The sequence below is a fragment of the Pseudochaenichthys georgianus genome, chromosome 24 (assembly GCF_902827115.2).
Source record: "Pseudochaenichthys georgianus chromosome 24, fPseGeo1.2, whole genome shotgun sequence".
Lineage (NCBI taxonomy): Eukaryota > Metazoa > Chordata > Actinopteri > Perciformes > Channichthyidae > Pseudochaenichthys > Pseudochaenichthys georgianus.
The window spans coordinates 2,587,790-2,706,685 of record NC_047526.1 but is presented as its reverse complement, the minus strand read 5'-3'; the positions used below and the strand labels follow the sequence as shown (position 1 = coordinate 2,706,685).

The 118,896-nt window shown below is 43.9% G+C and overlaps 2 protein-coding genes across 3 annotated transcripts; one reads left to right on the top strand and one right to left on the bottom strand.

Annotated features, from left to right (window-relative positions):
• Positions 1-6,216: 6,216 nt before the first annotated feature.
• nt5dc1 (5'-nucleotidase domain containing 1) lies at positions 6,217-111,123 on the bottom strand. Of its 2 annotated transcripts, none has more exons than XM_034076320.2 (12): positions 110,555-111,123; positions 108,715-108,806; positions 103,739-103,810; positions 103,546-103,655; positions 102,948-103,027; positions 102,775-102,856; positions 53,440-53,614; positions 39,146-39,243; positions 28,545-28,666; positions 14,063-14,236; positions 10,266-10,434; positions 6,217-8,560 (listed from the first exon to the last, which is right to left on the bottom strand). In XM_034076320.2, the coding sequence occupies exons 1-12, from the start codon at positions 110,645-110,647 to the stop codon at positions 8,448-8,450; spliced, it is 1,380 nt and encodes a 459-aa protein (XP_033932211.1). In that variant the 5' UTR covers positions 110,648-111,123; the 3' UTR covers positions 6,217-8,447. The 2 variants fall into 2 exon arrangements, with proteins under 2 accessions (XP_033932211.1, XP_033932212.1); XM_034076321.2 differs by having other exon boundaries at positions 10,266-10,428.
• Positions 96,286-102,083, top strand: col10a1b (collagen, type X, alpha 1b). The gene is made up of 2 exons (XM_034076319.1): positions 96,286-96,421; positions 100,228-102,083. Exons 1-2 carry the CDS (start codon positions 96,286-96,288, stop codon positions 102,081-102,083), a joined length of 1,992 nt encoding a protein of 663 aa, XP_033932210.1.
• Positions 111,124-118,896: the final 7,773 nt, after the last annotated feature.

Genomic DNA, 118,896 nt, shown 5'->3' with positions numbered 1-118,896 from the left:
AGAAAATGTATCCAACTTTAATTGAAGTGGTCTTAACACATGAATACTACTGTGTAATATTTGTTTACATTTATATTTGAGAAGTACAATATAAGACAAGCACAAGATTCATTTGTGGGCCATATTCCATTATACTCTTTGAATTTGCTGAGGGCCGATTCAAAATGGTCCGCGAGCCACGATTGGCCCCCGGGCCGTATGGCACCCCTGGTGTAAAGTAACTAAGTACATTTACTCAAGTACTTGACTACTACTACTAGTTACTACTTAAGTTTTTAAGTTTTTCCTTGTACGATGTGAGGGTCTAAGGATAGAGGGTGTCGTTTTTCTCATACTGATATTCTGAACAATCTGTGCTGTTGTATTTGCTGTAAAGTGTCTCTACTGTAGGCTAATTTTATTATATGTACAGCACTTTGGCTCGACCAAAAATCGTTTATAAATGTGCTATATAAATAAAACTTGATTTGATTTAAGTGCAATATTGAGGTACTTGAGTATTTACATTTTACTTTGTACTTCTACCCCACTACAATTTAGAGGTACATGGTGTACTTTCACTCCACTACATGTATTTAATACCTTTAGTTACTTCATAGATCTGGATGAATTATGTGAAATCTAATCAAGTGTTAAATCAGACTTTAGTTCCACCTGGAGTAAATCCACCAGCTACCCTGCAGAATACATTACATTACATTACATTGCATTTAGCTGACGCTTTTATCCAAAGCGACTTACAATAAGTACATTCGACCAGGAAGACACAACCTTGAAGAAAACAGAATCATAAAGTCCATCAGGTTTCATAGAGCCAAGCATTTCAAGTGCTACTCAACTGGCTATAGATAAGCCAGTCCTTTATTAGTATATATGTGCTCTGTTAGCAGTTCTTTGTTAGTAATTCTATCGCTCGAAGTGGAGACGAAAGAGATGAGTTTTCAGTCTGCGCCGGAAGGTGTGTAAGCTTACTGCTGTCCTGATGTCAATGGGGAGCTCATTCCACCATCTTGGAGCCAGGATAGCAAACCCACGTGTTTTTGCTGATGGGAACTTGGGTCCCCCTCGCAGCGAGGGTGCAGCGAGTCGTTTGGCTGATGCAGAGCGGAGTGCACGCGCTGGGGTGTACAGTTTACCCATGTCCTGGATGTAGGAAGGGCCAGATCCATTCGCAGCATGGTACGCAAGTACCAGTGTCTTGAAGTGAATTCTAGCAGTTACCGGAAGCCAGTGAAGGGAGCGGAGGAGCGGCGTGGTGTGGGAGAATGTAGGAAGGTTGAAGACCAGACGAGCAGCTGCATTCTGGATGAGCTGCAGAGGTCGGATGGCACATGCAGGTAGACCAGCCAGGAGGGAGTTGCAGTAGTCTAGGCGTGAGGTGACGAGAGCCTGGACCAGAACCTGCGTGGCTTTCTGGGTCAGCTGGGGACGTATCCTCCTGATGTTGTAAAGCGTGTATCTGCAGCAGCGGGTTGTAGCAGCGATGTTTGCAGTGAAGGACAGGTTGTTATCTAAGATCACACCCAGATTCCTTGCAGTCTGAGTCGGGGAAACAACAGAGGTGCGATGGAGGATCAAAGGTCAAGAGTGGGACAATCTGTTCCCGGAAGGAAAAGCAGTTCAGTCTTGTCAAGGTTGAGCTTGAGGTGATGAGCAGACATCCACTGAGAGATGTCAGCTAGACAAGCAGAGATGCGTGCGACGACCTGGGTCTCTGAGCGGGGAAAGGACAGGATTAATTGGGTGTCGTCAGCGTAGCAGTGGTATGAAAAACCATGCGGGCTAATGACAGATCCGAGCGAGTTTGTGTACAAGGAGAAGAGGAGGGGACCAAGAACAGAGCCCTGAGGGACCCCTGTAGTTAATTGACAAGGGTCGGACTCGGACCCTCTCCAAGTCACCCTGTAGGTGCGGTCTTTGAGGTATGAGGTGAGGAGGGAAAGTGCAGAGCCTGAAACTCCAAGTTCTTGGAGAGTGCGAAGGAGGATCTGATGGTTCACCGTGTCGAATGCAGCAAACGGGTCCAACAGGATGATGACAGAGGAGAGGGAGGCTGCTTTAGCCGTGTGCAGTTCCTCAGTGACAGCAAGGAGAGCAGTTTCTGTGGAGTGACCTGCCTTGAAACCAGACTGGTGCGGGTCCAGAAGGTTGTTCTGATGGAGATAACAGGAGAGTTGTTTAAAGACAGCGTGTTTTAGACAGGAACGGGAGTAGAGAGACAGGCCTGTAGTTTATAACATCAGACGGGTTGAGAGTGCATTTCTTTAGGAGAGGGTTTACTCTTGCCTCCTTGAGACTGTTTGGAAAGTGACCAGAAGTTAGAGAAGTGTTGATGAAATGGGTGAGAAACGGTAGAATATCAGGAGCGATAGTCTGAAGGAGGTTTGAGGGGATAGGGTCCAGAGGACAGGTGGTAGGGCGGGCAGAGGTAATGAGGGTAAGAACCTCACTTGGCGAGAGAGGGGAAAAGGAGGTTAGTGTGTGGGTGGAAGGAGGGTCTGGTGACCCAGCGGTGAGTAAAGGTGAGTTTTCAAAGTGGTTAACAAAGTCGCTTGACAGAAGGGAGGAGGGGGAAGGGGCTTTGGGGGGGTCCAGGAGGGAGGAGAAGATGGAAAATAGTTTTTTAGGATTGGAATAGGAAGATTGGATCTTATCTTGAAAGAAAGTGCTTTTTTTGAGAGATTGAAGCAGAGAAAGAGGAGAGGAGAGCCTGATAGGTTAGGAGGTCGTCGCGGTGTTTGGATTTCCACCGTTTCCGCTCTGCTGCCCGAAGGACGGTTCTATTAGCACGCAGTGCGTCATTTAGCCAGGGAGCAGGAGAGGACTGACGAGCCTGCCGAGATGTGAGAGGACAGAGAGAGTCCAGAGAGGATGAGAGAGTAGAGAGGAGAGTTTCCGCAGCAGAGTTTGGAGGCAGGAGTTGGAACGAGTCAGAGGAAGGGAGGGCTGAGAGCACCGATGAGGCAAAGGTAGAGGGGGAGAGGGAACGAAGGTTACGGCGGACAGGTGCAGGATGGGAAGAGATTAGTTTGTTATGTTTGGAAAGGGGTAGAGAGAAAGAAATGAAGAAGTGATCGGATGTGTGGAGCGGGTTTACAGAGAGGTTAGAAGTAGTGCAGTTCCTTGAGAATATGAGATCAAGGACATTGCCAGCTTTATGAGTTGGTGGGGACGGAGACAGTGAGAAAGCAAAGGCGGATAACAGAGATGTTAGTTCGTCTATCTTCCCCGTCTGGAGGTTGAAGTCTCCGAGAAGTACAGCGGGAGGGCCAGTTTCAGGGATGTGTGTGAGGAGATGATCTAATTCCCCCAAGAAGTCCCCCAAGGCGCCTGGTGGACGGTAGAGAACAACAATGGTTAATTGTATAGGATGGGTTACTGTGACGGCATGGAATTCAAAGGTGGAAGGAGTGAAGTTAGGTAGCTCGAAGAGGGAAAAGCTCAATTTGGGAGAGAGCAGGAGACCAGTGCCACCTCCTCTGCCAGTGGGTCTGGGTGTATGGGAGAAGGAATATGCTGTGGAGAGAGCTGCTGGGGTGGATGTGTTGGATGGAGTAATCCACGTCTCAGTGAGAGCAAGGAAATCCAGAGACTGCAGGGAGGCGTAGCCAGAGATGAAGTCAGCCTTAGGAACAGCTGACTGGCAGTTCCACAGGCCGCCTGAAACTAGATGTTGGATGTCAGTGGAGCACGTGGGATAGACGAGAGCAGGCCAGTTATTGCGATTAGGAGATACACGGGGCCAGTGATAATTGCGAGAAGACACATGAACAGGAATGGAGAAAATACACATGATTATAGCATGAGGGGCTAGAAAGCTAAAGAAAAGAAAATAAGACACCAGCGATACTTAGCTCAATCAGAGTAGGATTTGCCTCCTCTTTGCCACCCTCGTGACTCCCACAGGACTCCAATGTCTTTGTCAGTCTTACTCCCGCAGGACTCCAATGTCTGACGCTGAAGCTGACGCTCAAGGAAAGAGCTACCTAAAATGGACGCCTGATTGCTGAGTTCTCACAGCTGTGGGGCCACGCCCCTCTAATTAGTTAACTCTCTACAGCTGATGGGCGACAGCTGAGAGGCCCTGCCTATTGTAATGCAGGCTTGAGTGCCCACTGAGACCTGTGTAACGGGTTCACGTGAGCAGATCTGAGATTTAAAATCTCTCAAAAGCGCCGTTTTAGCTACAATAACAGAGTAGAATAAATGAAATAGAGAAGTCTAATTAAACAAGAATATAACTTACAGTGGTTGCTGCGTCAATAGGTATTGTCGTCATCCGGTCTAGATGCACACTGAGTTCTTCAGTTTTTGAATGCGGTATTTGAATGCTTTTTTAGCTGGAAGATGACTTCGTCACTCACGCTGTTGTATACATTACACAATCAGCTGAGAGGCCCTGCCTATTGTAATGCAGGCTTGAATGCAGGGGCGGCGGGTGCTGTAGGCTAGGGAAGGCTAAGCCTTCCCAAATATTTGTGTCACTGCATCCTGGTAAAATACAAATATTCTTTCACACACACATACGGGTATTGGGCCGAGGGCGACACCGTACTTCCGGTATCCGCCGTTTTACGCGAGGTGCAAGCAGGCCAAGGGTTTAGCCGTACACCGTCTAGGTGTTGCTAAGCTTGCTGTACTGAATATCATAGTCTATTGCCTTAATCAATATCTAGTCAACTCTAAAATACCACATATATGCAATGGCATGATAATATTATTGTGACAAGTGGGGTATTCACCTGGTGTTTCCAGAAATTAGACGTAGATGCAGCCAAAATCGACTCAGTCTGTAAAGGCAATCCGACAACCCACACAGCTCTAGTTTACGCTGGTAACGACCTCGAGCACACCCCTCAAGTCCAGAGATGTAATCCGAAGACATGCAGCGATTTCTTCGGTCGTTAATTCAGAAAACAAACCTAGTGCGCTCTGCCTGGCTACGTTAGCTAGCTGTTTATATTTGCACCTCCAGGATATTTGCACCTCCAGGAAAATGGCCGTATTTATATATATATGGCGCGTGTTGCATTGTGGGTAGCTTGTGACGTCACTGTGTGTGAAAGAATAATGTCTGTGTCTTTGACATTAGCGCTGCTAGCCACCCGTGCCCTGTACTACGAAGCCAGTTCAACAGACCCTGGATATGTTTGAGTAACAAACAAACCAACAACAACAAACTAACAAACGAGATCTCGCTAAGCGGTGCTACGACGCTGGTTATCAACTCGGTAAATCAAGCCAGGGTTTCTCTCTCCAGCTGAGAGCGCGTTCACGTGAAAGGGGCGGGGTTAGCTACATTTGACCAATCACAAACAGGGACAAGTGTACTGACAGCGCAGCGTCATACTTCATTAATGAAAAGTAAACTAATATTAGACAAATATGAGCTTTAAACATCCATGACTTAAACATATAATCCAGGATACAAGCCACTAGCTGCACCTGCAAGGTGAATACAGAACAACTGGTTAAAAAATAACTAGGCCTACCGAGTGTTTGAAAGCGTATAGTTTTATGATATCACTGCCCCGTCTAAGACACGAGTGGATCTGACTTTAGATAGATGCACAAAGTCATTCAACTATAGCTGCACCTTTACCAGCTTGGAGAACACTTTCATGATCAATCTTTATAAAACATATCGTATATATATTATTCTGAAATGGACCAATCTGCACAATGACTACTTTTACTGTCGCTACTTTCACTATATTTTGATGAGAATACTTTTCTACTTTTACTTGAGGAACATTTTGAATGCAGGACTTTTAATTGTAACAGTATTCCTACATTCTCGTACTACTTTTACTTAAGTACAAGATCTGAATACTTCTCCCACCTCTGTCTACAGTAAGTGTGTGAAGTATTCACATTCTTTACTTGAGTCAAAGTACCAATACATTAATGATAAAATACTTAATTACAAGTAAATGTCCAGCATTCAACAAGAAATAAAAGCACCCATTTCTCAATCCAATACACTGAGGGGATTAGCCTGTGACTATAGGGAACATGGTGCAAGAAAAGTCCTTCTTGCTTCTTCCCATTTACAGAAATGAATCACCATCATAAGTAAACTGGCTCATGTCTCGTACTTGGCTGCATGTGTTCCTCTTTAAACCTGTGTTACCCAGATGTATAATAATGAATGTGTACTGTGTGTGAATACAGAACACTGTCTTTGTTTGCAAAGAAAACTCAAAGAGAACTATGTAAGAAAATTGTTGAACATTTTATTTCATTGACAGTACTTTAACACTTGAACACAGAATGTAACTTTCCCTGTGTTTTCCAAGAACTTTAGACCACAAATGACTCCAACATAAGGCAAATGTGCATGTCAAATGTTCCTGTGCAGGTGAGGAAAGAAAGGTACAATCACCACAGCTGTATGCACAAAACATTTGCACACTCAGCAAAGTAATACTCACTCTGGACGACCGGCCTCACACACACTGAAGCTGTGTGCTGCTTCTTTCTAGTTTGTGAGAGAATGGCCATGTAAAAAGGACATCTGGGAAACTCTCTTGTTTGGTGACCTCCTCAGAGCCCGATAAGGAACTGAATGCAGCATCACCTCTGTGTGCTCATCATAGGGTTGGGATGTTTAGCCGAGCTTAGCACAAAGGCTAAAAGAACATGTATAGCAAACAAGCTAGCAGCTAGCCAAGAAGCCAGTCAGGCTCCATCGAAACCTCTAAGATCTAAACTGGTTTTATTTACATGTTGTATTGTTAATGAAATACATTTAAAAAAGGTTGACCAAGAGACACATTGAGATTACGTCCAGCATTAGATTGACAGTCGCTCAGAAAGTCCAAAAGAGAACTATCACCATCAGCTGAGTCAGAGGTCAATCAAGCAACAACATATGTATTTACCAATGAGTGAAGCTGTGAGGGCGATTCCCAGTAAGCTGGAGGGGTTTTCCAGCCGTGCAAGGAGGTGAAAACGATTTTAACTAAATGCGAAACTCACAATACCAGAAAAACCAAACGATGATTACCAAACAGAGAAGGTAACAGCAGCGGGAATACATCATACATTTACTTGCATATTTTGTTCAAACAAATCAACCTATAGTAAAGCTGTGTAATTAATATTACAATATAATATTAAAAGTTTCAATAGAAATGTTAATGTTTAAGGGTTAGATGGACATTATATTCAAATCTATACTAGCGATTAGCACCGCAGTAACGTCTGCCTCATTGTCCAGCAGCACACACACACACACACACTCGTTGTCCCACGTGTGACCTGCCGGCACCGGGCCGCTAGTTGTGATCCCTCTGAAACTAACAAGAGGACATAGGTCACTGGCCGGCCCCTTTGCAAACCAGCCTGCTGCTGAACACCTGAGTTCTGTGAACCCAGCGATACCCTGCATCTGCCCACACCCCTGACTCAGTCAATAAACCCCACCGACTCTTGGAGTTCTCGCATGTTTGTTTTTTGACAAGCTAACATTTCATTGTATTTGTTGCAAGTTGTATTTTCCTGACTGAGGCTAACAGTGGTCCAGCGCTAAGCTAGGCTAAACATTCCCCAGAGCACAGAGGCAAATGTGAAACCAATTGTCAGTGATCTAAAGAAACCTCCACATTCGTCTGTTCAATATTATGGCGCAACTTATCTATGCACACCGACCAACAACCATCCAGACGTCGGTAAGCATATCTCCATGTAGTACTGCATACAGTATGAATGAAGCACACGTAGTCAACATCTTACACAATCACTTACATAGCACATGTCACTGTTGCACCAGAAAGAATACAGAGAACATCTAGCATAGTCTTTATCATCCATTATTATGATTATTATTTTGAAAAGTTTCACAAAGTTGTGTTTTAGAAACAGCCAACACACAGAGCAGCATTGTGCCAGTGGGTCAGCAACAATGACCTGAATATTAACACCTTCCACCACGAGACTCACACAGGGACACAGCAGACCATACACCTAAGGGTGGTACCAACATTCATACAGTGAAACTATTTGTACAAAGTACTTCACATCAACAGAGATACCGACGAACACAGTGACAGTCTGGGTAACGCTTTGAGGTAATCACTTCACTGATAAAGAGACGGTCACATTTTCACTTTATTATGGAACAGTTTATAGAATTCAGATTTTAAAACAATCTACCGTTGGAAATAATAATGCCCTCACACATAAAACATAAACATTACACTTCCTATTACTACTGAATGCAGACACACTTTAATTGTCGTATTTCCACAAACACTAGACCACAAAACCACGTTGAAATGTCGGCGTTATTACAGAGATACTGTGGCTTACATTCACATGGTTTCTCTGAATGGGGGGGGTGCTTCCTGTGCTGCACAGATGGCGGGGGTCAGGTGGGGAACTGACATTCCTCTCCTGAGGCGAGGGGCAAGGGAGGACTTTTACTTTCTCCCTCTTTTCTTCTTTTATGACAGACTCTCGCACCTCTTCAGCAAAGAATCCGGGGGCCGGGGGTAGTAGCCCGTGGTGCAGGGCTTGTCCGGAGAAAACCTGGGGAACTTGTAATCCAGAGGGAGATCTGGAAGAGGGAAGTCATACAGGGAAGTCAACAGCGGGTTATCCACGCAGACCACCTGCATCTGAATGCACCACTGCTGATATGTTACCTATATATATATACTTCCACCTTTAATACTATCACCTGGTCGCTACCTCACAACTGTTATGGTGCTGGATGTGTATTTTGTCAATTGTGTAATTCTACTTTTATCTTTAATATGTGTATGCATGCTTCTTAAATATGAAGCTATCTTTGGCTCTGAACCTGCTGTAACACTGCACATGTCCTCGCTGCGGGACTCAAAGCCATTCTGGTTCTGAAAACAGCTAATGACAAAGAGTCCGCTCCAGAGGACGTTTGACCTCTTGCCTCCAAAAAGACATGGCACTAAACATCACAAATAACGATAAATAACCTCTGCAGATATTTCACATTCATGTAAGGCAGGGGTGTCAAACTCAAGGCCCGGGGGCCACATTCGGCCCGCGACTTCATTTTATGTGGCCCCACAAGAGCTTGCAAAGAATATAATATGATTATTATACGGTTACATGCTACAGAAGCACGTTGCGCATAAACTACATGTCCCACAATGCATCTCAAATATGACTTTTTTCTCAGAATATGCATTTTTTCATAGAATTCCTTTTTCTCAGAATTAGATTTTTATTTCAAAATGTCACTTCTATTTCTTTTTTCTCCAGAATTTGGCTTTTCTTTTAAAATCATTTTGGGACATACGCACTGAAGAGACTTGCCCTAGACTTCTGCTTTCAGACGAAGTTAATTATGAAGTTATTACCCTATCCGATGATAATCCAATGCAGAGGCAATGATGTAATATAATACATTATTTTATATATATGATATATTTATATATGTATTTTTATATAGTCTTAAAGTTACAACCGGCCTTTTGAGTGCAACCATAATGCTGATGTGGCCCGCGATGAAATTGAGTTCGACACCCCTGATGTAAGGGAAGAATTCTCCACCCTAAAATAGAAAAGGAATGTATCTTATGATATGATATTTGTTTTATAATTCTATCTCAACCCTATCCTTTAAGAGCACCACCACGTTGTCCTTGACCCAGTGCAGTGCTGGCCTTCAGGACACATGTGTTGTTCAGCTTCTCATCTGCTTCTATAAACCCGTCTGCCGTGGGTACCACCAACACGTGCACACACGAGCAGACGCAGTAATTGATTTATTTAATCCTGAGTAGTGATGAGTCATTCCAGCCACGCTGCCTCTGTCGCTCTACAGAACGGCCCGCAGAAGGAATTGCATCTGACATTTTTGCAACCGTATTGATTGCTCGGTTGAAGAACATAATACAAGAGTTTGTGTTTGTCACACTACTTGTAAGCTGAGGGACATCAGTGTCGTGAGAGGATCCTTTATTTAATGACATCCGTTTGAAAGTACAGGAAGAGCCACAAGTTGATATGATATGCTTCACCAAGTCCATGTTCACTTGTATTATATAATATATATTTAAGTTGATTCCACTGTCTCCTACTAAGTGTCCTTTTGTAGTTGTTAACATGTAACTGGATTCAAATGGCAGTGTTTTAATTCTGGGCACATGTTCTGTCGTCACTTTTGAACTTGTATTGGACGTTGCAGCACTTTGTTGAAGTTCATCATAATGATTACAGGTATTATGATCGGCTCTCTCTCCGTCCACCATGTCTGCCATGTGTCTGCAGCCCCGTACCTGCTATGTGCTCCACACTGGGGATGGCCATGGTGCTGTATTTGTGGATGCAGTGGCAGCACCAGGTCAGTTTCTGGCTCTCCTCGCCCCCCCCTCCGCTGCCTTGCGAGTCCACGAAGTAGGAGCCCCACTGCTGGGACACGTCAGACGGAGCCTTCATGCCCTGCTCCTGCAGAGACAGAGACAGAGACACACACACACACACACACACACACACACACACACACACACACACACACACACACACACACACACACACACACACACACACACACACACACACACACACACACACACACACACACACACACACACACACACACACACACACACACACACACACACACACACACACACACACACACACACACACACACACACACACACACACACACACACACACACACACACACACACACACACACACACACACACACACACACACACACACACACACACACACACCTGACTGAGACTGTGCTCACATTCATCTGGGACATGTGCAGACCTGGTAGAAGGAGGAAGGAATTCCACCCTCAGCTACATAAACTTCAAGCTGGGGCTTTTCTGACGGCTGCATGAATCATTAGGTCTGAGCAGAGAGGGCAGGGGTACACACATCCTTCAGTCAAGGAGAAGTAAAGACTCCGTGTTTAAAGATACTCTGGTGAAATACTGACTACACTTGTTGACTGAAGTAGTATGGGCTTTGAAATGTACTTAAGTAAAAAGTAGCTGAACGACCAGCTGTTTTATAGAACACCTCCCTCATACATGGCCGTGGGTCATTAGGATGTCTCTGTTCTCAGTGGAGTCCATGTGGCTAACTTCGCCTGTCTCTCTCTGAAGCTAGTTGAAAGCAATAGTATTACGTTTCTACTAACCTAATACAGTTATGTCTAATTTGTTGACATAATACATTTAATTCAAGTCAACGTCTCAGTCCTGCATCTTCCTCTTCCCCAACATTAGCCCTTCTTCTTGCTGCTTCTGCCTAGCCTCGTTGAAATAGCTTCGTAGGCTAATGGCCCCGTTTGAAATAGCTTCGTAGGCTACTGGCCCCGTTTGAAATAGCTTCGTAGGCTACTGGCCCCGTTTGAAATAGCTTCGTAGGCTACTGGCCCCGTTTGAAATAGCTTCGTAGGCTACTGGCACCGTTTGAAATAGCTTCGTAGGCTACTGGCACCGTTTGAAATAGCTTCGTAGGCTACTGGCCTCGTTGAAATAGCTTCGTAGGCTACTGGTCCCGTTTGAAATAGCTTCGTGGGCTACTGGCCCCGTTTGAAATAGCTTCGTAGGCTACTGGCCTCGTTGAAATAGCTTCGTAGGCTACTGGCCCCGTTTGAAATAGCTTCGTAGGCTACTGGCACCGTTTGAAATAGCTTCGTAGGCTACTGGCCCCGTTTGAAATAGCTTCGTGGGCTACTGGCCCCGTTTGAAATAGCTTCGTAGGCTACTGGCCTCGTTGAAATAGCTTCGTAGGCTACTGGCCCCGTTTGAAATAGGTGCGCAATGACTAAACAATAATGATCATGCTACCAAATGCAGATTAAAACTAAAGTAACAAGCCTGTTTTGAAAATGTAAGAGGTACAAAGTACAGTAGTATTTTGTTAAACAGTAATAAGGAGTACAAGTAATAAGTTGTCAGAAAAATAAATGGTGGAGAAAAATCGGTTGAAGTATTAACAAAGTATTTGTACTTCATTCCCACCTCTGGCTCTGAGACTCTACGTTGTTAGCTATGATCACATGAGTTCTACACACAGGGCGAGGATGAGCGAGGGTTCGCCCACAGGAAGTGAAACCTCACGGTGAGAAATGTGTGCCTTGCACAAAATCAGCTGATGCCATCAGGAACTGCTCTATGGTATTCAGAGAGGAGGAAAACACATCTGAAAGGTTTAGATCATGCTGTCATGGAGATTGTACCAAATATATATAAATATAATATTTGAGAAGGGAGAACAAAAAAGAAGAAGGAGGAATTTGTTTCAGCAGGAAAAGCAGAACTAATCCAACCCAGATGAGAGGGATCAGAGACATCACGAACAGACTCTGCACTGCCACTGTATGCGTATGCTTATTTGAATCTGTGTGAAGGTTCTCCAACACATGACTCAAATAAGACTTCTCATCGTACAAGATACCAATTTAAAAAGATGTTTTCAGAACAAAGGAAATGTCGCAGCTCATTTACATTGGAGAAATAATTAAAGAGCATATCGTAATGCATTGAACATATTAAACGTTGACTTTAATCAAATGTACTATATCAACATAGTTCACATAAGTGTATTAGATTGGAACAGGGCCGTCCCTCCCTTCAGGAAGATCACGCAGACTGCGTGGGGCCTCACCTCGCGGAGGGGGCCTCACCTTGCGGAGGGGGCCTCACCTCGCGGAGGGGGCCTCACCTCGCGGAGGGGGCCTCACCTCGCGGAGGGAGCCTCACCTTGCGGAGGGGGCCTCATCTTGCGGAGGGGGCCTCACCTAGCGGAGGGGGCCTCACCTCGCGGAGGGGGCCTCACCTCGCGGAGGGGGCCTCACCTCGCGGAGGGGGCCTCACCTAGCGGAGGGGGCCTCACCTAGCGGAGGGGGCCTCACCTTGCGGAGGGGGCCTCACCTTGCGGAGGGGGCCTCACCTCGCGGAGGGGGCCTCACCTAGCGGAGGGGGCCTCACCTAGCGGAGGGGGCCTCACCTCGCGGAGGGGGCCTCACCTAGCGGAGGGGGCCTCACCTCACGGAGGGGGCCTCACCTCGCGGAGGGGGCCTCACCTGAGCTTATGCGGCGCGATTAGTGTGGCGCGGCATGGTTTCGCTGCTGCGAGGCTCCGCCAGCAGGAGGTGGTATTATGTCAAATTTTTGGGCATCATCATATTATATACCTCAGGAGCAGAGGTGAGAAGTACTCAGATCTTGTACTTAGTTAAAGTAGAAGTACTCAGATCTTGTAATTGAGTAAAAGTAGAAGTACTCAGATCTTGTACTTGAGTAAAAGTAGAAGTACCAGAGTGTAGGAATACTCTGTTACAGTAAAAGTCCTGCATTCAAAATGTTCCTCAAGTAAAAGTAGAAAAGTATTCTCATCAAATATAGTGAAAGACAGTAAAAGTAGTCGTTGTGCAGATTGGGCCATGTCAGAATAATATCTATGATATGTTTTATAATGATTGATCATGAAAGTGTTCTCAAAGCTGGTGAAGGTGCAGCTAGTCTGAAGTACTTTGTAGACTGCAGGGTAGCTGGTGAAGGGGCAGCTAGTCTGAAGTACTTTGTAGACTGCAGGGTAGCTGGTGGATTTACTCCAGGTGGAACTAAAGTCTGATTCAACACTTGATTAGATTTCACACCATTCATCCAGATCTGTGAAGTAACTAGAGGGATTAAATACATGTAGTGGAGGAAAAGTACACGTTACCTCTGAACTGTAGTGGAGTAGAAAGTAGCATAAAATGGAAATACTACTCAAGTAAAGTAAAAGTATCTCAAACTTGTACTTAGGTTCAGTGCTTGAGTAAATGTACTTAGTTACTTCCCACCTCTTCCCAGGAGGGCTGCTCCCTTTGAGCTCTCTCACTGTTACTTAAAAAAAGGCTAAAATCGAAGCAGCAGAACCAAAGATATCACCTTTTTCATTTTACACATTTTTCTTCCTTGTCAAAAGCTGGCGTCTGCACTACCCACAATGCAACACGACCACAGACAGTTGGGAACGAGTGTTAGCGGCCGGTGAGGCTTCCAGCAGAGGAGCAGCAGTCACCGCTAAAGGGAAACAGCTGCTCCTCTGAACTCACCTCAAACTTTCCCCTTTTCTCCAGCGGCTCCACTTGGGCCTCATTACACTTCGCTGCGTCACTCTTCGGGACGCCCTCCCCCTCCATTTCCTCCACGATCATCACTGTCTCCCACTTCCCAAAGCTGCTGGCAGGGAACATATCCGACCTCATGCTATCTCCAAAATACACGACCTGCAGAGGGAGAAGGGGACAGAGGACAGACTGTTTGCAGCTGCACAATAGTTTAAGTGCAGTGGTAAAGATGGATTCTCTTAGCAGTAGTCAGCTGGCATATGTCTTACGACCCCCCAGTGTAAACAAGACCAGACATGATGAGTCTGCAAAAGTCATCATGATTTCTTTGACCATCTCCTCTCCTTTGTCCTCCTCTCATGGAAAAGAAGAGAAAGCTGAGACGCATTCCAGAGCGGAGTGCAGGCGCACGCTGCTCAAAGCTTAAAATCCCATTTCAACGAGCGTTTCACTTTATTCCAAAAGGAGAGCCATGGAGTGAGGAGAGTGACACTGGAGATTAAAAGGACAAGACACAGAAGGATGCTGATGTTTTAGTAGAATGAGGCTACACAGTAAAAGGCCAGTTCATTATACGTTATTTAGTGATCAATGAATGAGCATGCTGGCATTATTACTACACTGAAAAAACTGGAACCTAGGCTTTAAATAAAAAATAATAGGTTTAACTTAATATTGTTGCTTTCAACTAACCTAATAGAGTTAGCAAATCTGTTGACATATTACATTTCATCAAAGTCAACGTTGAGTTTCTTCAGTGGGAACAAGCAGTAGCACACACAGTGCTATTAAAGGTCATTCTGTTAGTCAGCAGATGGTTGATGAGCGTAATGGTAATGGTTTTAAAAAAAAATTAAAAAAAAAAATTGGTAAAGAAAATGGTTATGGCGTCGGCATGACCGGCAGAAGTTACGCTTAGAAACCTATGAGGGTGCTGTAGGACACAGGTGTGTAATGTACATGTTGAGGATGGAAGGCTCTGCTCTGTGTGTGTGTGTGGAACGAGCCATTTTGTGTGCGTGCGCGAGCGCGCACCGGTACCGGAGATTCTTGTTGTTAGCATCTGGTGCTAGCTAGCTACGCTAACGGATATAAGGAGCTTTTTCAACAACAAGGTGGAGGAAGAACTCTCGCCCGTCAGACTGAGAGGCTCAGATAACCTCAGCTCAGTGAGGTAAAGGACTCTCAGTTTAGATTACCCACTGAGATTAGTTATCTCAGTGGGTCTCAAACAGTTTGGTCACGATTAATGTAAACAATTATTTCCAAGGCACACCTTTATAGGTATAAAAAAATAAGAGAATAAATGAAAAACAGGTATGAAATACTATATGGCAGTAAAACAAGAATACAGTTTGAAAGGGGAGTGATTTGTAAAATATCCATAAAGAAAAAGTCAATCTGATTACAGTTGTGTTTCATCTGGGTGTTGAGGGATGTATCCATAGATCTCTTCATGTTGCTCTCAAAGTGCACCAGATTGATGCTTTTAACTTCAATATTTAAAAAACATCTTCCCGGGGGAGCATCCCCCCGGACCCCCCTAGAGGAGGTTAGGTTCACCCCCCACTTAAAAAAAATAGCACCCCTGCTTACACCTATATGCCGTGAGCTGATTATCGAGCCTTGATTGTAACAGCCGCGGGTACACTGTGTATTTGCATGGTGAGTGTTGCAGTAGAACATTCCACTGTAGTGTTTTATTATCACTGTTCTGTGAAGTGATTTATATATTTTTTTGAAAGGAATGCTCACGTTCATATTGATGTATTTTAATAAATGTTAACTTGGCTCATTACGTGACTATTTGTGTTGGGGGGGCCCGACGGAAAAAGTTTGAGAACCACTGGCATAGAGGCATGGTAAAAGGCACACTGAGGGAAACACTAGATGTTACGTATTGCGCCGAGGCTTCGGAGCGTGTCGAGTAATCCCTGAAGCTTTTTGTGAAGCATGTATCAAGGCTTGTGTCATTTTGGGCCAGTGACGTCACCGATGACAAACGATACCTGTCGATACCACGTGACTGCTTCAGGAAGCCATTCAGATCGGTTGAACACAACGCTCATATTACCCATGGATGTATAATAAGAACCATATTACCCCTCCTGTACCCGGGGCCAGGCCCGGTGACACGATGGAATTAAGAGAGCTCAGACCCTCACTCATATAGAGGTCGGAACGTGTCATAAGTATAAATAGATACAAGCATAAATAAAAGTAGGAATAAACACATGAATAAATAGAGTGCAGTGTGGTCAGGTAGATTCAGTGTGTGTGCTGTGGCTCAGATGGAAAGCACTTGACTCATGACCGCAGGGTCCCTGGTTCGACGTCTTTTTTGTTGTTTATAAAAGCTACAGCTAAATGAGATAATGTAGTTAATAAATGTATTCTTTGATATGGTTTAGCCTTTCTCAGGCTACAACATGGTTAAGTTTATGAATATTATTAAGGAATACAAATCCCTCTTTGCAATGTTTACCAGCCTCCTTAGGATTTTCAATCACAATCATTAAACTGGAATAAATACATTATTGTTGACATGAAAATATGATTGAATGTTTGTTGTTTAGAGTTATTCTAAGGCTTTACTCAATGGGAACTCTGTATGAGATAGAGCACACTGTTGAGATGTCCAATCTGCCTGTTTTACACACTGTGACCAACAGGGTCGTACATAACAATGCTGTGCCAAAGTAACCTGCTTACCCTCTCGTTCAAGGTTGTGAAGTCCAAACAGAGCAACAGAAAACTGCAGCCTTAAAGTGGACCTATGATGCTATATTTGAAACATATATTGTAGGGCCATACCTATATAAAACGTCTGTGAAGTTTATTTTTCAAAATACCAAACAGATCATGCATTTTAGCCATGCCTCATTTCACTCTATTTGCTCTATTCCAGCCCTGTCTTTGCATGCGCTGCAGCTGACCACGCCCCCCTGCAAAGGAGGGGGGTGAGGCACGAGCGTCATGTTACCATGCTGTTACCATGCCACAACGCCACATTCCCCTGATTGGTGGAGAGTTGGCCATATAGGCGGAGCTCCTCGTTCCTGACGTCAGAGATATTTCAGCGTTTTGGCTGTTAATAAAAGCACTTAAGGATGCATTTTTTGTGACTCTGGCCATCTTATTTAATTCCTAGTTATTTCATCGACCCTTTTTGTAACAATCTGTAAGGCTGAAGGGAACGGAGTGACTCACATTACATGTCCCCATTTAGGCTTGTTACGTAAATAACACGTAAATACGTAATGATAATTTATGTTACATACTGTATTTGAACATTGCATGTTTTAAGGCACACGTCATTTTAAACCTGGCATGGCTAACGTGTGGAGAACCACAATGCATGCTCTTTATCATAACCCAGAATCTAGAAGGCAAATGTCCTCTATGTGGGACAAATAAAAGATTCCTGGTTGAGAGAAAGTGAAACTCTGCATCAAATAAACCCTTTCCTGTGATCAGACTGAATCTAACCTCTCTCCAGGAGTCAGAAGGCCATAAAGAGGATGTAAGGCATTCCAGGAGCTGCGTCTCCCCTCCCCCTCACAGATCTGTGTCCCAGGCCCCCCCTCATGTAAACACACCTACTAATCGCTGCGGGCCGGGCCTTCTGAGAGCTTCCCAGAAGTCGCTCAGCTGCTTGTACCCCAGAAAGCTGCAGGGATAAATATTTACAGAGGCTGAGGATTCCAGCACAGAGGCAACACATTATATAATAGGATCATTGTGTATGGACACACTCACATCAGCAGACTGGACTGTGAGTGATCTGACGCTCCTTCTCCAAACACGAACACACAATATGACACTGTTCATTGGCTGTAAATGCAGCCACAGCTTTCCTCCTGACCCAGGACCAGTGCCTCCAAAGAGCCACTCATTCTGCCCTGTGCAGCGTCTGCAGGTCAAACCCCCCCCCCCCCCCCCAATGCCAACATTGAAACTGAGAAATATAAATGTTTCCGTGGCTCAGGGTCTGATGGACGTAGCGGTGGGGACAAAGTTCACGGAGGCTTTTTGTCCAGAGTGTGTCTTACAGTCATTTCCTCCTGCTATCAGAAACAGCTCACTGTGCTGCAGCTCACTGCTGCTTTAGGGTGAGCGTCTCTTATCAGCTCATCACTCATGCGGCTTTCACACCAGCGCTTTTCAGTTTCTAGCTCCGAGCGGGAGCTTTTCTGATTCAGCTCCGGTTTCCCTTTTCAGCTCCCGCTCTGTGCACACCGCCCACTGGCGCCCCAGAGCTGCCCTTGCTGCGTCATGACGTCACCGTTTACATCGCTGATTTGCTCCCCAACGGAAGCTCACAACAACAACAACAGCGTCGGGTCGATGATCGTGTTGCTTTTAATCACACGAAGCCAGAATAAATTGAATAACGACTTCTCCAACCTTATACTTTGCTCCAGAGTGCCGTGGTTCATTGTTTATTAATGTGTTTCTGCAGCATTTACCGACCGCTGCAGTGCTGGCTGCTCTTCCACGGAGTTTATTCTCCCGTTAGCTCCCGGTTAGCTCGCACTGCAGCGGCCGCTCTAAAGTATTCACTGTCCGACTCACACAAGCAGCTGATGCATATCCCCAGCTCCCCTTAGCCTAAGTGAATGTGTGTCAGTCTGAATTGACGCTGTTTGGTATCACAACGCTGTTATGAAAGTTTCTCTGGTATCAAACGGGTGATGTTACCATAGCAACCGAAGCTAAACTGACTACTCTAATCCGATAGCTGCAATAATACAAAACAACACGTCTGCCTCTCTCCACAATGATCGATAACAGTGAACGGATGGTCAAAGTAAGGCACAAATAAACAGAATCACACGAAGCCTGGTTAGTGCTGCCTGACTTTATAAAGTGTGTTTATAAGCACTACTGCTTGTAGGCAGGCATAACAGTCGACCCATGTTCAGGGGAGGTGGGTTTAGTTTCCTGCACGCCTCGACGTAAGAGAGACGTAAGCGACGTCACCTCTTAGCTCCAAAGCTCTTGCCTCTGGACCGACAATTTTTTGGAGCTGGAAATGAAGCGGATTCCGGAGCTAAGAGCCGGCGCAGCTCCGGTGTGAACTGGAAAACCCGGCGCTTTTCAGGCTCTAGCTCCGAGCCGGAGTTGAAAAGGCGCTGGTGTGAAAGGGGCATCAGAGAGCAGTTCAGGCTGAAGCAGGTGAACAGAGCAGAGGGCTGCAGAGCCTTAATGAGCCCTCTGTGCTGCACACTGTGTGGGCCTGGAGCACAGGCGCACACAGCAGCTGTGCCCTGACCCTCTGTCCGTAGTACGGAGCTCCTAAAGGCACATTTAAAAAAGTTGTTGAGAAAAGTTGTTGAGAAAGTTAGCTGTGCGCCAAGGCGGAAGGAGCACACAGGAGGAGACAACCATTTCATTGCAGACTGTTATGTTTACGTGGGGAAATGACAGTGCATACATTATTTGAGATATATTTCGAACTCAGACTTAATTTTATGGACATTTCGGCCAGGGGTGTAGAGCTATTTGTTTAAACCAGTTTAGCCCTGAGCCTGTTTTTCAGGTCTCAGGCTCGAAAATGACATTCCCAGAACAAATGACCATATCTTCCCTTCTAAAAGGGTTAAATGAATAATCTTTGTTCTCAAAGTAATGATAAACCTGTGAGTTGGATGTAGAAAAGTCAGAATCAATATACATGTTTTTTATTTAAAAAAATAATTTTTTACTTGTCGTGAAAACTACCCTTGGATGATGGTAAGGTAGACTAAAAGCTTAAGGAATCCAAAGTACAACATATATGAAGTACCCTGTATCAAGATTGATGCAAAACAAGTGACATGTGACCTTTTTAGAGAGGTTTAGCAAAAAAAACTCCACCTCTGAGGTGATTTGGGTGGGAATGGGGGTTTTACCGTTTCTCTGGAACCCATTGGTCGATTTTGGTGATTGACATCTCTTTCTGGCCGTTAGAGCCAATAGAATAGGAGGGGAATCTCCCCACTCACACACATGGTAAAACAAAAAGGTGGGGGCTTCGCGGACACAGTTTTGCACCAGAGTGAAGCTGTCTCTAGGTCTGACTTCTAGAAACGGAAAAGCAGGTTTATTGTTTATGGATTATCAGAAATAATTTCAAAGTGACACATTGGATTAACCTATGGATTAACTTCAGCATCGTTTTTATCGTTTTAAAGCCATCGAAGACCACTTTTGACCAGACTATGACACAGGTGAGCCATGTTAGCATTTTTAGCTACCTAGCGCCACATGTTTTGATGTCTGTTCTTGTTATTATCTCAGCGAGTTTGTATAATTGAGTGATAATGAAGGGTACCCTTCGATTTTGTGTCACCTCACGATGTGAAACGATGTGTTTGATGTGCAGCAAAGATAAATAATAAGGTTTTGTGAGTGAATTTCGGTGCAGTCATCTGTTAGCATTTTTCGCTCGTTGCTAATTCAGAGGCTCAGCGTTAGCATTGTGTTTTTTTTTTGGAGAAAACAAATTAAAATGATCAGTTAGATGAGTTTCTTAGGGTGACCAGACGTCCCCATTTTACGGGGACAGTCCCCGGTTGTATTGACCTGTCCCCGGTTGAAACTGTCCCCGGAAATGTCCCCGTTTTTTAATATACGTTAAAAACACATAGGTGAAACAAAACGTTTCATGTCAGGAAACACTGGGTAAACAGACTGTGGTCAACCAGCCCCCACTTCGGAAAACACAGTCAAGCCAGCTCGCACGTTGTACTGCGGTGCGCAAATATCCTATGCATTACAGTAGAGGCCTGTAAAAACTGCCTTCAAAATAAAAGCGTTTACTCGGTCAATAACAAATATACCTAAAAAACACACCAAACATATTCATATATACTGGAGCTTAAATTAAGAAATATGTAATATATAATGTGATCAATAATAATTTAAAACAAACTACGTATAACTACTACATTATAACTGAGTGAATGTAAAATGTAAGTATGCAGTTATGAAGACATATCTGACATTTCCACTGGGTGACTAATTTCAATTGATGTTGACACCATCTCACAACACTCCTAAAATAATATTACTTTCTGAAGCACAATTTAAAATGTATGCTGTTTAAAATCTCAAATTAGATCTATTGTCCATCTATATTTTGATTATTATTTCATGGAAACCGTCCATAATCAAAGAGTCATTCGAAGTCAATCAAAGACTTATTTCTCTTCAGGGTGATAGCAGGAGACCCCATCTAGTCAATCAGAGAGAATCTGGACAATCTGATGTAGAGTTTCAAAATAAAAGACCTTTGAAGTCTCATATATGAGCTATCGTCCTTCTGTTTGTATCCAACAGTTAAAATGTTCGAATTACATTGAACCAGAATTGTCCCCCTTTTTTCTTTAACAGTGAAGAAAATTGGATATGTTGATGATATATTGACAGCAAAACTCAAAATGTCCCCGGTTTTAATTTTGAACATCTGGTCACCTTACGTTACATGGATATAAAACATTCATAGTTTATTAAATGAACATGCCCTCAGACACTGTTTCCTGCAAGATGTTGCAGGAGGGCCCCGGTACCGGGGTCTCTCGGACTTAACAGGTTGCACCGGATTGGCAAAACAGGAGAGTCTGTAAACCAGTCTGCTTTGATCTATGAATTAATGTCCGTGACTCTCAGAGTACCTGCTGCCCGCAGCTGTTTTAAAGGGCAACAAACACTCAGAACACACACACACACACACACACACACACACACACACACACACACACACACACACACACACACACACACACACACACACACACACACACACACACACACACACACACACACACACACACACACACACACACACACACACACACACACACACACACACACACACACACACACACACACACACACACACACACACACACACACACACACACACACAGAGTCAAAGTCAGGCTGATTGTTATCATGTGCTACTCTGATATTGGAAGAGTACATTCAGTATTTTCCCAACACTGATCCTCCCTGCCGTGTTCAGGCCTGACTCTCTGTGATGGCCCCCCATCAGCCCCCCCATCAGTGTCAGTGCTGTGCTGAGGGACTGTAATCTCCCTGAAGTCTCCTCTCACCTGCAGTCAGCAGTCAGGTGAAAGTGGAGGCAGCTCACCAGAGGCCTCGGGTCACCCCACTGTTAGAGCAGCTTTAAGTGCAGGTTGACACTGAATTCCTCAAGAGCTTTCTCCACGTGGCCGGGGAACAGAGGGGGCATTGAGCCGAGGGGGGGTGTGTGTGGGGGGGGTGCTGACGAGTGCTGCTGAAGGTGAACTTAGGTTCCCCTCTGCATGATCTGTACCATCCTTCCTTCTTATGTGAATAATACATTGAATTAAAGTCAACCTTTCAGTTTATTCAGTGTACGTTTCATTCCTCTGAAATCAGTCCCTGCCACTGGAACAGACATGGCACTGAATGTGTATTTTTCAGATAAAGCGTCGTTGTTAATGAATGAAGGTATGAAAGTACCTCTTCTACTTACGGAGTGAACATGGAACGTTCAGATGCATTGTTTCAACATTTCAGGAAATTACAAATTCATCAGAGTAACCATATCCTTTGCTCCTGCTCAGACTTGAACAAAATAAATTGCTTTTGGGAAGTTGGGAAATAATCTTTTCTATCATCTTCCTCTGACTACAAACAATCTTTTTTCCAGAGGGTTCTATGGGTGTGATGGTGACAGCTTCCTGCGTGTGAGTCTCTCTACGGCTCAGTACCCTCGATATTGAACAACATGGAGTCTTTTTAACAGCGCACATTGTGTGTGGATTCATCTTGCAGCCTCATTTCCCGTCATCTCTTTAACACTGCCATCTACAACAAGCATAATATGCCCCCGAAAAATAATCATCATAATCATTAATCATCATAAAGAAAGTGCTGCAATAAACGCTGGTTGCCTTGCCGTGACTCAGTTTTGTGTTTTTGAATATAGAATGAGCATTGTGCCTCTGACAGGAACTAGAACTACCTCATGTGTATCGCTCACTGAGGGCTGACCTTAGCTTAAAGTCAGACACGATGTCATTGCTGGGACCAGACGGTAGCTTAATGAAACATATTACACATCTGAACTCACATGAGATGGAACAGACACAATTTGGTATTTTTATATGTAATTATTCATGAGTGCTGTCAATTGATGAACAAATGTAATTGCTGTAATTGCAATAATTATCTGTAATTAATCATGATAAAGTTGAAAGACTATTTATTTGTATTTTGGGGGATATAAAACATGAATGTGTGGTGTTGTTTTAAAGAAAAGCATGACAAACTGTTAAGAGAAATCGGAGGGTTTTTTACTTTATTATAACCTGATCTCTGAAGTCCAACAACTTTCCGAACGTATCCACTGTCCCAGAGCAACACACTCTCACTCCCTAAGCGTCCAATAGCGACGTTTGGTCAGTGTCCGTGGCGTCCAATTGTGACGCTCCTAGGCTCCTTCAGCGTCATAAAGGGACGCAAATAGCTTTCAACTGATTGCAATGTATTCCCATCTGCGTCGGGATTTGACGCTCATGGAAGCATGGCATTCGTTTATGTCGGCTGCCCTTAAAGGCAATGAGAGCATCCATTCCCAGGAGTAAAGGATGGCAGAAGACACTACACTACCCAGAATCCCCAGCTATTGTTTGGACTACACCATGTGCTCTTGACAAACCCGTGATAGTCCTCAAGCTCTATGATTGGAGAGTGTGCTCCGAGGGTTAATCCGATTCTCGAACAGCACTTGAAATGGGATGGAACCACGGCAGACTGTCCAAAACTGGATTTGAACGGGTCCACCGCGTCCCCCCTCCCCCACCCCGTCCCCAGAACTACACATGCTGGCTATTCTGTTTCGCAACATGTTCTCTATGGCACGTCTCTACTGGGAGTTGTAGTTTTAAAAGACGTTTTCGTATTTCCCATAATAAGAAGTTGCCAGTATTAAACTGTGTACATCCCTGGAGGTTTAGGGGACAGGAAACACTCACATTTAAAACATATAATTAATAAATGGGTGAAAATTGCTTGTGCCCATTATGGGCAGCATTAATATATATACCCACACGCCAGCTAAGGTCAGAAGAGCTTTATTTAACAGCTGGTCTTATGTGTGTGACCCCTGTGATAACATTACATTACATTAATTGATAAGCCTGAAACATGCACTTGTCAAGGTTCAGAGGCACATTTTGCAAATATGGCAGTATAGCCATCGATCAGCTTAAGATAAGATATACTTTATTGATCCCAAGTTGGAACATTTGCGTTACATCAGCATGTGTAACAGTTAAATATGCAGTTGTGTTTATTTGAAAATCATTTAGTATAATCACATAAATTCTGTGTTTTATATTCAACAATTCTGTGTTCTTTATTTATTGATTGTTCAATACCTGACAAGGCCGGAGATGAAATATCTACATACATCTTATAAGAGTATAATACATTATGTATAATATCAGTTAAAATAAGTGCTTCAACATAGTTAACATTGCTGGAGGTATGCACACATATTGATAGATGTCTTGTAATGCACTATTGAGGAACCTGCAACCCAAGTTTTTCATTCAGTGCAGAACTACACCACAGTTGTGTAGGCCTATATGATATGTCAATCAACCTTAGAAAATCTTGAAATCTTGAAAGGGATGTGCAAAATAGTCATTACATACAGTCTTTAATTAACTATTAGTAGAGAATAACGAGTAATGAATATACTTTATAGGGATCGTATTAATATCTAATAATAAAAATATTGAAATTCAATAACATGCTTTAACCACCAGGTGTCCCTTTATATCAGCTGTGCACCTTTATGGTGTAAATACAGCCTATCTACCAATTGGATCAAATATAAAAGTGAGCCGAATTAGTGTTGATACTGCAAGGAGACGTATTGTGTGAAAAGAAATGTAAGATGTTGTTTAATGGCTGATATATTTATGATCCATGTCACGTTTTCAGTTCCTCATGTTTGTCTTCTCATCAGGGCTCTATAAATACAGAACTACGGCAGATATGTAATATGTAATGCAGCCGAACCGTGTATTACAATGCCGTTATGTGATGACTTTCAAAGAGAAAAGCAAGCACACTCGGAATAAGGTATTATTATTATTTTTTTTAAATGTTTTCGGTCTGTGTTAATGACGATGTGCTCAGAGATGTGAGACTGGAATTGCACAGGGGGGAAATAACGTAGGCTATCTTTAGATGCGGATTTTGTTAAACTAATATGTTTAGGCTGTGGACCAACACTATACATTGACGGGGAAGGGGGTAGCAATAAAGATAACACCATTAAACAGTTACACAACATAACAGAAATAATATCGATAGCAGCGTCCCTAGCAACCACCTTGGTAACAATGAAAACGTCGCAATTTCCTGAAGTAATCTTCGTAATAACTAGCAAACTAAAGATCATGTACATCCACTGCACACATAATCAGAAATAACAACTCATATTTCTCGCATCAAATGACATCAAAACGCATTTTAATGGCCAAACTAACTTTAAAATAGGCATTTTCTACCGAGAATAAAACGAAGTTCGGCCATGTTTTCTTTTTCTGCAGGGAGAAATTTGAAGATCACGTGACATAGACGCCAGCCATCGGAATGAATGGTGAAAAAAACCGGGTTTGTCAAACAGAGCACATGGTGTAGTCCTAAACGATAGCTGGGGATTCTGGGTAGTGTAGTGTCTTCTGCCATCCTTTACTCAGAAAACATATTTGTTTCTCCGAATCGAAGGGGAAAAATACAAAAGCATTGCACACAATTTAAACCAATCAATGCTGTGTAATTAACAAGGATAATCTGGTGTTTTTTAGTCGATGAGTAGTGCAGATATCACTGTAAAATCAATCGACAGTAAGAGGAGTACTTACTTCCGGGTGTACAATTCTCCATTATCCAATGGGAATGGATGCTCACATTGCCTTTAAGGGCAGCCGGCATAAACGAATGCCGTGCTTCCATGAGCGTCAAATCCTGACGCAGATGGGAATACATTGCAATCAGTTGAAAGCTATTTGCGTCCCTTTATGAAGCTGAAGGAGCCTAGGAGCATCACAACTGCACGCCACGGACACTGACCAAACGTCGCTATTGGACGCTTAGGGAGTGAGAGTGTGTTGCCCAGAGAGCCGCTGTGACTCCCCTCTGTATAGTGTGTGCTGCACAGAGCAGTCTCTCATCCTATCATACTGCAGCTCTGTCTGACCAGTGGAGACCCTGCTGTCTCTTGTAGGGATGGTTCTGTCTGATGTCCAGTGGTCTAAAGTTAGTTTCCCTGCTTCTTTGTCTTTTCCTTGCCATGCAATCTATGTATACATCCATGCTGGAACTACGGGAGGAAGGTGGGGTAACATTTTTTAATGTGATTCATGTGCGTATATTTTTTTTTGACGCTGTAAGGTTTCCAGATGAATCGCAAGTGTTAACATGTTGACAGCCCTACTTTTTTTAAAAATGCAATGTAAAAGTGGTCAGTGGTCACACACACACACACACACACACACACACACACACACACACACACACACACACACACACACACACACACACACACACACACACACACACACACACACACACACACACACACACACACACACACACACACACACACACACACACACACACACACACACACACACACACACACACACACACACACACACACACACACACACACACACACACACACACACACACACACACACACACACACACACACACACACACACACACACACACACACACACACACACACCATCAGACTGCTGCGGGTTCAGATGATGCAGGTGTGTTGTGTGTCATCTGTCCTCTGTAGCTACATATTTGCCTGAAATATCAGAGAGGCCAACTCAGTGGACATTTTTCAATGACAGCTAAAGACACATTAGCGACACCCACCTTTCAAGTGGTCTTTTAATCTTTATTATTCATATTATTTATTTCTATATTGTTTAACTGATTTATTTATTCTATAGGTTTTATAGGTTGTTATTTATTTATTTTGTTGTATTAGCGATATCCATTTTTAAACCTTTTTATTATTATTCTTATTATTTATTTCTTAAAGGGGACCTATCGTGCTAAATGCACTTTGTGATGTCTTTTATACATAAACATGTGTCCCCGGTGCGTCGGGGAACTCACGCAGCGTCAGAAAATAAAACCCTCTCTCTTTTCCTCCGTACCCACATCTTTTAAAAAACGGGGTACAACGAGCGGATACAGATTATATCCGATCTGACGTCAAATCGGCGGCGGACCCGCAGAAAGTTGCTATCAGAAACAATGCCTGACGTGTTTTGGATGTAATCTCGTCTTTGTTTACATTAGCAAGCCTCGCTAACACTCAGAGCTACTCTGAACTGGAGAGCACATGTTTAAAAAGCAGGAAATAAAAAAAAGAACTCACCTCGTGATAAACCTGCAAGAGAAAAAGCATTTGAGCTCCATACTGTTTCAGAAATAATCCTTGATGTGGTTTAGAACAGGATTTTTTTTTTCAAGCTAAGGACCCAAAATCTGCGTTTCTCTAACAGGGCTTCAAAAGAGGGGTTTGAGCAGTGGCTACAATGGGTGATCTGTTTGTATTTTGAAAAAAAAACTTCACAGACATGTTTTGTATAGGTATGGCCCTACAATATATGTTTGAAATATAGCATGATAGGTCCACTTTAAATTATAATTGTGATATTTATTATTGTTGTTTTATTTATATTTAGGTTTTAATATTTTGTTGTATTATGTTATATTATTATTATGTATTGTGTCTACCTTTATTTTACAGAGAGGGATCAATATGTATTATATTGTATCTTCTTTACATGATCATACCTTGACTGACTGTGTCCCTTATAGTGTATTATTATGTTGTTCTGCTGCATGTGTGAAGAAAGGTTTTAACGTTGGACCTGAAGTGAATTTCTTATTTTTTGTTTTCATTTGTGTGCCTTATTGTTAACGCACTTGAGCTGCACCTGGTGTAAGAATAGCGCTATACAAATAAAGCTTTATTACAATTATTGTTATTATTATTTGTCTGGAAGTAGGAATAACATGGTATATAATGTAAATGTAGCAAAGCTTTTAGAAATCTAAGTTATATATACCTGGTAAGAAAGAAATCTTTTTGTCCCTAAGAATGGGCTGCTTTGTAAGAAGTATGGGGGGAGTGGTTCCATCAGTGCACTCCCAGCATGCTGCCAGGCAGCGGGCCTGCCAGCAGTCCTGCCAAGGGCCACGTTCCCCCCCTCCATCACCCCTGTGTGAATCCTCCTCAACTGATATATCGTGAAGCCCTCATCTCTTTCAGCCTCTGCCAAAAACCAGAGTTGGAGTCAACCTCAAAGCGAGCCTGGGATGTTGTTCAGTCCGAGATCTGGCTGCTCTCCTGCTACAGACAGGAGGGGGGGGTCCAGCCTACCTTGGGCTCAGGTTTGCCCGTCATGGTCTTCAGCAGCTCGTGGAGGTGCGGCCAGTTTCCCTGGGAGTACCAGCCGGGTTTATCCAGCGACGGCAGCCCCTCGCTCTCCTCCACATCGTTCACTGGGAGAGAGAACCAGACACCACAGTTAGAGCCACAGCCAGCTGCTACACGACCACACAGCCTGGACTCCGCCTGCACCCCATCCCACCCCGCCACAGCACCCAGCCCCACCCCACCACAGCACCCAGCACCACAGCACCCAGCACCACAGCACCCAGCTTCCAGCAGAACAGCAGTGTGCATTTGAAGACTGTAAGCCAGGGAAGCAGTGGTTCTCCACCTGGGGTCACTCGGCACCTCTCTAGTGTTACATCTCTGGGATTGTGACGGTTAGCACACTAGAAAAGGTGTGTAAACATAGTGTCTTTGTTTCCTCACATCATTGCTTTACCATGTGAAGCCGTGTAGGGCCTGTCAGAAGGTGCCGGGTCAGTTCTTTCAGTGTGGTGTTACTGTTTGGGCATTTCCATAGCTGCTTTTATGTACAGTGGGACAACAGTGGCAACAAATAAATGGGCTTTGTTAATATAGCGTTTAATCCAGTCAGCATTCACACACATTCATACGGAGGCAGAGCTGCACCTTCCCAAGGCCACTTAGAATACAACTCATGTCTCAAATTACAAAGTGAAAAGACATTCAAACTAGACCAGAGTCTCCAGAGGTGTGGGCAGAAACACTGCAGACCACTGATCATCACCAGAGCTCCATGTGACATCCTGCACGAGCCCTGCGCATTGAAACAAATTGACCCAAGCAAAGCTATGATGTCATATCGGCCAAGAATTGAGGAATCGCAGATGCAGTATCTGGATGTACAGTAGGAGTCTTTTCCCAGGATGCATTGAGCCAGTGTATTACAGGAATAACACACCTATTCACCTGACCTAATGTGTTTGCACTGTGGGAGGAAACCCGCTCTAATCATGTATCAGCTGATTAACAAAATGATTGGAACATGTTTAATCATCTGTCCTCAAGTCACACACTTGATGTGTCATACACTGGTCACACAAAATAAACTTGATTAGCTAATCAATAAAAAAACTGTTAAGAGTGCAGAATAATAAGAGATGTTCAAACTGAAAAGGAGTAGCCAGTTTGAGAGGAGGCCAGAGGACGAACAATGCAGGTTTTCTTTCCAACGTGGCAGAACTCAGGAGAGAAAGGGAGAGGGAGAGGGAGAGGGAGAACATATTTCCCTGAGTGGGTCATTCTGTCTTCACACATAATGCATCCCCACTGTTATTGCTGGCAGGAAGACAGGCTGCCACTGCACTGCTTCTACCTGAGCGTCAGATCACAGGCAGGGAGGAGGGATGTGGACTCCTGAGGAATTGTGGGTAAATGATATGAATCTGACTAACACAATGAGCAGCTCTTTCTCAGAGATGACGGCTGGACTGATCCCCTGTACTTAGGAAGATATGAGATCTGATCTGTGTTTGGCGTGTGTGCATTGAGCAAATCAAAACACTGGATGTGTCAGAACTTTCTTCAATTAAACAAAGATAAAACTGAGCTAATGGTTCTTTGGCAGAGGTGGGGACTCCAGTCACATGACTTGACTCGAGTCACATGACTTGACTCCAGTCACATGACTTGACTCCAGTCACATGACTTGACTCGAGTCGCATATTTTTTGACTTGAGACTTGCTTGACTAACATTGATAAAAGACTTGACTTGACTTTGACTTGGTATTTATGACTTGAGACTTGACTTAAGCTTGAGACAGATGACTTGAAAGGAATTGACTGTTTAAAATTAAATATTGGCGTTTGTTTTTGTAGTGAGATATTACGTTTAGTTTTTTTGAAAAACCGTGATTATAGCGCCGTGCGCGCAAACCTGGCAACCCACTAGACGGCAGGAGTCTCAGTTAACATGGCAGCGGCAGCTTTACTCCACAAATAGTGAAGTTTGGATTCAAGGATTATTTTGTCGATGACGGTAATAAGAAGAGAACAGCGATATGTAGGGTCTGCAGCATGAAGATCAGTGACACGACCACCACAACATCCAACTTCATTCGTCACTACAACAAACCCCACAGAGAAAGGTAGGCTACGTGCATGGGTTGTGTTAGCTAGAAAGCTAACGCTAAGTTTAAGTTACGTTAGACTTAGTTTCAAATCGATTAAGCAAAGAGAAGACAAAACGGTAAATGAACACTCGAACCGCCAAGGGATTCATTTTGACTAACCCTGATACTGACGGGCTGTCGAGAGAGAGAGAGAGAGAGAGAGAGAGAGAGAGAGAGAGAGGAGAGAGACAGAGGAAGAAGAGAAGAGAGAGAAAGAGAAGAGCAGATAGAAAAGGAAGAGAGAGAGAGAAGAAAGAAAGAGAGAGAGAGAGAGAGAGAGAGAAAGAAAGAGAGAGAGAGAGAGAGAGAAGAAAGAGAGAGAGAGAGAGAGAAAGAGAGAGAGAGAGAGAGATTTGATTTTTGATTTTCAAATCAAATGACCAAACAGACACATTGACACACATTGTCAGTTCAGACAACTACTGAAAAAAAGATCGTCATTCTCCACAGAACACAAAGCATTTTTAAAGCACCACATGGCCTCAAATTCTCCCACATTTTTGGTTAAGCAAAAATAACCATAGTCCGCTTTCAGTCTTGCTTTAACCATCCGCTTGAAAATCACAACTGCATCGGTATCCAATGATTCCGCAACCTTATTCCTCCTGCTGAGGTAGATGGCCATTTCAGCCTGCCCCAACAAAACATTCAAAAGCTGACTTTTGCACTTTTGCTTCTGGCTGTACCGACAACCCAAAATGAACATTGTCTTAGAAAAAACCACATTAAACAAAAACAACATCTGAGTGAGTAACTGAAAAAGACAAAGGAGTCGACCACATTCCGTAAAGCAATGAAAAATGGTTTCCCTCTGTTCACAGAAAGGACAGGCGTCAGACACTGTAGGGTTGATGACTGAAACAAAAGCATTAACAGCTACCGCAGCGTGGAGGATCCTCCACTGGAGGTCCCCGCCCCTCTTAGTCAGCGGAGGCTTGTAGAGCGCTCTCCACTCAGGCCTCTGAGCCTCCGTCAGGCCCAGGTGGGCTCTCCACCGCGTGTCCACTCGCTCTTGGAGTCTGCTCTGATGTTTTGTTGGACATGGTGCTAAACTTAAAATCAGTAACATTGTCCAACTTTAACAAAAAACCCTCACAACTGAGATCAGGAAAACATCGCATCTCTGGAAAAAAGTCATTGTCATTTGGAGACTTCAGTCCGTTACAGTGAGCAGCGATCAGCGCCAGCTCTGATTGGCTGAGCTGCTGCTTCCAGCTCTGCAGCAGGAGGCTGACCACCCGGACTGACCTGAGGCTCAGACGTGAGGCCAGGCCTGCAGCGTTGTCCAGACGGGGCCCACACACCTCCACCACCTGGCCCAGCGTGAGGATCCTCTCCTCACAGAGTCTCTGTTGTAGAGACGGCCCTACTCCACACACAAACCGAGATCCACGGACCACCGGCTCTCTGAGGAGCCAGAACAGTGAGCCACAGCACTCTGGTCTTTCTCTTCTGAGTAGTCCCCACACCTTGAAGAGACCTCCATAGAACCCCGAGAGATTGTTCAGGCGTAATCCTTTCAGATCCATTAGGAACAGCGACTCAGCCAGACCCAGCCCACCACAGCGCTCCAATAAGGCCTGAGCTACGGGTCTCCAGACCAGGTCAGCAGGTCCAGTCAGGAACCTCTGGACGAACCGGAGCCTGAAGGCCGCCCCTCTGCTTGCCAGGTGAACCAGGCCATGTCCCCCCTCCTCCTTTGGCAGGAACAGGACGCTCTGAGGGACCCAGTGCATGCGGTCCCAGAAGAAGTCCACCATGAGAGCCTGCACCCTGGACAGCAGGTTTACGGGTGGGTCGGTGCACGCCAGCCGGTGAGCCAGCATGGAGGAAACAAGGTTATTTAAAATAAGGATACGCCCTTTAAAAGAAAGTTTGGGAAGGATCCACTTCCACTTCTTTAACCGGCCTTCCACTTTCTCTATAATCCCGTCCCAGTTTTTTAAACAAAACGAGGACGGGAATGAGAGGAGGAACACAGCAACTCCTTCTTTGACACCTTCCCTTTTTGAGTCACACTTCCTTTGCTCACTTGTTCATTTTTTCTTTTAACAGGTAACCTTAATAAATCCTCATCCATTACCACATCCTCCAGAACAGACTCAGCCACTCTGACCTGAGTGTCCTTATGTGTGATACTGTGTGTACCGGCTGCCTGTGTGCTTTCCACGTGTGAAACCGTTGGCTCTGCCCCTGACCGACTGACCTGCGGCTCCACCACCGGCGGCTCCACCACCGGCGTTTCCGCCGCGGGCGAATCAACCGACAGCGGCTCTGCCGCTGGCGCGGACCCCAGCACCGGCGGCCCGGCCGCGGACAAAAAAACCGGCAGCGGCTCTGCCGCGGGCGCGGACCCAGGGACCTGCAGTGGCTCTGCCGCGGGCGCGAACCCCATCACCGGCGGCCCGGCAGCGGGCAAAGGGACCTGCAGCGGCGGCCCGGCAATCTGTAGCGGCTCTGCCGCAGGCACCGTCGGGCCGGCTGCGAGCGCTGACACCCCGGGCGCGTCACCCGCCCTCTCCGGGCACACGCGGATCTGGTGTCCTGCCGCTCCACAACCATAGCATCTCAAACTGTCAGACGTAACATGGACAGTATTTTATACTTAAGAGTCAGATTTAATTCCCCTTCATCCTTTTTCAGGACCATAAGCACCTGTCTCCTAAAAGACACAACGTGCTTGAGGTGCGGGGATTTGCAGCCCAGGGGGATCAACTTAATGGGAGACACAAGCTGCCCGTGTCGAGCCAGCTCTCTCTCCAACAAATCGTTTCTCAGAAACGGGGGTACATTTGAGATGATTACCTTTTTAGCTGGAGTGACAAGGGGTAGCACGGGTAACAGCGTCCCTTTAATCGCTCCACCAGCTGGTTAGCTTTCTCCGTGCAGTCTAAAAAAATAACCACTGCACTGTTCATGCGGGAGGCAGATTTAACTCTGCCATATCCCACCACAGCCCCCACAGCCAGACCACACTCCTCCACCGACACACCGACAGGTGGAGAGAGCTTGATGGCGTGTTGGCGAGTCAGCTTCTCTAGCACAGCGCAGCTGCCACGGAACACCATACCTGGCGGCGTGACTGCAGCTGCAGCCGCTCGACAAACAATTAGACAAACAATTCACCAGTGCAACCAAACAACACCACCAAAAAACACCAAAGTCGGCGAAGTGATGCACAAAGACATAAACTATCACCCAGAGAAAAATGAATTGTAAACAATGGTTTGAAAAGTTGTAAAACTTTAAACGATCGCTCTCCGCTATACTCACCGGTCCACTCACAATCAGAGAGAGAGAGAGAGAGAGAGAGAGAGCTTACACCTTTTCCAAAGTCAAATTCAAGCACTTTTCAAGCATCTTACAGCTGTTGTAAATATATTGTAAACCTCACATTAAATCAGATGTTCTTTATGCTATAAACAACCAAATGTGTGTTTCGTGATAGCATTCTACACGAGGATGAACAATTAAAGAAAAGTAAGTTTAATATTTCAAAATGAGTGACCTGTATGCAGACTGGGCCTCCCATATAACCTGGCTGAGCCGATATAAAACAATCAGCCAAATAACTTTTCAATACATTATTGATTACTATTTTTGAGGTACTTTTAGGTTGGCAGTGAACATAAGTCAGAGGTACATGGTGTACTTTTCCTCCACTACATGTATTAATACCTTTAGTTACTTCACAGATGTGGATGAATGATGTGAAATATAACCAAGTGTTAAATCAGACTGTAGTTCCACCTGGAGTAAATCCACCAGCTACCCTGCAGTCTACAAAGTACTTCAGACTAGCTGCACCTTCCCCAGCTCTGAGAACACTTTCATGATCAATCATTATAAAACATATCATATATATTATTCTGAAATGGACCAATCTGCACAACGACTACTTTTACTGTCGCTACTTTCACTATATTTTGATGAGAATACTTTTCTACTTTCACTTGAGGAACATTTTGAATGCAGGACTTTTACTGTAACAGAGTATACTCTGGTACTTCTACTTTTACTCAAGTACAAGATCTGAGTACTTCTACTTTTACTCAAGTACAAGGTCTGAGTACTTATTCCACTTCTGGTAGTGTATTAGTCTGAATTGTAGCCACAAAATCACTTAGAGCTGCATAAAAATAGACTCACAATGGTAACAAGTGGATAATAATATTTACAAATGTGTCCAATGATTTTAGGTAACTCAAGACACCCGACTTGTACATCTTCAAAGGAAGACTATGTTCATTCTACAATTACATGGGATTAAAGCTAAATGTAGTTTTACTTGTATAATACTTCAATTTTATATAAAAGACAGTTTGTTTTCATCTGTTTTTAAAGTATTGGCTTTCAGAATATTAAACTTGTTTCGGCAAATTCAGATGATAAATACAACTTTGAAGCTTCGGCATGATTACAAGCAGAGAACGGACTAACGTAACGTCACAGCAAGCATAACAACAGCCGGTGTTTCTTGTGAGTGTTTCCCCAGTACACAAACGCAAAAATACACACACACACACAAACACACACACTCGCGAGCTTCCCCCAGACCAGTAATACAAACGAAAACGTGTCTTCGGGTCAATGTGACTGATTTCGATAGAGAAAGTCACATTTGGTTTAGGCACGAAACATACAGTAGAAATACATTGCTTTCAAAATCGCTCTGTGTCGAATCAATAGATTATATTTCGTGACTATAACACGAAATGCCGTGAGTGCTTCATCCTCTGAACACTAGTGATGGGAATTCCGGCTCTTCTTGGTGAGCCGGATCATTTGGCTCACCAAGAAGAGCCGGCTCTTTCGGCTCCCAAAGGGCTCTTCAGTTTACCACATATTATACCTTTTAATTAAATCAAATGTAGCCCTGTTTTGACTAATGAATTATATGTTTACCCATATATCACTTAAATTATTCAATACATCCTTTGTACTAAAGTATTCAAAAGTAAAAATTACATGTTTAATATAAATGATTTGCTGTGGCCAAATGTTTTCATTGAATTTACAGACCCTTAACTCTCTGATACCACCCAATGCATGCATTGACTTGCTTGTAGAACCACGCTACACAAAACAGATAGCAACACCTATAAAAACTATTTAAGAGAAAAGGGGCTACTGTATCGACCTATATAAAGTATATAAATATAGTTTTTTTTATATAAAAAAATATAGAAGACTATATAGACCAAAAATATCCGGCATTTTAGCCATGCCTCATTTCGCTCTATTTGCTCTTTCCAGCGCTGTTTTTGCAGGGGGCTGATTCTGTGAGCTGCAGCTGACCACGCCCCCCTGCAGGAGAGGGGAGCGTGCTCTGAGATCAGCTGCTGGGCTGTCAGAAGAGGGGGAGAAAAAGAGATCTCCGTCCTCCGTGTTTTATTCTTATAGAAGTAAGAAGAGAAGTAATGGGGCAGAAACCCTCCTTTTTACGCAGCGGTCCAGACATAGACATCAAACGGCGACACATATTCAGTTGCCAGTTACTTTGGCATTAGGGCAGGGATATCTAGATACTTTCCAAGGTTTGACATAATGAATTGTGCTACTTTTAAAGCAAGTAACGATGTTTTCAAATCTGTAATCAAAAAGCTCCTCAAAAACACTATAGAAGCAGTTCCTGCCGTTGTTACGTTAGTTCAAACAGTAACAACGGACTACTTTTCTTAGCGGATGCATGTCAATTTAAATCAATACATAAAACTATTTTTTAAATCAATAAAATCATTTTCTAAATCCATAAAACATTTCAATTATTATTGGGAGTCATGTCGTTACTTTGTTGAGAATGTGGCCATGTGTAATAAGCGAGATAATGTCCACATTGCACATTGCATAATGTGCCTTCAAGCCGATCTAGATCCCTCCGCAAAAAAAAAAAACCGGCTCGTTTGTCCCCTGCAATTATTATTATCCCTCAATCGAGTTCGCTATTCAGCTAGCAAACGTTAGCTTAAACAAACGTAGCATGCAACGTTAGCCTAATCTAAAATGCTCTACTACGGCGTACCTTTCATGTGGCTCGTCAGCGCAGACGGGATAGCGCGGGAAGGCCGCAGCGGAGCTGTTTTATGTAGAAGCGAAGCAATTCTTTTCTTTTAATCTAAAAAGTAAACTATTCAATCAGACAGCAATTTATTGTAAAAGTAAAGCATTTACAATTTCAAGCACCATTCCCAAAATTCAAGCACTTTCCCAACCTTGAAAACACCACGTCAAATTTCAAGCATTTTCAAGGATTTCAAGCACCCGTACGAGAGAGAGAGTTCCCCTGTGTTATTATCAGAAGTTTCTGTAAACTGTTGAATAATGTAGTTCATCTACTTTTAGTAGTTTGTTTAAATGTTTTAATGATGTTGTTTTTGTTTGTAGAAGTGTATCATTCCTTGAGTTATTGTAAAATGAATCTTTTTGATCTGTTATGATGATAAACTGAAGCCATTTCTAAATGAACCCAATTAAGTGAGTTTTAAATCGTCCTACTGAGTTTATAAGAAAATGATGAACAGGAGCAAAGTAAATGATTTGAAAATGATATTTACAGTTGCAATAAAAAGTATGTGAACCCTTTGGATTGTCCACACATAGCGTTGTGTGTTCCTTCCAAGCAACTCAGCTTTGGTTTCATCCGTCCACAGAACATGTTGCCAGTCGTGCTGTGGAACATCCAGGTGCTCTTTGGCAAACTTCAATGTTTTCTCTGGACAGCAGTGGCTTCCTCCGTGGTGTCCTCCCATGAACTCCATTCTTGTTCAGTGTTTTACGTATCGTAGATTCGTCAACAGAGATGTTAGCATGTGCCAGGGATTTCTTTAAGTCTCTAGCTGACTCTCTAGGACTCTTCTTCACCTCATTGAGCATTCTGCGCTGTGCTCTTGCAGTCATCTTTACAGGACGGCCCCTCCTAGGGAGAGCAGCAACAGTGCTGACCTTTCTCCATGTAGAGACGACTTGTCTTACCGTGGACTGATGAACATCAAGGCTTTAGAGATACTTCTGGAACCCTTTCCAGCTTTATGCAAGTCAACAGTTCTTAATGGCAGGTCTTCTGAAAGCTCTTCTGAGCGAGGCATGGCTCACATCTGGCAATGCTTCTTAGGAATAGCAAATTCAAAAGTGGTGTGTATTTCTTATAGGGCAGAGCAGCTTTAACCAACACCTCCAATCTCGTCTCCTTGATGGACTCCAGGTTGGCTGACTCCTGAGTCCAAGTAGCTCTGAAGAAGTCTTTAGCCTAGGGGTTCACATACTTGTTCCACCCTGCACTGTGAATGTTTACATGGTGTGTTCAATAAAAACATGAACACATATCAGTGTTTGTGTGGTATTAGTCTAAGCAGACTGTGTCTGTCTGTTGTTGTGACTTAGACGAAGATCAGAACACCTTTATGACCAACTTATGCAGAAATCCAGGTCATTCCAAAGGGTTCACATACTTGTTCTTGCAACTGTATGTAGGCGCTGACGCTGTTGGCGGTTCTAGTGTTAACAGACATTTTAATTAAATATGTGTAATGGCGAATGCCATCTATGATTTTCTTACCTGGAATTCTGCCTTTTTGAACAGACTGTTTGAGTCCTAGCTTTATCGTCTGCAGTTCTAGGGTTAATATGAATCTAATATGATTGTCATCGGTCTAAATTAGATTTCAAATGATTAACTGTGTATGTAATGAAGATCATAGTGTGGGTTGAATCCATTTTCATAACCACTGTCTTTTAACTGATTGAAATGCGGAAACTGGGCTTGTTCATCAGAATGTTGTATGACTTGACTCTCACGACAGTGACTTGGTGTAGTCATGGACTCTGACCTGAGTTTCAACAGTCACATTAAAACAGTTACTAAATCAGCCTACTATCACCTAAAGAACATATCTAGGATTAAAAGACTAATGTCACAGCAGGATCTGGAAAAACGTGTCCATGCTTTTATCTTCAGTAGACTCGACTACTGCAATGGTGTCTTCACAGGTCTCACTAAAACATCTATTAGAAAGCTGCAGCTGATTCAGAACGCCGCTGCTCGAGTCCTCACTAACACTAAGAAAGTGGATCACATCACTCCTGCTCTGAAGTCTTTACACTGGCTTTCCCAGAAAGCAGAAGCAGCGTTCAGTTATTATGCTCCAAACATCTGGAACCATCTGCCAGAATCCTGCAGGTCCGCTACAACTATTACTACTTTTAAATCCAGGACGAAGACTTTTCTTTTTAACTTTTATCCAGCCCACTCTTAGGCAGGAAGCAAGTGTTCACACAATTTTGAAACTATGACTTCTGACGCGTTTCAACTGTGACATTCTCCACTTAAAGGAAGTTCCCATCATCAGGTCATGTGGGGTTCTTGGAGCTTGTGATTTGTATGAGCTATTTGTTAACATTTAAGAGACATAACGATGTATCAAAGGAAAATAATGAAATCTACGCAGCAGGCTCACCAAGGGTCCTGAAGGGCCTCTGCTCGGGCACCAAGGAGAAGAAGCCTGGCTTGAGAGCGTTGGTGATGATGACCTCAAACAGCTCCTCGAAGTCCTTACTGCAACAGCCAGAGAAACAACATTAACCTCTGCGCTGCAACTGCGTGAAGGACCATGTCTGCATCCACTTAGCACTTAGCAAAGATACACAAGCACCAATACCTCAGTGGAGCCAAACCGTGTGTACACAGGCTTGGGGAGAAACGGGTTACATGTAACGGGATCACGTAATCAGGATACCAAACAAAAAGTACCTGTCCAGTATTCCCTTACAGTTCCATTAAGAAAAGACATAATCATATAACTGGTACATTTGAAAAAAACAATGTATTATAAAGATCAGTATATATTATAGCTAGACGTACTGCCTGAATATCTTTTTTGGTTTTCAATTTGGCCTTTTTTTAATGCTGTGTAGGTGGACTAATTAAAGGTCCCCTGTTATACTCTTTGTCAACAATATATAACATGTCTCTGAAGGCTTTGGCTGATAATAGATCATTGGAGCATCCCATAATCCCCTCTGTTTCAGCCCTGTTTCAGAAGTGCTGATTCTGTGCCTGTAGCTGCTGCTGGCCACGCCCCTCTGAGAAGTGATCGGTTAAAAGGAACACAACGCTGCTCTAGGAGGAGATTCAGGTGATAAGGTGGGGGGGGGGGGGGGTTACCTTGGTTGGCGATTGGCTAAATCATGAAGTGACATCATAAAGTGGTCAAATCTGAACAGCTCAGACAGGTTTTTATATAAATGGATCAGGACAAAAAGAGACTTTCCCAATGTCTTTACACAGAGGGGACACATGGTTATGTGTAAAGACATGAACAAGTGGATTTTGCACAATAGGGGACCGTTAAAACAAAATACTCTTGGCTTTTTATTCATATTAAACTTAAACACTTTTTGTAAGCGCCACCATTCTCTATGTCTAGCCTGAATTTAAGAGGACACTTTTTTGATCCCAAATATCTTGGTGTCTTATTTTCTAAGGTCACATTGTGCTGTTGCCTTACATAATGCACTGAAGTAAAAAACATCTTATTTATATTTATTTTCTATTTTATTTACTTGCATTGCGTTTGATGTTGAGGTAATCCAAAAATTACGGAAAGTAATCAGATTACATCACTTTTATATTTTGCTATTTTTGGGTTACTGATTGCATTTTTACAGGTAACTAGTACATTCTAATTTGTTATAGTAACCCTCCCAACCCTGTGTACACTGGACGGAAAACATGGAGCAATCAACAGTGTACACATGGAGGGAATACTTACAGTACATCAATACATGAAACACTCCCACAGAGCTACAAAAAGGAAGTGAGCATGCTGAGGGCTCTCCAAAGAGACCCTCAGCACAGTAAGGACTATGAGCTAGTATGTGCACTCAGGATAATATTGATACAATCTTCCATAATGGTTAGAAAGCATTATGAAACAGGAAGGATATGTAAACCGCTCAATCAGTTTGATGCATGAAAATATGTTTGTGCATGCAGTGAAGTTTGATGGATGTTATGTATACCGCCTAACCTACTCATACATTAACAAATTGTAAAGCATTTAAAGTATTTAAATAGCCAGGCACCACAACATTTACAAATCATAGCATAACTGTATACTAGTCAACATTAATACATGTGCATTTATGGCTATTATAAAGACTATAGTTTAAAAGAGACTAAAGTCAGAACCATTGCTTTTAAATCATTAGCACTCTAAACCCCTTCAGTGCAAGAGCACTCCTTCTAAACAGAATACAATCAAACGAGACAAAAAAACACATGTTCTGTTCAGGTTTTTAAAATGAGCATGTTGTTCTTAAAGCTCACCTATTATGCTATATTAGAACAATATATTATAGGGCCATACCCAAGCGGCAAACTCTGGGGAACAACCGGGACGCCAATACGGAAGTGCCACACACTGCAGTTCATACATGGGCCGCTAGGGACTGGCTGCAGAAAGGAGCCATTTCCATAGACCCCATGTTAAAATGCCCAACTTTACAGCAGAAAAAAACATGGTTCTACCCATGGATGGAATAAATATTATAATCGATATAGTTAGATTCCACCTTCATGATTATGAATCTGTGAGTGAATTGTTTTCTAACACGACCCTTTTATTTATATTAGGTCTTAAAGTTGTTGCATAAATTAGGGCGTGGTCACGTTGATGGACACGTACATGCCTCATTGTCAGCTAACAGCAACTTGTCCACTCTGCTAGGCTACAACCATAGAGGCTACAACGTTAGATAGTCATAGTACTGTACTTGACCCTTTAGCTTTAGCCGTGTTCGTGGTGATTGTGCCTTTTAGGGAATATTGTTACAAATACCAGACAATTAAAATGTCGTGCTGTGCGCTTGAATGTACTAACAGAACTTCCAAGAAGTCTAAAATGATAATATTATGCATATTAACCCCGTTTGCAGGTGTTTGTGTGCTTGGTAGCTTAGCTTGTTACTTATTAGCCAGCTAAGGACGTAACCCTTTATGCATACATATACATTTTAGTTTATGGTTCAGCCTTGGGTAAGACTTTTATAGTCTATGGCTATGACGCCCATAATGCTAAATGGGAGCAAATGTTAATAGGGGACCCAATTATCCCAGTGGTGGCCGCCGGAGCTAACGGAGCCGCAGTGGGCTAGCTCCAGCCGGCGTCCCGGAGCTAGCCCACTGCGGCTCCGTTAGGTCCGGGCGGTGGAGTCCGTCTTTATAACAGGAGATCAAGGAATGCAGCGAAACGCAGACTTGGTTCGCCTGCTGCTGTAGTATTAGCTAAATAAATGATGTTGAACAAGGCTTATTAAGCTGAACATCGCCACAATTGTTCTGCTATGTATCGGTACCTATTTTCTTAACGTGTGAATGACAAGCATTAAGAACAACAAAATATAGCTAATTCTCTTGCAGATTGTCTCATTTGATTATGAATGTAACGTTTATATAGGGGAACTACACTGTTAGCAGTAACTTGGTATGCATGTATTTCATGTTAGCTTAGCTTCTTAGCTTGAGCTAGCTCTGTTTACTTCCAGTTCGGAGGCAGCAGGTCCCGCCTCGGCTCCGCCTCTTTGCCCTTATTTGGAGCAGGCGGGATTAGACTCTGACGTTGCTGTCAAGCCGTTAGTGGCCGACTCCGCCTACTAAGGGCTTCTCGGCAACTCTGCAGAATCCTATGGGTGACGTCACGGACACTACGTCCATTTATATATACAGTCTATGGCCATACCTAAACAAAACATGTCTCTGAAGTGTTCTGCTCAAAGTACCAAACAGACCACCCATTGGAGCATGCCTCCTCATACCCCTCTGTTTGCATCATAGGGGACCTTTAAAGAGCCTGTGACACCATCCCAACATCTGTTGTGCAATGAAATATTGGGCTACTAGTAATCTCGAACCGTCAGTTTAAAAAAGAAAAAGCGATACCATTCCGTTAAATATCAATAATTTCGAACATCGCGGGGAAATTCCTTGACTCATTTTGAAGTTTTGGGGGAAGCCGGAAGTGACGTCAATGCGGGAACGCTTCGAGAGCCAAACACGGACAAAGTGTGTTGTCATGCGTAGAAATGGTGAATTACTGAGATTAGGCACGTTAATAACGTTTTAATGAAGTTGACTACAGTATATTCATATTTGTCAGTGCTTTCATGTCAATTCGGCGACATAAACATAAATGATCGTGGTGAAGATGATGATTACATTAGGATTAAAAATCGGGAGTGAGAGCTGCTGAATTTCCTCCCGTCGGATGTGATATAAAAACAAATCGATTATTTTTTTTTGTGGTTGTAAACTCAAGTGGATGAAACTACATTTATTAGTGCTTTCATGTCAATTCGGCGAACATATGATACATTAAATGATCGTTTGTTTGAGCCGGTCTGCATTTCCTGATGAGAAAACAAACCGATGCTTTTTGTAGTTGTAGTACACCAACGTGGATTAAACGTGTGGTTTTTTTACCACAATGTTGGGGAAATTAATGGATAAAATGCACGGATTATTATTATTATTCCCACTCCGATCGGGAAGTGGGCCGGTCGGATAAGTAACTAGCACATCCCCCATAGGCGGCGCGTGAGGCTCAGGTTTGAGAAGGCTAAATAACTTCTTTTACCTGACACTGCCCGCCTCCGGCGTCTATAGAAAAGAGATCAACTCAGTGTGCGGAGTTTAAATCTCTCAAGTCATATTACAGGATAAAGGAAATACAGTTTAAACTGCCATGCAGAGAAGACGCCGACGTGTCGCACTTATCATTCATATTACATCATCAATCAGATCATCGATCATATAATATCATAATATATCATTTTTCCTTATCTGAGTCAGCTTCTCCAGCCTCATCTGGCCGTGCAACACTCACAGTGTCACAGACTGGATGCAGAAGTATTATTTAACACATTATGTTGACGAAACACTCGAGACAAATGTAATTAAAGTCAGATCCACTCGTGTCTTAGACGTGAACGCGCTCTCAGCTGGAGAGAGAAACCCTGGCTTGATTTACCGAGTTGATAACCAGCGTCGTAGGACCGCTTAGCGAGATCTCGTTTGTTAGTTTGTTGTTAGTTTGTTTGTTACTCAAACATATCCAGGGTCTGTTGAACTGGCTTCGTAGTACAGGGCACAGGTGGCTAGCAGCGCTAATGTCAAAGACACAGACATTATACATTATATTTGTATTTTACATCCCCCGCTCCCCCCGTTGACAATTTACTAGCGGTACCGAAGTGGGCCGGTCGAGAGTCCCGGGATGATTTTTAGTCCCAGTCCCACTGGCTACATGACCATATGATCGCCCATATTGACGCACCTCATTCCTAAACTTCTAACAGATACAACATAAACCGATCCTTCAGCCTCATATGAGCTCTCAGACACGTTCAACATTAACCTGTCATCGCTGTCTGAGCTTGCTGCTGTGTGCGCCGTCGTGCGTTTACATCTGACTGTATATATATAAAGGTTTACATGCAGATGCTGGGATCCTGGACGGTGCAGCTGGAGCGCTGTGCCCGCAATGACGTCACCCATCATTTGGCGGGACTTGAAGAATCCGAGAAGATCCAGAAAATTGTCAACATTGAAGGCAGATTAATGGTTATCAAAGTACAAATATCCAAAATCAGTTCAGTAACGGTTTTCAAGGGGACAATATGTACTCAAATTGATGGGTTTGGATGATGGGGGAAAACCGTGTCACAGGCTCTTTAAGGTAGGTCTTAGCTGACATTCAGAAAGACTTCCTCTCAAGGGGCTGTACAATACAGAGGAAGTCACATTCATTCATGAAGTTGCCTCTCACCATGCCTTTTTAATATCTATATGAATGATCAGATGATTTAAGTGTCTGTAAAACAGGGTGTGTGATTGGTCATGTGATTATAAACCATCTTATGTATGCCGATGATCTGGCAATTGTTTCTCCAAGCAGTGCTGGATTTCAACAGTTGCTAAATGTTTGTTCTGATTACGGAGTCAAATTTGACGTTAAATACAATGCTAAGAAGAGCGCTGTAATGATCTGCAGAGCAACAGGTGATAAGAACCTTTGTTTCCAACATTCTAGTCAGGACAGGTGCTGTCTGTTTGCTGTAACACTAAGTATCTGCTGTCTGTTTGCTGTAACACTAAGTATCTGCTGTCTGTTTGCTGTAACACTAAGTATCTGCTGTCTGTTTGCTGTAACACTAAGTATCTGCTGTCTGTTTGCTGTAACACTAAGTACTGTACCTGCTGTCTGTTTGCTGTAACACTAAGTATCTGCTGTCTGTTTGCTGTAACACTGAGTATCTGCTGTCTGTTTGCTGTAACACTAAGTATCTGCTGTCTGTTTGCTGTAACACTAAGTATCTGCTGTCTGTTTGCTGTAACACTAAGTATCTGCTGTCTGTTTGCTGTAACACTAAGTACTGTACCTGCTGTCTGTTTGCTGTAACACTAAGTACTGTACCTGCTGTCTGTTTGCTGTAACACTAAGTATCTGCTGTCTGTTTGCTGTAACACTAAGTACTGTACCTGCTGTCTGTTTGCTGTAACACTAAGTATCTGCTGTCTGTTTGCTGTAACACTAAGTACTGTACCTGCTGTCTGTTTGCTGTAACACTAAGTATCTGCTGTCTGTTTGCTGTAACACTAAGTACTGTACCTGCTGTCTGTTTGCTGTAACACTAAGTATCTGCTGTCTGTTTGCTGTAACACTAAGTACCTGCTGTATGTTTGCTGTAACACTAAGTACTGTACCTGCTGTCTGTTTGCTGTAACACTACGTATCTGCTGTCTGTTTGCTGTAACACTAAGTATCTGGGACACATCATCACAGATGAAATGGCTGATGATAATGACATGTATAGACAGCGGCGTGTCTTATACACTCGCGAACATATGATAGGCCTACATTAAATGATTGTGAGGATGATGATTGAAAATCGTTTGTTTGAGTCTGGATGCATTTCCTGATCTAAAAACATAGCGATGGTTTTGTACTTACGCCAACGTGAATTAAACATTATTTTGTTAAATAAAAACATGGTGATGTTTAATAAATGATTACATGTCTCTTATTTAGCATAGAATATGATCCTATCCGTGACATATGGATCTTAACAAATATCCGCTATATCAGATACCTGTAGATCAGCTGTTTATTTCACATGAGTTCCAGTGTGGCAGCTTTTCACGGCTCCCCCTGGTGGATCCATGATCCATTGCAGCTGGTTTCATTATAATTAAATGTATTTATCAAGGGGGCGTTTCAAGTCCTGCGGGGGGTTTTCCTTTTCAGCAGGGGCCCACCCCGTGCCGATCACGGACCCGCACGGGTAGGCATCTGAAACGAAGCGCTACATCTGTATACACAAGCCAACATGTTGGCTAGAAAATTCTCTTGGTGTTCAGATAAGGTTAAGGTGAACCTCTTTAGAGCTTATTGCACTCCTCTCTATACTGCCCCCTTGTGGCTCAAGTATAAGAAGGCGAGCCTCCGGAAGCTCCAGATTGCATATAATGATTGTTTGCGTATACTGCTTAGAAAACCAAGGTGGTGCAGTGCAAGTGACATGTTCTGTCATGCACGAGTCAACACGTTCCATGCTCTCTTGAGAAATCTAATGTACAAATTCATCTGTCGATTGAATGTTTCTCATAACTCTGTCATTATGCTGCTTTCAAATCCGTGTCTCAGTGCTGTACGATACCAGTCACCTCTGTGGAAACATTGGTATGGCTGCCTTTTTTTTAGTTTGTATTTGAGTGTTGTATGTTTTGTAATAATGGACCAAGAGTCTCTTTAAATAAAGATGATGATGATGATGATGATGATGATGATGCTGATGATGCTGATGATGATGATGATGATGATGATGATGATGATGATGATGATGATGATGATGATGATGATGATGATGATGATGATGATTAAAGCAAAACTATTCAGGGTAAACCAAAGTTTTTTTTGTATCGTTATATAAGTCAGAAAAGGAGATGTTCAACACATCAGAAGTCTACACAACAACTGACACATCTAGAAAGTGAGAAGTGTGGGGGAAACTGCTGTGGAAATGGAGAGTCAGGACTCAGAGAGACACGAGGAGAGCTGGAGCTTTGAAGGCAAACACTGACGGTTTATTTGGAGCTTCGGCTGGAGAATTGACGAGACAGGTGGTGCGTCACGAGTTGACACGGCGGTTGCCAAACCAATTCTGAAGAACTCTTCTGCAGCTCGAGGTTTTAACTAGTTCGGAGTGTAATAATCAACATTCTTCATCAGCGAGACTAAACATTATGGACCCTGAATCTAACTAGAGCTCTCGTCCATAGAAAAGATGGCGGCTTGTGCTCGGTCACAGACTGGCAACAACAATGCGCCCAAGCTGCCCCTCCTTAAGAGAGATAGCAGCAATACCCAAGGCCGTGGGAAAGGAGACAGTGAGAGGAGGAAATGATGAACTGGGTCAAAGGTTGAATACCAAAGCAAATGATTCCCTAACAAGAAACAGAACAGCAGCAGCTGTACAGTGTTGGCTGTGGGCCAGCAGCCATGTTGTGCTACCCACTGTCACTGGCCTGTAGCCCCCTGACAGCCCACTGTCACTGGCCTGTAGCCCCCTGACAGCCCACTGTCCCTGACAGCCCACTGTCACTGGCCTGTAGCCCCCTGTCCCTGGCCTGTATTCCCCTGACAGCCCACTGTCCCTGGCCTGTAGCCCCCTGACAGCCCCCTGTCCCTGACAGCCCACTGTCACTGGCCTGTAGCCCCCTGTCCCTGGCCTGTATTCCCCTGACAGCCCACTGTCCCTGGCCTGTAGCCCCCTGACAGCCCACTGTCCCTGACAGCCCACTGTCACTGGCCTGTAGCCCCCTGTCCCTGGCCTGTATTCCCCTGACAGCCCACTGTCCCTGGCCTGTAGCCCCCTGACAGCCCCCTGTCCCTGACAGCCCACTGTCACTGGCCTGTAGCCCCCTGACAGCCCACTGGCCTGTAGCCCCCTGACAGCCCCCTGTCCCTGACAGCCCACTGTCACTGGCCTGTAGCCCCCTGACAGCCCACTGGCCTGTAGCCCCCTGATAGCCCACTGCCACTGGCCTGTAGCCCCCTGACAGCCCACTGGCCTGTAGCCCCCTGATAGCTCACTGTCACTGGCCTGTAGCCCCCTGACAGCCCATTGTCACTGGCCTGTAGACCCCTGTCCCTGGCCTGTAGCCCCCTGACAGCCCACTGTCCCGAGCCTGTAGCCCCCTGACAGCCCACTGTCACTGGCCTGTAGCCCCCTGACAGCCCACTGTCACTGGCCTGTAGCCCCCTGACAGCCCCGTGTCCCTGGCCTGTAGCCCCCTGACAGCGACTCACCCCCACAGTGGATGGAGGCCGGGGGGCAGGACGGGCTGTATCCTGATGCAACAGTTACGTACTGACAAAATGAGACACAACAAACAACACGGTTGTGGTCCTTTGCTGCCTGAATACTAAGAGCTTCTCAGAAGAAGGTCACTGGATTAGATTAGATGTACGTACGTGTACGTGTACGTGTACGTGTACGTGTACGTGTACGTGTACGTGTACAATGAAATGCAATTTGCATCCAACTAGAAAGTGCAAAGAGTAGGGAAGTGCCTGAGGTTTCAATACATTCACATAGCAGTAGAATGTTGTAGTAATGGACATAATGGTGCAGAGTAGAAGCATATACAGTACATATATGGGGCGGGCTTTGGGCATATACACTTAAAAAGAGATGTAATAAATGGCAGTGATGGAAAAAGTTTTCAAATGCTTTACTTGAGTAAAAGTTCCAATACATTATTTTCAAAATACTTCATAACAAGTAAAAGTCCTGCATTGAGAATCTTACTAAAGTAAAAGTACAAAAGTCTTATCAGCTAAATATACTTCAAGTATAAAAAGTCATAGTACTCACTGTGCAGAATGTGTGTATATAATTATATTTATATATGTGACATTTCTACATAATATTGTTGCATCAATTAGAATGTTCCTGTTGTAGACAAACAAAGTTCTGATTTACTTTTTGCAAAGTATTTAAATAATTTGACTCTATATAATAATTGTGACTTAAAGGTCCCCTATTATGCAAAATGCACTTTTTGATGTCTTTTATACATAAATATGCGTCCCCGGTGTGTCAGGAGACTCACAGTGTCAGAAAATACAACCCTCTCTCTTTTCCTGATCCAGATTTGCTGCAATGACGACATTACTCAAATGTGGGTTGGCGCCCACAGCCCTATCAGAAACTTCGCTATCGGAAACAATGCGCAACGTGTTTTGGACGTAATAGGGTCTGTGTTTACATTAGCAAGCCTCGCTAACACTCAGAGCTAACGCTGTACTGGAGAGAGTATGTGTAAAAAAGCAGGAAATAAAAGGTACTCGCAAGAGAAAAAGCTTTTGAGCTCCATACTGTTACAGAAATAATGACAACGTAAATGAGTCGCAGGAAGTGAAAGCCCCCTGAGTGTGAGGTGTCGTGGGTTGGAGCCCCCTGATGTTTAAAGGGGGGTGTGGTGCAGGGCTCGTTCTGAGTGTGACAGTTCTGGAGGTTATGGTTTGCGGAAAAAGCTGAACACAAACATCATGCGTTGGAAATGCAGGAGGCAGACCACAGCAGATCCTCTGGCAGTGAACCTGACTTCATGATTTAGGGCCCCCACACACAGCTGGGGCTCTGACTGCTGTGGTTGAGAGGCGACACATGCTGCCTGGTGGAGGTCAGAGAACCAGAAGAGGGCGGGGCGAACCAGAGAAACAGCAGGGGAGCCAGGGAAAGCACCGGGGAACAACAGGAAGGACCAGGATGCTGGATGCCAAACTCTTTCAATGAGGGCCAGATAAAGAAAAACATACGAAGGGCTGGGCCCCTCACTAGAGGTGAGGTATATTGCCTCACATGTTAGATTATAAGTTAGACATCCTCGTGGATTCATCTTCTCATTACAGACACATGCATTTCCTAACATTCGGTCTCTATGCTGTCAAATGTATTATCTCTTGGATTTACACACGGCATCTATTGCACGTCTGTCCGTCCTGGGAGAGGGATCCCTCCTCTGCTGCTCTCCCTGAGGTTTCTCCCATGTTCCCTTTAAACTGTGGGTTTTCTCCGGAAGTTGTTCCTTGTACGATGTGAGGGTCTGAGGACAGAGGGTCTAAGGATAGAGGGTCTAAGGACAGAGGGTCTAAGGATAGAGGGTCTAAGGACAGAGGGTCTAAGGACAGAGGGTCTAAGGATAGAGGGTCTAAGGACAGAGGGTCTAAGGATAGAGGGTCTAAGGACAGAGGGTCTAAGGACAGAGGGTCTAAGGATAGAGGGTCTAAGGACAGAGGGTCTAAGGACAGAGGGTCTAAGGATAGAGGGTCTAAGGACAGAGGGTCTAAGGATAGAGGGTCTGAGGACAGAGGGTCTAAGGACAGAGGGTGTCGTTTTTCTCATACTGATATTCTGAACAATCTGTGCTGTTGTATTTGCTGTAAAGTGTCTCTACTGTAGGCTATTTTTATTATATGTACAGCACTTTGGCTCCACCAAAGATCGTTTATAAATGTGCTATATAAATAAAACTTGATTTGATTTGTTAGCAAAATCAATCAAATGTAGCTAAATTATTCTTGATACTTGAATATGCTTTAATTAAAAACAGCCTCCATCACAGCTCTCGAGAGGGTTTACTTTATTATTTTACAGAAAGTGTTGCAGCTCATTCCTTAAAACAGAAGCCTCAGATTGCTTATAATAAGGGGGAAATATGTTCCTAGGCCCATAACTTTGACCCAGTTTATCAGTTTGTACTGACCTCACTGAGCTCAGGCACCTGTGCTCTCAGTGTTTCCTGCCTGTTGGCGTCAGCTGATAGAGGTGTTATTGTGCTTTGCTGTGGTATCTTGTTATGCAGAAAGTTGATTATTCTCTCAGAACCAGCTAAATACACGGGTCTGGGCCAGAGTCCTGCACAGTGGCGGATTCAGGATTGTAGGAGATCCGGGGCTTAGCCCAGGAGTTGTTGGGGGGGGGGGGGTGAATCGGACACTCTGAGTGGGTGCAGTTACGGCCCGTCCACACAGCGGCGTGAGTTGTCGCTTCCCACAATGCAGTTCGGCGAAAAGTGACATCACCCCATTCAAAGTGAATGGTGAAGCGTCAACGCACGCCGCTGTGTGGACGGGCCGTCACAGCCAATCGGACTCTGATTCAGAGGGTTGCCTGTCAGTTCCGTTGCTATGGTTCCGTTGTTATGTGTACTGAAACGAGAACCGGTATAATTCCACGCGCGAAAACAAAATAAAAATTGGAATACATTATTTTAGTGTCTTAAAAGTAGATTGAGGTATGAAGGGTTAACGTTACATCTTAGGATAATTTTTAGTCATGTTCTGTATACATACTAACATAAGGGTATTGACTTAGTGTAGTTACTCCATGTTTACTAGCTATAACATAAACGTTACATCACTCTTTTTCACTTCTTAGTCAGCCAGAGCGCAGATATCACCATTAGATTAACAAACCTGAAACATCATCCATTTCTTCACTGCTGGTGATGACATTGTTGTCAGCTGCTGATACTGCTGCTGCTGCTGCAGCTTGTGGCGCCTGCTTCATGACAATAACTTTCTAATATCCATAACTTTATAGCTTAAAACTCGTCAGGCACTAGGAAGGATCACTTCTTCTTCAGGGCAGGGAAGGCTACGCAGTACGCAGGCTACTGTCCCGCAGCGGCTGCCTCTCAGGTGGACTCCGGTACTGCACATTACTCCCGTGACGTTTTCAACAAAACATTTTTTTTTTTTTTAAGTGAAACATCCGGGGCTTTTCAGAAAACATCCTGGGCTTGAGCCCAAGTAGTCACCCCCTAGCGCCACGACTCGACCGACGGGTGACCTTCACAAAAAGTGATTCGCGGGTGGTATTTTTTCAAACGCTTTTTTCTGGGTAAAATAAAGATGATGCGGGTCGGGTCGCGGGTATTGCATAATAAATATATTAAAATAATAATAATTTAGTTTAATGTTTAAATCCTCAGACCTCTCCCCCGCGGGACCGCACATAATCATAACCTCTGCAGCGCATCAGTCTGCTGCTGGGCGCGCTGCATTCGAAATGGCTGAGGTGAAGCTCTCTAGCGGAGAATACAGCATTTTCAATAACACTTCCTCAAGAGCGAAACCCAGCGTCTGGAGGCTTTTGGTTCCTAGATGGAGAAAATAACCAACATCCCACGCTTTTTGAGACAAATACGCAACTGCATGTGTTAATAATTGCACGTTTTCACTGCTCATACGGGTTCGGGTCGGGTTGCGGATCTTGTGCCGACGGGTCGGGTCGCGGAACTAATTGGCAATATGTGCGGCTAGCGGGGCGGGGGCGGGTCTTGAAAATTAGAGCTGTGCAGGACTCTGGTCTGGGGTAGAGATCTTCAGAATTGGTTTGGCATCCGCTGTGTCAACTCGTGGCACAGCACGTCGTGTGAATTCTCCGGCCGAAGCTCCAAATAAACCGTCAGTGTTTGCCATCAAAGTTCCTGCTCTCCCCGTGTCTCTCTGAGTTTCGTCTCCATTGCTTCACAAGTTTCCATCACAATAAGGGGAAATAGGAAGGGTGTATTTCAAGCTGGTTATGCAATTAAGTTATTGCCAAACAGAACGTCTTTGCCTCCACATGCTTTCTGCCTCTGCTGGACTACAGATCAGCTGTTAGCATTAAAGTGAGCAAGCAGACCACCAGGGGAGCAGTGTGGATGACAACACCTAGCAAAGAGCGGGGCTTGTGTTTGTAGAGCGCAGCAGCAAAACATAATCTGTGTTTTCAAGGCTCTCTCGCAGCTTGATTGAGTGTGTAACAGGGCTTAGGCTGCCAGAATGAACCACAGTGTGCAGGGCCCACAGAGGGAGTGGAGCACAGAGCCAGTGTTCCTCTGCAAACCATAAACCCTTCTGCTGCACACCTACAATTATAAAATAAAGTGCTGAGTGTTCATTGTGCACTGGTGAGAAATGGTGAGCGTACAGACTCCAAGGATCTCACGCCTTGCCAACTAAGATTTGACTCGTGAAGCTAATTTAGCTATTTTAATAATAGCTTCTTGGAGCTTTAAACTAGCTAACTTCAAAGTTAAAATCCACTATATGTATAAGCTAGTAAGTAATAAAGAAAACATTGTGAAACTCCTATTGCCAAAGTCAAGAAGGCACTTATGTGAACTGTGTGTGGAGTTAACACACTATTGTCCTAAAACAACAGTACACAACTTAACAGAGGCAAAAAGACACAAAAGAGCAATGTTCAATTAAATAAACTTGCATTTGATATTTTAGTTTTCCTTTCTTTTTTTAATCTAATATATTTTCACTGTGACCTTACATGCAACCGTTTTTGGATTTTGAGTTGCCAAATATGACATTGCTGATAGCATAGTGTTCAGAATGAATGTTTGAGTGATGAATGAACAAGCCTTTTTGAAGGATGCATATACTTTTAACAGACAAAAGAAGAAATATAAACAGAAATGACCTAATGTGCAGACTTGGCTGCTGGAAGATATGCGAGTGTTGCATATAGTGCCATGATGACGGCGTGACTGAAGCGATGACTGACACATGTTCTGAGGGAGCTGTGAGGAATGTGGTGAGCTGAGGGAACATCAGAAAGTACCGGCTTGGACTGAGCAGGCTTCAGGTCATACATCCTGAGGGGGTGTTATGGTCAGCAGTCTTACCCCAGGATGTGTTCACAGATCAGCCTGCAGTAGTCACTGTGGGAGCTGGTGATGAGGAGGAGGACCTTCCCGGCGCTCTTCATGCTGCGCAGCCAGGTCTTGACGGAGTCCGAGCAGGGCTGCAGGTACCGGCCCGGGTCCCTCTTCATACTGGGGAAGTACGTCCCAGCATCCTCTGCACAGAGACACACAGTCACACACCACCCTTGATCTGAAGCACACAACATGGACCGTCTGCGTAACATGTATATAATGAATCATATGCTATGGTGTTCGGAGTCACCATCAACCCAGTAGAACTATGGGATATCTTGGACCACTGTGTGACAACGGTCTGCACCACTATCATCAAATCACCAAATGAGAGAATATTCTTGTCAATTAAAATGTCTACAAACACAAGATCTATTTTTATCCCACTTTTTGAGTTTCTAAAAAAATTATTATGGTAATTTCATTCCAGCTTTTACAACTACAAATGTAATATCAATGCATCCATCTAAAACGGACAGATCTGCAGTAAAGGATCTTCTAGTTGGGTGGACTTCACTTCAACACTAGCTTGCTTCTTTCCATAGCTACAGTGTGGTTTGCTATAGCTACAGGCTACTTACTTTGAGGAGAAATGTGTAGCTTTACCTAAAGTTTAGCCGACTGTTACCAAACTACCTAGCTTGCTCGGTAGCATGGGCTACTGTGCAACCCAGTCTCACGGCCTTTCGTGTTATAGTCACGAAATGTAATCTATTGATTTGTGTTCACCAACACGATTTTAGAAGCAATGTATTTCTATTGGTAGTATGTTTCGTGCCTGCACCAAATAATAACAAATTATAACCATTTATTTTCCTCGCGGATGGCAAAAAAATGTCCGACATTATACGATTTAAAATAAAATCAATAATCGTGGCTTGATATTGAGTAAGAACATGTTTTTATGAACCCCACAGCTTCCGGTCTTCCAAGACCCTAACGGACAAAAAGACGTGCTGCAGGCACGAAACATACTACCAATAGAAATACATTGCTTTTAAAATCGTTCTGTGTGACGGGATTCTGCTGTGCCTGTTAACTGTTTTGGACTATGAGAAGATCTCTCGTCATTCTGAGAAGTCTACTGGATTCAGGTCTGTTCTGCCACCCGCAGTGGGCATCCCCTGCAAAGGTTCGGATGTGTTGCTCAAACAATTACCGGTTGCCTTGTCACAGACAATCTGCTCGACAAAATATGTTTGTCTTTTTTATTTTCCTGCGATGATGGTTCTTCAGGACTGCTTCTTAAGCTCTAATCATACTCTCGCAGACTTTTCCGGTGTTTCTAAATTAGATGACAATGTATGTGTGTTGTTTAAGAGGAAAAGATGCCTGGTTTTGTTGTTGTTATTACTGTCAGGAAATGTACAACCTAACCCTGGTCCGCCCAGTAGTAGTAGTCAGATCGCTACTCCTGCTGATTTTAAAGCTAGGTCTGGGTTGGGTTTCATCCACTTGAAAGTGCGCAGTCTGTTAGGTAAACTATATTTTGTCCGTATCTGGGCGAGCTCGACTGACGCTGACGTCATTGTTTTAGCAGAAACATGGCTAAATAAGTCTATTTTGGCCTCTGACATTGCCTTAAATGGTTTTAATGTGTATCGTACCGACCGGCCTAATAAAGGTGGTGGCGTTGCCATTTATGTTAAGAATAAGTTCAGTGTAACCACATTAGTTTCCAAATCGATCTGTAAGCAATTTGAATTTGTAGCCTTAAATATAGAAGTGGCAAAGGGTCAACAGGTCATGGTGGTGGGCTGCTACAGACCCCCCTCAGCTGTCAAAGACTCCTTGTCTTCACTAGCAAATCTTTTATCACAACTAGACTACAAGGAAATAGTGCTACTTGGAGATTTTAACTGGGACTGGTTAACTGCAGTGTCAGAGGATTTTAAAAACCTTTGTATCTCATTGAATGTTACTCAGATTGTGGACAATCCTACTCGCCCAAATATTAAGTCCCCTAATAAATCCTCCCTAATTGATCTCATTTTAACTAATGTTCCCCACAAATATTCTTCTGTGGGAGTATTTGCAAATGATCTGAGCGATCACTGTGTTGTAGCCACAATTAGGGACACTAAGGTCCAAAAGGTTAAACCTCGCATTATCATTAAGAGAGACAGACAGAGATGTAGAAACCGCATGGTCTTATTGTTATCTTGGTTTTATGGAGATCATTGATAGACATGCACCTCTGCGTACATTTAGAGTAAAGGGACGAGACAATCCTTGCTGAGCTGTCTAGTCTCCTTCATGAGAGAAACAAGGCCTGGGCAAAGGCTAGGAAATCAGGCTCAGAGGTAGAATGGCTGCGTTTTAGGCAGCTAAGGAATAGCTTCACTTCTCATATCAAAAGTGCAAAGTCGAAGTACTATTTGTCAGTTACCACAGAAAACCTAAATAATCCTAGGACATTTTGGAAAGCAATAAAATCGATATCCACCGGTGAGATCCGTAATGAGCTACCTCCGTGCATCACCACAGCATCTGGCTCTATATCAGACAGGGTCACTATGCTAAATTGCTTTAATGAGCATTCTGTGTCCTGTGGTTCTCTGTTTGATTCTGTGACTAACTCTGCTTCTGTGAACACCACAGTCTGTGACTCTGAACAACGTGGTCTGGAAAACCCTTTCAGTTTTACCCCTTTTACTGTTAATGTTGTTCATGAAGCTTTATCTAAGCTAGATCCTAGGAAACCAACCGGCCCGGACAACGTAGAACCTTTCTTTTTAAAGATAGCTGCAGACTTTATTGCTCCACTTCAGGTCACTAATCTGCTTAAAAAGCTGAGGGTTAGGCTAGGTTTCTTCTACAGGAACAAGTCCTGTTTCTCATTTGAAGCCAGGAAAAGGCTCTGTGACCTTTGACCTGTGCTGGACTATGGGGATCTGATGTATCTGAATGCACCTGCCCATTGCCTGGAAAAGTTAGATGCTGCGTATCACAGTGCTCTGAGATTTGTTACTAACTGTAAAGCACTTACTCATCACTGTACCCTGTATGCCAAGGCGGGTCTGCCTTCACTAACTGTACGGAGGCTCAGTCATTAGCCGCGTTCACACTGCGGTACTTTTCCCACAAAGGTTCATGCGAACTTAGTTCATGGAACTCTTTAGTTCGCATGAACTAAGTACAGATCGCGTTCACACCAGAAAAAGTCCCTGGGGGTGGATTAGGCAAATGAAGCCGCTGACGTCACTTCTTCTTCTTCTGCTTTGGGTTTACTGGCAGGCCGCAAACCACTTCACGGCGTATACTGCCGCCCAAAGTCCCCGGCCGGAAGTCCCCGGAGTTGGGGAAGGCTTCAGTAGAAGCTGCTGGGAGTCCCAGCAGCTTCTACTGAAGCCTTCAGAGTAAATCGCCAGAACGCCGACACCTCCTCATCTCCACCGCTCCCATGTTTTATTTTGTGTTGCCATAAGTTAGTCTCTCTGCGTTTCTGCGCTGGGCTAATGCTAATGCTAATAATGCTAATGCGAGGATAATAAAATGGCGGCTTCACAAAACTTTTTGGGAGTTTTACGGGGCGTGGTTTGCAATTCGCCCAGCCAATCAGGAATATAGCTCTTTTCTCAAAAAAGAGCCGCTCGAAAGTCCCTGCTTTCTAGCAGGGACTTTCGAGCGGGTAAAAAGGTTCGCATGAACTACTTTTAGTACCGGCTCTTTTTGGTGTGAACGCGATCATGAACTAAGTTCGCATGAACCTTTGTGGGAATAGTACCGCAGTGTGAACGCGGCTATTGGTACATGTTCATCTATAAAGCCATGTTGGGTAAACTACCTTTTTATATCTGCTCTCTGATCTCTCGACAAATTGAAAGTACGTATTGCCTGAGATCTCATGATGCTGTTTTATTAAATGTGCCAAGTGCTAGGACTGTCTGAGGGAAGAAAGCTTTTAGATGTGCAGCTCCACTAAAGTGGAACAGTCTGCAAACCTGTTTGAAACTGAGCACTTTGGTTCCCCTGCAGCACTCTGGAACTCGCTGGGTGCCATGCTGTCTGATACTCATGGTACCTGTCACTGTGAATAGAGTTTGTAAACTGTACCCTGTACATTATGTTGTCTGTCATCCTCATTGTTGTTCTGTTGTTTGTATGTTACATGTGTAACTAATGTCCTGCAGGTCACCCTGAAGAAGAGATCTTTTGATCTCAAGGGGCTTCACCTGGTTCAATAAAGGCTACAAACAAACAAACAAACAAACACAATCCAGTCTATCACAGACCTAATGTTGATCTAATGTTTCCAGCAAAGTCCAATGAATAAATCATTAACTGAGGACTCTGATGGACAACATCTATAATGCTTCCATATATCTAGACTAGCTTACAAAAGCTGCAGGTATAAACATGATAAATGATATAACATTATGAAGAACAGAACTGGACTTCAAGCTTCAGACAGCAGAAGGAGGCAAGCCGTACAGTGTATTTGCTCTCCAGCTGAAGAGGGTAGCCAACGAGTGAGAAGTGATGCTGCTGCTTTCACAAGCAGGAGGGCGGAGTGTGTATGAGGTCAGGGTCTTCAGCCTGAGACCCTTTGCACACTGTGACCTGAAGCAGTGGTTCCCAACCTTGTTGTCTCGTGAACCCCTTGAGCTATAAGTACCCCTCACTCATCTGTGATGATTGGCCTACATATCTTCTTATATTAAACCCTTTGTAATTGTATTCAACCGAACTGCTCTTTAAATGAAAATCCCTTAACTCACCCTTAATACAAATGCATTTAAACTTGACCTTATTGTCAGTGAAAAATGATATTAAGACTCACTTCTAGCTGTTTCAACATCCGTTGTTAAGACTGGAGCTTTTAATGACACACTTGAGCTAGCTTGTCTTTCATAAGCTTTGATAGTTCTGGGGGCAGGACACCAGGCGTATGAGAATTGATTTGAAATAGTCTTTTGTGTGGGATTTATATTGCAATCCCTAATCTTTCTACTTACCCCCTGCATCCCTTCAAGTACCCTTAGGGGTCCCCGTACCCCCGGTTAGGAACCACTGACCTAAAGTGTCCACGTTCTGTTTTTTGTCGGACATATGTTCTGATGTTGTCTTACATCTAAAAGCTGCACTGAGTTACATTCTTGAGGCAAACCAACCGATTTGAACCAAAGATAAGGGCCAATCAAAGCTGTGGTGTGAATCTGGCACAATGCGAAAGGTCATTGCGTTACTAAAATCAAAAGGCTGATTGAAACTGTCTCTTGAATTACAGAATATCCTCTGTGCACTGTCACATTTCTTTGACATGTTAACTTAGGAGTGGTGCCAGACGAAACCTTACAGTGTGTCCAAAATGACACGGGTGTATCCTCATGGGACCATCAATGAGCTCAGTAAATCCCATGGTAATATGACTAATCAAAATGTCCCCCTCGTGAAACGTCCTCTGGAGACCATGAACACCACATTCAGAGCAGCCTGGCCAACTGCTTGCAGCAATATGTTATGATGTGAACAAAGTGAGCAGCATTGCTCTCATACCTGGCACCGGCTGCCAGTACAGGAACAACGTCAGAGCCTGAGGTACATGATCAACATGTCAGGACATTCTAATAAGAACTGTTGGGAAATAGTTCTTCTTTGATATTGCTAGAATTACAACTTCTTAGTTATTGTGAATGAGCCTGAGTGTGTGTGATGGGTTCCAACACCTCGTGCTGAGAGGGCACAAAGTGTGTATGTGCTGCCCCCTTGTGGTAGAAGATGGGAATAGCTTCTAGGAAAAGAGATGAGCTTTACGAAGGCAGTTGATGGTTCTATCCAGAAGGTGACGACAAACACCAACAAGCAGAACCCAAACAGGAGGCCTTAATTCACACCTTTGAGAAGGTCTGAGATAAGATTAGCTTCTGGTTGTACCACGTCTTCAGAAGTGTCCTCGTCTCCGCAGGTGAACAGGAAAAGCAGGTCGGCACATCAACGTATCAGCGCTTGGCTCTCAGGCAGCACGGCTGTTCCTCCTCTGGGAGCAGTACAAAGCCTGCTCTGCCTCATTACCACAGCCAGGGAGGTCAGCTGAGGGGGGGGGGGTGCACAGAGCTCTCCCAGCTAAATCCCATGTCGCACTTATGTGTGAGAAAGGATAAACAACTGACCACGCCACCAGTTGTTGTCTTACTTTGAATCAAATACACTCCAGAGATCAGAGGAAGCTGTTTACTCCACAGGGCCCGAGCCGCACCGCCCAAGCACCCGGCTGGGAGCGTCCATGTCAGACCATGTCGCACTGCGTCAGCAGGATGTACTGCCCATCGCCAAAGACTACACGCAGCATAAAGGTGGCACCGGAAAAGGAGCAAAGGCTGTGGTGTTTGTTGCAGGTGTTGCCATTTTGTTTTAGTGAATGTGAGAGACCCTCGTCAGTTTAAAACTCAATGCCCCTTCATTTAGTGCTTGCAGTGTATTATTCAGAAGTTGTAACTTGTGTCTTCCTGGTGGCCACAGTCAGGTATTCATAGGTTGCTTCTTCTAGAGAGTACTACACACCTCAAAGATGTATCAGCGTTGGAGCAGTTTCAATGTCCCATGCTGGAAAACCCTCTTGCTAACCGTGTTGTTGTCACTGCTAGATCTCTGTGAAGTAGTGACACATATTCCTGCAGTTCTTTGATGTATGAAAGATCTACAGAATCTAGACAGGAAGTGACATCAGGACGGCGTTCAGATATCCCTGGTGCAGGGGCTGCTTATGTGTGGAGGTAAGAGGTAAACCTGGATCCATTTCTTTTTGACTAACTGTCAAACATGTATGAAACATTAGTGAACTATAAATTCTACTCCTTCAGCTGGCTCAACAGCTTCAGCGCGTTGGGTGGGAGTGACTCAGAGTATGATCCCAGAGGCAACTTCCTGTGCACATCAACGCTGTCCTGTCTTGGGTTACACAGAGAGAAGAGCTCGGGTAATACACATCTTCACTCTGCAAGTCCTCAGTGGTGGCAAAGCACTCAGATCGTGTACTTGAGTAAAAGTAGAAGTATCAGAGTACTCTGTTACAGTAAAAGTCCTGCATTCAAAATGTTCCTCAAGTGAAAGTAGAAAAGTATTATCATCAAAATACAGTAAAGGTATTCGTTGTGCAGATTGGTCCATGTCAGAATAATATAATGATATGTTTTATAATGATTGATCATGAAAGTGTTCTCAAAGCTGATGAAGGTGCAGCTAGTCTGAAGTACTTTGTAGACTGCAGGGTAGCTGGTGAAGGTGCAGCTAGTCTGAAGTACTTTGTAGACTGCAGGGTAGCTGGTGAACTTACTCCAGGTGGAACTAAAGTCTGATTCAACACTTGGTTAGATTTCACATCATTAATCCAGATCTGTGAAGTAACTAAAGGTATTAATACATGTAGTGAAGTACACGATTTACCTCAAATTGAAATCAAGTAAAGTACATGTCTCTCAAAATGGTACTTAAGCACAGCATTGGGGTAAATGTACTTCGTTACTTTGCACCACTGCAAGTCCTGCAGGAAAATAAACATATTCAAAACTCTGCCTGGGCACCTGTGTGTGTGTGTGTGTGTGTGTGTGTGTGTGTGTGTGTGTGTGTGTGTGTGTGTGTGTGTGTGTGTGTGTGTGTGTGTGTGTGTGTGTGTGTGTGTGTGTGTGTGTGTGGCTCTGGCTGTGACTGTGGGACTGAGGTGCCCTGGGTCCCTGAGGCCTGTGGCTGGGCAGTGGGCCCGTGGTAGCTGCCCAGCGTCAGAGAGAGAACCACAGAGGAGTGTCACACTTCAAAGGAACTGACAGCATACACAAATCAACAGCAGCAGCACAAACAGCCACACCAACAGTGAGAGGGCAACAATCTGAAGGCATGACAGTTGTCTTTATCGCCATGGTAATGAGCGAGGAAGATAAATGCTATCAAAACAAATGTGAAAAAGATACATTCATCCATTTCCTTGAGGAGCCGTGCATAGAAGAGTATATAGCAGACGGACCTCAGAGGGAAGCTATAATCGCAGTGTTTTCCAGCACCTGTTGGAACCACGTGCTGAGGGCGCATCAACCCATCGGGGGCGCCACACATTGGGGAGAAAAAAAAGAGAATTTTTTTATTTTATTTTATTTTATAACACAATTTCCCGATTTTGGATCAACAAAGTACATCTTATTATCTTATACTAACAGAACTACGCATATATTGCGTACAGCGCCCATAGACTATGGCGCACCCCCCCCCCAGTTGAACCGCCCCAGCCACAGTAAAAACCAGAGGTTTATGTGAAATAGTTCTTTTTTTGAAATAATGGTTTCAGTGTGCAATTATAGGTTTTAATTTTGTATTTGTGTTCATTTAAAATAAATCAAACTCCCAAGAAACGTACACAGCTTCTGTGTGCTTTTATTAACATTGGAATTAACTGTGTAAGCAGCCACGGGGGGGGGGCTTGAGAGAGCTCTCTCCTGAAAGACTGAGCGGCTCTGATAGCCTCAGCTCAGGGAGGTAAAGGCACACCTTCATGTGATCATTAGAGTTATACAAAAGAAGAGAACAGGTGAAAAACAGGTATAAAATACTATATGACAGTAAAAAAAAGTTGTTATTAATAAAGAAGAATACAGTTTGAAGGGGAGTGATTTGTAAAATATCCATAAAGAAAAAGAAAATCTGTTTACAGTTCTGATTCATCTGGTGCTGAGAGATGTGTCCATAGATCTCATGTTGCTCTCAAAGTGCACCAGATTGATGCTTTTAACTTCCCCATTAAGAAGACATTATGGGGGGGGGGGGGGCGCCAGCTAAAATCTTGCCTAGGGCAGCAAATTGTTGACGTGGAAAACCGTTCTGTCTGTGGATGTTCCATTTTTAGCAAACCGACCGCAAATTGCTGCATCATTTCCCTCGTGGTGCACACTGTTTTCTTTTAAATCCGGTCTGTGACAGAGGAGAATCTTGAATTTATTTTTAAAAAAATGCAATAAAACAAAAATAAAAACCCTGACCAACGTAAAGGTTGTAAGTGTGTTATATAATATATACAAAGTACAGCATTCTCATGGGTACATATACTGATTATGAACTTTGTCTGTGTATATCGTACGCAGGATTTCTCTTTATGCGCTGCAGATATACAAATATATGAAATGATCAGAGCTGATATCACTTAAAAGCCTCTTCCACCTGCTCAACAAGTGACTCTTCAAATGTTTCTATTGCAAAGTTTTGTCAAATTATTTCCAATTCCAAAGGTTCTTTGTATGTGAAGAACTGCTCCCGCAGAGCAGAGAGGTGACACGAAGAACAAAAGGACATCTGTGTGCAGATCACTGTGGGGGACAGGGACGCCAGTCCGTCAGTCACTCTCCCTCAGAGCGAGACGTGAAATCTGTCATTACACCAAACCACAGCTATATTTAGAAAACCGTGAGCATTCATACTCTAAGGCACATGTGTCAAACTCGAGGCCCGGGGGCCAAATCCGGCCCGTGGTGGATCTAATTTCGGCCCGCAGGATAATTTCTAATCACTATTAGATGTGGCCCGCCGGTATATGGCACGCACACCTTCACTCCACCCTGAGGGTCTCCTCCGCTCAGAGCCGGACCCCACACATTGATGACCTGTACCCGAGATGAGAGGCCAAGTGTCTGAGCTAGCATCCCAGAGCAGCACACTGAGCTCAATGGATGCTTCCTTCTGCTCTCTCTCTCACGACAGCAGGGCATGTTGGTTTCTCTCTGAGGGGATCGTTTGTTGAAGCTGTTGTCGGCCTGACTCTGAGAAGCTGCAGATAGAGCCACGAGACATGAGTCTGAGAAGCTGCAGATAGAGCCATGAGAAATGAGTCTAGAAGCTGCAGATAGAGCCATGAGAAATGAGTCTAGAAGCTGCAGATAGAGCCATGAGAAATGAGTCTAGAAGCTGCAGATAGAGTCATGAGAAATGAGTCTAGAAGCTGCAGATAGAGCCATGAGAAATGAGTCTAGAAGCTGCAGATAGAGCCATGAGAAATGAGTCTGAGAAGCTGCTGATAGAGTCATGAGAAATGAGTCTAGAAGCTGCAGATAGAGCCATGAGAAATGAGTCTAGAAGCTGCAGATAGAGCCATGAGAAATGAGTCTAGAAGCTGCAGATAGAGCCATGAGAAATGAGTCTAGAAGCTGCTGATAGAGCCATGAGAAATGAGTCTAGAAGCTGCTGATAGAGCCATGAGAAATGAGTCTAGAAGCTGCTGATAGAGCCATGAGAAATGAGTCTAGAAGCTGCTGATAGAGCCATGAGAAATGAGTCTAGAAGCTGCAGATAGAGCCACGAGACATGACTCTGAGAAGCTGCAGATAGAGCCATGAGACATGACTCTGAGAAGCTGCAGATAGAGCCACGAGACATGACTCTGAGAAGCTGCAGATAGAGCCATGAGACATGACTCTGAGAAGCTGCAGATAGAGCCATGAGACATGACTCTGAGAAGCTGCAGATAGAGCCATGAGACATGAATGCACCTGAGTATTTAATGTTGTTCTATAGGCAATCATTGAAGCTTTGTTAGTTCCAGGTTTAATATGTGCAATACGTTCATTTCAATACGTTCTGCAGTAAGCATTGAACCAGTCCGGCCCTCCACTAGCACCCATTTCTTTATTTTGGCCCACTGTGTGTTTGAGTTTGACCCCTGCTCTAAGGTTTGGTCTTAGGAGGACCAGATGGTGAGTCCTCACATAACATGAAACCTCACTTCTTCAATATGGGCCTTATCGTCAGTGGTGGGACAAGTACTCAGATCTTGTACTTGAGTACAAGTAGAAGTACTCAGATCTTGTACTTAGTAAAAGTAGAAGTACTCAGATCTTGTACTTGAGTACAAGTAGAAGTACTCAGATCTTGTACTTAGTAAAAGTAGAAGTACTCAGATCTTGTACTTAATAAAAGTAAAAGTACTCAGATCTTGTACTTGAGGAAAAGTAGAAGTACTCAGATCTTGTACTTGAGTAAAAGTAGAAGTACTCAGATCTTGTACTTAATAAAAGTAGAAGTACTCAGATCTTGTACTTGAGGAAAAGTAGAAGTACTCAGATCTTGTACTTGAGTAAAAGTAGAAGTACTCAGATCTTGTACTTGAGTAAAAGTAGAAGTACCAGAGTGTAGGAATACTCTGTTACAGTAAAAGTACTGCATTCAAAATGTTCCTCAAGTAAAAGTAGAAAAGTATTATCATCATACTCCAGGTGGAACTAAAGTCTGATTTAAGATTAGGGCTGTGCAATTAATCGTATTTTAATCGCAATTACGATTTTGGCCTGCCACAATTACGAAAACAACATAATCGAAAAAAACGATTATTTGGCTTTGCTCGGTTGTGACAGTGCAACATATTTGATCTCATTTATTTTCGTCTAATTTCTTTTTATTTATCATATTAATATATGTTTAGTAGCTCGTAGAAGTGCGCTCCAAAATATGTGTTGATCTTGTTTATTGGTATTTATTATTTATTTAAATGTAAATATAAATGTATCATTTATTTTTGTATTGGTATTTGAACAGTATCTTTTTAACTGTACTGAAAACAGTACAGTTAAAAAGATACTATTTGTTTTAAAGTTCAATAAATGGATGTTTTCAAAGTCAATGAATAATCGTATTTAATAATCGTGATATCAATTATTGACCAAAATAATCATAATCATGATTATGATTTTTGCCATAATCGAGCAGCCCTATTTAACACTTGATTATATTTCACATCGTTCATCCACATCTGTGAAGTAACTGAAGGTATTAAATACATGTCGTGGAGTAAAAGTACACCATTTACCTCTGAACTGTAGTGGAGGTACAAAGTAGCAAAAGAGTGAAATACTCAAGTAAAGTACAAGTATCTCAACATTGTACTTAAGTACAGTACTTGAGTAAAAGTACTTGGTTACGTGGAGATGGAGCAGGGTGGCAGGGGGATCTGCACAGTGAGAGCCAGGGAAACAAGCTGAATGCAGATCATCCTTCTACAGCCATTACATTGTGCAATAAACATTTACTTTATAATAATAAGTTAAAGCAAAACATAAGAAAGTGTTCTTTCAGAATGTTGCTGACAGAAGAGCTAAACTAAAGCACAGCCAGCTAAATGTGTCAAAGCCTGAGCAAGTCTGGCCAGGTTCCTCTAACCATAGGGGCTGTATGGCACTTAGTGATGAAGCATCCTCCACCTCAAAGTGCATCTCCACAGACAACAGCTGTGGGCCCCCAGGGGAAGCTGGGACTCATCTTTCACAGAGACACTCTTTCAAGCCTGCTTTAGTCCTATCCACTCACATCGTCTCTCTTTGTTTTGCATCATCCATTTTCATATGTATTTCATATGTTTGGGGAAATGGCCTCCTGTCTCGTGTGCAAGATACCTGAACAAACACATCGGGCCAGAAGGCAGTCACCGTGGTCTCTGTGTGTGACGTACACATCGGGCTTGAGAGGAGGTCAAACAGCATGTGTTAGAAGCAGGTTACGGCTATGTGTTGAACTAAGCTACCAGGGAAAGAGATGCTGCGATACGTCTCTAAGCGTCACACAGGAGGAGCAGCAGCTCGTGGAGTGGTCTCTTCGACAACCAGCTAGAACCCCGGAGGGCGATTCAGAGTGCGAAGAACTCAGCCATCGGAGAGCCATAAGTGAAGAACAATGTGTAACTGGCCGGTGATCAGTTTCACCCGCTACTCAATGGGTTCTTCCTTGGATCCCGCTACACCTCCCCATCACGCTTCCATCACCTCCTTGGCTGAAGTAATAAGGACATTTGCATGGCACTATTACTAACAAAGGGGACGATTTAGAATGGATGGAGAAAGAAAGAAAAAGAAGTATAATAGTGCCTTGGATCTCTGTTCATCCTTTTTCATGTTGCCAGGAACTACTTCCCAAACTCAGCGTGTCGATCACAACCACAGCAGTGTGAGGCGGCTCTTAAAAGCATATTCAACTGACTGAAACTATTGTCTTCTCAGAACAGGGCGGTGGTGGCGAAGTCCATAGGGACTTGGCTTGGCAACTGGAAGGCCACCAGTCCTGGAAAGACTAAGTGCTACCGACGTGTCCCTGAGCAAGGCACCGTTCCCTACACTGCTCCTCAGGCGGCGTACATGGGCGCGAGAAGGGGGGTGCTGAGGGCGCTGCAGCCCCCCCTAGCGGCAGGCAGGGGGTGCGGAGCTCCCCTGTCTGAATTATTATTTGACGGTTATTGCTGCTCCCGCTGTGCACAATCTGTGTAATATGGAGCCAATACATTCCACATCGTTGGCTCCTGCAGCCCCGGACAATTCTACCTCCATAATATAATACATTAACCGTGCTTTACGTGAACCTCATCATGACACTAGAGAGGACGGCAGGACTGTAATTTCCAGTGTTCAGTGAATGCAACAGAGGCAAGACACTAGACCAATCAGAGAGTGTTTGTGTCATTCAAGCTCGGCTCTGTGTGTGTGTGTGTGTGTGTGTGTGTGTGTGTGTGTGTGTGTGTGTGTGTGTGTGTGTGTGTGTATGTGTGTGTGTGTGTGTGTGTGTGTGTGTGTGTGTGTGTGGAAATAGCGCATTTAGTGTGTGAGAGAGGGAGAGAAAGAGAGGGAGAGAGAGAGAGGGACCGGTGCCAGCAGCAGGGACCGTGTTGTTAGCATCTGGTTAGCAGTTAGCTAGCTGCACTAACGGACACACGGAGCTGTTGGTTCCACAACAAGCTGGAGGAGAGCTCTCCTCTCGGACTGAGAGGCTCAGGTGAGCTAAGGACTCTCTGAGTGTTTAGATAGTTCACTTTAGTCTAAGTTATCTCAGTGGGTCTCAAACGGTTTGGTCACAAATTATTCAAAAGATTATTTCCGCGGCACACCTTCATATGATCACTATAGTTATAAAACAATAAGAGAATAAAGGAAAAACAGGTATGAAATACTGTATGGCAGTAAAACAAGAATACAGTTTGAAAGGGAAGTGATTTGTAAAATATCCATAAAGAAAAAGAACATCTGTTTACAGTTGTGTTTCATCTGGGTGTTGAGGGATGGATCCATAGATCTCTTCATGTTGCTCTCAAAGTGCACCAGATTGATGCTTTCAACCCCCCCAGCACCCCCACTCATACCTTCCCGCGCCTCTGGCGGCGTACATAACGGCAGCCCACTGCTCCTAACACTAGGATGGGTCAAATGCAGAGAAACCGTTGTGTTACTAGTACCTGTACTACGCAATAAGTTGAGTCTTCAATCAAAGTGTTAGCAGCTGTCTTCAGTCTTCTTTAACAGGCAGAGACCCTCACTATTCTATCTGATGAAGCCCTGATACATCACATCCATCCATTCTGCAAAGGCCACATGTGATGTGACCCAAGCAACCAGTTCATCAGTGTGTTTGTTTCTTTGATACGATACAGAATGTGCTTCAAATGTTATTGGTGCATGCAAAACAGAAATGCAGCTTATCTGAGTGCAAACACAGGCCAGATCAAAGCACACGGCATCATTTAGCCAGGCAGACATAACAGTGCGCCCCCCCACCCTGATGTGTGGCGTGTCCCCATGGAGCAGATGCAGGGTAACACAGATGCAGGCAATGACAAAGGGACCTGAATACCAAACAGATCCTCTGATATCAGTGGAAATAGGCTGAGAGGGATGCTAACGGAGGAGAACTGCCATTTAAATCTCACTTGTGGATTTGTGGTGTTTACATGTCGCCCTGTCCTCAGAGACAGCAGCAGAGACCCCCCCCCCCGCTCAAGAAGAACATGAAAGGAAGTCTGAACTTGGACAATGAACATTGAATGACTCAGAGAAGGCTTGGGAGAAGATGATGTGGTCGGATGAGACCAACATCGAGATCTGTGGCATCAACTCGACACGCCGTGTTAGAGGAAGAGAGATGCTGACGATAACCCAGAACACCACCCGTCTGACGGGGGTCCGCATGGAGGTGGAAACATTCTGCTGTGGGTGTTTCTGTGCTAAGGGGACAGGACCGCTTCCCTGCATCGAGGAGAGGGTGGACGGGGCCATGCACCCTAGCATCTTGGCCGATAGCCTCCTTCCCTCAGCCAGGACATGGGTCATGGAGGGGTCTTCCAGCAGGACGATGACCCTGAACATACGGCCAAGGCAACACAGGAAGGAGAGGGAGGGGCCTAGCCAGTCTCCGGACCTCAATCCCATAGAACATCTGTGGAGGGAGCGGAAGCTTCCAGAGGCCAGGCATCAGCCTCAACACCTGCAGGGTTTGGAGAGGGTCCTCAGAGAGGAGTGGACCAACATCCTTCTGAGATGTGCACAGACCTGAGACCAGCTACAAGAAGCGCCTGACCTCTGTGTCCAACTAGGGTTTCTCCACCCAGTCCTAACACATGTTCTGCAGGGGATCAAATACTGATTTCCCAAAGTTAAATGCTAATAAAGTTTTATCTTGTATATAATGTCAGTCTCTGGATTTTCTTTTTGATAGTATCAAAAGACCTAACCTAACACTAAAATGACAGACTGTTCATGTATTTGTAAGTGAGCAAACGTACAAAATCGGCAATGGATCAGATGATTATTTCCTTCACTGTATATTTCAGATAATATCACTAATATCATTCCTCCCTCTGGGATCACATTTTAAAGCCATCCATGTGAAGCAGTTTGACTCCAAGATGATAATAAATGAACTTAACTTGCCACTTTCCAAACGACTACATGTCAAAGGCTTGTGGCACGGACGACTTCATTGTCTAACTTAAATCTTTATGAAGACATAAAAACATGGATACAGTTGCTATGTCAACATGTAGTCCATCCCTGCCCCTGACAAAGGATCTGTAGGTTTAGTGCAGAGAAAAACATCCACTGTGACAAAACTAGAATCCCCACGACGATGCAAGTTTCAAAGTAAGTTGCTAATAAGAAACTGCTTTCACAACTGAAAGAGTATGAAACAACGCACGCTGCTGGCTGCTAACGTGTTTCCAGAAAAGCAAGAATTATGCAAAACATTGCGAAAGTGCAAAGAGATGATAGTGAGCAGAAGGAGAATCTTCACCAAAGCACAGCTGTGTAGGAGACTCCACAGCACCAGAGCGCAGCCGGCTATCAGGCAGGAAGCGCACAACAGTTCCTCTCTGTGGAGCTAAACACATGCAGCCGTTACGCTAGCAGGGCACACTGAGGGGAGGAGCGGTCGGAGACGTGGTGGATTTGATGAGAGCAGTTTGGTATTTTTGCAGTTTAATGCCATGTTTCAAATGAAACTGCTGACTTTATAGCGTCCTATTTTGGATGTTCTGGATCACCATAAAAACCAATGCACACGTCACTTCACCAAAGCTGTCGCCTAGGTTACTGAGGGAATTATGCACTTCTTCTTCTTCTTCTTCTTCTTTGCTCCACCTATGTGGGAGCTATTTACTGGATCCAAACTTGACAGCTGAATTACACATTGCAAAAAGGGATAAAAGCATTTACTGAACTTTTCACTATTTTTGCGACAAAACCAGATCCAGTGGTTTGAAGTATATGTTCCGTTTTAAATAATGTTACTATTACTACTCTCCATCATACACACACAAAGCATTGGCCCAACAAATGTTTTGATTTTCTTCTCACAAGAGAACGTGGTTTTAATGTGCTCCCGTAATGATAGTGGAGACGAGGTTGGCTGAGGCACCTCGCCAGAGGTCCTCACCGCTCTGCAGGCTGTGTCAGATCCTCTATATGATGCAGGAAGGATTCTTCATCCACAGTATAACATGAGCTCCACACTAACAGGATCAAGTTTAAAACCCACAACTTTTGTGTAATGGCTTGGTCACCGAATTCACCGGCATGTCATTTTGAAGTCATTGAGCTGGAGGCTTGGTGACGTAGACAGCAGGCTGGCTAGCTGCTTCCATTCAAGGGCAAGCCCGTCACAATACTCCGCTGAGCTAGCTAGCTTGCTAACCGCCTTTAAGCAAGCTACTTAGTTGGACTCGTGGCAATTCAAAAGAGGTGAAAACAGCCATGCCATATGTCCATTTCAAGCAAAGGGGAGGAGGGGTAGGGGAGAGTGGGGTAAGATGAGCCACCCCCTTTATCTGTGAACATGTGTTGTCATGTGACCATACATTCAGGAAGCACCCATCGTTTCATTTGGCTATGATGGAGAGAAGCACATGGCCAAGTGGTAAATGTGTTGTGTTTTCACAATAAACCACGTTCTTGTAAAAGTAGATGTTCAACATGTAGTTAAGTCTCTGTACTATAAAATGGAATAGTTAACGGATTAGTTTTTCATATTTTTAACATTGTAGAAAAGCTGCCAAGAAAGTCCAAGAGAAAGACTGAGGAGATGGAGAGAGCCACTGATGCTGAAGCAACTTCTTTAGGATGGCCTACCTGCCTGTCAGCCTTCCATCGGGGCACACACTTATCTCGTGCCCTCATTGGTCATGTGCGCGTTCCTGTGTGTAGGAGGAGGGGCTTTGTGAGGAAGTGGCAGATTTTCTCCGGTTGTGTAATTCTAGCGATCTCGAGCCGGTTTCTCAAACTTACCTACCCCACCTTTAAATATTGCATGAAAGCATTAATCTCACATCACTTTCTTGACCACTATTGGTAAATAGTGTAAATACTAAATTGGGTGATCTTTCTAGTATTAAAGTGGTAAGATGTCATTCGGTAAAACGGTTCTCACTTAAAGTCAATGAAGATAATTGTTTGTAAAATGATGAAAATAATTAAAAATCATGAACTATTCTATGCGGCATATTTTTTCAAGTCTCTTGATAAACATTTTAAAGTTTTGATAAGATGCACCTTTAAAAACATAAATAAATATCTAAAAAACTTTGTTCCGCAAAGAAACATTTTCCTGAATGTCATTCGGTAAAATCCGATCAGAGGCCATTTTGAACTATAGTCACATGACTTTAGTCAGGCCACATGTGATGACATCACTCAGAGGACCCCTGAAGACCGCCCAAGTTGAAGGTAAGTTTACATTTTGCTCCTAATTTTGAGATGATTACACCTTTCCATGTGTGGTTCCATGTGTCACAGATTAGAGTGTCCTTCGGTGAAACGTCAAAAAAGGGTTTATAACGTTTTTAATTTTAAAAACATTAAGTTATAGGTGAAATTTGAAGTTAACAAATTGAGGTCAAGGTCATTGTTGCTAATAGGCGACTGTTAGGAATGAATTTCTATGAAATTTGTCATTCAGTAAAACAGAATTTGTCATTCAGTAAAACCGTTTGTCTGGATGACATCTGTTATCCCGAAGGACACAGTGGATGTAACTGATTTCTTTCTTTATTGATTGATTGTTTTAACATGCTATTGAGTTTGTATAACTGCATTTATTTAATTTTTAATTTAAATTTTGTATTATTATTCAAATAAAACATTTTAACAGATGCCTGTGTCCAACAAGGAGAGGGGTGCACGCTTCCGTGCAAGGATAAGGACAGATCCTGCTGCTAGGGAGGAGAGACGAGCCAAGAGAAGGGACAGGTATAACTGTGAAGGTGTATGAGAGCAGTTATGGCAGCAAACAGTGTAGCATGCATTGTCTATAAGTAGGGATGATCCAATCATCGGTCACCGATCGAGATCGGCCGATACTCCCTCTCTCCCGATCGATCGGTGCTCTCTAAACATGCCGATCGCGAGAGCCGATCGCATTACGGAAAATGATGACGTAAAATACATGACACTTTTCTCTGTGCGCGGCAAATCAAGCTGACAAAATGGCTTCACTGGTCTGGCAGTATTTCAAGGTGTCCGAAACAGACATCAAAATAGCGGTATGCAAGGAGTGTGAAGCAGAAATGCCCCGTGGTGGAACGCAACCACGACAATTTAATACCAGCTCTCCCGGATCTCCGCCCGCGGTGACTGACCGGTGACACACACTTCAAGTTAAACCTAACACACTTAGCTATTTGATCTACCTCTGGAACAAGCTAATTATAAATATATTTATTCTTCACTGTCGGGCCACTCATTACTGGATCAGTGAGCTGCATGAGATACTGACGGGCTGTCAGGAGAGAGAGAGGGGGAGGGGGAAACGAGAGAGCGTCCGCTCATTTCTCCCGTGTTATTATTATATATACAGTCTATGGTTATTATTCAAAGTTAATGTACTGCATTTGAATGTAATAATTATGTTGGTTGTTTGTGGAAGCGCCAGTGAATGAGCCCCATTAACTGAGTTTTAAACATCACTTTAAATGGAAGATCCCATAGGCCCCGCCCACTCGATCGGATCGTCCGATACTGATTCTGCCGATCGGCCCCAAAATTGGCGATCGGAGCATCACTATCTATAAGCCTGAATCTGTTTTCCATATCTACAGTACCAAAGTGCATTTGGCAGTTAACTTGGCTTAAATGTTCATTAAAAAGAATAAACAAATGAATATCTAATAAATAAATACATGACTAAATAAATTCATTCATAAATACTTTGTAGGTATAAACAGAGGACGCAAGCTGGACAGCATGACCATCCGTCCGTCACAGAACTGACAGCATCTGCTGCTGAAAAGAAGAGGGAACAGTGGAGGCTCCATCAGAGGCGACGTGGGGAAAGAAAGAGGCAGGAAGCTGATGAACCTCACACCTCTGTCTGAGGACTCTTTTGAGGAGCCTCCACAAGTTGCCCAAGCTGAACCATATCAGCCATCCTCACCTTGGGAGGGACCACTCTCATCCTCAACACCTGATAAGGCTTCACGTGGAAGCAAGACAAAAAACTGTGAAAACCGTGCACGGAAACTGAGGGAGGAAATAGAAGAGTTAAGAAAGCAACTTCTAAGAGAAAATGTGAAGTACATCTCAAGCCTACAGTATGCCACCAATTCCAACTCCCTCGACATGACGAACGGGCAGTATGGGGACATCTGAAACATGTTATGAGACTGAGTCTGTTTTTTGATGTCAATAAATGTAAAGTTCAATTATAAAGTCTGGTATCCTTTTTTTAATGTAGGACTACAGCCAGTTATTGGATCTATGTGCAATGGCATATTACAGTACAACGAAAGACGTCATACAGTAAAACAATGAATTTTACAACAAATATATAAAATAGTGTGTTACTTGACATAAACAATGAAATGAATGAAGGGAATTTAATTATAATAAAAGGTTTCATATGATTTGAAAGCATTTGTACCTGTACTGGAATAATGTAGGAACAAAATGTTGACGGATGAAAAGCTATTGCCTTAAAAGACAAAATATTTAATATTCGTAGTTTTGGTGTGAAAATGATATACCTGGATAATATAGATTCCTTATAGATCAATAATTACATTTGTCACTATCTGTGACTGTGTCATTGTCATTGATTTTAATATCATATGGAAAATAGCCTTGTTTTGCCGAATGACATTTTCAAGGGGTGTATACAATGAAATGCATTAAAATGCCTTATAGTGTTACATTTTTCAGTGGGCACATGCAAACATGAAAAATACATATTTGAATTCACTCCGAAAATGTTGAAACTGACTTACTGTTTCATTTTAATTTTTTTGCCATTTTGAAAATATAAAATGTCACTGACCCATAATTATCATTGACTGCCTGGCCTATATAAATCAGTAAAATACATCTACAACAGACTTTAACATGTGTTTACCTACCAGCTACATTTACAAGGATATTCCTTTAGGGCTGTTTAGTTCATCCTGATTCTGATCTGGCTCTTTCAGGTTTGTTTTACTGGCATTCATTCCCTCCAAACATGATTTTTATTTTTATTTTACACTGAACAAAAAATATAAATGCAACACTTTTGTTTTTGCTCCCATTTTTCATGAGATGAACTCAAAGATCTAAAACATTTTCTATAAACACAAAATAACCATTTCTCTCAAATATTGTTCAAAAATCTGAAAAAATCTGTGATGGTGAGCACTTCTCCTTTGCCGAGATAATCCATCCCACCTCACAGGTGTGGCATATCAAGATTAGGGATCGACCGATATGGCTTTTTCAAGGCCGATACCGATACCGATTATTAGTAATCAAGGAGACCGATAACCGATATTTGGAACCGATATACATTTGCAGTAAAAAAAAAAATCTTGGTGTCAAAATGTAGAATAACACAAACTCCAACACAACTTCTTTGAAATGCATGTAAGCATATATTATGTTTAATTAACTTTTAAACATCTTACAACTGGTTTCCTCTCTGTGCCCTTTTCTTTAGTGCAGCCATCTGCAATGAGTTAGAGAGAGAGACAAGAAGTGGGGCTGCAGGCTGACATGCTTAACTAACAATAATGCTTAATTTATTATATCTGTCTATCTAGCATAAAATCCCAATAAACTGCGAGCAACTGCAAAACACTATGCTAGCTAATGTTTTGCAAACTATTAAAAGCCTCACTTCTAATATTTTGCTAACCATTTGCTAGATACATGTTGGCTAGCTAATGAGCTTCACATATCAACCTGAAAAACTGCGTTCTTTCGCACCTGCCTGTAATCTGAGAAGGTCCCGCCTCTCTGGCTGGCTCCCGCCCGGAACATCTTCAGTAATAGCCTGTGGGCGGGACATTGCTCGTGTACACAGAGTGGTGACTGCAGCCAGAGAAACGGCCGCATCAGAGCCAAAGTTTTATCGGCAATTTGATAAAAAAAAGGCCGATACCGATAATCGGTCAAATGCGGAATATCGGCCCCGATAATCGGCCAAGCATGATTATTGCACAGGTGTGCCTTAGGCTGGCCACAATAAAAGGCCACTCTGAAACGTGCAGTTTTGCTTTATTGGGGGGGGTCTGGGGGGGTCCGAAAACCAGTCAGTATCTGGTGTGACCACCATTTGCCTCACGCAGTGCAACACATCTCCTTCATAGAGTTGATCAGGTTGTTGATTGTGGCCTGTGGAATGTTGGTCCACTCCTCTTCAATGGCTGTGTGAAGTTACTGGATATTGGCAGGAACTGGAACACGCTGTCGTATACGCCGATCCAGAGCATCCCAAACATGCTCAATGGGTGACATCAGAGATGTTCACAAGTCTTTTTTTGCAAGTCCAAGTCAAGTCTCAAGTCTTTGGTCACGAGTCCAAGTCAAGTCTCAAGTCTTTGTGGGGTGAGACTTGATCAAGTCTCAAGTCTTTGGTCACGAGTCCAAGTCAAGTCTCAAGTCTTTAAAAAAATAAAAGTCTCATGTCTCTTCTGGTTGTAATAAGCCTTCTATTGTCTGCTGCTATCCAGTCTGTTAAGAATACTGCACAGCTATATCTAAGAAGTTCAAAGCATGTACTGTGTTATTATCACTCCTATATCTATTAGCATACAGTATCAGTACTGATTAGTTGTTTGTTATATGATCACTTTAAACAGGCTATTGCAATATGAGGAAAACATCACACTTTAGATAACAGCTAAACAACAACTTATAACAACTTATAAGCAAAACACTTCAGAATCAGAAATCAGTTAACATTACGTAGCTGATGCTGAGCTAAACATGTTTGCTAACCGTCCATATGCGTTAATGTGACTGACCTCTCCGGGTGAGTTTTCAAGTGCCTGATGAAATTCGACGTTGTTGCGCCAGCATCCTTGATTTTGATATTGCAGACTTTGCAGTGTGCGCTCCTTTTGTTGGTGCCGCCGGCGTTTTGTTCGAAGTTTTTGTAGTTGAACCTAATTACAAGCAGTACAGCTGCAGGTGTGCCGCCGGTCGCCATTGTGTTACTACGAGGTAGTAACAGAGGCGCGCACGTCTGCGTAATGAGCCCGGCTAAAGTAACTGGATGGCCTACCTGCCTGTCAGCCTTCCATCTGGGCACAAACTTATCTCGTGCCCTCATTGGTCATGTGCGCGTTCGTGTGTGTTGGAGGAGGCGGGCTCTATAAGGAAGTAGCAGCCTCTAGCAGATTATCTCCGGTTGTGTATTTTCAAATTCTAGCGATCTCGAGACGGTTTCTCTCAAATTGACCTACCCCACCTTTAATACGCCAAAAATAGAAAACACAATGATTGTTCACGAGTCCCAACACACGAGTCCAAGTCGAGTCTGAAGTATTTTGGTCACGAGTCCAAGTCAAGTCTGAAGTCTCTGTGTGTGCGACTTAAGTGCGACTCGAGTCCGAGTCGCAGACTCGAGTCCCCATCTCTGGGTGACATGTCCAGTGAGTATGCTGGCCATGCAAGAACTGGGATGTTTTCAGCCTCCAGGAATTGTGTACAGATCCTTGCAACATGGGGCCGTGCATTATCATGCTGCAACATGAGGTGATGGTCGTGGATGAATGGCACACCAATGGGCCTCAGGATCTCATCACGGTATCTCTGTGCATTCACAATGCCATCAATAAAATGCACCTGTGTTCGTCGTCCAGAACATACGCCTGCCCATACCATAACCCCACCACCACCATGGGCCACTCGATTCACAACATTGACATTAGAAAACCGCTCACCCACATGACGCCGCACACGCTCAGTGGCGGCTGGTCATTAGGGGCAGGTGGGGCACAGCCCCACCTAGTGTCATCAGAAAGTATTAAAATAATGATTACAACAAAATGCAAAAAATTAATTAAAAAATATATAAAATATATTTTAAAATCATGTTTAATCATCTGATTCGTCTGTACATTGCTGTTCTAGTCTGTGTTCTTCTAATTAGTGTCTACAGTGTGTGCCTATTGAGCTGTTTAGAGCCATGTGCGACAAAACCCGATCCTGCCCCTCCCTCTCACTGTCTAAGTGAACGGTGACTGTAAAAACTACACTGCGCATGCTCAGAGTATTTTCCTATTTAATGTGTGTGGCAAAAAAGAATGCCCAGAGGGGCATAGAGCTGCCATCCCCACCATACATCATCTCACATCATTCAGAGCTGATTGGCTGTAAGTACGTGTGCCGCGAAAAGTGTGGCATGTGAAGAAGAGGAGAGAGCTGCAGTGACGTGTCCTAAAACCAGGAAGTAAGCTGCGCATGGCTTCCCTCCACAAAAAAGCAATGAGATTTCTCCATGGGATTTTAGAAAATAGCTCAAAATAAGATCTGTGGGAAACGTAGCTGTTAGATAAATGCACGTTTTGTTCAGCCGGATAATATCCACATGTCTACCCTACTTTTATCATTTTCGAATCATAAATCTATCGATTAGATTTATGATAGACTTTTGAAACTACAAGAAGATAAGGAGGACTTTTACAAAAAGTAATAGAGATTTTTGTCCAGAAGGAGAGGCAAATGGACTTCATCTTCAAGTCAAGGTAAGACCACAATTTTATTGAAAATGGGATCTTACTGAGAGAACAATTCAATATTTAAATGATAAAATTACAGATTTGTGAACAATATTTGAGAGAAATGGTTATTTTGTGTATATATAAAATGTTTTAGATCTTTGAGTTCATCTCATGAAAAATGGGAGCAAAAACAAAAGTGTTGCATTTATATTTTTGTTCAGCGTATTTTGACGAAACAGGTGTCACTACAGTGCAGACAGCAAAGCAGGTAGTGACAGAGAAAGGATGGTATATTCTTTACTTATGCTCAGATTTAACTTGAAAAGTCGATTGGTCACTTTACCCCTTGACTTGGCTCAAGCTGACACCAAAGAACACGACTGCTGTGTCGCCTCACGTCTCCTGCGTCTTGGCCAACAGTCACACTGGAACACACAGCAAAGACTTCAGCCGACGGCCAAGAAGCACATGCGTGAGTGGCAATAACTCTCCTTACCAGCAGGCGGCGGTAGTGTGTATTCCTCATTCAAAAGAGGAAACAACCGGAAGACAGACTGCGTGATAACCGAGAGAAGAAGAACAGACTGCGTGATATAAACAAACAACAAATAGCGTGTGCGTTCCATTTTCACTCTACAGCGAGAAGCTCATGGGGTTTACCTGAACCTGTGTCGAGAGCTGGAGTTAAATTAAATCTCAGATTTGCCTTATTAATAGTTTGTTTGGGTCCCTCACTTCCGTTTGCTTCTCATGCACTGATTCGCTAGCTGAACAGCCAATCAGAGTGATTTCTTTGGCTGACGGCCTTTAGCGGACAGCCTCCCGATTCAACATGTGGAATCGGCGGCGGAAGGTGTCGGCACGGCCGAAAAGACACGACGTGCGGGACATACCAATCTGAGTGGGCGACAGGACGCTCATCGACGGCCAGACATCTATCAACGGCCGAAATCGTCTCGGTGTGTCAGGGCCTTAAGATGGGGCAAGTTAAGCAGCAAGATACATTTTTTATGAGAAGTCATATTTTCATTGCCCTTTGTGATAGATGCATTATTTTCATTTTGATTGACAGAAGACATCCTGAAGTAAAGGTTGTTGTTGTCATTTGGCTTCTATCTGTTTTTTTGTGAAAATTGGCTGCCTAAGTCAGAAGCATCTGTCTTACTACTAAGGTTAAAAAAGCTCTGCTCTTTTTCTTTGCTTATTTCACCTTTGTTCTCTTCCCACTGTTTTTGCACCAAAGTGCAGCACTGCTTTGTCAACAGTTTGAGATGTATTGACATAAAACGGCAGTTACCCATTTTGTGCAGGGTTGCCAACTCTCACGCATCTGGCGTGTGACACACGCTTTCACCCTCAATCTCACGCTCTCACGCTGCCCAAACTATTCTCACGCCAAAAAACAAGAATACCGAAGACTAGAAACGGTTTTGAAAACTTGTGTCACGTAGTGATCATCTTCTCAATAGGACATCTTTGATAATGTCTTCTGGCCAATCAGAATCAAGATAACGGCGTGGTGTTGTTGCAGGAAGTCCCCACGGAGAATACTTTTGCTGTAGTTACAGTACATCTCTATATAGGTACATCGATACAACATTACGTGTTGATAGAAATCAACACGTAATGAAATAAGACCCCACGGTGTGATGATTGATAGGTGTGTGGGCTGTCTTTCATGTTGACACACAGAACAATGGGGGCTATCCACCCTTATCCACAATGTAAAGTCATTAACACAGCTTCTTCCCTCTTCTCTCTGTGAGGAGCAGCAGGTTCAGCTTTCAGAACAAAGTAACAACAAACTAAAATGGCATTCATTTTTTTTTTAAATATGTCGTGTAGTAATAGATGTATTTATTTTTCTTCTCAAGAGAGTACCAGAATGTGTATTTTATGTTAGTATTTCAAAAGAATCCCCCCAGACCCCCTGCATGTCACAATTCACATGTTATGTCACGTTTGTAGTTTTGTCTGTGTTGGTGTTGTTCTTGTCTTTGGGTTTCCTGTCTTATTGTGTAAAGTGTTCACCCCCGTTTCCTGCCTGTCTGCTTTCTGTCTGTTTCCCTCCCTGATTACCCGATTGTGTTCACCTGTTGTCCTTGTGTTTCTCCTCCCCTGCCCGGCTGTTTCTCGTTGTCATGATTACCCCTTCTTGTATTTAGTCTTGTCTCTGTCTGTGTTCAGTGTTGGGTCATTGGTTGTTGGTGACGGAGTTCACCGGAGAGTGTGCTGTTCTGTGTTTGTCTTTATCCTTGAAATAAAGGGTTTCTCAAGAGTTATCTGCATTTGGGTCCTGCTTCCTTCACTCATCCGTGATACTGCAGGGGTTGGGTTTTCAGCATGTCAACTTTTTCAGCTGTGGGGAAATAGCAGGATTGGCTCCAGGTCTCCCTTTTTATTTACTATAAGACAAATGTGCCTTTTTATTTCATACAGATCAATTTGGATTGAGACAGGGAAATAATCTAAACCTCAGGCGTGGCGTTTCACTGTCAAGGGGTAGCGTGTATGTAATTACATTGCAAATACTGACTTCACCCCACCACTGTATGGGTTAGCCCTACCAGAGATTACCCAACAAAAATACTCTCTCGCAACTGCCGACCCGTATTGCGCAAGCGCAGATCTAAATGGAAATGTATCTAGTACATTTTTATTTATATAAGTCAATTAATTGCTTATCAGGCACACAATAAAATAGTGGAAACAAACATGTGTTTGACTTTCATTAGTGAATGAAACTTTGTGCCCTTTATAGTCCGTGTCCAATATTGTGTATTTGTATATATATCCTATGCTAAGGTCCCGCTGCTGACACGATAGCAGTCATTCCGTGCGCATATGTGTAATTAAACCCATGATATCAAAATCTCACTCCAGCCAGGTGCCCAAAGTTGGCAACCCTGTTTTGTGACGGGAAGGAACCGTCAGACTGTGTTCACTGTGTCAGCACTGAATGACTGTGGAGCCTGAGCGTTGTCAAGTATAAACAACACAAAGTGTGATCTTTTCTTTTTTCCATTTTTAATTCAAACAATTGCGGCCTGATGGTAAACAGGGCATATAACACTATTTTAAATATTGCATCACAATCTGATACAATAGTTCCAACTTTAGTTTAGATACTGATCCAAATCCAAATGTTGCCTTTTCTGTGATGCACAAACATAAACATAAAGAAAACCTTTATTCAGCAATTTCAGTACTTTTATATTTCAGCCGCTCAAATGGATATAATTTGCTACAGCTACATTTACATTATTTGTACTATCTATTAATCAGCTGTCATAAAAATCCAACCAGAGATATTTATACTGCTCGTGAGATAAATGCTATTCGTGACTGGCTCCTTATTCGTTTCCACTGAGGGATGCAGAGTTTCTTTAGTTTGGAAGGGAAAAAATAACCAAGGTCTTTCGTACACATTCTTCCCACCATACTAAGAGTGGTTCTCAGGGATCCATCCCAGCCCAACCCCAAAAAAAAATCCAAACCAAGAACAAAAAAACTAAACAGACCTGAACTAGGAAAGCAGCCCGGCAAGAAAACTCCAAGAGATTCCAGTATATTTAGGACACAGGCCACCGGGGCTGATAAGCACTGGGTTCACAGTGCCATCGATACTTCTATTACAACACAACGTTAACATCATTATTTTAAGTTAACGTTATGGTAACTTAAAGGGGACCTATCATGCAAAATGCACTTTTTGATGTCTTTTATACATAAACATGTGTCCCTGGTGCGTCGGGGAACTCACGCAGCGTGAGAAAATAAAACCCTATCTCTTTTCCTCCGTACCCAAATCTTTTAAAAATGGGGTACAACGAGCGGATACAGATTTGCTGCCTGACGTCAAATTGGCAGTGGACCCACAAAGTTGCTATCAGAAACAATGCCTGACGTGTTTTGGACGTAATCTCATTTTTGTTTACATTAGCAAGCCTCGCTAACACTCGGAGCTAACCTGTACTGTAGCAGGAAATAAAAAAAGGAACTCACCTTGTGATAAACCCGCAAGAGAAAAAGCATTTGAGCTCCATACTGTTTCAGAAATAATCCTTGATGTGGTTTAGAACAGGATGGCGTTTTACCACAGCAGAATTGAACTTTATCTCCGGTAGAATTCTGATCAGGCATTAGCTCCGCCCTCTTTTTTTTTTTTTTTTAAGCTAAGGACCCAAAATCTGCGTTTCTCTAACAGGGCTTCAAAAGAGGGGTTTGAGCAGTATGAGGCATGGCTACAATGGGTGATCTGTTTGGTATTTTAATCCAAAAACTTCAGACATGTTTTGTATAGGTATGGCCCTACAATATATTTTTCCAATATAGCATGATAGGTCCACTTTAAAATATCCAACGGGTAAAGGGTTCAAGTCTAAATATACATCACTTCAGACTTTTAGCTGCATTCACACAGTGGCGAGCCGTCAGGGCCCTCTAGGCCAGGGGTCGGCAACAGGCAGACCACGGTCCGGATCCGGACGCCGACCTATACGGACCCGGACCTATAATCAATACATTAATAGGGGATTTCAATTTTGACGGGGCAATTCTATTCTAACCGCTGCCGACAGGGGGCGAAAGAGACGAGTGAGCGATACAGGGAGAGAAACACAGAAGAAGAGATCTTCTTCTTTCGTGTAACGTTAGAGGTCCAACTCGGTGTCGTGTAGCCATGCCCGCATCTCTGGTCCTAAGTCGAAGAGGCTGGCTTCCGAGGGTGGTCTATATAAGGGGCAGATGGTGATTATATGGACAGCGGTCTGCTCAGGGTCACCGCACCGCACTTTCTGTATATCTGTATAGTTCAATGTTAATTGACAATACATATTGTTGTTTTTTTAAATTGTACTTTCTTTATTTGATTGGCAGTCAGTTGTTGATTACATGCAGACGTTGATACAGCTTCAGGCTACTTCAATACATATCACACTAATTCATAAAGCAAGTTAGACATTTTGATGTTCCGGACCTTTGCATGGGAAGATTTTCTCTAACTGGACCTTGTTGAATTGTAGTTGAATACACCTGCTCTAGGGCCTCTCTGAGGGCCTAAGATATTCTAAAAAATAATCTTAAAAAAATTAACATTTTTAACATAAATAATAATATATATTTGTTTTAATATATATTTTTTAAATATATTTGTTGTTATATGTTTCATTAGTTTCACCAAAATAACTTGATTTGATTGTATTTAAAATAACATTTCCAAAGAAATAAATCCTTCGAATCTGCCTATTCAGTTTCTGTTGGAAGGGTTAAATGAAAGAAGCTCCTTTAGCCGTCTCTGCGAGTTACGGCCCCGACACACGGCGGCGTGCGTTGCCGCTTCAACGCTTCTGCCCATTCACTTTGAATGGGGTGACGTCACGATTCGCCGAACTGCATTGTGGGAGCAAAGCGTAGCTTCTCTCGCGGTGCTCGCTGCAAAAGTAGAGCAATGTTCTACTTTTGCCGCCTCGACGGAGGCGTCAGCCAATCAAATCCCTCGTATGAAAATCTGACAGTACAAGCACTAGCCAATCAAACCGTGTGTATGTTGGGAGAGCCAGACCGCAGTTATTTCCCATATGTCAAAAAATGGAGGAGAAAGTTATCGTGGCGGTAGGGAATCACCCGGTACTCTATGACCAGTCCCTCTTTACATACAGGGATACAAACCGGAGGAGCCAGGCATGGGGGGAGGTGGCAGAGACAGTGGGGGAAACTGGTAGGTTTTCGCTTGTTTGGGGAGTTTATATCCAGTGTACTTCGTTTGAATGGACAGCTAGCAAGCATAGACAGTATATTTAGCCAGCATGGATGTAGCATGAATGCTTTGCTTTGTATGTCCGGGGCGGGACATTCATTTGATTGGTTGTTGGTCGTGTTGCTCGCATTGACTCCCCAAGCTCAAGACACGCCCACCGCCAAGTGGCAATGCACGCCGCCGTGTGTAGGGGCCGTTACGGTACGTCCACACAGCAGCTTCAGAAGAATCTTCCACCGCTTCCAACGCTTCTCTGCTCATTGACTTTGAATGGGGATGACGTCACTTTGCCTCGCTTTTCGCCGAACTGCATTGTGGGGGAGCGAAGCGAAGATTTCCAGGATGTCCAGGATTTCCAGGATTCCAAAGTTGAGCAATGTTCAACTTTTGAAGCTGAGCTGGAAGCGCCAGCCAATCAAACACATTTATGCAAATCTGACAGTAGAAGCGCTAGCCAATCAAACCGCGTGTAAGCAGGGAGAGCCAGACCGCAGTTCATTTCCTCATATTCCAAACGAGAAATTACGGTAGCAAATCACCCGGTTCTTTACGACCAGAACTATTAACGGGATACAAACCGGAGGAACCGGGCGTGGAGGGAGGTGGCAGAGACAGTGGGTGGAACTGGTAGGTTTTCACCTGTTTGGGGGGTTTATATATATATATATTGCTCGCATAAAATCCCCGGGGTTTTTTGATTTGTATGTCGGGGGCGGGAGATTCATGTGATTGGTTGTTGGTCGCAAAAAATTCCCAAGCTGTCAGACACGCCCAGCTCCAAGATTTTCAACATTTTTGAAAAGCTGCTGTGTGGACGTACCGTTACTGTGAAGATAGGAGCTGATTGGTGGTCCTGCTGTAAATGCACAGGGCCACTATAGTAACTGAACGAGAGAGTAATTGACAGTATAATTGACCAATCATATCTTCCCTCTAAATGGGTGGGTTTTATTATCACAGACTTCAAGTTCCGCCCGCTGTGAAGCTTTTATTGTTTCCATAGCCACAACAACTTCCTGTCAACAGTGTAAACTCGCCTTCAAAATAAAAGCATTCCAAATTACACTTAAAGGTCCCATGTCATGGCCATTTCTACTGATCATAATTCCATTGTTGAGGTCTACTAAAATAGATTTATATTGTGCTATTTTCCAAATAGTATGTGTAGTCACTCTGTCCTAAACGGCTTGTTGGAGCTCCTGCCCCCCCCCCCCCTCCCTCCCTATGAGCCCAGTGGCCGTCTGCGAAACAGCGAGACACAGCTAAACCCAGCCTGAAACCAGCCCGAACACACACACACCCGCAGCCTGGCTGGGAGTTTGTGCGTGTGCTCACACACCGACTCACAGCCTCACGGCGTCCAGCCGTCTCCGGGAGGAGAAATTGGCGGAGCTGCAGCTGAGAAAAGATTGAGTGTGTGTGTGTGAACCTAACGGCTCCACAGACGTAACGTAATGGCTCCACGGATTGGTCCATTTGGGTATGGGCACGTCACTGTACCCACGAAGGAAAAGATAAATATCCAACGAGGCGTTCTGGGGCAGCACAGACAGGTCTTCTCTGTGTTAGAGTTGTACTCGCTACAGGGTGCACTTTGAGGGTTTGTGACTCTGCAGACCGTTCACATGCAGAGAAAGCTACATAACACAAGGGGACCGGTAATAACCGGAAAAGCATGACATGGGACCTTTAAGACATACAACTGCAACACCCCCCATTTCCCCTCTGCTGGTCTATGGCCTTGTAGAGGGTAACGGGGTCGCTTAGATAAGCGGGCGAGTGCATCTGACGAAGAGATAGGTTGTTGTGCTCCCTATCTCTGTTTCTTATCTATATCCAATAGAACTGCTCGGGTCTTGATAGCAATCAATCAAGTTCATGAGATCTTTCTAGAGGGTTATCAAGAATAACTTGTATCCAATGACCTTCTCCCTCTCTGTCTGTGTCTGTGTCTTCTCTTGTTCCGATTAACCCAGCCAAATCTTTTTTCTTGTTTTGTATCTATATCTACGCCGGGATCCGGAGTCGAGGCTGATCCTCTTGCTGTAGTCCTGTGTCTTGGATCCTCTATCCTGAGTTCTGGATTAAGTCGTGGACTTCGGGTCGTGGCTGAACCTGTCTCTGCGGTCCTGCCTTGGGTCTCGTCATGCTGCTTCCCTGATGGCTTCCTCAGGATTGTAGCTGACATCCTCGTGGATTCATCTTCTTATTACAGACACATGCATTTCCAAACATTCGGTCTATATGCTGTCAAATGTATTATCTCTTGGATTTACACACGGCACCTATTGCACATCTGTCCGTCCTGGGAGAGGGATCCCTCCTCTGTTGCTCTCCCTGAGGTTTCTGCCATGTTCCCTTTAAACTGTGGGTTTTCTCCGGAAGTGTTTCCTTGTACGATGTGAGGGTCTAAGGACAGAGGGTCTAAGGACAGAGGGTCTAAGGACAGAGGGTCTAAGGATAGAGGGTGTCGTTTTTCTCATACTGATATTCTGAACAATCTGTGCTGTTGTATTTGCTGTAAAGTGTCTCTACTGTAGGCTATTTTTATTATATGTACAGCACTTTGGCTCCACCAAAGATCGTTTATAAATGTGCTATATAAATAAAACTTGATTTCATTTCATTTCGCTTTGCAACGAAAGTAACAAACATAATGCAATATCCTTTTCAATTTCAAAGAACACAAATTGGGTTATTTACAGGTGTTGTTTTGTGTGGTAGAGGGTCACTTTCATTGATGCGTGTTGCACCCCGGGCCGTTGTTGTGATAACCAGCTGTGACGTAATAACTCTCTTTTTTGACCAAAGGGGTGGGGTCAGAGGGCCTAGGTATAAAAGTCACGGCCTGCCACTGCATTCACATGATACATGGTCAAACGGCTCTGCGTCGTGCACCACTCAAAAACGCTGTGAGTGCTGCGCTCAAATTATTTAAACTGACCTAGTTACCGCTGACATTTGGACATGCAAGCAAGCAGAGGAGGTAACCATAGAAACAAAACATAACTGTCTGTTTTAACTTCATGGCTCTGCGCCAAACGAGGCCAAGACCAAATAGCGTGCCACGTGAATGCAGCTTTTATAATGTTTAAATGGATGTTATATAAACATGTGCATGATGTTCCCATTAACCTGAAGTCAGTCAGTGGCCATTATGTCTTTATGTAGGTCTGCTAAAACGCTTACGTGTATCTCTACAGAAGCAGTTCTCAAGTGTCAGAATATACTGACAAGAAGCAAGAAAGACGTCACCAAAAATGTTGGCATTGTTTCAGAACATTTAAAGAAGCAGTAAAGTCAATTAAACCAAGATCTGTTTCAAAATATGTGTATGTAGATTAAAGTTATCACCATGTGAATGTGACGTGAGTTGAACATAATATGCTAGGACCATCTCCTCCTGGTTTACCATGTTGTCTGTGTTGACCTGCTCCTGAACGAAGCCATCGTCATGGTGCCTCAGTCTGCTTTGGGATAAAGACACACAGCACAACTCGGAACTTATCCGAGCAGTAAAGATTATCAGCGTGGCTGCCAACAGGTTATCAAGGTGGAACTTTGTGTTTCTTGAAAAAAAATTCAACTTCATGAAATGATATCCCGGATTAGGATCAATGATTTGGTTAAAAACAATTAGTTGCTGAACAAGACACCCCCGTCTTTTCACTGGTCCTCCAATACATTGACAAACATGTACTGGTAATCCTTTATCGCTAGTTGTTCCTGTTTTAATCAAAGTTATTCATCTATTGTACTCTAGTAGCCGGGTACTACGGGTACGAGTGATAGTTGTGGTTGTTTTGGTCTGTTGCTGTGGTTACACTCAGTAAAGAACATTGGAGACCACATCGGCCAGGTGTATACTGTATGGCAAAGTGTGCAAAGATACAGAGGTCTTGTCAACTACAACTGCTCCCAAATGTTGAATAGCATAACATTTCCAAAAAAAGGTAGGTTAGATTTTGCTTGCTTGATTGGGCTTATCCTTTCTATACTTTAACTCCAGCTCCATGAATGTCACCTTCATTAAATAAACAAAACATATGTTTCTGAAAATCTAATTGCATCAATTGTGAAGTGACTGTCCTCCATCTCAAGTGTTTCCTGTTAAGAAGCCAGGACATTTAAACAGACAGTCCATTGTGAATGTTGAGCTGGACAGTGTACGTGTCCTGAGGAGGAACGCAGGGTGGTACAGTGGTGCTGACCTATTGCTCTCCATGCTCAGCTCACGTGAACTCAGAGAGAGGTTTGGAAACGGAGGACTCTCTGGAGCTGACAACATGTTTTTGGGGTTTTATCTCAAATTCAGTCGACGGAATCAAGGGAGTGGGAATGGAACGCAAAAAGGAATTTGAAAACAACAACAGCAGCAGCACTGTGAAATGACAGTGATTGGTCCGTAGAGATCGGCTCCCATCACATGTTCATTTTCTGAGAACACTTTCACAGTGTCTCAAAATCAAATAAACATCACTTTAAAATATCTTTACCCAGAATGCCTGCAGGAGTGGCCAGCCTATCTCTTTCCATGTTTGTCTTTGTGCACAGTAATTATTTTGAGCTCTAAGTAATTTAGTAAAAACCAGCGCTCCAACGAGAAAAACATAAACAAAATAGTGTTTAGCCATTTAAAATGTTGGGCTCGGCCTCCAACACCTTTGTTTACCACTAACAGCACCAGTAAGGCTGTAGGCCTGAGTCCTCGGGCTTCCCAGAGAGGGGAGGAGGAGCGGGGGATAAGGGGCGGGGCATACGATAATAACTACAAACATCTGATGCAAGACAGACAGCTGAAGTCTGCGCTGACATTCACTCATTCACTTTAGTGGACGATGACATGGTAGTAGAAACATATGGGCAGATGGTGAAGGCGTTATGGGGACTGTTAACAGCAATTACATTGAATGTAATTTAATTGAAGGCGTATCCTTTAACATAAATCACGTACACAGATTCAAAGGCTTTATTGTCCTTTGCAGAATAGCTACAGTGTAGATGTGGCATTACAATCTGAAGTACGAGGCTGCTCCAACACGGCAACATAGACATCAAAATAAAACGTAAAACATTTTTGCAATTAGAAAGGCAGGAATACGTAACCTATTTACATGAGAATGTATAATTTAAAACTGTACAATGTAATAAAATACTGCTTATTGTAATAACATATAAACACGTGGACTGTGAACTGATGTATAATAATAATACTTTTGCCTTTCATTATACCCAAAGACACCTTACAATGGATAAAGGAAACATTCAAAGTAAGATATAAAATACGAACAGGGCTGACAGAACATCATTCAGAAGCAGGCATGAAGTAGCATTGATAAACAAACCGGATTACGGATGTGTAGCTTGTTAAGACGTTTGGTGGGAGGGCCTGAGAGCAGACCCGGCACCAGAACAAATCTAAAGGGAGGGCATATGATTATCATGGGAGGGCCCACAACACCGTCACGTGCTGCGGGCCTGCGGCACAATATATACAAACAGCAAGGCCAACAGCAGTGCGTGAAGACGCACACTTATCACAAATACATACACAAATAAAGGGAGACATCGAAACCACTTTGGAACATTGTGTGCGTGGCAGCACAGACGCTGGTAAATCGAGCAAGGCACACTGTTAAGGATGGCAGCTTCCTCATCGCTGCACTCGGAGAGAAATAGTAGAGACGATGAACTGTTTAGCTCGCCTTGGGCATGGTTTATGTTCCTATGCACTGCAGGTGCATCCTTTCGCTCAGCCGAGCTAACTTAGAACAATATGTTGGCCAACTCTGCATCTTTGTGCTGCAGCGTATACTCAAACAGCGATAGGAAGAGCCCACTGCCTGCCTCGGACATGCTGTGGAGTGAATCGAGTCACCTCTGAGAGGGCGTTGGTTGACAGCTAAAAAAGCTATAATAACGGCTCTGTGCAGCTGACACGTAATAACGGCTCTGTGCAGCTGACACGTAATAACGGCTCTGTGCAGCTGATCTGCACCAAAGTACTCATTTCCTTATTTGTTTCCTCGCGTATCTCTCTCTCTCCACAAACTCTCACATGCAATGTGTTCTTTTGGTGCGGCATGCCTGAGCAGTCCTCTATCAGTCTGTAATGCGTGTTTCCAGTCGCAAAAACCTTTGACAGTAAAAGGCAGGATCGTAAAATCTCTGTCAAAATCCAGTCTTACCCGTCGGCCTTTACACAACTCTGACGAGGGGGGGAACTGTTTCGTGAACAGTCAAGGGGGGGGGGGGGGATGAACTGTTAGCGCTGTGTTATGCATGCCCACCGCACCTCTCGGGAGCGCGCACAGCGTAAAGCAAGAACTTGCAGACATTTCAATGATTTGTACGGCAAAGTTAGGTTTGGAAACGGTATCATTTACTCTTTGGCGGGCATGCATAACACGACATTACACCGGAGCCATGCTGCGGGGAAACTTTGGCGCTGTTCCGAGTTCTAATCTGTCAAAGTGACGGACTGCTTTCATATTTTTCCGTCATTGTTAAAAAAAATTGTCAGAGACGGAAAATATTCGGTTAACGCGACCTCAGCTCAGAGCTCACAGCGCCTCATATCTGTTCAGAAACTGGACAAAAGTTAAACATGAACAAACCCCAGACTGTCTGTGTCATGGCGAATTCAGTCGCTGTTGTATCTGTGTCTGTATCATGTTGTTGTTACATTACATTACATTGCATTTAGCTGACGCTTTTATCCAAAGCGACTTACAATAAGTGCATTCGACCAGGAAGACACAACCTTGAAGAAAACAGAATCATAAAGTCCATCAGGTTTCATAGAGCCAAGCATTTCAAGTGCTGCTCAACTGGCTTTAGATAAGCCAGTCCTTTATTAGTATATAAGTGCTCTGTTAGCAGTTCTTTGTTAGTCATTCTATCGCTCGAAGTGGAGTCGAAAGAGATGAGTTTTCAGTCTGCGCCGGAAGGTGTGTAAGCTTTCTGCGGTCCTGATTTCAATGGGGAGCTCATTCCACCATTTTGGACCATCACTTGTTGTGAGTCCGGACGGAGCAGCTACAACGGTAGCTTAGCCTGATGGATCCGATCTCCATTCAGAAAACACGCATTTTAAAAGGTTTTTGGCCTGCCGTCTGTCTGCACACTTCAAAGCATTAAAGCATGGTTTTTACCAACCGGTATCAGTATGTAGTCATTCCGGCATCATTTTGAAACGTGTATTACAATTAAATCACGGTAAAATATGTTCATTTTGTTGTAGTCCGTATAAGTGCAGTGAGTTCAAAAATATGCAGCATCACTTGAAGTCAGTCTATTATTTTCGGGAGCGACAAGGAATGTCTCAAAGATACGTCGACCAAGTGGCACCTGCTAACGGGCTGCTGGATGACAGCTTACATCGAAAAACTTTATTTAAAAAACATACATTTTTTTTTTACTTTTCTTTCTTTTGTTACTTCTTTCGACCGGCCAATCGCGATCGACTGGTTGGTGACCACTGGCTTACACAGTGACATAGGCTTGGTACGGCTATACTCAACTCCCCTCGACTCTCTGCCTGAAGCTTGGCCATGTTGTTGCTGCTAACCAGAACCTCTTCACTTGTAGTAGAAGCAGGTCTTTGTTCCATTTATTCAAGGTCATAATGAAATCAGGGAAACTAAACCCATTTGGACTCAATTAGGTTATCATTGCAAGGACCTCAAACATCTGCTTGCACGATTTCACACACAAGCATTTCATTGTTCATGTTACGACCAAAACAAATCTATAGATAATTAACAGATTTTTATCATTTTATTAAATGTAATTCATTAATGCTATCAATTGTATGTTTGACTCATCTGATGTCTCTTGTGAGTTGTGGGTTGCCACAATCCCAGCAATGAACGAATATGACGTAATATTTCTGTACGTATTCAGAGACCAGGGTTTCCGTAGAGAGCTCAGCTGGCAGACAGATTGCAACATGTACGCCTGTGGAAGCTGCTGAGGGAGGAACAGAAAAGTGCTGCTCATTATAGCACTTACTCAGTTCTGATTAAGATAACTGGATTTAAAGCAAACCATTACCTGCACATATAAATAAATCCTACAATGAGAGCAAAGCCTGATTTCATAACCGCAATATTTCACGTCTCTGGCTTTAATTCCTCCTTCTCATGAAACCAATATTCTATAATTCCATAAAGACTTGGGCAAACTTTGTCTGAAGGGAAGAAAAGAGAATCCAGAAGGATGCAGTTAGCCTCAGGTTGGTCAAACTTCCAACCATGACTTTCTCATTTGGTCTGTAATTGTAGCCAACACTCAGCCAGGAGGTCGGGCTTCAGTCCTTCCATTCATAAAGCTCAAAGTGCCTCTTAGTGGCGTTTGGATATTAAAACTTTAAATCTTAACCACCCTCACTTCCCAGCCCAACACTCTATCTTTAGCTCCTGCTTTCCCCTCGTTCGTGCAGGCATGCCTAGTCATCAACCTCCAATTACTCAGTCTGTTTTCTCAGGCCCCGCAGCATCCTCCAAACGCTGGCACCGAAAACAGTCAACAGTGGGAACCAGCAAAAGCAAGGCAATACAAATACACGTACAAATATGTATTGTACTTCTCAGCCAGAAATAAAACTGTGATTTTTAAACCAAATGCTTTAAAGGAATAACGATTTTGTATTCCTCTATTTTGACTTACTTTTCAGAGGGAAACTCATTTTATTTTGTATTATTTAAGGTTCTTGTAATATTGATTTTCTTTACAAATCTACTAATAAATTAGCCAGGACAATATTAGCCTCTGATATTAGCTCATAGTAGCTGCATATTTGAGCTGGTTCAGACTCTGATCTGTCCTGCTTAGTGCATGTCTATGTGAAAAGTGTTTTCTAATTCCCATTCACTTCTCTTTAGTTCACCTCCGCTCTAATGTGACTTGTAGCATCTGTCAGCTCGTTATCGTGCAGACGGAGATCGCGACTAGCTGGTGAATACATAGGGACACTTAGCAGCTAAAGGGCCGATGTTATTCACATGAGTACACCTATAAGGGTTTACTTTCTCATGGCGTTTCTGTTGAAAGAAGGAACAGTCCTGATAAATCACTGTCGCATTATTTGAAGTCTCATAATCCTTTGGCATCAGGATTGCAAAGTTAGCCTATTTATGAGATAATGAAATCATTGTCAAAGGGAGACAGTGAAGACGGTTTCATGTTGGTCTCAGTATGGCACCTACATCTCATAAGTCAAACATCAAACCAGTCCCACCGCAAAGACCCAATATTACAACATTATGTAACATTGTGTAAACCAGAACATAATAGTTCCCATTTGATCTTCTCCTCAAGGAGGAACCCAGTCAGCCGATTCATTCAGACACACAGACGTGACTGGCTTCAGGCTAACGTGGAGAACAGAGCTGTGCATGTGGGGGGGGGGGGGGGGGCAAGCCCTGTCCTCAGCAGAGGCACTTAAAGCCACCAGAGAAGCATCGAGTCGCGTGTTTGGAGGGGCAAAACAATGGTCCCAGACCCTTCCCAGAGATCCCACCCAGCCAGCCCCTTATCGTGCTCTCCTGCCGTCCACACAGCGTCGCCCTCATAATGACATGTTTATGCACAACAGACAGCGAGCTAACCCAGAGACCTTTCAGATCTAAGGAGTCGTTTACATTAAAACCTCAGTGCCAGATTTAGATAGGGAGGCGTTCGTTCTGACACAGCGAAAACAAAAACATCCAACTGAAGTAGAAAAGCCGCCCGGCCTCGCTGTGGCCACAGCCACTTTCGTGATGAGATGCAGTGGCATATCTGGAGCCAAGACACTCGTTAAATGTGCACTCCACCCCCACACTACTCTTTCATTTATTCTAGGAGTTCACCCGTGGCTCAGGGGGCGCTCACCTGCGGTCGCTGATGTTGGCACTTTAGATGGTATGGAGTACGGAAAGAAGCCTTCACTGAGCCCAGAGACACTGCACACAGCGGGCTGAACATGAGGATCGCCGTGTGAAATGATCCTTCTAGTAGTTAACACGATTATATCTCACATCCACTGACTTGATTACTTTAACATTTCAATGCTTTAATAATGTTGCTTTATCTCCTCTTCGTGTGAATTAATCGTATTTAAAAACAGACGACCTGTATTAGAACATTCTCATTCTGTAGGTAGAATAGTGTTTTCCTTCTCAAACAGTGTTTGAGCTGGAGAGATACAGCCTGTGCCTGCGTGTGGACGTCTGTCACATTCCCTTTCACTGTCCAACAGTAGCTGGAACTGAATGGCCCAAAGTTCACATATCTGTCCCTATCTTTGAGGATGAACATTGAAAACAGTACACAGCTTATTGTGATATGAAGTTTCTACTAAACAGAGATGTGTGCTCTGTTGCCAGGCAACAGGCAGAGATCCCAGCAAGTCTCTCCAAGAAACAGTAGCTGTGTTTTAGTCTTCAACCCCAGCTATGAGCTGCTGCTAGCTCGCACCTTGTCTGCACACGTGTGTGAAGCCAAACACAGTCTTCAGCTTGATGCTCTTCCCCTAAGTGAGAGTTGGTTTTGGAAAGGACGTGCAAACGGAGGCGAGGAGGAGGAGGAGGAGGAGGAGGAAGGCTGCCGGCAGAGAACCGAGGAAGTTACCAATACAGGCTCCTCAGAACATCCTCTCTGCCAATGTTTTATGAGAAGGAAACCGTTGACACACTGTCACGCCTCAATGGCACACACTGCTGAGTGTGAACAGAACCGACTCCGCGGGGAACTTTGATGCTTCTCTTCTCTTGTTCATCCTGAATTTAGACAACAAACCATCCATCAAAGTACTATGTGTTTATTAAAATAAGGCATAAAGTAACAATATACTGCTGAAGTAATTGTATTTAATGCTACATATACTTCTACTCCACTTTTAGAGGCAAATTTCCCTCATAGTTACTTTTTACATGTAAAGACACATAAACTATGATCAAGATGCAGTACTGGACTACGTAGTATTTTACACAGTAAATCCCCATATTGACAATCTACAGCATTTAAATGGTCCTGTATGTACTTGTGGACATGTATTTGTGAACATAGGCAGCCATTATGCATACTGAGAACTTGTACTTTTGATACTTGAAGTATATTTTGCTCATTATATTCTAGTAAAGTAACATTTTCAATTCAGGTATTCAGATAATTTTAAGACCATACACATTGTACTAAAGTAAAGAATCTGCATACTGCCTCTGTTAATACATGACATTTGACATTGCAGCTTGATCTACTGCCTTGGTGTGTAATCACTATGAATCCCCCGATCAGAGGACGCCATGTCTGCAGCGTGCACACACCAGGTACAACAACGCCTGTTCCAGGTTCCCCTGCTGCTCCTCAGAGGATGGGCCGCTCACAACACCTCTCTACTGCCCCCTGCTGGCTGCAGGCTGCACCGTGGAGCCCGGCAGCACACCCCACACACCACACCGGTTTGTAAAAGTCATAGAGGATAAACAGACACAACCTGCCAGCATCATGACAGGCGTCTGTGTGAACATTAGAGTGGACCCAAACCCAGCCGGTGGTGAGCGTAATGCATCTCCACGAGCGAGGAGTGACGGTCAAACCAAGACATTAAAACAAAAGGGATCCCACTTCTTTCCAGCATTAATAATGACTGGAAGAGAACAGGAACAGCTTGTTACACACAGTCGACCACATCCTCTCCAGATTTGAGTCTTCAGACTGCGGGTAAATAGTGTCCGACCGACAGTCTTTACCTTTTCCAGAGAACACCCTGTCACAAGGACTTGGTCACTACATGATGCGTTAGCGATGAACACTTTGCACACCCATGCTAACACTCCTGGCTCGTCCGCCATAAAGGGCAAACTCTGAATAATGTGTATGTGTGAACGAACGATGTCACATCCAAGATCTGAACCTCGGCGTGGCACCCATTTAAATGCTGATCACTAAACCAAGTCAATTATGAAAAAGTGGATTTGAGAGGAATCCCTTATTGTTGCACCGTACAGACTGAGAGGGGGAGACGGGGAGGAGGGAGAGGCCTGTCACTTCGGGGTGACGGTCCTCCCTCTCAGACATGGCACCCGTCATTAAAGATGACATCAGAGCAGGGAGGGCCCTCCACGTGAGGACATCATCCCTGATGCTGCAGAGCCTCAGTATAAATACGTAGAGCCTGCTGCTGAGGGGAGAAGCAGCTGCCGGCAGACAGACGACTCCACAGCTCAGGATATAACAGCCGCCTGCAGACCCCCCGCAGTTTCTCTGGAGCATTGGCCTACCGGTAAGGTGCTGTTGGTGATTTGTACTCAGTGCACGGGGCTCCCACTAGAGGGTCCCTGCTGCTGGAATCAGCTCTGTGCTCTGGCTGGGTTTCCCCTGGAGACATTTTGTGTTTGTGATGCAACAAGTTTCACAAAAGAAAATCCTTATTCAGAAGGGTTACAAATGGATGCTTTCCACAAAGACTGCTCACTTCAGCCGCCTAAGACTGATGGAGTAAAAAGATCTGGACACATTTAGAGAGCTTGTGATACATATGTGCAGCTACCTCCCATCCTGTTAAGGACCACTGCACGGCAGGGTTAGAGGGTAGTGTGCAGAGGGTCAGGGTCAGAGGGTAGTGTGCAGAGGAGCAGGGTCAGAGGGTAGTGTGCAGAGGGTCAGGGTCAGAGGGTAGTGTGCAGAGGAGCAGGGTCAGAGGGTAGTGTGCAGAGGAGCAGGGTCAGAGGATAGTGTGCAGAGGAGCAGGGTCAGAGGGTAGTGTGCAGAGGAGCAGGTGCAGACACACTGAGGGTATACTACATGGTGACCTGGTTGCTGTTAGCAACAATGCTTCTTCTCATGATCCATTCTGTCTTTGCAGGTTGAGCTTCCCACGATGGACCTGAGGGTGACGAGCGTTCTTCTCGTCCTCCTAGCTTTGGCTGAGGCGACCAGTGATAGGTACTACCATGTGCCAAAAGTGAACAAGAGCCCCTATCCCGTCAAGGGCACCAATCCCGTCAAGGGCCACGGTGAGTCACTCACGTCTTTTCCCACCAGGGCTGTTCAAACCTTTTATTATATCACAGTCATGACGATGCAGTGTTCAGGAGATCTGGTATCTGTTCTGAAATGTTTGCAAATACGGAAGGTTAATTTAACTCGGTGAATAAAGCAGGAACATAATCTACTGATGATAAGCATAACAGATCAACTCTATCAGCACCACGTATGACATGTACAGGTCCAGCCGACAGTTTCATGGAACAGCATTCGGAGTGTTTTGAAAAGACAGCATTCCTCTGTGAATGGCCTCACTGCGATCCACTGGCACATCCAATTAGGGTAACACCTTCTGGAATGCAGGGTCGCCATGTGAACGCAGCGTACTGCATCAGAACCTGATCAATAAGACATTTCTTAACCGAGTGCAGCTCCTACTCATTTCCCTCTACATCATTATCCCCCAGACTCTGACTCTTCTCTTGTGCAACCTGCAAACTGTTGGCTCACACACATCAGGTAACGAGGCTTCGAAAACTCTATGTCATCAAGGTGCACACCCAGCCAGGTCCAGCCGCCCCTCTGATTGGCTGAGAGCAGAAGGCTGTGGCTGAACTGCTGTAAATGATTCTAACGGTATCGAGCTGTGAGGTGGGGTACCGCTGTAGAGGGGCACGTGGGCCCTGTATCATTAATGGCTGCATCTGCGCGTGTCATCAACTACCAGATAGTGTGTACTCTGTATTTTAGATCACAGCTAGTGATGGGTTTGACACCTTGACCTTCACTCCAGAGGTTGTGATGCGGTTTGACTGTGAAAATGAAAATAGAATAGAAAGTCAACAATAAGAGCCCACATTGGACAAAGCGCACAAACAGATGCTGTCCCCACGGTGCAGGCGCACCCTGGCAACGTGCTTTGTGTGATTAAGTTCACGCCACGTAATTACAAAGACAAAGAAACACAGAATGCAGAGAAACACTTTCGCAAGAAGCTGTGGCCAGTGTGTGGTGCGTTCGGCTGCTACCAAGTCCACTTCTGGCACAAGTACCCGCATGCGGCTTCAGGCAGTCTTACGTGGTTTGGAAATCACAGACCTGCAAAAGCATTGTTTTCTCAAAACCCCATTTCAAGAGAGGCCACGCCATAGGTTTGAGAGTAATAGTCATAGTTGGTAGTGATGCGTCCACAATTATGGCATAGGGAGGAATGTAGTCCGATAGCTTATTATCAAAGGTCTTTGCTTTGCATAGTTCATGCTGTTTTTAAGTTACAGTCGGGGTGTAGGAGAGTTTATGTAGGACATAAGATTGACTTCAAACTGAAATTCAACAGACATTTAATGGCAGATTTGTCCCATGTAAATTAGCTTTAAGCTAACGAGTACAGTAAGTCAAATGGCAACATTTACGAATCGTAAATTCGTAAAATTGTAAACAGTTCCTCACAAATCAAATTAAATCCTGACAAAGAATTAGGAGAGAAAACAACAAGGGGCTTATTCCCAATCTGGCTGTCCCCTTGTTTGAGTCAAATGATGTCTTTCCTGCCATATATTGGTTTTGTAGGGTCGGGTTATGTTGACTCGAGTAAAACAAAGTGACACTCCAAGTTGGTGTTTTACATGCACTCATTGGACCTTCCCCATAAACACTACACTAAATGCATCAGGCGGATGTTGACAACCTGCAGACCACTAGCTATGTGTTAAGGCCATGGGTCGTGGAGGAAATTGAGGGGTGCAGTAAAGTGAGGGCAAATGCAACTGAAATGCAGAGGAGCTGGTGTGTTGCCAGCCAACATAAGCTTGGTGAGAGCATCCCCACAGAACCAGTGGTGTTCTGTGCCCACACCCTGCCTTACTATATTAACCTGTTCAGCCCTGAGCCTGTTTTTCAGGAAAATGACATTCCCAGAACAAATGACCATATCTTCTAAAAGGGTTACATTAATAATCTTTGTTCTCAAAGTAATGATAAACCTGTGAGTTGGATGCAGAAAAGTCAGAATCAATATAGATTGAACATGGTAAAAAACTGTAAATGATAGTGTCCGTCCAAAAAATATTTTTTACTTATAGTGAAAACTAACCTTGGATGATGGGTTAGTAGACTAAAAGCTTTAGGAATCCAAAGTACAACATATAATAAGTACCCTGTATCAAGATTGATGCAAAACAAGTGATATTTGACCTTTTTAGACATATTTAGCAAAGAAAAACTCTTCTGGGGCCATTTGGGTGGATTTTCCATATCTCTGGCCCCCTTGTTCGATGTTGACATGTGACATCTCTTTCTGACCGTTAGAGCCAATAGAATCCAAGGGAAATCGTCCCGCACACACTCATGTTAAAAAAAATGGTGGCCTCTCTGCGCATTCTAGCTTGCAGGAGAGGGGAGAAATATCGCTGCTCTGATATCAAGCAACGAAAAAGCTGTTTTATTGCTTATCAGAACATTTCAAAGGGGACGCAGTCACATTGGATTAACCTATGGATTAACTACACCATCGTTTTTTATCGTTTTAATGCCATTGAAGACCAGTTTAGACCAGACAAAGACGAAGGTAAGCCATGTTAGCGTTGTGGGCTACCTAGCGCCACTTGTTTTGATGTACGTTTTTGTTGAAAATGTCGCGAGTTTGTATCTTTCAGTGTTGAGGTGGGCACCGTTAGATTCTGTGTTTCCTTGCGATCATAAACGATGTGTTGGATGTTAAGCTAGGAGTGATTATCGGTGCAGTAATAGGTTAGCATTTTTCGCTCAGGGGTCATTTAGATGCTTCTTATGAGACTTGTGTTTTGTTTTGGTAAACATGGTTTGTATCGTCAGTTAGCTGAGATTATACCCGTTAATCTGGTATAACACATTAATAGGTTCTTAAATATTAAGATCCCCTGAGACACAGTGTCGTGAAAAAAAAAACAAGGGTACCCGCCGGCGGGGACCTTGGGGCTTAACAGGTTAAGGAGTAGTGTCTTATGGAGTAGAGCAGTGATTCTCAAATGGGGGTATGCGGACCCCTAGGGGTACGTTGGGGTACTGCAGGGGGTACGTGAGATTTAAAAAAAAAAAATCTAAAAAGTTAATCAAAAAAATACCATGCATGATTACAAAAATAATCTTAGTACAATAAGTTAAATAGAAAACACAATTTTATATAAAATATTCCTAGAACCACCAAGGGGGTCCTCATATAAATATGTCAAATTTGTGTATTGTATTTTATAGTGTTGCATAATATATAATTGTGTTCATTGGTTTGTTAAACAGATATTACTTCAGTTGAAAAACTCCTTGGAAAAATCAGTTTACATTTTTTTTCGTTATGTTATTTTTTTTCATGCATAAAATGAAAATATCCTTAGTTTGTTGTAATGCATGCATGAAGGAGGTAATACATCACACACTGAGGGAACATCACTATATTGGAATTATTTGTATAGGCTTTTTTGATCAAAAAATGTCGGGATCGGTCAGGGGGTACTCGGCTGAGAAAATGTTTCAAAGGGGGTACATTACTGAAAAAAGTTTGAGAAGCACTGGAGTAGAGTACCAAACCTAGGGTTATTCAACTACCAATGTGGCATCTTATCTAATACAAGTAAAGGCAGAAGGTTCTTCAAGCACTTCTTGATCAAACACACTCGTGTTCACTGACCACAACGTGGAATACTGTAAAGAATCCTTTTTACATTAAAGGACATGATTGAGACAACATTCTAAACCTAGTTATAAACATTCAACCAAAAGAGGAAAAAAACAGGGACATCAGGATGTGTGAATCATATTTCCTAAATAATGACGTAAAATATTTTGTTTATGTATTCCCTAGCCGTTGAAGGCCAGCCAGGTCCTTCAGGGCCTCCAGGTGAGCCAGGACCAATGGGACCACCTGGACCTTCTGGGATGAGTGGTACAGGATATACAGGACCACAAGGCCCAGCAGGACCTCCTGGACCCAAAGGCTACTCTCAACCAGGTAAACCTGGTGCCCCAGGGGGCTCTGGAAAACCAGGTGCCCATGGCATTCCCGGTCATAAAGGTGAACCTGGCCAAACTGGACCAATGGGTGCCAGAGGTTCACCTGGTCCACATGGAACACCTGGACCGGCTGGAATTTCTTCTGCTGGAAAACCTGGACAAGGTGGCATGCCTGGGGCAATGGGACACAGAGGAGAGTCTGGTTTAAAGGGACATCCTGGTATTCCTGGTCTTCCTGGCAACAAAGGAGAGAGAGGCATTGGAGTTCCTGGGGTTCAAGGACCATCAGGCATGGCTGGATCAATGGGACCATCTGGAATGCCTGGCAAATCTGGAGTTGGTAAACCTGGTGCCACTGGCTATCCTGGAGAACCTGGCAAGAGTGCCACACCTGGAAGAGACGGCACTTCTGGGCCAATGGGTATGCAAGGACCTAAGGGTCATACTGGGGCTCCAGGTATTGGAGCACCAGGGAAATCAGGCCAGAATGGTACCCCAGGTACGCATGGACCTATGGGTGCTAAAGGTCCACAGGGTCCAGTAGGTCAGCCAGGATCCCCTGGCATGCCAGGTGTTGGCAAAACAGGCGAATCTGGAATACCAGGTAGCAGAGGATCCCCCGGTACATCCGGAACCACTGGACAGAAAGGAGAGCCAGGCCCAACTGGTTTTACTGGTCAGCCAGGTGCTCCTGGTCAAATGGGCCCAGCTGGTCCACAAGGTTCAAGAGGATTCCAGGGTGAGGGAGGCCCAGCAGGGCCTAAGGGCGACATTGGTATGGTTGGCGCACCAGGCCCAAGAGCAACCAAGGGTGAACAGGGAGCTCAGGGTTTCACTGGTAAACTAGGTTCCTCAGGTGCAGTAGGTCCTGCAGGACTTCCAGGGCATAATGGTCTTCAGGGTCCAAAGGGTGCACAAGGCCATGGAGGTGCACCAGGAGTCGCAGGCTCAAATGGTGCCCCAGGACCAAAAGGACACACAGGACCTGCAGGAGGACCAGGACAAAGTGGTGATAATGGAAGACCAGGATCCAATGGACCAGGTGGGCCCAGCGGTCCATCAGGTCTTCCTGGACTTAAGGGTCATCCTGGCCTTCCAGGCTCACCTGGCCCAGCTGGCATGACAGCTAAGGGAATTTCTGGTCCTCGGGGTCCATCTGGAATTCCAGGTGCCAGAGGTCAAGATGGTCATCCAGGCCCTGGCGGTCCTCCTGGTCCACCTGGCCCACCAGGAGAGATGATGTACCACCATGAGAAGAGCATGCCAATCAAGTCCCATGAGGTTGTGATGTCCCATGAGATGATGAAGGCCCCAATGTCCGCTTTCAGTGCTGTGCTGACCAGAGCCTACCCCCCAGCTGCAACCCCTATTCAGTTCGACCAGATTGTTTACAATGGGGAGAACCATTATGACGAGCACAGTGGTGTGTTTACCTGCCAGGTCCCCGGCCTCTACTATTTCAGCTATCATATGCATGTCAATGGTGCTAATGCATTGGTGGCCCTCTACAAAAACGAGGAGCCAGTTATTTTCAGCTATGATGAGTACAACAAAGGTTTCCTGGATCAGTTGTCAGGCAGTACTGTTCTCATGCTGCATGGTGGTGACAGAGTCTATGTCCAGGTCCCTGATGAGGAGAGTAATGGCATATTTGCAGCGGATAATGTTCACTGCTCTTTCTCTGGGTTCTTGATTGCCTCTACGTGATTTCAGAAATTCAAATAAATCTCAAAACCTTTCAAAACATTAACAACTCAGAGCAACAGATCAGTATATAAAATCACAAAAGTAGTTTTAAAACATATATATGGTGCTAATTTTCAAGTTTCACTGCCTCATAAAGAATTTTACAAAAAAAAAACTTTAATTTGCCAAAGAATGTATCAATTGACAGACCTGGAGTAACATCTTTCAAAAGGATGGTTAAAAATGATCCTTTTCCCCAAGTTACCCATGTGTGTGCCTTTGCCATTTTTAGAAACATGAAACAACATTGGAAGATATGTTAAGTGTTGCTTTACAACTGCCTGCAACATTTACAGCACGTCTTTTATTTGTATTTGATTTTATTAATATCTGATGTTTAAGACTTTTTCTGTAATATACAAATACGAGACATGCAAAACTGTTGGACTAAATGTTATTCGAGATCAGCACATTCTCACAAGCACTGTGACCAGCAAACCAACACAGCATGAGAATCTCAAACTGCATTTTTTTTCAAAACAATGTGTTAAGTTATGTACCACTTGTTGACCAAAACACAGAATAAAACTTCTAGTTTGAAAAAGAAAGTATTGTGTAAGTTGTGTTTTCTTATTTACAGTATGGGTCCTTTTTAAACCATTAGAAATAGGCAACAAATGATATTGTCTGATGTTTGGCATAAAAGGCATACCTTTGAAGGCAGATGTTTTATAATTGTGGTCGATGGCAGCAACCATGTCTTTCCAAAAGTCGGAATTCACCTCGTTTCCTCGCTGTTCACAAAAACATGAATTAACAATTTAATTGTTTTTCCACATGAAAATCTCAACCATTAATTTGAAACCATAAATTATGAGATATTACCTTATGCAACATGTCCACAACTCTTCCGCAGAGGAGAGCCCCTGGCAGGTCAAAGTAGTTGTCATAGAAATAGTATTTTGCTGCAAAGACCAAAGAGAAAGTCGATGAAAACTAGTGACAGGTGATGTGAAGAAAAGGGACATTCAGAAGCTTTAAGAAGCTTTTTGGTACTTTTTCATAGTCAATGTATAACCTCGAGTAGATGGCGGTCAGCCCACTTTAAAGAAACAGGCAGGACTACAGGGAGTGAGCAAAGCAAAGTCCTGCTGTGGACAGGGGACGCAGCATAATGAATTTAAGCAGACTTAGAGATTTGTGGCATTGTTTAACTTGGGTGTTTTGAAGAGAGCACAAATTACTAGCCTCATTGACCGTTGCAAAAAGGGCTGTCTGAAAGCAAGACAAAGCAGTGAAAAGATAATAAATTAAGGGATGAATCTCTTTAGGTGGTAAAATATGTTTTTCTCCAGCCCCTCGTCTGCCTGTTTCTCCAAACAGTGGCCGTGTATCCCGCTGTCTACTGTAGTTCAAACACTGACATCCTTAAAAGCCAACAGCATACAACTATTAGGTATAAAGATGGATACAAACATCATACCGGATCTTGTGAAGGTAGTATTGAGGCTGTTGAAATGTCCCCACTCCCTCTTAGGACCATAATGTTTAATGATGTCTTCCGTGCTGAGGTCATTGGTTCCATGTGTCGCTCTAAAAAAGCAAAAAATAACTATTTTCTAATATCTGTTCATTTGGTTGACGGATTAAATATATCTCATGCACTAAAAGCATACCGTAAGACGGTTCCATCTTCAGCTAGCTTCACAAGGTTTCCATCCTCCAGATCCACCACGAGTCCTTTGAAACTGAACAGAAATGTAACATGTTAGAAAACTTTATAAATCACTTCTCTCTTCCCATATACTCAGCTCCTAGAATGAACCACTCAGTGCCGACCAATCAGGACAACAGAAAGATTAGCTTACTGAGCTGCCACAGTCACATCCTTTAAAGTACATTTAACAAAGGTCCCAGCAGGAGTCTAGTAACACTAGACTATCAAATTGTTTTCTTCTTTATTGCAAATACTAGATACCTTACTCTATTTTACTTTAAGATCCTACAGAGGTATTAATCTAAGAGCAAAAGATATTCTGTGGTTTAACTTCTCTCCTTGGTTGGTCACAAGAAGACTTCATTGTATTCATAGGGTCACAAGCCAAAAGTCTGTGAAGCACTGGAGCTTAGAGTAGGTCCTGAGTGCGTTCAGTCGATTGGCTTCGGTTTATGTGGTGCATACAAAGACAACCAAGAAATAATACGTAGCAAAACAAAATAAAATAAAAATAACACTGTTATAACAGCTATTTAAAAAAAAACTATGTTAAGACTATTGTAACAAATTCAAAATAAATACAATATTTACACAAAATATAATAATGTGAGAAACTGAATACAGTCAAATATAAAATATGATAAATACTACATACAATATTCAAGGTGGAGATCTGTGATATAGGGCCTTCTGTGTTTTAGACCCACTGAATCAAAGTGAACTCATCCCTTCCATAGAAATGTTTTTGGAGTTGTTGTTTGAACTCATTCTACTTCCTGATGGCTCAGGACCCAATAACATAGGGAGGACAAACAGATCAGGCATAATGACACAACCATGGCACACAGCATAATTGTTTCTGAACAGTTACTAAATCAGCCTACTATCACCTAAAGAACATATCTAGGATTAAAAGACTAATGTCACAGCAGGATTTGGAAAAACGTGTCCATGCTTTTATCTTCAGTAGACTGGACTACTGCAATGGTGTCTTCACAGGTCTCACTAAAAAATCTATTAGAAAGCTGCAGCTGATTCAGAACGCTGCTGCTCGAGTCCTCACTAACACTAAGAAAGTGGATCACATCACTCCTGTTCTGAAATATTTACACTGGTTCCTCACTAACACTAAGAAAGTGGATCAGTCCAGTTCTGAGGTCTTTACACTGGTTCCTCACTAACACTAAGAAAGTGGATCAGTCCAGTTCTGAGGTCTTTACACTGGTTCCTCACCAACACTAAGAAAGTGGATCAGTCCAGTTCTGAGGTCTTTACACTGGTTCCTCACTAACACTAAGAAAGTGGATCAGTCCAGTTCTGAGGTCTTTACACTGGTTCCTCACCAACACTAAGAAAGTGGATCAGTCCAGTTCTGAGGTCTTTACACTGGTTCCTCACTAACACTAAGAAAGTGGATCAGTCCAGTTCTGAGGTCTTTACACTGGTTCCTCACTAACACTAAGAAAGTGGATCAGTCCAGTTCTGAGGTCTTTACACTGGTTCCTCACCAACACTAAGAAAGTGGATCAGTCCAGTTCTGAGGTCTTTACACTGGTTCCTCACTAACACTAAGAAAGTGGATCAGTCCAGTTCTGAGGTCTTTACACTGGTTCCTCACTAACACTAAGAAAGTGGATCAGTCCAGTTCTGAGGTCTTTACACTGGTTCCTCACCAACACTAAGAAAGTGGATCAGTCCAGTTCTGAGGTCTTTACACTGGTTCCTCACTAACACTAAGAAAGTGGATCAGTCCAGTTCTGAGGTCTTTACACTGGTTCCTCACCAACACTAAGAAAGTGGATCAGTCCAGTTCTGAGGTCTTTACACTGGTTCCTCACTAACACTAAGAAAGTGGATCAGTCCAGTTCTGAGGTCTTTACACTGGTTCCTCACTAACACTAAGAAAGTGGATCAGTCCAGTTCTGAGGTCTTTACACTGGTTCCTCACTAACACTAAGAAAGTGGATCAGTCCAGTTCTGAGGTCTTTACACTGGTTCCTCACTAACACTAAGAAAGTGGATCAGTCCAGTTCTGAGGTCTTTACACTGGTTCCTCACTAACACTAAGAAAGTGGATCAGTCCAGTTCTGAGGTCTTTACACTGGTTCCTCACTAACACTAAGAAAGTGGATCAGTCCAGTTCTGAGGTCTTTACACTGGTTCCTCACTAACACTAAGAAAGTGGATCAGTCCAGTTCTGAGGTCTTTACACTGGTTCCTCACTAACTCTAAGAAAGTGGATCAGTCCAGTTCTGAGGTCTTTACACTGGCTTCCTGTGTGTCAAAGAACTGATTTCAAAATACTGCTACTGGTTTATAAAGCACTGAATGGTTTAGGCCCAAAATACATTTCTGATCTCCTGCTAAATGATGAACCATCCAGATCTCTCAGGTCTTCAGTGACGAGCCTACTTTCTGTCCCCAGAAAGCTGGGTTCAGTTGTCATGCTCCAAACATCTGGAACAAACTCCCAGAAACCTGCAGGTCCGCTGCAACTCGTACTACTTTTAAATCCAGGCTGAAGACTATTCTTTTTAAAGAACTATCCATACCTCAGACTGCACTGTAACTTTTATTCATGTATATATATTAGCTTGTTTGAGGTTTATTTTATTCTCTTTGCTTTTAGTGAGTGTTTTTAAATGCCATTATAATGTGTTTCCGCTGCACTATTTCTAAATGCTCTTAATGTTTTTCCTTTGTGTAAAGCACTTTGAATGCCTTGTGTTGAAAGGTGCTGTATAAATAAAATGGCCTTGCCTTAAACCAGTGGTTCCCAAACGGTGTGCCGTGAGTCAAGTCCGAGTGTGCCGTTGGATTTTGTGACAACTATACGTTATTATTGCAATATACAACTACACAGAAATAATTATTTAATATACTATATCAGTACGTTGTAGGTTTATATGTACGTAATCTGTGCGACTTGCGCGTCCACATCTCCACGTGCAGTGCTGCATAAACATGGCTGAGTCAGCGATAACTCTCGAGGGGTGGAGGTATGCCCATTATTTTGAGTTCATCCGAAGAATAGACAGGAATGTGACGGTGAGGTGCAAACTGTGTCCAGGCCAGAAGCTGTTATCCACTGCTGTGAACACCACGTCAAACCTCAACAAGCACCTGCAAAGAACACATGCTAAGGTGGAGCTACCGCACACGCTATTTGTTGTTTGTTTATATCACGTAGTCTGTTCTTCTTCTCTGTCTTCCGGTTGTTGCCTGTTTTGAATGACAAATACACACTACCGCCGCCTGCTGGTAAGGAGAGTTATTGCCACTCACGCATGCGCAGTTCGTACGTGCTCGGCGAGTAAAGTAACGAGTTACTTTATGTAGATAGTAACAAAGTAGTGTAATATATTACTTTTTTTAAAGTAATATGTAATATATTAAAAAAAATTAGTAACGACCCCATCTCTGGAGTTGGCGTTCTCTACTCTGATGTACATGAAGAACAACAGGAGGTCACGGCTCTCTGTTGAACAGGACTTGTGAGTGGCCCTCTCCTCAGTGCCACCAAGGATTACAACATTCTGCGCCCCGACAGGCACATGTATCTCACTAATTTGTAAGTCGGCAAAATATTTACAATAGCACATGTTTCAATGCTGATTGCTGAAATGTTACATTTATAATGTGTAGTTCAGGACCGTGGACCGTGCAGCTTCCTTGCATTGACAGTTCTCTGTGCTGAATTTCCTTTGCCTCATTTTTAATGCTGTGACCTGTCTGGTTTAAATGAGTGTGTTGTTGCTTTGATGAAGCCTAATTTGATAACGTTTCAAATTAATTTCTGAAATACTTCGTTAATAAATATTTCATGAGTAATATAGTTGTCTTTGTCACATTTTATTTGGCATTAGTAAATAATTATGCACATGTACAGATATGTTACATGATATGAGTGATAACACGTGTTATCAGGGCTATTCTGCACAATAGGTGTGCCTTGAGATGTGTACTCGTCCTCTGGTGCCTCGGGCACAAACAGTTTGGGAACCACTGCCTTAAACAACGTCTTTATTTAAAAAGGTATAAATAACCTTTGAATGTATTACTGATTGTAATTAGAGAATTAGTTTGAACATGATTAATACTAAATATGATACTAGTCTTTGTCATTCCAAGGGTTGTAGATGCTCTGGTTGCACCCCTTATTACCCGAGTCACTCTGCGTTGCCTACTCTAAAGTAACCAAGAGCCTGAAGGACACTCCTCAATAACTCCTCACATCCTGATTCAACCATTATGACGACTAAGACTAGATTGGCTTGATGCAAATAAACTTGAGTATGCTAATATCGCCTTTTCTAGAGACTCTGACTCTTTTAGTCCATTGTATTTCTATTAGACTGAAGTCACACATATGGCCTGTTGCTTTCTATAACAATCAATCAAATGTTATGTATACAGCTCAATCACACAAACTACACATGTGTTTCAGGGGACCCTCTCTTTCCCAAAGAAGAAAACCCCACGATTACCAGGGAGCATTTGAAACCTTGGTGAGAGCAACAGCGATGGGAACCCTCTTCCGGGACGGACAGACGTGCAGCAGATGCCTTCTTGTGTTGTAGATATGATCATTGAACCATGGGTGTACAGCAGTAGCATAAGCTAAATGTAACTTTTGATACGGCTGTCATATCCAGTCTGACGCTGATTGTGTGGTAGAACAATAATGCGAACAACATTTCCCTCCTAGATCTGAGGAAGGATTATAATAGCGTGGGACTGGCAGAGACACTCACAAGTCACAACGGACACATTAAGGGACACTTGAGGTAGAAAACAAAGAGCAAGGCATGTTTCTGAGCCATGAATGGCAATATAATCATAGAATTCAATTATGTTAGCTTTATGTATTAGTTCTATCCTTTTAGATCAACAGGTACTTCCTGTAGACATCAGCTGCTGCAGTTGCCGACTCACCAGAAGTCCCAGGTAGCAGGCGTGAGGTTCAGCAGGTCCTTGTCATAGCCCTTGTGCTCCACCAGGTACCTGGCAAAGCTCTCATAGATCAGCTGCAGAGACAAAGAGGACACATAAGACCACCAGACACTGCGCAGCAGTCTTCATGCACATGCCAAGGGGGTGTCGCTGAATACCAGGAACACTTTCTGCAAGGAGGTGCAATGAGAAGACTTTCCAATAATGTTCACAATCAACTATATAAGACTCCAGCAATGCTTGGTTTCATTAAACACAGCATTGACATACGTTATCATCGTCATCTTATAACATTTGAATGGTGAACATGGTAGCACCCAATTCTGACAGACACAAGACACTTTGATAGGAGTCACGTGTGTGTGCTCACTCACACACACTGTTTTCTTTTGTAGCCGTTTCAACACGTAACTTATATACTCTCTACCGTTATCTGCGTGCCCACTGTGAGGGGCTGGCGAGTACGGGTTCTAACTGGGAACAATGCCATAAGGCTGAGAGGAAGTACATTCACTTTGGTTTGCATTGTCTTTAATAACACTTGGTTAAAAGAGAAGTCTTGTGCATGGTTGCCTGCAGTAGTGTAACGTAACTAAGTAGATGTACTAGTACTGTACTTGAGTATAATGTTAAGAGACATGTACTTTACTTTGAGTGTTAGAATGTGTTGCTACTGTGTACTTCTACTCCACTACAATTCAGAGGTACATGGTGTACTTTTCCTCCACTACATGTATTTAATACCTTTAGTTACTTCACAGATCTGGATGAATGATGGTAAATCTAACCAAGTGTTGAATCAGACTTGAGTTCCACCTGGAGTAAATCCACCAGCTACCCTGCAGTCTACAAAGTACTTCAGACTAGCTGCACCTTCACCAGCTTTGAGAACACTTTCATGATCAAATCAAATCAAATTGTATTTGTAGAGCACATTTAAAAACGATGTTGGTCGAGCCAAAGTGCTGTACATGTCATTTAAACACATAAAAACGATCAATCATTACAAAACACATCGCTTCGAGATTTGTCTTGGCAGATGAGAAGCGCTATATCAATTAAATGTATTATTATTGTATTATTATTATATCATATATTATTCTGAAATGGACCAATCTGCATCGACTACTTTTACTTTTGGTAATTTAAGTAATACTTTTTTATACTTTTACTTGAGTAACATTTATGAATGCAGGACTTTTACTGCAACAGAGTATTCCTAATGTGTTCTTCTTTTTGTACTTAAATACAGTATAAGGACTTCTTCCACCTCTGGTTGCTTGTATCGGGACAGCTACAGCTAATGGTCCCATCAGTGCAACAGAGAAAGCGTTGTTGAGCATCCCGCTCTGGTTCTCTGTATGAAGTGCACTGCCAGGATGAGTAGACCCACATGTGACACACAGCAGAGCAGACATGATGAACCCAGGCCGGGTGAACAGGCTGGGTCCAGCAGCCCCTCGGGTTCGGTCCCTGTGTCACAGGATCCAGCCACGCTTTAGGCTGCGGTGATTTGAGCTTCTGATAATAGTAACGCAATATGATATGGGAAGCTTGTGTTGCTAATAGGCCCCAGAGAGGATGTATAGACATGGAGGATCATCACGGCCAACCTGTGAGTCCCGCAGAGAGACTGCAGCATCAGGAGCCTCCATCACCGTGCACACATCCCTCCATTCACTCACACTCTCATTTTCCATACATTGTATCCGTGCAGGCAACACACAATTGACAAGAGTTCCAAGAGCGTATTGACGTGCTATTTTTAATCCAGATGTGTTGCGGGTCGAAGCCTCGCGGCCACCGTCCGGCTGTCACTCACCCTGGAGGTCTCCTTCAGGTGGTAGCGGCACAGCGTGTGGTCCAGGTCGAAGCCGATAACATCACTGTCCGCCAGGCTGAAGTATTCCGTCATTGTAGCAGAAGCTCCGGAGCCCGACGACACCCACACAGCAATACGCGACCACTGATGTGTCACTGCGGTCTTTGCACGCGCCTCTCGTGCTGCGTTTACGGTAGCGAGAATACACTTCGGCGCTTTCTTAATCCGAATCAGTTATCCGTGAACGGTTAATAGGTTGTTGTCCGTATGCAGCCAGAAGTGAAACACCTGCTGTGTTCCAGAAGAAGGCGGCAGAGAGGCGAGCGCGGGAGCGTGCAGTGCTTCCGGGTGGATAACGAAACCGTAACCCACAGTGTATGTGCGCAAAATATATTTAGAAGAGAATTCAATTATTCAGGGACGGATCAAACTGCTCAGATGCCCGGGTCTCAGCGTTAGAGCTGCAGCATTAGGGGGTAACCGATAAGAAGCCTTGATCATTCTATGTACTCTATTAGTGATGGAAATTATGGCTCTTTGAAGGGAGCCGGAGCTTATTGCTCCGTTCCCTTGCGAGAGCCGTTCAAAAGGGCCGGTTTTTTTTAAAGGGGGCGGGCTTAATAGGTTTATCTGCAAAATATACCTTTTATAATTCAATCAAATGTAGCCCTGTTTTGACTAATGATTTATATGTGTACACATATCACTTAAATCATTGCATTTACAGACCCTTGTAACCCTTGTAGCAGATAGCAACACTGTCACTATACCCGATCTGCAGCTCTGCCCGATCTGCAGTGCGCATGTGCGAGATGGTCCGCCATATTTGACAACTCCGGACAGCAACTCAGGAAGGACACTTGACACAGTGGAATTTGGCAAAGCTCAAAAAGAAAACTCGAGAGATAAGTTATTGTTATTACAACGTGACTTCACTATTATTTAACAACTCTTTTTATTGGGTTCTTTTATTTGGGGTTAAGTACATTGTCAGAATAAGTGAGAAATGGATTTAACTTCTGTTAGACAGCTATCATACTGAATACATATTTACTGTGAATGTGTGCAAAAATGTATGGCATATGGCTGTCTAACAGAAGAAAAAATCTTCCCCGGACCCCACTAGAGGAGATGAGGTCCACTCCCCACTTGTAAAAATAGCACTTTACCCCTGCTTACACCTGTATGCCGTGAGCTGATTACCGAGCATTCATTGTAACAGTCGCGGGTACACTGTGTGTGCGTGTGGGGAGTGTTGCAGTAGAAAATTAAACTGTAGCGCTGGTGCATTAATGGAAACCCTTAATGTTTGAGCACCCTCTATGAAACGTCAAGCTACCCCACAGCACCCCCTAGAGAAAATCTCTGGCGCCGCCCCCCCTCTGTCGACTTTCCTGAAGTACTCCCCCGTTGATAGAAATCAACACGTAATGAATTAAGACCCCCACGGTTTGATGATTGCTAAAGAACATTTGTGTGGAAATCTCAATTCATTTGTAGGGCTGCGTGAGTATGGCCAAAAGGAGTAAATCTCACTGTAAACTATTTAATCATCACCAAATTCTGTGTTATTATGACCGATCATAACTCAGCTTTATGCAGACATACATTTAGCATGGTGTACAGGGCCGGTTCTTGGCATAGGCGACATAGGTGGTCGCCTAGGACGACATTTTGACTGTTTGCGCTCATCCTAATGTTCGGCCTTGATGTAACAGCATTCATAATTAAGTCATGGTAACACCCTTTTCACCCCGGTTACACTTTTCATTTGCCCCGTACGATGGGCGCTGTAGGTGATGAAAGTGGGGGGTGTTGGCTTATCAGGCGTCTGTAGCATACAGCCAAAGTGGGTGTGGGATCGAGCGAGAGAGATAAATGCAATTTATGCAAACAAATATTTCCAAGGCACTCTTTTATAATTATTGGGGTAAACAGGTTTGAAATCATTCCAATGTATACTATAGGACAGTAAACCAGACATATTGTTTAAAACTTGAGAGATACAAAAATATGCAGAAATAAATGTTAACTAGGTAAAATAAAATATGAATGAACAACAAAAATAAAACAAGTTGCATTTATTTGCTATTGGCTATGATAGGTTATTGGCTATGTTCACATATTTGGTTATTAAAATGTAAACCAATCTTTTTCATATGGGTTTTTTATGGCCCGTCCACACAGCGGCGTGCGTTGCAAGCTTCACCATTCACTTTGAATGGGGTAACGTCACTTTGCTGGCGTGGCTCGCTGCAAAAGTTGAGCAATGTTCAAGTTTTGAAGCCACGGCAGAAGCGTCAGCCAATCGAATCATATGACAGTACAAGCTCTAGCCAATCAAACCGCTGCTTGTATGTCAGGGGCGGGAGATTCATGTGATTGGTTGTTGGTTGAGTTTCAGACACGCCCGCCGTGAAGCTTCAACGCACGCCGCTGTGTGGACGGCCGTTAGAGTTGTACCCCCTAGATCAGGTCTCTAGTAATGTGTGCTCTAAGTGCACCAGATTGAAGCATGTTACTTTAAATACCTTTTTGATGTATATAACCAACATGTCAATACGTTTCTGTTTTTGTAGTGCATTGGTCTTTTGTAGAGATTTTTCATTTATTTTTTATATATTCTTGGATACTTTTATTAGTTCTACTGAACGATTTTCTGGCAGGGGGGGGCGCAGCTAAAATCTCGCCTAGGGCAGCAAATTGGTTAGAACCGGCCCTGATGGTGTAGGAAACGGGCTCCGTGTTACAAGACGGGTCGGGGGTTTGGCGGTACCACTGCACACACACACAAACACACACACACCGCTGCAGACTCTCTGCACGAAGGAGCCATGGTGCTGCAGCTCCTGATCGGAGCAGAAACTGTAACGACTGAATGAACACAAGTGGAGGACTCAATAGCACGACTCGGAGACAGAGGATTAGGATGCAAAAAGGTCTTTATATCCAAGGTTCGGTACACGGGAATCAGATACTAGAAAAACACTGCTGGAACGCTAGGAATAACTAAGACGAACTGGCACTGAAGGGACTGTGGATGCAGACTAAATAGACAGAGGGAGAGATGATAATGGGGCACAGGTGAGGCTAATTAGGGAAGGGAAGCAGGTGGAGTTCAATCAAGGGCAGGAAAGCTGAGACTGAAATGAGAGAAACAACAATGAGAACAGGAACAATAACAAAAACATCAGCATGCTGGCTAAACCCTTACAGTACCCCCCCCCTCTAGGGACGGCACCTGACGTCCCAGGTTGTTCAGGATGTTGACGTTGAAAGTCTTGGATGAGGTCCTTACTGACATTACTGGTGGAGACCCATGACCTCTCCTCAGGACCGTAGCCCTCCCAGTCAACCAGGTACTGACGTCCCCGGCCTCTAGGTCGAACTGCCAAGAGGCGTTTCACAGTATATACAGGTCCACCATCAATAAACCGGGGGGGTGGAGGGGGTCTGGAGGTGGGGACCAGTGGACTCACTTTAATTGGTTTGATGCGTGACACATGGAATGTAGGATAGGCCCTCAAGGATCGAGGTAGTCGAAGCCGTACTGCCACAGGATTTATGACCTTGGATACCGGGAAGGGACCCACAAAACGAGGAGCCAGTTTGCGAGACTCCACTCGAAGGGGCAGGTCTCGAGTAGAGAGCCACACACTTTGTCCAGGTTGGTAGGCAGGAGCAGAGATACGTCGGCGATCGGCCATCCTTTTATAACGGGCTGAACTCCGTAGTAGCACCTGGCGGGCCCGGCTCCAAGTGCGATGACATCGGCGGATGAGGGCATGTGCAGATGGAACACTGACCTCCTTCTCCAGGTCGGGGAACAATGGTGGTTGGTATCCATTGGCACACTGAAAAGGTGAGAGACCAGTAGCAGAACTAGGCAAAGTGTTGTGTGCGTACTCCACCCAAATCAGATGCGTGCTCCACGTGGCAGGGTTCTGAGACACCAGGCAGCGTAGACAGGTCTCAAGCTCCTGATTCAGCCGCTCCGTCTGGCCGTTAGACTGCGGATGATGTCCAGAAGAGAGGCTGACTGTGGCACCGATGAGTGAGCAGAAAGCCTTCCAAAACTGTGAGGTAAACTGTGGACCCCGGTCTGACACAACATCCCTAGGGAAACCATGGAGACGGAAAACATGGAACAACACTGCCTCTGCTGTCTCTCTGGCAGATGGCAACTTAGGCAGCGGGACAAAGTGGACCATCTTCGAAAATCTATCCACAATTGTCAAAATAGTGGTGTTACCTTGAGACGGCGGCAACCCTGTGACGAAATCCAACGAGATGTCAGACCAGGGGCGATGTGGCACTGGGAGCGGGCGCAGAAGACCAGAAGGGGGCTGACGGGAAGTCTTGTTCCGGGCACAAACTGAACAGGCTGCCACGTACTCCTTGACCAACCTCTCCATGGAGGGCCACCAGAACCTCTGCTTAATGAAGAACATGGTGCGGCGAACACCAGGATGGCAGGAGAGGAGGGAATTATGTGCCCAGTGGATGACCTGTGAGAGAAGAGGGTCAGGAACAAACAACCGGTTCTGTGGGCAACCGTCGGGAACCAAAACATTAGCACTCGCCTGCCTGACCCTCTCCTCAATGTCCCATGTGACTGCCCCCACTACACAAGAGGGGAGAATGATTAGTGAGGGAGTGCGAGGAGCTGGATCGGAATCAAACAGGCGGGATAGAGCATCAGCTTTAGCGTTCTTAGAACCGGGACGGTATGACAGGGTGAAGTTGAATCGGGTAAAGAATAGGGCCCACCTGGCTTGTCTGGAGTTGAGGCGTCTTGCAGATCTGATGTACTGAAGGTTCTTATGATCGGTCCAGACTAGGAAAGGGTGCTCAGTTCCCTCCAGCCAGTGGCGCCACTCCTCCAAAGCCACCTTAATTGCCAACAGCTCCCTGTTACCCACATCATAGTTTCTCTCGGCTGGGGAGAGTTTCCGAGACAGGAAAGCACAGGGGTGGAGCTTGTTGTCCTTCTTTGACCTCTCAAAGGCGTTGGGGCAGTCAGACTGCCCCAACGCCCACGTCTGAAGCGTCCACTTCGACCACAAACTGCTGAAGTGGATCAGGAAGCGTGAGAATAGGGGCTGAAGTGAAGCTCTTCTTAAGCCTCTGAAAAGCCTGTTCTGCTAGGGGGGACCATTGGAACTTCACCTTGGGGGAGGTTAAAGCATGCAGTGGGGCAGCCACAGAACTATAGTTTCTGATGAAACGTCTGTAGAAATGTGCAAAGCCCAAAAATCGTTGCATGAGTTTCTGATTGGAAGGTGTAGGCCACTCAGTGACTGCATTGACCTTTGCTGGGTCCATCTGAATGCTGTTCTCCGAAATGACAAATCCCAGGAAAGAGACGGTGGAGACGTGGAACTCGCACTTCTCTGCCTTCACAAAGAGTAGATTATCCAAGAGACGCTGCAACACCTGGCGGACATGTTGGATGTGGGTCGTCTCATCCGGAGAAAAGATGAGAATGTCGTCGAGGTAGACAAAAACAAACTGGTTGAGCATGTCACGGAGAACATCATTAACCAGAGCCTGGAAAACAGCTGGAGCATTGGTTAACCCAAATGGCATTACGAGGTATTCCTAATGGCCACAAGGGGTGTTGAAAGCAGTCTTCCATTCATCCCCCTCCCTTATCCTTACCAAATGATAAGCTTTTCGAAGATCAAGTTTAGTAAAAATCTTTGCATCCTGTAATAGTTCAAATGCTGAAGAGATAAGAGGAAGGGGGTACCTGTTCTTTATGGTAATGTCATTTAGCCCTCTGTAGTCGACACATGGACGAAGAGTCTTATCCTTCTTGTCGACGAAGAAGAAGCCTGCTCCAGCCGGAGAGGAGGAAGGCCGAATTATCCCGGCAGCAAGGGAGGAGTCAATGTATTTCTTCATTGTTTCCCTTTCGGGGCCAGACAGGGAGTAGAGATGTCCCTTAGAGGGAGAGGTCCCAGGGAACAAGTCAATGGAGCAGTCATAGGGTCCATGGGGAGGCAGGGTGGAAGCACGAGTCTTATTGAAAACCTCCTTCAGGTCCCGGTAACAGGCGGGCACCCTGCTAAGATCCGGAAAATCAGAGTCTGCTGCAGCTTGGAGAGGGGTAGAGACAGCAGTAGTCAGGGCAACAGTCACATGGGTGGAGGGCAGAGCTCTCTCTGGAGCAGGAGCAGAAGGGAAACATGTGGCCAAACAATCCTTATGCCAACCCAAAACTCTCCCGGTGGACCAGTCCATGTGGGGATTGTGTTTTACCAGCCATGGGTAGCCCAAAATAAGAGGGTGTGAAGGAGAGTTAAAAAGATGAAAACTCAGGGATTCAGTGTGGCCGTTAGCGATGATTAGTTTAAGGGGCCGAGTACGGTGAGTGACTCGGCACAATAAACGTCCATCCAGAGCCTTTGCTACAAGAGGCCTCAACAGAGGAACAACATTAAGTCCAAGTCTCTTGGCTAATCTCCAATCAATGAAACTCTCATCTGCTCCGGAGTCAATTAGAGCAGCATGCGACAAAGTAGAGGTGAGAGTACGAGAGGGACAAAAAGAAACAGTTCGACTCACCAGGACCCTCCTACTTACTGATGAGCGTGGTCTTTTACTGGGCATCTGGCTACAAAGTGACCCCTCTGTGAGCAGTAAATGCACCTCCCCTCCCGTAGGCGGCGCTGGCGCTCCTCAGGAGTCAGCTTTGCTCTTCCCAACTGCATGGGTTCCTCCTGGGCAGTAGGCGGCGCTGGAGAGTCGGTCGTCTGGAAACGCTGCTTGGAGAAAAAAGGACTTCTCGAGCTCCGGAAACAAAGGAGGTTGGTACCCATGGACACATTGAAACGGGGAGATACCAGTGGCTGATGTGGGTAAAGTGTTGTGCGCATACTCCACCCAAATCAGATTCTTACTCCAGGTGGTAGGTTTCTCGGACGCTAGACATCTCAAACAGGTCTCCAAATCCTGATTCATCCTCTCCGCTTGTCCATTCGACTGTGGGTGGTATCCAGAGGTCAGACTAACAGTGGCTTGGATTAGGTGACATCACTGGGAAAACCATGGATCCTGAACACATGGGACAACATGGCCTCTGCTGTTTCTTTGGCATTAGGTAACTTGGGCATGGCGACAAAGTGTGCCATTTTAGAAAAACGATCAATCACAGTGAGTATGGTGGTATTACCTGCCGATGTTGGTAATCCCGTCACAAAATCCAACTTTGCCGAGAAGTTTTGTTCCTGGCGCACACAGGACATGCCGCCACATATTCTGCAACATCCTTCCACATCCCCGGCCCCCAGAATCTGTGTCTCACCATGAACAGGGTCCTTTTGTTTCCAGGATGACAGGTAAGTACAGACGTATGGTTCCAAGATCGAAGTTGCTCCGGCACAAACAAGCGATTCTGAGGACACCCTCTTGGGACAGGATTTCCAACGTTTGCCTGTTTGACCTTGGCTTCAATGGGCCAGGTCACCCTCCCTATCACTCGGTCTGGCCGCAGAATGGGATCTGGACTCTTGGGGACTGGCTCAGGATCAAACATCCTGGAGAGTGCATCAGGCTTTCCATTCTGCGAACCAGGTCGATATGACAGAGTGAACCTATATCTGTTAACGAACAAAGCCCATCTGGCCTGCCTAGAGTTCAGACGTTTGACCTTCCTGATGTATTGCAGGTTTTTATGTTCCGTCGAGACCAGGAAATCCTGCTCCGCTCCCTCCAACCAGTGCCGCCACTCCTCCAAAGCAATCTTCACCGCCAACAGTTCCCGATTTCCCACGTCGTAATTCCTCTCAGCAGAAGATAGCTTACGGGAGAGATATGCACACGGATGAAGCTTGTTGTCCCCCGCTGACCTCTGAGACAGTATAGCTCCAACGCCGTCGTTGGAGGCGTCCACTTCCACCACAAACTGTCGGTGGCGATCAGGTACCGTCAGGATGGGAGCTGTGGTGAACCTCCTCTTCAGTTCCAGGAAAGATTTCTCTGCCTGTGGATTCCACACAAACTGAACATGGGGAGAGGTAAGGGCATGGAGAGGAGAGGCAATAGCACTGAAATTGCGTATGAACCGTCTGTAAAAGTTACCAAACCCCAGGAATTGCTGAACTTTCTTTCTAGAGTCTGGCGTGGGCCAATTAGCCACGTCACTGACCTTAGCTGGGTCCATTTCCACTTTGTCAGGGGAAATCACAAAGCCCAAAAATGCCACAGAGTTCACATGAAACTCGCATTTCTCGGCCTTTACAAACAAATGGTTAGCCAGGAGTCTCTGAAGAACAAGGTGAACATGGTTAACATGAGTGTTCTTATCTGGGGAAAAGATGAGAATATCATCGAGATAC

Bases quoted from the DNA above. Each gene is read 5' to 3' on its own strand.
- col10a1b (XM_034076319.1), top strand. From the start codon at position 96,286: ATGGACCTGAGGGTGACGAGCGTTCTTCTCGTCCTCCTAGCTTTGGCT. The intron at 96,422-100,227 runs GTGAGTCACTCA...TGTATTCCCTAG, and splicing joins CAATCCCGTCAAGGGCCACG to CCGTTGAAGGCCAGCCAGGT.
- nt5dc1 (XM_034076320.2), bottom strand. From the start codon at position 110,647: ATGACGGAATACTTCAGCCTGGCGGACAGTGATGTTATCGGCTTCGAC. The intron at 102,857-102,947 runs GTAATATCTCAT...TTTTGTGAACAG, and splicing joins TTGTGGACATGTTGCATAAG to CGAGGAAACGAGGTGAATTC. The intron at 28,667-39,145 runs GTGAGCCTGCTG...TCTCTCTCCCAG, and splicing joins GAGGCCCTTCAGGACCCTTG to TGAACGATGTGGAGGAGAGC.